This window comes from Ceratosolen solmsi, unplaced genomic scaffold, assembly GCF_000503995.2.
Source record: "Ceratosolen solmsi marchali unplaced genomic scaffold, CerSol_1.0 scaffold39, whole genome shotgun sequence".
NCBI classification, from domain to species: Eukaryota; Metazoa; Arthropoda; class Insecta; order Hymenoptera; family Agaonidae; genus Ceratosolen; species Ceratosolen solmsi.
In genome coordinates this window covers 1,482,369-1,607,375 of record NW_011948433.1, presented here as the reverse complement: position 1 = coordinate 1,607,375, position 125,007 = coordinate 1,482,369, and the positions used below count along the sequence as shown (strand labels likewise).

The 125,007-nt window shown below is 22.5% G+C and overlaps 13 protein-coding genes and 1 long non-coding RNA gene across 18 annotated transcripts in view; 9 read left to right on the top strand and 5 right to left on the bottom strand.

Annotated features, from left to right (window-relative positions):
• Positions 1-5,206: 5,206 nt before the first annotated feature.
• On the top strand, positions 5,207-9,739 carry LOC105364614 (acyl-CoA Delta(11) desaturase). Its single transcript, XM_011502592.1, has 5 exons — positions 5,207-5,540; positions 7,061-7,191; positions 7,971-8,176; positions 8,523-8,708; positions 9,373-9,739. Exons 1-5 carry the CDS (start codon positions 5,402-5,404, stop codon positions 9,680-9,682), a joined length of 972 nt encoding a protein of 323 aa, XP_011500894.1. The 5' UTR covers positions 5,207-5,401; the 3' UTR covers positions 9,683-9,739.
• Positions 9,740-13,088: 3,349 nt separating this feature from the next.
• LOC105364502 (acyl-CoA Delta(11) desaturase) lies at positions 13,089-18,671 on the bottom strand. 2 transcript variants are annotated; one of them, XM_011502430.1, is made up of 5 exons: positions 18,367-18,671; positions 16,993-17,123; positions 14,182-14,387; positions 13,792-13,977; positions 13,089-13,443 (listed from the first exon to the last, which is right to left on the bottom strand). In XM_011502430.1, the coding sequence occupies exons 1-5, from the start codon at positions 18,602-18,604 to the stop codon at positions 13,182-13,184; spliced, it is 1,023 nt and encodes a 340-aa protein (XP_011500732.1). In that variant the 5' UTR covers positions 18,605-18,671; the 3' UTR covers positions 13,089-13,181. The 2 variants fall into 2 exon arrangements, with proteins under 2 accessions (XP_011500732.1, XP_011500733.1); XM_011502431.1 differs by lacking the exon at positions 18,367-18,671 and adding an exon at positions 18,124-18,157.
• A 9-nt stretch (positions 18,672-18,680) lies between these two features.
• LOC105364501 (uncharacterized) lies at positions 18,681-24,870 on the bottom strand. The gene is made up of 3 exons (XR_912953.1): positions 24,456-24,870; positions 21,688-21,854; positions 18,681-18,762 (listed from the first exon to the last, which is right to left on the bottom strand). It is a non-coding gene; the product is annotated as an uncharacterized LOC105364501 (long non-coding RNA).
• Positions 24,871-33,063: 8,193 nt separating this feature from the next.
• On the top strand, positions 33,064-51,110 carry LOC105364500 (acyl-CoA Delta(11) desaturase-like). The gene is made up of 6 exons (XM_011502429.1): positions 33,064-33,242; positions 41,567-41,820; positions 42,896-43,026; positions 47,450-47,655; positions 48,694-48,876; positions 50,744-51,110. The coding sequence occupies exons 2-6, from the start codon at positions 41,580-41,582 to the stop codon at positions 51,093-51,095; spliced, it is 1,113 nt and encodes a 370-aa protein (XP_011500731.1). The 5' UTR covers positions 33,064-33,242; positions 41,567-41,579; the 3' UTR covers positions 51,096-51,110.
• A 3,756-nt stretch (positions 51,111-54,866) lies between these two features.
• On the top strand, positions 54,867-70,602 carry LOC105364499 (glutamyl aminopeptidase). The gene is made up of 14 exons (XM_011502428.1): positions 54,867-55,117; positions 60,505-60,932; positions 61,210-61,357; positions 63,672-63,942; positions 65,141-65,311; positions 65,946-66,043; positions 66,115-66,249; positions 66,563-66,968; positions 67,651-67,778; positions 68,129-68,332; positions 68,748-68,827; positions 69,156-69,304; positions 69,649-69,781; positions 70,154-70,602. The coding sequence occupies exons 2-14, from the start codon at positions 60,535-60,537 to the stop codon at positions 70,542-70,544; spliced, it is 2,712 nt and encodes a 903-aa protein (XP_011500730.1). The 5' UTR covers positions 54,867-55,117; positions 60,505-60,534; the 3' UTR covers positions 70,545-70,602.
• Positions 70,603-72,891: 2,289 nt separating this feature from the next.
• On the top strand, positions 72,892-78,865 carry glo (heterogeneous nuclear ribonucleoprotein glorund). Its single transcript, XM_011502427.1, has 8 exons — positions 72,892-73,094; positions 73,439-73,701; positions 74,309-74,452; positions 75,468-75,606; positions 76,792-76,970; positions 77,608-77,813; positions 78,213-78,447; positions 78,524-78,865. Exons 2-8 carry the CDS (start codon positions 73,446-73,448, stop codon positions 78,613-78,615), a joined length of 1,251 nt encoding a protein of 416 aa, XP_011500729.1. The 5' UTR covers positions 72,892-73,094; positions 73,439-73,445; the 3' UTR covers positions 78,616-78,865.
• Positions 78,866-81,715: 2,850 nt separating this feature from the next.
• On the top strand, positions 81,716-96,888 carry na (sodium leak channel non-selective protein na). The gene is made up of 27 exons (XM_011502425.1): positions 81,716-81,760; positions 83,050-83,183; positions 83,462-83,647; positions 83,752-83,975; positions 84,344-84,618; positions 86,866-87,503; positions 87,846-88,037; positions 88,205-88,342; positions 88,925-89,131; positions 89,366-89,562; positions 89,659-89,781; positions 89,949-90,122; positions 90,196-90,375; positions 90,452-90,704; positions 90,819-91,195; positions 91,510-91,630; positions 92,038-92,171; positions 92,309-92,474; positions 92,665-92,859; positions 92,992-93,209; positions 93,646-93,869; positions 94,226-94,362; positions 94,451-94,587; positions 94,892-95,048; positions 95,378-95,503; positions 95,668-95,842; positions 96,654-96,888. The coding sequence occupies exons 2-27, from the start codon at positions 83,079-83,081 to the stop codon at positions 96,830-96,832; spliced, it is 5,238 nt and encodes a 1,745-aa protein (XP_011500727.1). The 5' UTR covers positions 81,716-81,760; positions 83,050-83,078; the 3' UTR covers positions 96,833-96,888.
• Positions 96,889-99,006: 2,118 nt separating this feature from the next.
• Positions 99,007-101,594, top strand: LOC105364612 (protein NRDE2 homolog). Its single transcript, XM_011502591.1, has one exon. The coding sequence runs from the start codon at positions 99,240-99,242 to the stop codon at positions 101,592-101,594; it is 2,355 nt and encodes a 784-aa protein (XP_011500893.1). The 5' UTR covers positions 99,007-99,239.
• A 3,021-nt stretch (positions 101,595-104,615) lies between these two features.
• LOC105364496 (phosphopantothenate--cysteine ligase CAB2-like) lies at positions 104,616-106,456 on the top strand. Of its 2 annotated transcripts, XM_011502423.1 has the most exons (6): positions 104,616-104,858; positions 104,939-105,069; positions 105,158-105,255; positions 105,318-105,532; positions 105,935-106,117; positions 106,205-106,456. In XM_011502423.1, the coding sequence occupies exons 1-6, from the start codon at positions 104,730-104,732 to the stop codon at positions 106,385-106,387; spliced, it is 939 nt and encodes a 312-aa protein (XP_011500725.1). In that variant the 5' UTR covers positions 104,616-104,729; the 3' UTR covers positions 106,388-106,456. The 2 variants fall into 2 exon arrangements, with proteins under 2 accessions (XP_011500725.1, XP_011500726.1); XM_011502424.1 differs by lacking the exon at positions 105,935-106,117.
• Positions 106,457-106,711: 255 nt separating this feature from the next.
• LOC105364492 (vacuolar protein sorting-associated protein 16 homolog) lies at positions 106,712-108,616 on the bottom strand. The gene is made up of 6 exons (XM_011502419.1): positions 108,546-108,616; positions 107,837-107,980; positions 107,512-107,759; positions 107,145-107,241; positions 106,955-107,058; positions 106,712-106,885 (listed from the first exon to the last, which is right to left on the bottom strand). Exons 2-6 carry the CDS (start codon positions 107,978-107,980, stop codon positions 106,747-106,749), a joined length of 732 nt encoding a protein of 243 aa, XP_011500721.1. The 5' UTR covers positions 108,546-108,616; the 3' UTR covers positions 106,712-106,746.
• Positions 108,617-109,744: 1,128 nt separating this feature from the next.
• On the top strand, positions 109,745-111,585 carry LOC105364493 (phosphopantothenate--cysteine ligase CAB2-like). 2 transcript variants are annotated; one of them, XM_011502420.1, is made up of 6 exons: positions 109,745-109,987; positions 110,068-110,198; positions 110,287-110,384; positions 110,447-110,661; positions 111,064-111,246; positions 111,334-111,585. In XM_011502420.1, the coding sequence occupies exons 1-6, from the start codon at positions 109,859-109,861 to the stop codon at positions 111,514-111,516; spliced, it is 939 nt and encodes a 312-aa protein (XP_011500722.1). In that variant the 5' UTR covers positions 109,745-109,858; the 3' UTR covers positions 111,517-111,585. The 2 variants fall into 2 exon arrangements, with proteins under 2 accessions (XP_011500722.1, XP_011500723.1); XM_011502421.1 differs by lacking the exon at positions 111,064-111,246.
• A 249-nt stretch (positions 111,586-111,834) lies between these two features.
• On the bottom strand, positions 111,835-117,418 carry Vps16A (vacuolar protein sorting 16). Its single transcript, XM_011502422.1, has 16 exons — positions 117,269-117,418; positions 117,006-117,192; positions 116,432-116,560; positions 116,213-116,357; positions 116,018-116,145; positions 115,364-115,539; positions 114,912-115,287; positions 114,693-114,820; positions 114,379-114,523; positions 113,816-113,950; positions 113,598-113,759; positions 112,966-113,109; positions 112,641-112,888; positions 112,274-112,370; positions 112,084-112,187; positions 111,835-112,014 (listed from the first exon to the last, which is right to left on the bottom strand). Exons 1-16 carry the CDS (start codon positions 117,322-117,324, stop codon positions 111,876-111,878), a joined length of 2,499 nt encoding a protein of 832 aa, XP_011500724.1. The 5' UTR covers positions 117,325-117,418; the 3' UTR covers positions 111,835-111,875.
• A 733-nt stretch (positions 117,419-118,151) lies between these two features.
• LOC105364490 (pre-mRNA-splicing factor CWC21-like) lies at positions 118,152-119,243 on the top strand. Its single transcript, XM_011502417.1, has 2 exons — positions 118,152-118,251; positions 118,616-119,243. Exon 2 carries the CDS (start codon positions 118,623-118,625, stop codon positions 119,100-119,102), a length of 480 nt encoding a protein of 159 aa, XP_011500719.1. The 5' UTR covers positions 118,152-118,251; positions 118,616-118,622; the 3' UTR covers positions 119,103-119,243.
• A 1,298-nt stretch (positions 119,244-120,541) lies between these two features.
• The window catches only part of LOC105364489 (acyl-CoA Delta(11) desaturase), a 15,871-nt gene continuing 11,405 nt past the window's right edge, over positions 120,542-125,007 (bottom strand). The window contains exons 2-7 of one of the 2 annotated variants that reach the window (XR_912952.1): positions 124,344-124,582; positions 124,006-124,136; positions 123,413-123,618; positions 122,399-122,584; positions 121,683-122,316; positions 120,542-121,142 (exon numbers count right to left, since the gene is read on the bottom strand). Coding sequence is in view for 1 of the 2 variants with exons in the window: in XM_011502416.1 (XP_011500718.1) it covers positions 121,995-122,316; positions 122,399-122,584; positions 123,413-123,618; positions 124,006-124,136; positions 124,344-124,569 (1,071 nt within the window). In the remaining variant the exon portion in view is untranslated. Of the gene's footprint in view, positions 121,143-121,682; positions 122,317-122,398; positions 122,585-123,412; positions 123,619-124,005; positions 124,137-124,343; positions 124,583-125,007 lie in introns of those variants that run through there. The other variant, XM_011502416.1, reaches the window with a different exon arrangement.

Below are 125,007 nucleotides of genomic sequence, written 5' to 3'. Positions count from 1 at the left end.
TTTTCAACAAAGTAGAAAAAGTAATACACGATATCAATCAGAAAACAAACGCGCACTTAATTCACTTGTAAAGTAAGAATTAGTTAAAAAAAAAAAATATGATCAATTATCTTTTATCGTAAGAGACAAATTTAATGATAATGAAACACAAATATAGGCACGTAGTTGCATAATTAAAAATTAGAAATTAATGTGTTAAATCGGATGATGAAGGGATAGTAGAGAAGAGTGCGCTCATACTACTCACCAGCGCTTTGGTGAATGTTTTACTAGTAAAAGAATTTCCGAACGCACCTGTATCAATGTATTCGGATACAGTCGGGTTTGTTCGGTGAATGGAGCCTGAGTAAGGACTAAAATGGTGTCGTGGGCCCAGAATGGTATGCTACATTCTATTCCCTTGGCATTGCAGTACATTCCAAAGAAGTTAATGTCAAATATTGCACAAATGATCTCATGATATTTCTTTCGATCTGATTTTATAAGAATTTGAATTCTCCTGCATATTTTCAATCTTAAGATTGCATTACGAGGTTTTTCGTAATTTTAAGAATTATTGAGCACAACAGTTGTAACATAATGAAATTAATTTTAGTTTTAAAGCTTGAGATAATTGAAATATTATGCCCACTGCAAAACGAGATAACGCATTTCTATTATTCCATTATTACTATCTTTGAACATATTGTCTTTATGTATTTTAAGCTTTATTATTAAACAGTATTGTCAATACCTAATAGTTGTTGAAAGAGAGTGATTGACAATAACGCGTAGAGTATGAAGACATTTTTACTGTTTATCTAATAAAATAATTATAAATTATTCCCACGCTTCGATAGAATTGTCTTCTTTTTGCATATGTGATATGTAATTAATTAAAAGAAATTTTACATTTATACGAAAAAATAAATCGAAAAGACTTAATGTTTATTTCACCCAGATGTAATTATAATAAGTGATTTATGTTCAATATTATAGACAATCAATATTATATCTTGATGAATCGAAAATTTTTGTTTCATATAATATTTTAGAATTAATTTTAGTTATACCATACATTACGTATTCAATATTATTAAATTATTTATCATATGTAACGCGTCAAACATTATTATTATTATTATGCTTATATCATACTGTATATGTTAAACATTTATAATTAACTTTATATCCTAAGCTATCAATGAAGCATTATTATAATTTATACAATTAATCATACATTATGATTACATTATCAATACATTATTAATTTACCAATGTCTGATTAATTTCCACTCTGTATAATCTGTAATAATATTCTTTCCTTATTTCAAACTATCTATTATAATTAAAAAACTGAGATTATCAGTATGTACGAATATATTAGATAATAATTTTCAAAGTAGGCGACATGCAAAGTATACTAATGAATTTAGTATTAAATTGACAATATATGGTATAATTGTTGATGGTTGAATGGCCAAAAGGTTTTATGCACTACTACCTTATCGAGAGCAATACAGTTATAACGGTGATCCGAGGCTCGTGTTGCGCATGTGCAAGACGATGTTTTTATATGAATAGTAGGCTTTATCCCGATATATATATATATATATATATATATATATGTATAAGCTACAAAGCTCAAATGTCAGAGAAAAATGCTTCTGTTAGATAATGATATAAATAAGATTTGACGTGCAATTATTAGGATTTAAAAAAATAACACATATTTCATTTGACATAAAAATATACAAAATATTTAAATATGAATTTGATAAATTTAAGGCATTGCAAAAGATTGTCGTTTAAATAAATCAAGGGTAAAAAATCTTTTTTTCAAATTTCCATATTCATATTATGTTTATTTTATGAAATGCTTATTACTTATACTTAAATATTAACTTTAAAATTAAAGTACATTAATAAATGTAAATATAATGACACAGTGTAATAATAATTATGCTTGAAATAAATATATTTAGAATTTAATATAAAGAGTATTTGAATCGGTAACACAAGTTTATAAATTTGTTGTGCCATCATAAATTAAGAATTATGATTATCTTTCCCTTTGAATTTTAATAACCTTAGCACTAAATTATTTTATTATATTATCTATTCATCAATAAAAATATAAAACTAAAACGATATTGTGCAAGTAATATGCATTTTAAAAAATCTATTGTTTCGAATTAAATTTTTATAATTATTATTTTTCAAAGTGTTTGTTTTTTAACCTTCTAAACTAACTTTATTTATATGTGCTACATAAAGCATTTTGCAATTGTAGTTTTATCTGTAAGAAAATGTAGAATATATTATAGGTAATATACTATAAATAATACTAATAATGATAATACTATAAATAATATATATTACATTCATAGAATGATAAAATAGACATTGTAATCCTAATTTTTATGAATGAAGAATTCTACAGATTGTTTTGATTCGTTTTATAAAATTTATAAAATAGCGATAAATCAATGATTACAAGATACGTTAACAATAAATAAAGAAGTCAATTTAAGTAATTTTTAATTTATCCAAATTTATTGAAAGTTTGGTAAAAGTGATATTTCATTAATGTTTGTTTAATGACATTAATTATAAAAAACTGGATTATACCGTCTTAATATTTTAAATATTAATAATATTATTATATTAACGAAATAAATACTATAAGTTATTTGTTTATAAAATATTTAATTCTTTATGTGTATGATTATAAAATAAGGTGCACAATTCAATATAAATTATCATAAATTCTTGACCAGTTTTTTGTTATATAACAAAGCTACAATATAAACTTTAACTTTGTTAATACGAGTTTATTATACATCAGCGTTTGTATTATTTCAGTCAATGTAATATAATTATAAAGTCTTATCGAGTAATACATCAAAATAGCTTCATACTAATTGATCAGGATTTACATTTGTAATTTTTTAAGACAATAAAAATGCATAGTGAAGAATATAGAAATTGTAATTGCGCATATATGAATATGAGTATTATATTGTTCACTTAATGCGTCAAATAAATTAATAATATAACTATTCATTTTTTTACGCGTAGTACTTATGTTATTTTTAAATAACATGATAAGAAACATAAATAAACATAAGTTTGATATTTATTTAGAATTTAAATAGTAGGTCACGCTGAATTCGCCAAATTAAAGAAGGATCACAATTTCTTTGAAATAATTTATTTAATTAGATACAAATATATTTTTAAACAGTATAATACAGTTCAATAAAAGTTTATAGACAGTACAATGCGGTACAATAAAATATTATAAGCAATTTAATTTACGGCGATAAAAGTTTATAATTGGTATAATACAGTACAAAAAAAAAAAGTTTGTAAATAATATAATAGAAGCATATCAAAGAAATCATTAATTTTGTTTTCTGGTAAATTTTAATCTACGTATAACTAAATAGCGCCTATTATAGTCAGTCATATATTATAGATTTCATTTCGACTTGCTAAAATACTTTGCTCTATTTAATGAAAATCATAAATTATTTATTTGTAATATTTTTTAAAAATTTCACATCTTTAATATTAGTTTCTTTTGTAATTTTATTCTAAAATGCAGGAATAAGTTTAATTACCCGTGTCTGATATAGGAATATTGTAGTATGACATAATAAAATTTAGTTATCTTCACTGTTAAAATGATTTTTCGAATAACGGGTAAAAAAGAAAAACATTAAAGCAGTTGTATTTAGAACTAAAATTAGATTGTAAAAGCATATATTTATACATGATCAGAGTCCCATAAGTGAACAAGAATGTCAAACGATTTGAATTTAAAATTATAAAACAGTTTCTTAGATTAGTGATGGTAGAAGTATTGCCTTATGGAAATATATAAAACTTAGATAAAATCAGATTCTATATATGATAGCATTAACGTATAGTTTAACTTTTTTTTTATATAAGTATTGACTATTAACCACGGTAATAAAATTAACATTTTTCGTACAAAAAGAACAGTTCGAAAGTTCCAAAATTATTTTTATTAAAATCATTTACCATAAGTATTTATTAAACATAAATAAGAAATATATTTAAGAAACAGAAAGTTCGTCTAAACCGTATATAAAGCTTAAATTGAAATACACATTTGTTTAGTCAACCGAATTAAAAGTGTAAATAAAAAAATAAAAAAATTAATTATCCATTAGTTTGATCATTATATAATATAATAATAGTCAATGAAAAATAAACTTAAGCTGTTTTTATAATTTATAAATTTATAAACTGAATTATCTATAAAATAATACAGTTTGTATTTATTAAGTATTAAAATGATTTATATTTATTGATTAAATGTTTTGCATTTTTAGTAGATATTTAGGAAAGGAACAAATTGTTTTATATTAAAGTAAAAGATTTCGTATGATTAAGTTGTCAATCAAGCTACGATATTTTTCAACACGTAAATAAACACTGTACATTATATTAGAAATAGATAACACTATAAACAAAAAACTCATAATGTTATTAATAGGCAATAATTAATAATTATATGTTAAAACATAAATTAGAAGATTATTATACATTTACTTTATTAAAATGTTATAACATTGCCTCGATTTAAAGTAAATACAATTAATGATTTAATTAAAGTATCTTGTAATAGTTTGTTTCTTCTTAAAGTGTATTATTTTTTTTTTTACCATGAATTTCAATTGTGAATTTGAAATATTGAAAAAACTTCTAATCGAGTGTAAGTATAATCATATAAATTATTCATATATATAACTATAATTATAAACATCTAAATTTTAATTATAATAATTATAATATTATAAGTTACAATATATTAATAACAGTAATATGAGAATTTGATGTACTAATTTTCGTAATACAAATAATATAGGTAATTTTATATTTGTTATACCATCTATTAATTGAATTTTTTTTTAAATAATGAAAAAATATGTAAAAATTTTTACCTTGAATGATTTGAACAGCAGAATAATAGATAGGCTTTCGTTAGCGTTGTTTTGTCATCATTATTAGAATATCATATACCCAAAGAGGAAATGACAATGTAAAAGTACGTCGTTGGCGTTAATAAGATTCTGAAGTTAAGGTCCCTGAGGTCAATTGAAGCGTTTTTGTGATTACCACTGTGTAACATAGTTCTTCCACTCAGTCGATTTCTGAATCTAAGTCGATTATTACTTAACACTCGAAGGTACGATTCTTTACCAACTAATAAGACAATGGCTAATTTTATCTATTTACAATTCTTTCTTACATTTCTCTTTTTTACTAATTGAATAAAAATTACATTGTAGTCATCGAAATTTTTTTTATTGTGTTAAGGAGAAAATATTGCATTATTAGGAGTTACACGTTATCAAATTCATCAAAAAATCAAGAAATAAAAATAAAAATGTCAACTGAGTGTACTGAAATTTATAAGAGACAAATACATTGGCCAACTGTATTATATTATATACATCTTCATGCTTTTGGACTTTATGGATTGATGCTGCTATTGACCGAAGCGAAATGGATGACTGTATTTTTCAGTAAGGAAATTTTTCATAACAGTTTTATATATTTGTTAAAATAATTATAATCAAGTATCAATATTTTCAACGAAAGCTTTATATAAATAGTTATTATAGCAACTAAATTCAATTTGTGAATTTTTTAACAATTTTTTTTTCGCAACGTCGAAAATTCCAACTAATATTATTTTTAAATATTTTTTAATAAATTGAGTAGAATATTAAAATAAATCGTACTTTAATGAGAATTTTTAATAAAAAGCAACAGATGTATGCTTTACAATTGATTGGAAAACATTAAACGAAAATTTAAAAAAAATTCTCTAAAGTGCAATGATAATAATTCATATTGTAGAATAAATCACTATAGTACGTACTTGGAAACAACAAATTTAATATAGAAGAAAAATGTAGTTCAACCAACATTTTCATTTCAATATACACATTGCGTATATTTTAATTAAAAAAACATCATTTCGAATTTAAATATCTAATATATAATTTCTTACGATTATCTTTAAAGAAATTATTAGTTATAATTATTTAAAAATTTAATCTGATCATATAGTGAATCTGTTACAGCATTATTATATGCATATAGAAGTAAATTTTTAATTATACAGTCAACATAATGACATACTGTTCTAATAATAATAATAATTTTATTTCTATTGAATTTATAGTAAATAGGAAATGAAAATGAATTCTGATAAATTAGTATAAGTTCGTTTACTATTATATCTTCATTGTCACAAACTGTTATTCAATGTTATTCAAATAAATTGATTAAATATTACCAATATAAAATCAATTACAATTCGAACACTAATTACATTGTAATTATTTAAATACGTGTATGTGTACGTGTAATATGATACTATATAAATAAATATTATACCACAGCAGTATACTAAGTTAATGTATAATATAAAATTTGTATTTGAGGTACAAAAAATAAAGGCAACATAATTATAATTAATCTTTATTGATTATGTGACCAAAGTTATTTCTCTTTATTAATAATGATAAAATTTTTAATGATAAAGTTTTAAATTAAAGATGGATGGAAATAAAATTTTTTATAAGAAATATGGATTTATTTATTTAAAATTAATTTTATGGATATATAATTCTTTATAAGGATTTATAATCTTCATCAATATTATTCAAAATAATATTTCTTAAATAATAAAACAATTATCTAAAAAATGAATGAAAACAAATAAATAAAGATTATTATAAAAAAGAGAAAAATTACGTTAGCTTATTTAGAAAATAAGATAGTTTCATACGTAAAACACTTATATTTCATTATTTTAAAAGTATTTTCATTTGATTATTTTGTTTAAAATAATTTTTTTATTTTAAACTAAATTTCTCGCAAATTCAGAAGTTATTTATAACTATTTCTTTAAACATCATTGCATAGACTTATATGAAAAGAATGTTGTTTTTTTTAAACAATATATTCTAATATTCGAAATTTAAAATAAGCATGAATACTAAACATATTTTGGTCATTTTATTTATTTTCTTAGCATTTTTTATAATTTCATTCGCAACTCTTGGTATTACAATTGGTGCTCATCGTTTATGGGCTCACAATGCTTTTGAGGCATCAGGATTCGTTAGAGGTCTCCTTGTAATATCACACACAATAGCTGGTGTCGTAAGTATTTTTTATATAGTATATAAAAACTATGTAAAAACTATAAAATTATATAGTATACAAAATTTGACGCGGAAAGACTAGCTTCTATTATTACTACTATGTACTATAACGAAGGCTTTGGAGTATTATTATATTTTATTTTTAAATTAACACTATGTAAGAGTAGTGAGAGGGGAAATTTTATTCTACTTAGAATGTTTTAGAAATTTTCAATTAAGTTTTATATATATCAACGGTTTCTAAATGCTAATAAGCGATAGAAAGGTTTAAATTCACATAACAACTATTCTATGGATCTTCTTGCCTATTCTATTTTATAGATTTTTTTATGCTATAAATATAAAATAGATTTTACTTTTTTATGAATAAAATTTTCAATTAAATATTTGTAACTGTTTAAGCAAATGTTTAAATGCTCATAGAAAGCTGTACTTTTAAGTAAATTAGCTTTGTCTGCATAGCGTATTGTAATATTAACTCTGCACTTAACAAATACATGACAAATACAATCATTTTAAAATATGCAATAATTTTTTGCTATATTATAAAACAAGATATATAGTGGTAATTGTCAACTTTTTTAAACGTGATATGTCTTAATTAATACAATAAAATGTATTATAACTGATATAGTTAATGTTTTAGAGTACACAAATTTTTTATTAGGAAATAATCACTAATTATTTATATATATATATATATATATATATATATATATATATATAAATATATACACACATATATGTATTTATAAATTTATAAATAACTTTTTATAGGGTAATATTTATGACTGGGTTCTTAAGCACAGAACTCATCACAAGTATTATGGAACCGAAAGAGACCCATATAATCACAAAAAAGGTTTTTATTATAGTCATCTTGTGAGTAATGTTCTTGCTGCACATCCACATAAGGAAAAATTAGATAAAGATATCGATATGTGTGACGTTGATTCTGATGGCTACGTTTGGATTCAACGATGGTAAAATTATATAATTATTAATTTTTTAATACTAGATTATTTCGTATATAATATATCATGAAATTTTTCTTATATTATATTATATGATACATTTATGTTTATATATATATAGCTAATTTAAATATATAATTTATCTAGTATACTTCGTTTCAATGATCAATAAGATCAATGAGAAAATAGTATTTAGAGTTTTATAAACTAGATGTACCATTATATATTAGACAACGACTGGAAAGAATATGAAAGTTTAAAATTTTACAATAAAAAAATTATACAAATGCTTTATTATAATGAAAATAAAAATTAATTTACAATTTAAAAACATTAATTCCAATTTTATCTATAGGTTTTATTGGCTGCTATTTCCAATCGTAGGCCTACTTTTTATAATTAATGCACCGGTTGAATACTGGAATGAGTCAATCAAGAATTCTGTATTCATTTTGGGCTTCTTTCGACTTGCTGTAACGACAAACTTTTCTTGGCTAGTTAATAGTGCACTGCTCATTTGGGGATCACAACCCGAAGACAAGTTAATAATTTTTTCTAATATTTTTCGTTTACTGTATTATCTGTTTTTTAAATTACCAAAAAGTCACAGTACTGTAATAATAAATAACAATGGTTTACGTACTCAATAATTAATCAGATGATTATATTGATTTTTGAATAAAATAAAATGTTCTTTAATATTAAATATCAATACACGTATATTTTTACACATTGAAAATAGTTTTCAAATAAATTCATTTTAATGTATTATTAGTATGTTATTTGTAAACACATTAAATAATAATAATAACAAATATATTTAAGTATTAAAGAAATACTCATATCACAATGATAATTTTAATGATTTTTTATCGCAAAATATGGAATAGACAATTAATTATTTCTGCTAAAAGTAATTGAAAAACAAATTTCATATTCTTATATAGTAGAATTAATATTTTTGTTTTTGTTTTGCAAACTACCATTAAATACATTTTTTTCAATACTATTGAAGTAATACAAAATTACTATATCAATTAAAAAATTTAATTAAATTTTTTAATTTTATCATAGAAAATAACTTGTTGCACATTGAAATAATTGTAGACAGTTATTTAAATAAGAAAATTTAAATAGCGATAAATTTAATTAATTTTATTATATTTCATGTAATATAAATAATATTTATATTTTTTCCATTTTAGATTTCATATTGAAGATAATACGAGTTTTCTATTAAATAAGTCCTATTGGCCTAATTACCATTACCTTCTCCCTTGGGATTACAAATGCACTGAATTTGGCACATATGACCGCGGTTGTAGCACTTTCATTATCAAAATGTGGAAAAATCTAGGACTTGTTAATTTTTTGAAAACAGCATCCAACGAATCTATTCGTGATGCATTATACGAAGCAGCAAGTAAAAAATTAGACGTTACTGAATCCTTAGAATCAGTGAAGAAAATTGCAAATGAAGAAGCGATCAAAGCAAAATTGCGTTTTCGTCATTAAATAAATTAATTTTTCACTTTAGTATTAATATGTTGTATTTATAATTTATATATTTTTACTGCATTGATTAAAATAAGAGATGAAAGATTAAAGTATTTTATATAAGAGTTTAGAATATTTTTTATTATTAATTGCTATAAAGATAATAATAGAACAGATGCCTGTCGATTAATTAAATACCTAAATATTTACCTAAATATTTACCTAAATATTTTAATTAGTTATTGCAGACTTTTAAGGTAAGATAATTCTTTGCTTACAATGACATTTAAGGTAATATTTTCAGATGTAAGTTTAAATGCGGTCTTGCAATTACTGGAAATGGGAAACTAATGAAATATACTGAATAAACCAAATATATTGTATATTATTGATTTTTTAACAATTTTTTAACCAGTGAAAAATGCTTAACAGTAGTGATATACGAATAGAAGGTATATTTTTTTCATCTAGTGGTAGATTGTCATTGGTAAAATATTATAATTCTAATGTGTGAAAAAATTTATAAAATACCTGAAATAGATACTACATAATTATTAACATAAAACATTAATATACCTAAAACTTTATAATAATAAAGAATTATTATGAAACATTAACCTTAGCTTGGAGTAGTAGTTTTGTATACAAATACTCCATCAGTTATATACATATATATTGCAGTAATTAAATTATTCGTAAAGTAATAATAGTGAATATTTGTTAATAATTATAGATCAACGATATTATTAAAAAATTTTTTGGTTGTAATATTTATTTTAATTCCAACTTGATATCAAAAGACAGTGAAGAAATATAGTATAGAAATCGGTATTCTTTTGAATACCGATTATAGTTCTTATATATATTCAATAATTGTAATGTTCATATATTTTTCAGTTCGTAAGAATCGTACTGATGCATAAATTACATAATAAAATATAAAATATATATTAATAAATGGGACATGTATATAAATTATATAATTGAATATATTTAAATATTTTTCTTATTACTTTGAGTTACTATCTCATTTATAATCGAAGACTATTTAATATAATTATACTTTAAACTTGTTTTCAATTACTCCTATTTATGTAAATATAACGAGAATGGCATGAAAACTATAAATTGGTGTACATTTGAAATAGTGAGAAATACATATTTTAAATACTATTTTAAATATTAATTAAAGTCATTTGAACGTTTGAAGCGCAAATTATAATGTTTTTTAATAACATTTCTAATAAAGGTATCTTTTTATTTCACCATTGTTTCAATCTGTCATATAATTTTGTTGCTTCATGACATTCTTCCTACACTGATCTATTTTTTTTTTTTTTTTTAATTTGAAAATTCTTTATTTTCATATACGCTCTTATCATCGCATACTTTTTCCTTTTTACTTAATTCTACGTATTGTATTAATGCACAGTTTTTCTCACTGTTCCCACTAGTAAATTTAATTGAAAAATATATGTGAACAGATAATTACGATAATTAATTAATAGTATGTTCAACATATCAATCGCGTTAATTTAGCTTCCGTACTTTGTTCATTTTGGCGTAATAATTAATATAATCAGCTTCCGTTCTTTAGTCATTTGTCGTTAATTATTTCTTATCATGTATTTTAGAAACTCAATTTTTATAAACTTTTATTACAGTTAATTAATTTTTTAAATAATCACATCATATTGTATATACTTATGCCACAAAAAACTCAGAATTAACTTATTTACATATATTGTTTTGTGTAATTCTAATTTTTTACTTTTTTTGGCATTTTTGGTATATCGTTTTATATTAGTCAGGTATTTATTACTTTATCGTATGGACGTTTAATTATAATGCTCAGATGGTTATTAATAAGGATTCTCATTTTTCTCTACTGTTTTCTTATTTCGCAATTAGTTTGATACATTTTATTCTAAAATGCCCCAAATATTCAATATGTATATATAATTTTTGAAACTTCACATATATACACACATTTTTTCAATAGGACATTAATACGTTTTTGCTTTGTCTTTTTAACTTACCTTATATTATTTATATTTGGACAACGAAATATATTGTCTTATTGTCCAACAATCTTCTATTTATATAACTTTATCATAACCAATTTATTTTCTCTAATTGTATTAATTTAGAAAATGGGCTATCGTATTTCTTGACGGGATCTTTTAGTAATTTTTTTTTTTAACTCTAATAATTCTCTCCTACAACATTATTTTGTATACTATAATAATATGGTAAATAAATGAAATAAAGTACAACTTATTGTTTAACCATTTTATTTATTCTTTTTGGTTCCATTTATAATAAAAAGAATAAAGTAGATCAACATCTTTCAAGAAAATATCTATTTATTTTTTATTTAATATTATTATTATCATAATGTCATTTTTAATATATAAAATTATCCAAATTAATATAAAAAATATATTTTTTAAATTAATGGTTTTTACTAATATTATCCATTTTAAACTATTCTTCTCGATAGAATGTTAATATTTTTTATTTATTTTTAAAGTCAACGATATTCAATTACAAAAATATATACTTAATATATGTAGAATATTTCATAAGTCGATATACACACATGAACCATGATATACACACATCTGACATGGTCAGAAAGACCAAAAAAATAATCAATAATTTTTACACGATTCTATCGGTAACTAAACATTATTCTAGTTGGTCCGAAGGGAATCTGAGTTTAGTACGTTAACACTCATTCATAATGATCTAAATTATCAAACATATATTCATATTGTAATCTATTATTATTATATATTATTTTTTATTAATTCATGCATATAATAAAAAATTATAATAACAAATTCTTAACGTACTCTATCAATATCTAAATATAATAACATATAAATTATTGTGAAATTAATGTAAAACAAAAGAAAACTATTTTATTGATAGTGTAAGTATTTTATAAAGCATGTACAACACATCAAAATTGCTTATGAATATAATAATATTAATACTTATATTAATACTTCTTCATATATTACATTTTAAAAAATAATATTAATGAAAGTATACCATTTCATTATAAGAGCAAAAATTGCTAGTTAATTTACTTTTAATCTTTATATAGAATATGTTTTTGTTCTTTACCGGCAATTTTATTTTAACTTAAGATATTTGCAAAATAAATTTGAAAATTAACTTCTAACAATATTTTAGTTTCTTACAATTTAAAGATATATAAAAAAAATTAATTTTCCTTCAATTTTTATAATGGTAGCATTTTTAATAATATATTAAAAAATAATTTTTGTATTGATATTAGAATTTGTATTAGCTTTTAATACATTTGGTTGATATTAAAAAAATTAAGAATTAAGAATTGTATCATTTTCGTAAAATGTATATATTTTAAGGATTTTTAATAAATTTCAAAATTATTATAAATCTAAAAATTTTATATATCGTGTTTTAAGTTTCTAGATCTAAATTATTCAGTTATTAGGATTTTTCTTTAGTAAATTAGTGATCATTATTTGTTACAAAATTTCTGAACGTATGTACCATCGCCACAACGATTTGCTCGGCATTTAATCATCTCCGGCGAAACAGACTTACGATCATAGGCCCACCCAAGGTAAGCGAAGACGTCGATAAAGCCAGTTGTTATGTTAAAAGAGTAATTACCAAACTCCCCGGTTTTGTAATCCCAAGGGAAGACGTGATGATAGTTATGCCAGCCTTCGCCAAATGCTGCTATCGAAACTGTCATATTATCTACTGGCGATATTGTTCTAAAAATGATTTCAATCTTAATATATTCAATAATATAATTCATAAAATCATTCATTCATTCATTTTCATATAATTGGCATTTTTATTGTATAATTTAGCATTTAAAATTATACTTAAATATATTTTTAATTACATTATTTTTAATTTAAAAAATTTACTTTTAAAAGGTTTTTTATTAGAGTATCCTTAATTTATTAAAAATAAATTTAACATTTATAATACCAGCCATGTAGTTGAAAAAGGATATAATTAAATTTAATTTAAAAATATAATTACATTTAATTTTATCTAATAATTTATTATCCTTTCATCGATTATACATTAATTATGAAATAATCAATACTCACTTATCATATGGTCGTTGTCCCCACATATGCGCTACGCTATTAACGGAGAAAGCCATATTAAGTGTCACACAGAATCGAAAATTGAAATTCACCCAAAATGATACCCAGAATGATTCAGACCAATAATACCAAGGAACGATCACAGGCAAACCAATGGCAAATAATGCAAATAAAGGTATGTACAGTCTAAAAAAACAGATTAATAATTCTATTATTAATTTATTTGAAATTTAATAGAAGATTTAATGATTAAATATAATAAATATACTATCATTTCATTATAAAAGAAAACAAACTTTACTTTATAAAATAAATACAAATTATTTCATAAAATAATTGCAAAATCAATTATCAAATTTGAAATTGTTTTAGTCAAATTTATTAACTAACCTTTTCTGCCACATTACTATAGGATCTGCCTCAAGATCACTCATATCTGTTGATAAACGTTTCATAACAACATCAGGATGCGGTGTTGTAAAAAGCCAGCCCACATGTGAAAAGAAAAAGCCCCTTTTTGCATTGTGAGGATCAGCATTAGTTTCACTATATTTATGATGAACTCTGTGATCCAATGCCCAGGAATATACGTGTCTCTATAACATTAATATCAAATAATAATAACAATAACAACAACAATAACAGCAGCAGCAACAACAACATTAATAATAATTATTATTATTATGATTGCAATGATGATGACGTTGATAAGACTATGAATATGACTATGAATATACTATGATATGACTATACTATGAATTTTTTAAAAATCTGTACAATTAAATCAGTATAATATTTCAAAATTTCTTTAGCTATATCTACCAAAGAACACAAATAAAAAATGATAATCTTTTAGCCTACGTATTATATTTCTAAATATTCAGATACATTTTTTTGTTTTCGATATTCAATAAAAGATAGAAAATAAAAGTGCAATATTAAAATTTATTATTTCGAGTTCAAAGCGCACTATACATAATACAATTGTATATATGTATTTATAAGTTTGTGCCGGTCCTGTTAAATTTGTATATTTAAAATTGAGTTAAAATACGTATATGTCCAATAAAAATCGAAATTCATTCAGTCAAAAGATTATCGATTTCACTCACGAACAATTAATATTTTGTTAAACAACATTTTTTAAAGTAAATATTTACTAACATAAAACAGGATAATGAATGAAAATTTAACCCTATAAATGAATATAAGTAATGGGTAACAAGAATTTATATCGGTAAAGTTATTCATTGTGACAAAAAGTTTTTGTGTTGTCATAAAAAAATTATTGTTCGAAATTATATATTACTTGAATTTATAAATTTTTTTGTAATCGTCAATTACTTGACAAACACCATTCAAATTTTTTAAATTCAAAAACATTAATATTCTTGCATAGTATTATAGACTATTAATAATTATCTAGATGTGCATTTTAAGATTTTTAAACTAATAGCTTCATTATTTACTTATATTAAAACTTTATACTTTTATATATAATTTTCTAATAAAAAATGTTCAGGAAAAAATGAAAATGTACCTATTTTTATAGTTGACTAAGAAAACCCCAAGATCTACAGAAGTTCTTCTCTTAGAAAGTTGAATATGTTTTTATTAAGTCACCTGCAAATAAGGTTCCTTATTGTTATATCCATTGAAATAAGATGTAAATTAATACGGTATTTCAATTAATTATTTTTTTTTTTAGTTATAAACATTACTTTATTTATGAATTTTATCAATTTTTAGGACTTTAATTCTAATTGATTAAAAATACAAAGCTTGAAGAAAAAAAACATAATAATTTAATGATCTATCTTCATTTATATTTAATTCTTTTTCATTATGAATAACACACACTTTAAGAACAAAATTAAGAGTATTAAAATTTTATTAGTTTGTTTTCATTGATGCATTAATTAATATAAATATAATAAAAATCTTTTCATTCTGTCAAAGATTTATTTCAATGAATACAAAAATTTGTATAAGAATTGATTCTAATAGATATTACAATTTATTAATATTAGATAAAATTTTTTGCTAAGTTTATCTTAAATATTTGCGTTCTTTATCATTAATAGATTTTAAAAATGACTGATTATATATATATATATATATATATATATATATAATTATACATAATATAAAGAGATTGAAATAAATAGAAATTTATTCAAAATTTATCTACAACTTAAAACCGTAATACTATAACTACGTAAAATAAATAAGTTTAAACATACCTTCATGTGTAGTAAAAATGTAATTGGTTTTAATTTTCCGTTGAAATTCAATTTCCGGGTGTAATGAAGTTCTTATGTTGCAAGCGTTATTTAAAATTTTGTATATCTTACATAAGATTCATTATTAGCGATCCAGATAGACCTTTGAATTGGAACTTTTATTAAAGCGAACACAAAAGTGTGTTACTAAATATTAAATAGCATATTTTTATTCTAATTTCAAATAAAATATTAAAAGCTGCTTTTTTATAACATAATCAGATGCAATATCAACAAGAGAATGTCTAAGCCCAATTTCTCGATAATAATATTATTTAAAATTTTAATATTATATTTAATATATTTACTAATATACGAAATTTTAATAATAGAATTTTTTTATTATATTTTCGAGGTGCTATTAATAGATTTACAATAGCTCAGGACTGTATTCTAATTAAATATATTTCTAAAAAATGAATAATATTTTGAAGTTCAACATTGACTATTCATTTTCTTGTAATAGAAAATTCAATTTTTTTTTAACAGAATTAATGTTTGCAATTTCAATGTTTACATTTATAATAATTCTTATGCTATGATCTATGTACATGCGATAATTGTGCAAACATTGTTTAATAACATAGGGATTGTAAGTTTAGATGAAATTATGAAATTTACAAAATATATCTGTAAATATATTTAGAAATAAATATTTTTCACTTCTTCATAAATGCAGTACACATGGATATTTATTTCTTACACATTGGTAGATGTAGTTTTGATAAAGATTTGAAAAATTATACTTAATTTAGCCAAATTAAATTTTGAATATCAATTTTATTTAATTATGCCTATTTCACCATCACATATTTGTATGTTACTTTAATATCACAAATTATGTAGCTTAGGTAATTTAAAATTGTATGATTAAAAGATGAATGTAATAATGTTAAATATTATAAATAAAAAAACTAACTTGGCCAGTTACTGTAAAAAGTACTATAAGCAGTAGCCTAAGAGGCCATTTTGCTTTATAAGCTTTGTGTGACCATAATCTGTGAGCTCCCGCCGTAATTCCAAAACCAGTTGCAAAGATGGTCATCGAAGCTATTAGAAAAAATTTTTAATATTTTATCATATATTTTAATAAACATTTATCTAAATTGAAGTTTATCTACAAATATATACAGCAAAAATAATCAGCATAAATATTTTTTATAATGATTAAAGAAACTTTTTAATGATATTGTGACAGGTGAGATATACGTATAATGAATTGTTACTTTTGTATATAATAACTTATAGCTCGGTCGAACGTTTGTATGGAATGTTAATTTTAACTCGTCATAGTGTGTAGTAACTTTTAGTCGCATAAAATATCCTAACGCAATTACTCGTTGAAGCGAAATCTTCTTAGAAAATTGACTCGCAAATACCATTTTATTTTTTATCTTTACATGTCATTTTTATCTGTCATGCATAATAAATATTAAATTTCGTGAAAATGAATACACTGATGCTGGTTCATTTTTCAGTTTTTCATTTCCCGGAACTGTTTTTAATTTATTGACTTATAGGATCCAAAATTATCTATAAGATCCATAGATCTTGCGATGTAAGATTGGATGCAAGATTAAACATATGGCTGATATATTTGAAACATAGTCGACATTTACTTTTCATCATTAAATTACATACTAATAAATGTATATGAAAATCGTTGTTTGTTGCTTTAACATATGGCCGAAGATTTTTTAGATATCACAGAACACATTTTTTTATATATCTAGTTGCATCTCACAATTATATATCATTTATCATTAATGACTGTCGGTACGCTTCATTTTATCGTATTGTGTTTTTTTATCTATTTTCTGATGTCGATTTTGATTAAAATATATCATTTCCAATTACTTAATTAATTTACTTCTAAATAATATTTTGTTTTCGACAGGTAATATAGCATCATTAAATGAATGAAATTGTATTGTTTTTCCAAATACCTTATACGACACTGAATAAAAACTATTGCTTAACGATACTCCTGATTTCGTGATAAAAAACTGAACTTATTCAGAATTATATATCGCTACATTAATATACTTACCTATTTTTGTATTAATATATGCATTGATCTTAATATATTATAGCTGAATAGAAATTTTGCAACCAATATTTGTTTTTAAAAATGTGAATAAGGAAGCTATGCATTCCTTCTATCCCTTTAGTTGCTGCTTGACTCTGATGTAATATTATTTGCTCTTTTGTTCATTTAATAAGATATTCCATCATTTTAATTATTTCTTTTTAATTAAGCTAGATAAGTTAGTTATTATACTATTGTACTTACCCCATAAATTTGTGTAAATTTTAGCGTGCATTAAAGCCAAATATAATCCGTAAAGGCAACCAGTGTGTAGAAATATTTGAGCAAATAAATCTGGCCACATAATTCTTGGCTCGTAATTTATAATTTGATTTATATTTTGACTATCACTGTTTGGGTTTTTTATATTAGAGTGTTTCTCAGAAACACATTTTGACATAATAAGTGGTACACATTTCTGTCTATTTTGGATCACAGACATCTTTCTCTTTTAATATTTAAATAAATTATCCTTTCTTATTTTTGTTTAATTAAATATCAAATTTATAATCTATACGTCTTTGTAATAATTGATTTCTCTTATACTAGTATTAGTAAATAAATCCGTTTGGTTTCAAAAAATCTCTTATCACCTACTTCCTGCAATTCAAATAAATAGTTATTTAAAATCCATACAGTCTAACATTAGATAAAAGACTTTTTCTATTATAATTTATCAATTACTATTTACTAATTTAATGGAATACTTATGTAACAATGTTTTATACTTGTATATATTTGTATTTAATCGCTATGATATTAAATGGAACCTTTTAATCTCTAAAAAAAAATAATTTACGAGCCAGGATAAATTAATAATATTTCGAAAAAATGTTTTTTTTTTAATCACGTATAGCATCCAAACTTAAAATTATAATATAAATAAAAAAAGAGTTTAATAAATATCTTAAATAAAATAAATATGGAAGCTTAAGAGTTGTATAAAACCTTGAATCTTGGACGGAGAATTTGAATATTTTAAGGCTGAAAAAAATAAAATATTTTATTCACAGTATTAATAATTAAAACATGATATAGGTAAAACACAGATATAACAGTTATAGAAACTTTAATACTTTAAGTAATTGTTGCATGCGATTAATTAGGATGCTTACTATAATAATAGTACGATATATGTAAGAAAACAAATTTTCCAATTCATAATTTACATCAACCAAAAAGAATCGGCCGAAACCAAAAATCAGATTAAATATATAAAACAAAAATATGCGCAATAATTACATTATGGTTTTAAAAGAATAAAGCGGACGATGCTTCTTATGCCACACCCAAAGATCACGGTCGAGTAAAGTTCAAGCGAGAAAAAACAATATGTACGTATAGAAAGAATATGCAAGTAATTAGCATGCCAATTCTAGAATGCGATTACCCTTGAAAAAAATTACACTTTGAAAATTAAACATTTAAGCTGAAATAATTAATTATTTGAGTTATTCGTATTATTGGAAAATATAATAGAGAAATAAAATCATGGAAATAGAAAAGAAATAACACATGGGCACGAATTTATAAAATAATTTATTAAAAATATCCTCCTAGTATTTACAATAAGATATTTTACTATTTAAGTAAATACTCCATAAATAAATATATTAATTGAAACGTAAGATTTTTTAATTATTTGATTATTACTGTTATAATTAATTGAAAAAAAAATAAATACAAAAAGCTTACACAAATTGTTATAAACATACTTATAAAATTTTTATATAAACTATAAAAATTTTTAGCTTTTCTCAAATGAAATACATATACCAAATAAATTTTTTATGACAGAGCAAAAATGAGAATATGAAAGTATTTTCAAACACATAAACCAATATTTGTCACTTTTTAAATACAAACGCACACATGCGTACGCACGCACACTCGCTCAATCACACATACACACACATACACACGAGCCTTAAAAAAACAATTGAATTTGACCAAATAGAATAAAATTTAATATTTCTGTTTTAACAAATTGATTCTATTCGTATTAAATATTACATTTGCATTGGTTCGTGATTATTTTTATAATTAACAATAGTTATATTTATTATAAAATAATCGTATATCACGAACGTATACGGAATATCAATAAGAAAACTAAATATTTATTTTTTTACAAAATTTGAAACAATAAATTTATTGCAGGTGTTTTTTTTTAAAGGAGCCTCGTTTTATTTATATTGTCTTTAACTTATTTTTATTAATGGTAATAAAAAATGCATTTTCGGAATAGTTACTAATAAAATTGTATAAATATAAATTAAACTTAGAATATTATACAAAAATAAACAGGAAGAAATGCTGTCCTTGCTATTTACTACTCGTTTAATGATGATTACCAATAAAAAAAATCTTGGTAATATTATGTGATTGAGATTTAATAATTTTAATCAAAATAGAATAGCAATTTTAAAAATCAACATTATTTAAATTTCAATTTAGTATCAAGTGACGTAAGAAATAAATGTACAAAAAATTTCATACAAGAAACATTATTATGTGTGTAGGTTGTAGGTTGTACCAAAAATTAAATTCACACTGATACTAACTTATAAAATTAACTATACAATTAAATTCTCACAATTATAGTATTTTGTTTGGGCGTGTGCGTGTGCGTGCGTGTGTGTGGGTTTCTTCGTACGTGCGTGCGCGCGTGTTTGTGAAATTTCATTTCATGCTATCAAGAAGTGAAAATATAAATATGCACATAAAACAACGAATATATACGTACACGGCACGTTCTAAAATTAAAAGAAAGAATAAACATAGATAAATGAATTGATTAAATAGAAATCTTTCCAACAAATCTAACATAACTGCACATGCAAATGTATTCTTTAAATATTATTGTGAGAAATACAATAATAATTATTACGACGTAAAGTAAAAAAAAACAAGTTTTAAAAATTTATCAATAAAGCATTTATAATAAGCAAAGAATAATAATAGGTGGAATAATAAAGGGTAAAAAATAATAGAAACTGAGAAAGTTTATTAAGCAGAAGTATAAAGTCTTTTTAAAAACAATGCGACTCCTCATACATAAGAATTAACATGTATGAAAGAATACAATCGTTTGCTATTATATAAGGGAAAAGTTTTACTTGCAAGAAGAAAAATAGAGCGTCGAAGCAGTTACTTAATACAAATTAAAATTTAATAACCCATACATCCAAATGAAGAATGATAAAAAACATAAATAAATAAAAATAATAACTATATTATAAAATAATCATTAACATATATGAAGTATCCAATGATTAGAGCAAATACTATACATAAATTCAACGAGGAAATAAATGTTAGATATTATTGTATACTTATGTTATAGATATTATTTGCAGCAAAATGACTGATAAGTGTCTTAATAATAAAAAATAATATAAGCAATGTTATTAAGCTAACATGAGGTATTGAAAATGAAATAAAAAAAAAATGTTTTAACGTCGAAACGAATATTAATAATAGTGCAATAAACATGGAACAATAAAAACTATAATAAATACTGACCTTGACACTTAAAAACAGCAAAGTATTTATAAAGCTTAACAACAATATACTGCTTTGATAGTGTTAAATTAGGAACGATTATATGTTATATTCGTGTTATAATCGCAACATCTGTAGTCCATAGCAGCGTATCCACCATAGCACTCACAAGGCATAACACCATTTTTCTACGTTAGTAATAAAAAAAAAAAAAACCTATAACAATACAGCTGTATTTCTACATTAAGGTTACACTTTCTATATAAGAAAAAAAATATCTTTTCTTTTATAACCTTTTCTCATAGTCTTGAACGACAGTATTCTCTTTAAACTTTCTGAAATATTTTACAATATAGATAATATTATTTTTATCGTAATTGTCAAAAATGTAGTACATGTTCGATATTGTTTTGGAATGTTTTTCTTCCTATCAATGATTTTTAAACTTTATTTAAAACTGTGCTCAAATTACATAATGAAAGTATATTAAAAAATTGTATTACAGGTGAGAAAAATGAATAATTTTGAAGAGAGATTTTTCTGAGAATTTTTATTATCGGTTATTATTTCATAATTTATTACATATTATTCGCTTTGAATGAGAAAAATTGATATTTCAATATGTAAGATTATAATAAAATACTTTGGTATGATTGAAATAAATATTTTAATCTGTAAAGCTGGAACAAAGCAGGAACAAATGTAGTTAAATGGTATACGAATTTTTGCATGCAAGCTATAAAAATTCATACTTGAAACATTTATTTGCGCACCCGATAACATTTAACGTCTACACAAACTATTGTATATTAATAATTAATACAATTAAATAGCAAGTGATAATAGAAAACCTTTGCGTTAAAAGTTAGTAGTTTAAAAAATTTTAATCAGAAGCAGAAATAACTCAAACAATATTTTAAATAATTTTTTGGCAACCCCCTGTCCAATAGTATTTTACTGTTTTAATTATTATTGTTATACTCGTATCCCGCGCGCCTGAAATGACCAATGAAATTAGAATTTTAGTGCGCATGCGACAATTTTGTGAAATGCTACTCAGTTTAATTTACTTAAAACGATTAGTTACATTTTTTAATCTAACTTATCGATAATTGTGTTTTTCTTGAATTTATTATTGTTGATAAAAAAATTGACATTAATTGTATTCATTTCTTTTTTAACGACTGCGTTATTTAAGTAATATCAAGTATTTAATATTGCAGCTATATTAAGTTATTTTAATGCAAAATATAAAATAGAAAAGTCGGAAGTACGAAAATATGAATATTTTCGTGAAAACGTATATTACAAAAAAATTAATTAATATAAATGTTTTAACATTTTCACATATCTAATATCATATTTTTAGTAATGATTTCATATTCGAAGGCACTTCTTATATCATTTATGCAAAAAATAATATTTATTTGATTTATTTTTTATTCTTACAATTAATAATTGATTTACAAAAATATTTTAACTTCATTACAATATTCTTGAAATAATTTAAAAAAAATCAAGTCTGATATAATAAAAGGTCATCGATTTTAAAAGTCATAATTCATTCCCGATAAATGTATTTAATAATTTTTTTTTATAAATAATTATAAAAATGAATCAAGGAATTGATCTTGATGGGAAATGATTTTGCCTGTTCGTAATAAATGAAATAAACTAGCAATAAAACAATTTTTTTGAACTGTTTAATACAGCATTAAAGCAATTACTCATTGAATAAAATAGTTTAAATAGCCTGAATAAAATTATAAACAATTAAAAATTGTTATTTATACAAGTTATAACTGATATTGTTATTTAATCTGTTTAATTCTTCTAGTTACTAGTGTACCATATAAATAAATCGTTTTTCCTTTTTATAGATAGCCGTTCTATTTATATTCATGAAATTATAAACGAAATTTATATAATATATATTTTTAATCTATGCTATAATTAAAATATATTTTTAGATTGCATTATACATTGTTTTATTTATTTATAATGTATAATGAAATTAAAAAATTAATGGAATTTTTTAATACTAACATTATTTAATATACTCTATGTCAAATATTTAATATTATGACTGCCTGTATGGCTTTATTTTTGAAAGATGAGAATATACAAAAAAGAAATCGAAGATGACTAGTCTTTGTGCCTATAATGCTACGCTTATCTTACTAAAATTGCAATATTAGCTTTCTTACTACCTTCCAAGCCATAATAAATGCATAAATTTAATAAAATTATTAAATAACATTCATTGTCTACAAGTTCTGTTTATATATATACATATAAAGACTTTATTACTATTATCATAATTATTTTTAATTTTATTAAAACAATGAATGTATTGAATGTAATATGAATATATCGATAGTATATTTTAATATAAATATTTTCAATTCAATCCTATGGCTTTAAACAAAACCACTAAATTTTATATCCTAATTAAGGAAAAATATATATTTTAATAACAATTGAAAAATGACTTATATTATTTATGAATTAATGATATTTTATATAGATTAAATAATATGTGTCAAATTAAAATATTCATTAATCGAAAAATTTATTATTTCGATTAGATTATATACTAATTACCATCTATTTATTTATAAATATTTATATTGTTTTTTATGTGAAAATTTTTACATTTCGAAAGACGCGCTCTTAAAAAAAAAAGGTTAAGTGCTTAGATTACAATGTAATTATATTAAGATTTAAATTAGCTCAACATTCATTTATAATTACAAGCAAATAAAAATAATAAAGCTCTCATAACTTACAAGAAAAATTGCGAGTTACTGTTCGATCAACAGAGTCGAAAATCATGAGCCTGCAAAAAATGTAGTGAAATAAACTGTGCATTTGTAAAACAAAACTTTGTTATTGGTGTATATCACTCATTAGCAGTATAATACAGAATTCTAAACTTTTAAATTACTCTCTCTTTTCACAAGTTTTTTCTTTTCGTTGCCCGTTCTACCATTTCACTTGACTGCCGCAACGTAATACTTGTAACGTATCTAAGTACATTCTGTTCCATAAGTCTCACGGCAAAACAACAATGAAATTAAAACAAGTCAATGCAGAACGCGTAAGGTTTTCACGTATGTATGTGTTTTTTCGATGCTGTCTGAAGGCGTGACACGCTTGTACTGCCGTAGGATTGAGTCACGACAAAACTACATTTTGCTTCCATACTGCTGATTATGCGAACTGTCGTGCCACGACCAAAGCGTCTACTAAGTAATTTTTAATGCTCTGCTCGGCCGAATATCTCATTACATCTTACAAATCGTTCTTACTATGACAGTCGAAAATATATATATATTTATTTATATATTTCGTTATATCGTGACAATATATATCAATGACTTCATGATAAAGTAAAGTTGTGCAGGGAATCTTTACTCGTCTAATACTATGAAGATTTAACACCTCTAGTTAATACCTATCGAATAGTACAATTCATTGTCGATTTTAATATAAGTGGCACATATAATCATACTCCCAATGGTTTACTAACAATATAGTAGAGAATAGTTACTTAAGAACTATTTTATATTTTATAATATAATAGTCTTAACTACAATTATTTATGCAGACTCTTTCGTAAGCTTTTTAATATAAATAAAAGGTTATCTATTTATACTTCCCAAACACACTGGCTTGTGATAAAATGAAACCATCACTAACACGTGATATTATAAACGACATCCGGTAATAATTTTGTTAGAAAAATAATCCACGATTTGATAAACGTAAATAAAATTCAGCCTTAAAAGATAAGATATTTTAAACAAATTTGCGAATTAATAACTTATAATTTTTAATAAATTAAAAGAATAACAAAAATGTTATATTATAAAATATTCTATCGCATTCTAATTTGTAAAAGTAAATTATAAATATTTTAGAAAATCATTAAAATAGGAATATCATTAAAATCGTCTTTTAATAGGATTGTAATACTCAGACTCGTTAATAAATAGCTTAATGCTTTGTTAATCGCTTATACATTTTTTTATCCTTTTTTTTTTAAGGTGAACTATCAAGAGATTAATTGTCATGAAATATTGTTATTTATTTAATGTTTTAATTATATTGCGATTTTGTATATGAAAAATTGGTTTTTTCTTTCCTAGTGGCGTATTGTTTTTATATGTCATGACTTATATTATATATTATTTTAGAATTTATAGAATTAAAATTTCTAAAACTAATACTGATTAATAATGCATTGTTTATAAAATTAATATTTAATTAATGGCTATGATATAAATAATTTTTATAATCATATACAAATTTATCTACAATATATTGACAATTGTATAATTATTGCTGACGAAATATCATGTATTTATTATTGTTGACCAGATATTATATATTTATCATATATTGTATTATAATATTTTCAATGCGACAAAAAAAAATGTTTTACGTATGATATATGCGGCTTATATATATATATATATATATATATATATATATATGCTGTTTAGTTTCTCAATATGATTTTGTTACGTGAACGACTCGAAGAAAGAAATGTATATGTATGCACTAGTGGCGTACTTTATGTAGCATTCGCTAAGGCAAAGTATTTAGGCAGCATCGCTCAGTTTTCTTAATTTTTTTAAAACACATTGGAAGTAATATTCTATAATTTGATGTAATTCATTAAGTACTATACCAATAATTACTCTTAACTATATACAATAATTGATAAAATCTGTATAAAAACATTAGTACTTTTCTACTCATATTTATAAAAATTGATGAAAATATTATATAAAATATATAATTTTATATATTTTTATATAAATATGTTTATAAATATATATGTTTATATAAATGTTTATATACATATAAATGTTTATAAATGTAAATATAAATATACGTTTATATAAAACCAAGATGCGTTTAACATACAAAGGACTAAATTGTGAAATTTTATTTGATTTGCAATAAAACATGTCCCATTAGCATTATGAAATTTATTTCACAAATAATCAAAATTACAGTGTTAAAATGTATATGTTTGAATAATTTTAAATGTCGATCTAAAATGATATAAAGTATTCTGCAGAAATAGGCCAGTATTAAGTTTTATAATAGAGTTAAATGAACAATTTTTTTAGTAATGAAAAAGTAATGTTAATAAGCTATTATCGATCTATTATAACTGATAATAAAAGAAAAAGATATTTAATTTTTAATAAATTATCAGTTTTTAATTATTTCCTTGCGTTCAATATGTTGCTATATTATTCAATCAACTACTTTACTTTAAATACAATTTTATTGAATGTTTGATTGTAAATACAAGCATAACGTATACTTATCGTTAAAGATATAATTTTTTAAAATATATTTTTAACATATAAGCCATCTCATATTTCATGACTGTATGCATGAATACGTATACACACGGAATATTTGTCATGCAATTCAAACATGAATGATTGTTAACTTTCTATGTCAATTTCAACCGTGTCGGCTTTATCTTGCTTAATCTGTCATTTAATTTTCTAATTAACTAATTGTGATATAAAATGTTATTTCTTTTTGTATTACTGGTATAGTTCTTGAATTTTTCAATTCTTCAGGTGTTGTAAGTTTGTTATCTTCTATCAATTATATTTTGATAAGAAAAAAATTAATTTCTTCTTTTTATAAAAAAAAAATATATATATATATATATATATGTCGTATTATAATGAATAGTTCGATATTAGAAATTAATTTTAATTATTAAAAATTGAATTAATATATGCAATATATTCATAATTTAAAATATAAATTCATGCTATATTATGTTTTAAAAGATGATTCATATAGCATATTTAGCTCTGTATAAACGCATTACTTATCATAATAAAATTGCATAAATTCTATTATACTTTACATAAATTATTACTAAAAATCTAGATTTTGTTCTCACTATTATTTAAATTTATAGGAATCCCATAATTATATTAAGTAAAGTGTAAATTTAGAATGAAAGTATGTATAACACAAATTATTTGTAATATTTATATATTTAAAGTGAAACATATTCGAATAGGATATGTAAATAAAAATTTTAATAATAATATTTATAATTCTCGAAAAAAAATAGATTGTGTGTAATATAAATTTTTTTTGACAGTATATAATATTCATACTCTTAAGTATGAGTAGCTTGCATTAAATGGATAAATATCAATAAAATAAAAACAACTTTAAAAATAAGTTTAAATTCAATTTTAACTTCTTATGAGAAAGAATATAATTTTTAAATAAAAAATAAAAATATTAAAGGAGACCTCTATACCTACTTTCGAAAGTGGCACTCTTCACTTCACATTTCTGGTCTTAACGTCACCTTCTCTTTCCTAATACACTACGGTATAATTAAAATTACATACAAAAATGCAATTTAGCATATACCTTTATTATTAATTTTATTAATAATATATATTTTTCTTCTCTTTACCTTTTTTATAAAAAAATTACATTTACATGAATAGATATACAATAGTACATTTTACTTGCTCTTTTAGAAATATGCAAATCATTTATGGTAACGTATATACAAATTATTTTAAACCTAATTGTTATAATACTATCAAAAATTTAAATAAAACCAAATTAACTTCATATGAGCTCAATGAAATACAATATCAATTTAAACATTTTCCTATATTTATTGTTAAGAATTGTACAATTTTTTTACAATGTACTTTCATAACTAAAAACGAAAGAATAATATTACTTTATTAAATTTGAATTAAAAACAAAATTTTGTCGACCCTACGGATCTATCGTACATTAGCAATAATGAATTTCTAAAATGTTTCAATGTTTCAATGAATCAAAATATGTAATGTTCTTACAAACAGTAATAAGATCTGAGGTCATTTTATATTGAATAAAACATTGCGGATATATTAGTAATCATTTTACAGTAAACAAAGTTTTTGGTTAAAAAATAAATTAAACTTTAATTAAAAATCACATCATATATAGAATCATAAATAATCATCTAATACGAAAAATTATATCTTTACTAACAAAACATATTATTTAATCATTTTAATTAAGTGATCCGTATTTTTTTAATATTATTTAATAATTTTAGTTAATTAATTCGTACTTTTAATTACTAAATTATAAAAATTTGTAGTTATTAAATAAAATTATGTAATTAAAAATTAATTAAATTACAATAGTTAAAAAAAATATTTTCAGAAATTTCCATCTTAGTAGCAATAAGAAAAAGTCCTTAATAAAATAACTTATAAAAAATAAACTTCTAAGAAAAATACAGTATTATTTGTTATATATTTACAAAGTATTTAGAGTAAGTTTCTAGATAATAATTCCACGTTATTTTTGTGCATTTAAATTATATTTAGTTTTAGAAAATATTACTTTTAAATTCCTTTCTCCTGGTACCAAAGTCAATAAAAGTAGAAACTTATTATTTTATATTCCTAATATGACTTGACCCAGATTAAATTAAGTTAAATTTATCTTTAATCTTTATTTATTGCTATTCACTGATAAAATTGTTATAATAGAAGTAAAATTGATTATATAATATAGTAATAACATTTTAAAGTAAAACATAAAATAAAACTAATAGATAAAAATGAGTTTTGAACAATTATTAAAAAAAATATATATAAAAATATCATATAAATCAATAAATATCAACAAAAATAATTATGTCAATACAGTGGAACGTTGAATTTGGATGAGATTATTGTTTCAATAAAATAATTGAACTATTATAAAATATTTTTGAATAAAGTATTCATTATATTATAATTAAATTTTTAAAGAACTAATATATGGATTTGAGTCATATAATTGAATATGAAAATTAAAATAATGAGTATTACTATATATTCGTATATTACTATATATTAGTATATTTATTCGTGTGCATATTTATTAAAACATCGTCCAATATCAATACGTGATTAATATGTAATTGTTATATGTATTAATTATAACGTATTTTTATGTATTAATTTTATATCTTAATAGGGTACTCTATTTTTCAATAATACGTATTTAAATATCAATAAACATATATAAAACAAAATAATATTGCTCTAAGAAGAAGATTAACTGATTAATTACTGCTTAACACAAATAAATATTTTACCATTTATTAATAATTTATGCATATATTATTTTCAAAATTAAACAATATTAAAATTGTTATATTATGTTTAATCGTTATTATTTTCAATTTTTAATATCTTTTTTCAAATCAAATTTTTTCGAATCAAAATTAAAATATGTTAAACTTATGGTTTTTTCCAATAAGTTAAACAAAGATTATAAAAAAACGTTATTAGAAAATTAGTTAAAATATAAGTGGTAATTCATTATAATTGAAAATTTTAATTATAAGTCTCTTAGGATAATTGAATCGAAATATTCTTGTTAGATACATTAATATATCTATTTGCTAACTGTAATACTAATTTACATTAAAAATTAAATCCATTGTTAAGTAGTTTATTTAGGAATAAGTTTTCACGGAGATTCGATGTTGAATATATAAATATATCTTTTGCTATTACATAGTACATTGAGTTAATATTCGATATACTTATAAGATATGTTATAATATGAAAATGATTTTTTGATTATTTTATATTAATGTATTAGGCAAATATCTAAGGATATTTATCAAAGTTCTTATAAACCATTTTGGGAAAAATTAAAAACCAAAATTTTCAACAAACTCTAACCACTATACGCAAGTAATATTAACGGGAATGAAGAATATTGAAAATAAATAATTTATAAACGCTAATTTTGATATGAAATAATTTGGAGAAATTATAAATTGTTGAAAGTATACTGAATTTAAATAACAATTCATAATAAAATTGCAATAAAATAAATAAACATCTCAAGGGAATAATTTAAAGTGAAGGGTAAGATGAGAAGTGAAAAGTGTTGCTGCTAATGAAAACGGAACGTGGACCACATGGTACTTTCTGCTTCTCTGAACGATTAAGGTTGAAAAACGGTACCTGCTGCTGATCTTGAAACCTTGGACTCTCTCGTACATATAGTCAACGGTTACGCCTTGATGCTTAGTTGGGTTGCATACATATACTATTCGTCAAAGGAAAGGCGAAATCATGGAAATGACATACTCTACACTGATAGCGTATTAACAGTCACGTTCATTTTTACTTAAAATTAGATTAATTTGTGATTATATATATATATATATATATATATATATATATATATATATATAGATAGATAGATAGATAGATAGATAGATATATTGTAAAATCTGTCATTTTATATTTTTATTATTATTATACGTGTGAAATTTAAAACTCTAGCGACTCTCCAATTAATTCACAGTTTTCGAGGTTTTGTAAATTTGATTAATTTATCAAATTTGTTTTACATCTTTAAACATTGAAAGCTACAAAATATGCTTATTAAAAATGTTTATAATAATATTTGTTTATGTTATCTTTTTGGCAAAGAATTATAATACGATTATAATTCATGAAAAATATATATTTTTAAAAAAAATTAGAGATTAATAATGATCATTTTCAAAATCCTGTTTATTTATATTTGAATATTTATTTGTATAAATAATAAAATATGCATAGTTTTTTAATTTTTTAATTTTTATACATTTTTAAAATAATTACTATTTTATAAAGTAATTTATGTTGAATAAGTTCGTTCTTAGCATTTGCAAGGGATTTAATTTTTCATTTGCAAAACTTGTTTCGGATGACTATGCCGTTGTTTGATTTTAATAATGTTGGTCAATGATTATCGTATAAAAAATTTTTATCATGTACAAATTGCCACTAATAGCTTTAAAAACTATTCCCAGTACTATTTACTCTTTAAATTGTTATTCAATTGCAGATACATCATGTATTATTAAAATTAGTCCTTTTGATATTTGAAATTATTTTATGAATAGATGATATAATCAAAATTTATCCGATTGTGCTTATTTAAACATAACAATTTTATCTCGATTGCTTCAATGTTATTGACAATTAAAATCTCATTAAATAGCCAATAATTACATTAATATCAGATTAAATTTACAATACATTTATAAATTTTAATTTAAAGTACTTGTAAAAGCATATATCTGTTCCGTGTAATATTATTATATTAATTTATTATAGAGTAAAAGTTATAAAATTTACATTAAATTTAATGTAATCTTACTTTATTATTATTAATTTATAAACAAATTGAATGTACACATTATTTTACTAGATGTACAACATCCATAATTATCTTTTTGGTTAAAGTCCTGTCTATAATGTTATTTTCTTAGATGAATATTTGAAGTAAAATTTATATGCAGAATTTATTCAAATAACACTTGCAAAGATAATAAAAATATTTGAAGTGGGTTAACTACGTTACTGTGCATTATATCAGTTATGCTTGTCCAATCAGAAATAGTAACGATTGTTAAATTTTCTATTTTCTACGTACTTTGCAATTTTCTACTAATTTGCAATGATAAAGAGAATAGCGTAAAATTGATCCAAACACGGCCTACTCTCTAGTAATTCATTTTTAATATGTACATATATGAAGAAGAAAAATATTTATATATTTAGATCTACCACAGCTTTAAATAATATATATAATATAAAATTGTTTCTTATAATGTAAAATTTTTTTTTAAATTGTTTCTTCGGTTAGTCTAAATAGATCTACTTTAAATATTTTTAGTTTCTTATTAGTTTAACGAATATTTTGCCATAGTAAGTAGTATTTTACAAAAAGTAATTGAAAAACGCCATAAATAAAGTAATTTTAATGTTCTTCAACACTTGTTTTGATAATTATAATTTTAATTATAATTTTAAAGACAAGGTTTTTCTAAAATCAAAATCGCACGAAAAAAGAGAGCATATCATTCATTGCAACAAAAAGTATTTTGGAGAAATTCAAAGATGCACGACCTACAATTAAGGTATCAAATATACTTAATTCATAGAAGCTTATATATTAATATTAAATTATACCAATAAGAAATTTATATAATTTATATAATTTGTATGATTTAATTGCATTTTCATAAATATTTCTAAGGTATGACATTTATTTGTATAATTCGATGACACCTAGTAAATAAAAACATATAATAAATTATACGCTTTTATATGTAAATTATAAATTGATTCTTTAATAATCATAAGATAAAATATTTTATGCAAGTTAATATTTCATAAATGCAGAAAATATACTATCAACTAAGATTAAAAGATGGATTTATAAGATGAAGAGAAATCATTGGCTTGTTTCGTTTCTTACTTTTTTTACTGATTGAGGATGTTGGGGTGGCGGCGAAAGGCTAGAGAGACTCATAAGTGGGACATAGGCACGTGTATCTCGGTATTTTGTCTTGAACCGAGAGCGAGTTCGGATCAGTCGAATCGTCAGTTATACATTCAGGTGAAAACGTGCTAACACGTGTATAGTTTTTACTCGCATAGAAGTGTAGTTCCATTAAGCTGATTATTTAAGATATTTTAAAGTTTTGATCTAAGCAAGTAAGTTAAATTTTTTTAAAAAAAAAAAAAAAAAAAAAAAAAAAAAAATTTATTAATTACATATCATGTGTGTGCGCCTACGTATATGTGTATGTAAGAAACAAGCTTGTTTTTATCAGAGGTAACATTATAATGATTTCCAGTGCTGCAAGTATTCCAATCAATAATTTTTTATATATTAGATATATTTGTGTTCGGTTGACAATTGAATTTGAATCCGGTCTATATCAACGTATAAATTAAAACTATTATATATATTTTTTAATATGATTTTCTTCCTTTTTAAACTATTGTTTAAAATTTTAAGTTAAATAAAATGTTAAATAAAATAATTTCTTTTTAAAATTATATAGAACATTTAAATTTAAGATAAATCTTAATGCCACACAAAATTTATAATAAATTATTTTTTCAAATTCATATATTTTAGAAACTTATGGTCAAAATCAAAAAGTAGTATAATTATTATTTAAAATTATTAAAACTCAACTGTATAAAACAAAAAACATAGTAAAAGGAAAATTACAAAAAAAAGATATCGACATATTTATATTAAAATACTTGTATAGTTGTATGGAATTTTATAAAATTAAATGAAAATTTGATTATTTGTAATGAATAGTTATAAAAGAATCAATTAACTCATATGTGAATACATTTTTTAACCATAATAAGAAATGTTTACGATAATAATTTTTTATATTGAATTTATTTTCATTTTAATTGCTAATATATAAATACATAATAAATATTTAATATAACGTTTAAATAATGACATATTAAATTATAGATTACTCTGCAATAATTAATAAGTTAACCAAAGTAACTTAGTGTTATTAATGAAGTATTGAAATTTGCTAGAATAGTTTGCTAAAAATAAAAATATAAAGAGAAGAAAGCTTGAATAGGATTGTCTAACTACTCTATATAATATTTATCTTTATATAATAGCTACGATTATGCAAAGAATGTAACTCAATTTGACAGATAGAATAATATGTTTAGAACAACTTGTATGTACTTCTTATATCTTTTATTGAGATATTTAAAAAACAAATTATCTTTTATTCTTAAAATATAAATTTATTATATATAATTTTATACATCTCAATTTCTTACATTTTCAAATATTAATGTATATTAAACGATGATCTTTCTATTGGGCTAATTTCAAGTTGATTGAATACAAATTATTTATATTATTTATAATTATTATTGATACAAGATATTTATATTATTTTTTTTTTTTTAAGAAACCTCAATAATCATCAATTTAATCATAACATTGGCATAGAAACTTATCTATTAATTGTAAATAATTTGTTTAAGTTATTCTAAAATTTAATTTATTGAGATATTAATGTCTTTGTACAACTTTATACTCAATTGAATAAAAAATGTTATTAATAATGTAATGTGAAAACATAAGTATTAATATATATTTAAATATCTAATATATAAATTACCTATCATAATTAGATTACCTAAGATATTATCTTATAAATACACTTATTGAATTAATCGATAATACTTTATAAAATATTAGAATTTTATTTCAATGCATTTATTAAAGAATTAATAAAAAATTCTTTAAAATGTTCGACTATTTTAATACGAAGTTTTTTTACTACTTACGATTCAAATTTCAAATGAAGAAATGACTGCATTTAGTCCCTAATAATATTATAATCATATAAATTAATTTTATTTACAATAGTAGTAAGATTAAACATAAATATTACACTTTCGAATTATGCTGTATTTCAACATATTACTACTGTACTGCATTGCAGCATATTAACTACTGTATTGCAGCACATTACTATTTTTGTAATACGATTGTAAATGTTATTAAAACTTTAGTATTATTTATTATTATAAATCTTATCGCATGCATTGAAAGTGTATAATAAATCTACAGTCGCAAAAACCATTCATAGGAAAGCCAAATGCGAGGAAAAATTGATGAATATCGCCATATTTATCTTACGCGTAATTGTTTTATATAAAAACTTTTCAGTAATAAAATAAAAGATTTCAAGTAGAACATAATAAACCTAATCTTAATTTATTAATTTTAATTATATTATTAATGCTAGTTATATTATTAAAACTGATTATTTCTTGAATTTAAAATTTTGTATCAATGTAATTTCATTAAACGCTTTTCTTATATCTTTTTATTTTTTTTTTTTATTTAATTTTTTTTAATATTTTTTTTCAGAAAAATACATATATTTTTCATATTATTGATTTCACAAAATAAATATTTTTTTCTCCAAAAATAGTTCCACTAATACAAACATATTGTATTTATATTATTTACAAACTTTTTCCAGTAATTAGAATTTCACTCGTTTATAAGATACAAATAGAATTATTATTAATTTTACATACTTATTCTTGAATTTAAAAATACAATTAATACTTTTTTATAAATATTAGTTTTAAGTTTTATTAGAGTATACATAGTAAAAAAAACATAATTTCTTAGTTTAAATTATGCAGAATATGTTATGCAAAAATAATCTTTAATATTTCAATGAAATTGAAAATAAAATAGTCCTTCTATAGAGACATTATTTTAAAAACTTCATGTTTATGTATTAAATGATATCATATTTAATTAAATATACTAATTTTTTATAAACAGGGAAAATATTGCTAATAGAATATAAGCTTTAAATTAAGGTCCATAAACTATCAATAAGTTGATCGAATAAGATTATGAAAATTAATAATAATATAAATATATTGAATCATTAAATATATATATATATATATATTTTTTGATATTAATAAAAGAATTTTTCAAATTTAATTTTTAGATTAACGTGTAAAACTATCATAATAGTAATAAGTATTATAATACGTTTTCCGATATTGTGTTGATAATATATAACATAATAATATAATACAAGAATATTGTTAATATAGTAATAATATAAAAATTAATAATGTATAAAAATATTTTATACTCTCTAAAAGAGAGAGAATGAGTGAAGGTGATAGGTAGAGAGAGATAATAAAAGAGAAGACAAGATCGTAAATATGTTTAATAGTATATAAAAATATTGACTTAATTTAATTCGTATTAATATTAATCATTTTTTAATTATATTAATTAATTAATTTTTATGTTAGTTGATGTTATTCTTAATAGACGGTCGTGCTTCAGAAATTATTTTATAAGAAAGATATTAAACTTTTACTAAATTATTTTTAACATATTATATATTCGAGATGTTACATAAAACTTTGAAAAAATTCTAAAAACTTTTGTATTTCGAAGGTACTGTAAGATACTATTCTCTATATATTTTTATAAATGTTTGTATATGATTAATTTAATATTGCATATATATTAATTATTTTTCAATATATGATACTTTTTACGGTAACTGTCGTAATAATTTTAATAAAAAAATTATTTTCTATCGTTGCTTTATTAATTGTGCATACTGAAATTATTTTATAATTTAAAATGGTGAAGGATACAAAGGAATATAATCAGGGAGGAGAAAAATGTAGTGATATCTCCAAGAGTATTTTCACTATAAGACTTTAAAATAATCAAGCATGAGTATTCGAAATATAAATATAATTCTAATATATAATTCGTCTAGTATTTAAATCATTTATTTGCATAAATATAAATTGTATATCTTTAGGAAGCAGTGGCAGTAATAAATTAAATGTCGTAAAGTGGACAATGAGTGTATGATATTGAAATTAAAATATTTAGAAATTTTTTATATTTATAATTCTTTTGACTTTCAATTTTGTTCTGTTTTTGAATAAAATCATAGTTAATAAAATTTATAATTATCAATGAGATACTGAACCTATTAAATATTAAATAATTAATTTTGTTTTCACTAATGCGTTATATACAATTATTTAACCATTTCTCTCAACCCATATAAAATTATATTATTTGTGTAAAGAATTATTTTCATTTACTTTTGATACATATTAAATGTACTCTATTTTTATATTTATATTATAAGATAATGATCAAATATATTTTGTATAAATCAATTAGCCCTATTTTTAACTGTATTATAAATAAATTTAATTAAAATCTTATGTAAACGGCTGAGTTGTAGTAACTAAAAATTCAAACGGATAAAATGAAATATATAACTATAATTATAACAACAGAAAATTCCGAATTTAAGTGAAAATAATAGTATATTAAATACAAATATATTATCTCAATTTAAATTCTATTGAATCATTATTTCTGTATTTCATATGCCGAAAAGGGTTTTTTAAGTAAAAAAATAAGATGTATATGTGTATGTAAAAATGAAAAATAAATTGAATTTTGTTTTAAATTTGTGCCATCTGTAATTATGAGAGCAAGCTAACATAAATGGTAACTAGAAAATTCAGCTTTTAAACTTTTTTTTTTTTTTTTTATAATGTACCAAGAAGAAATTCGTTCGATTATAAGTGGCAATGTGAAGCTGTTGCCGTTCCTGCGTGCTCGTTCGACTATGTCAAGTTGTACCGCCGAATGACCTCAAATATAACGTTGGCCTCTTTTTGATCAACCGATCCCGTTCAACTCTCTTTTCAGCATCTATACTTGTTTTAATCTTCCACTTGCCGATCATCTTTTGATTTCCCTCTCCATTTCTACTTAGTACCAAGAAATGTTTCTCAAAGAAAGTTGCTACTTACTATCATATTAAGTTATTCGTGCTTGTTATTTAAATGTCTTGCATTACCATCGCCTATACAAATAGCAAATACCATTTTTAAATAACCTAGAAATATTTTAATATATGCAATATACAAGTATCCCATTTCCATTTAATATAAGGATTTTATTCTTGTATGATAATTTTCTGTAGTGTAATTTTATAACAATAAAATTCTTAAGATACATGCAAAATACCGTATGTTAATTTAATCATGAAAGTCATTTTTACTAATATATATATATATATAACAGTCTGAAATATTATTTAAATATTTAATTATTTTTAGTTTTTCTCACATACTTTTTAATTTTTATTATATAGAGATTAATTAGTTTTTTAATTTTTAGAATAAAATTTTATTGATCTAAGAATAAGATAGAAATGTACAGTGTATATTAGACATTTTCGAAAGTTGTTTTATGTCTATATATCGAATGGGTGCTTTAGTTAATAAATTTAATTAAGAAAATTTTACATATATGTAGATAAAGAGAGAGAGAGAGAGAGAGAGAGAGAGAGAGAGAGAGAGAATGCGAGAAAAACTATAGATGCCTGCGAGTGGCAAGGAATAAGATAAAGGAGGGAGATAAAAGAGGGAAAGTAGGATGATGAAAGAGCAAAAGGGAGAAACACGTACGTGATAGTAAATGTACAGTTACGTTGAAGGAAAAGCAAGTCAAGTTTACTTTAAGGACAAATGCAAATATAGATCTAATCTAAATTTCATTTAGATCTTTATTTTATAGTTTATTGTACATTGATTAATGTTATTACATTATATCGCTATAAAATAATGTATATTGATTTATTATTTACTTTAAGTATACTTATAAACGTTCATAGATTATTTTTGAAAATTATTTATATAAATTATTTTATATTTTATTTAAAAAATATATAGATACCAAATAAGAAGTATTTACATTATTTTGTTAAAAAATATTTATAATAAAATTTAAAAACATTAAATCAATATTATTATTATAGTAAGCATGTTATAAAAATATAATTTAATTATACATTTATGTGGATACACATTTAAACGGTAAAATGCTTTTTCTATTTAGATTCCTTAATACATAAGTTAAAAAAATACATCAACCATAACAAGATAATTATTAATAGATCCCTCATAATAATATAAAATTGTAGCGACAACACAGAATGGCAAATATTCTAAAATTAGAAAAACTCCTTTACGTGAAATATCTGTATATATAATCGATATAAATATATAGTTTTCTCTCTTTTTAGAAAATAGTTACATAATATATTGGAAATATATGCTTTTATAGTATCAAAAAGAAAAATGACAGTCATTAAGTAAATGTCAAACAATATCACTGACAACTAGCAACCATATAATTTACTCATAATGTAACAATTTATTATCATTAAATATTTACATTAATAATTACATTCAATACTTATAATGTACATATGAATTTCGATATCATAATAAAAAATCTTTTGTAATAAATCCATAAATTATAATTGTGCGCATTAACATTGATAAAAATAATAAATCAAATGAACAATTTTTTTATTAAATACTGTGATTAAATAGGTGCCCTTATGTAGTGAGGAGTGAAAAAAGACGAAAAATAATGTAATATACGATTTTATACACTTTAAAAATGAAAGTAGAAAAAGGTAAAAGTATTAAATAAAAATGATCTGCAATAAAGAACTTTATTATTTTATTTAATACCTCTTGATAATTATAAAAATAATATTTAGAATTTAACGAGATTAAGTATATATGTGGAATAATTTAAAACAATATATGCTACTTTCAATGAAATTCCAGGTATACTTATTGAATAGGTGTCAACCTCAAATCGGCGCAAAAAGTATCGTTTTGATATTGTAGCCAAAGCAACAAATTTACTTCAGAATTCACGTTTTAATGCTAATTCTTCTGATAATTAAATACTATTATTAAAAAATAATTGACAGAATGAGACTGAAATGAAAAGTAGTTTCAGCACATATAATAACGATAAATGAATTAGATACTACAAAATAATTTGCCATAACAACCATAAGCAATTATTACCCTGGAAGTCAAAACCAAAGAGTCATACTCTCAAATAAAGAATATAATTTGAAGTCACTTTATAAAAAAGTACCCTTAAAAAGATGGAAATTATAAATTATGCATCAGCCTCTTGACATTCTCTTAAAGTTGTAATAAAAATTCAATATTTTACAGGAAATAAATTTAAAAAACAAAGCCAGTTATAAATTTTCAAGTAAAAAGTATATAATGTAACTAAAACAAACATAGAACTCTCTAATTTCTTTAATAACTATTCAAAATACATAAGTAAATTAGAATAATAATTATAACAATGATAAAGTATGCAAAAATATAACAGATACACATTACAAACACTCAAAATATTTTATAAAATATTAAGGATTATTAAAATAATGTAAATCCGTTTTACAATTTTAATTATTAATAAGACAGAACAAAAGTATCAGATCTTAACATCAAATAATCTAAGATATTTCGAACAAAAAAATATACATTTTGTCTAATACGATAAACAATATCAAAAATACTGAAATAAAGGTTGTAAAGTTTTATTAAATAATGAAAGATTTATAAAAGTTAAAAATGAAAGTAAAAAAAAAATATATGGGCGTGTATGACTAATATATATATATATATATATATATATATATATATGTGTGTGTGTGTAATAATGAAAAATAACTGAAAATATTTTTTACTAAATATTCAAATTATTATTAATACACTAAAATTACTTTCTACATAATACAGACTTTATCTACAAAAGTTTTTTTTATATTTTTAAAAGTTTTTTAAGCCAGTCATAGTACAAAAATTCCATTTATAATATTAATAATAATAATTGATAAATAAATAAATAAATAAATAAATAAATAAATAAATAAATAAATAAATAAATAATAATAATAGTATATTAATTTTAATTATTATTAATTGCACAAGTCTACTAACATTTTACTAACTTCTTTTTTATTTAACACTAATTAAATATTTAAATATTTAAAATAGTGCACAGCCTGTTTAAAAATATATTTTTAATTATACGCTTATACTAGTTTGCCAGCCATAAATAAGTACAATAATTGTTTTTTCAAAAACTTTCAGTTTTCAATTAATAAATTCTAAAATATCATTTATAATACAAATTAAATTGGATGACTAATAACATCATGCATTTTATATATTTGTTTCTTATATATTAATATTTATTAAAGCATTATATTGAATATATAATTAACATATGAATTAACATAAAACTTCCATATTTTAATATAATTCAAGACTCCTTCAATTGCGTTGAGTCGCTAATATATAAAAAAAATTGAATTATTGAAAAATATTATAATTTATAATCTTTTTCATTCGTTTCAATATTTGTACATTAAATTTCCATTGCAATATTAATATAAAATCACTGTCTTTTCAATGTATTGCATAATAATAATATCAATAATAATAATAATAATATTTTTTAATTCTTTTTTTTTTCATACTAATGAAATAATAGCTCTTGTAGAGTACTCTTTCTATTACTCTAACCAGTAGTAAATTTCGCTTTATTGTTTAAGGTTCAATATCAACATGACGCCAAATTTATTTGGTAATACAGCAACACTTTATTTAGAAGCTTCACAACAAGGAATTCCTCAAGAAAAGTCTGTAAATGTATCCAAATCTTATGATTCAAAAAACAAATTACATAGCAAATACACTTGGAATATCGTATGGAGAAACGTTATTGCTTTTATTTACTTACATTTAGGAGCTGTGTATGGGATTTATTTATTTTTTACAGCAGCAAAATTGCTCACTGTTCTTTGGTGTAAGTATCATTAGCTTCTTTGTTAAAATATTATAATTTTTTAAAAAATCATTACTTATTTTTAGAATAAATTCTATAAAATAAAATATTGTGTGCTTTTTTACGAGTTAATATCTAAATCATTCGCTTTCATATGTATCATTGGGTAATTAATAAAAAAGTATAATAGTTCAGTAGTTAATTATAATTACTATATTTCCAAATATCTATTTATTACATTATTTCATAGTCCATGAATTAATTACAGTTAATGAGGAAAGTAGCTATTAGAATAAAAGTATCATTATAAATTAAAAATATATTTAAATATGTTTATAATATATTGTATTTAAATGTGTTTATAATATAAATTATATTGTCTATTGTAAATAATTATTTTAAAATACAAAATATATTTATGGACAAATAAAGCTTTTAAGTTTATAATTTTAACGTTTTTACAATTTTAAAAGACAAAAACTGTTACAATGACATATTAAATATTGATATCACAAATTTTCAAATAGTTATAACAACTTACAACATCATTTCATAAACTCATATATATATATATATATTAGAAAGCGAAAGATTTCTGATTATATTTTATAACTTTTTATCGGAGTTACAAAATTTACAATCGAAATAGTATGTTAATCTATTTCCGCATACGATTATGAAATATATTTTTAAAATCTATTATATATATTCATAAATTTAATTAATGTTAAAAATAATAACACTTACTTATACTTAAATAATTTTTAATGCTTTACATTTGGAAAATTTCAATTTTTATTATATGTTACTTTTAATATAAAATATGAATGTAAAATTAAATATTTTTAGTCGACCGAAAATTCATCTAAGAAATTAGATAAAAATTTCATTGGACAATTAGACAAAAAGTTTCGTATAAATTGTATTGATCTACGAGAATATCAAATGTTTATTAATTTGGAAATTTCTTACGTTTAGAAATAAATTATATTATAATAATAAATAATATTATAGGCTATTCAAATATTTCATTTAAGCTATTTAGATGATATCTTGCCTCTGCATGTGATTAAATTGATATTAATTATTTCGATAGCGGTACTTATTGCGATGGTAGCTGCTCTGGGCATCACAGCCGGAGCACATAGATTATGGGCCCATAGATCTTACAAAGCAAAATGGCCGATGCGATTGATGCTTATGATTTTCCAGACCATAGCGTTTCAGGTATTGATCATATTAAAATTTACTTTAATAATTACGAAAAATTCAAAACTTCTAATGTTATTTATTTTGTGTAAAAATAATGGTGTATATTTCATATAGAAAAGATATATGAACAAACAAAAATAATACAAAAGAAACAAATATTAATTAAAATAAAATGTAATTGACATTACATAATAAAAAGAAGTAGTTTTTGATAAACCAAAACTATAAAATATTTCTAAGAAATATTGAAGAATATAATTATATATGAAAGTTTGAACTATATCAAAATACAATTTTTTTTTTCATGATTTTATTATCTGTTACAATTAAGATTATTAATTATAACAATCTTAAAATTATTTATATTGAGCTTTTAAACATAGATTTTAATAGAATAAATATGTATTTGATATTTTTCACAAGAATTAATAAAAAGTTATCAACGAAAACCTAACTTTATTATTTAATTATGACAAAAAAATAAAAAATTGTAATATGAAAATTTGTTACTGTAATAAATCATTGGGTAAAACTCAAATTTAATAATTAAAAAAGACATTGAATTAATAATTAAAAAATTATACTTGATCAAATATTAATTCATGTAGATCATTAAGTTAACATAATTTAACTTAAGTAAAAAGTACTTAAAATGCATAGAAGGAAATAAAAAGTTTTCTAAAAATAAATGGATTGATCTACTTTAATACTATATTTATTGCTCAACATTGGTCGCTTTTTCTGATTCATAATTTTGTACATGTCGTGATTTCTGTTAAAATTTAATTTTGTTAAACTCTTGTTCGGGGAGTCAGTAAATGTGACAAAGAAAGAAGATTCAATTGAATTACTCGAATGATATTACTTGTAATCGATATATGGTAAATAAGCTATTGACATCTGTTATTAATATATAAGGACAAATATTTTCTTGATAATGCACTAAATAATATATTTTAACTACCGAATGGCTATTAGCATCGATAAAGAAAACAAAAAGTAGACATTACACTTACTTAAGAAGGTGTTTACTATTTTACACTTAATATCTCTTACATTCAGCATATATTCCTCTCCTCATTCTAATTATCTCTCTTTAATTACATCCTCTTTTTGTATTTTTCTTAGTTCGTTAATCTTCGGAACTGATAAGAAGCTGTCGAATCCGATATTAAAGTAGTTATAAATGAAATAATTTTTCTGTTCATTTCAGATAAAATTGCACAATTTACCAAGAACGATGTAGTGTCATTACTACATGAAATTAAGATATTTCGTAATTATAGTCATTGTAGTCGAACTGCTTATAATAAACTGTCGATTTTAGCTTTAGCGACAAATTCGTCAAGCCAAGGATTATTAGAATTTCCTCTTCGTGCTTACTACCGAGCTCTTTTGAGATTTGTTGCCATTATTTTAGTACCCTTTTGCCATTGGTCCGACTGCTATTAATGTTATTGTTTATTAACGACTAAAGTTAATCCCAAAGACAAGAAAACTAAAATGAAATCAAACGAGTTTACGATGCAAAATTATACCGATAGCCATTATAATACTTACATTAATTAATATATATTAACTGAATGGTGCTATAGTAAAATGATTTAAATTTTTAAAATTGTTATAAAATTACCGAATTCATATATATATATATATATATATATATATGTATATATATTTATACATATTATATTGATTATACAATATGTATAAATAGATAGTTACAATATATTACAAAGGAATTTTTATTTGCAAAAAATTATAATTTGTTGTTATTATAGTATTAAATATAAATGTTAATAATTATATGCACTAAAATTTTAATCGAATAAGTTTATGTATAAATAAATTACAATAATAATAAGCAACAAAATTAATACAAAAACAATCAAATTATTAAAATTTAAATAAAATTGCATTTTATTAGAATTTATTTAAATTTTTTATGCTTACAAATTGGCAGATTATGTTAAAGAAATTAACAGCCAATAATAAATAAAAGAATACGAGTATTTTTTAAATTAATTCTTTTTAATAATCAATACACACTTGAGCAATTTGTTTAAATTATTTTATAACTATAATTATTTTATTTTATTTTATTCATTGTGATACCAAATAAACATTCAAAAAGTTTCGTGAAATTCAAATTTTTGCTATATTGTTCAAATTCAAAGGAGTTTAATTGTTTTGTTAAGAAAGATATTCGCAGCAAATACGTTCATTCGACAAATATTCGTGTAAGCACGTGTAAAATAAGATACAACATAACATACTTATATCATTAACAAAATACAGGCATAAAATCTATTCTTCTAGGTAATAGTTAGCTAGTAGAATTAGATAAAATATATGAAACCAGGGAAACAAGAATAATAATAAAATGAAATAAAAATGTATGATATTTTCTTAAATTACATCTATTCGGAATATAATGATATATCAAGTGACAGCATACTCATGGTTACGAATATTTACAAATTATAGTATTATGTAGAACAATGTCAACATTCAATAAAAATTTAAAAACATATTTTTACTTAGATATATTTTATAGCAAAGTGTAAATATCAAGGCATTTATTGATATATTTATAACTATACAATGCTCATTTATGTAAACCAATTGAAATTTATTATAATTAGTTTATATTGGATTTTTTAATAATTAATAGAAAACATAAAATCATGTTTTCAACAATTCTCTTCAATAAATTATTCAATAAATTCAATAAATTACTTCTATATTATATTTTACATAACATAATAATTAGTCTGAAGCAAATTTTTTTGAACGCTTGCCAATACCATCTTTGATAATTTCATTCCTTTACGTGCGCACTTCGTTCTTTTCGTGAATAAAATTTTTTTTTTATTAGTCAACAAATATTTGCTTTAAGATATTAATAGCTTAATAAAACTTGTCAAAATGAGGCGGATTATTTAATCATATAACTTTTTTGTCCTATACATATGACTCTTATCTATTTTCTTCTTATCTATATATTTTCGTCTTTTATATATAATTAAGTTTATTTTTTATAAAGGAACTCTTTCGGTATTCATATATTTTTATTAAAGGTTCTGTATTTTAGATAACAAATATATTGTCAGTATAATTCCATTCTAAAATTAGTAAATTAGTCTTTTTTATCTATGAACTTATAAGATAAGTTATTGATATATAGATAAACGTTTTTAATATGGAATTTAATTATATTCAATATTGAGATTAGTATTTTATAATACAATAAAAAAATTTTAAATAAGAATGAATATTTATTTGCTTTTGTAATTTATTATTATCAATAATTTAAAAGCATATTTATTTTGTTATTTCAATTTATAAACATTTATTATATTATTGTATAATACAATATATATATAATAATAATATTGTATTAATAATAATATATGTTTATTAATTATTAATTTTTTAATTTTTTAATTAATTTATTAATATACTAATGAATAATAAAATGTATTAATAATAATATAATAAAATAATAATAATATTATAATAATATATATATTTATCATAAAATAATAATAATAATAATAATAAAAAAATAATATAATACATATATAAAATTATAGCATATTCTTAAACATTTATAAATAATACATATATATATTATATGAAAAGAAATTTATTCAAACACATTAATTAACTAAATACAAAAATATTTTGGTATTGTTAAAATACAAGGTAATTAAAAATTTTATAATTAAATTGAAACAATTATTCAATTAAATTTAGAAGAATTATATTTTTTTATGTTAAATTCTTAGCGTATTGTAAATTATATATAAATGTCTTTATTAATGCTAGTGCACATTACCAAGTCTGTATCTTATTAGTAATTTATTTGAACTTACTCCATTCTTAGGGTTATCATATTTATTTTTTAAAATCATTATTTTAGTACTGATTAGTGATATTTAAGTCTCAATAGAAATAGTATCATATAGTAATCATAACATTTAATAATCATATTTAAATAAATTAATGATATTTATGTAATGCGATGTAATTGCTTGCAGCTTTTCTTTAGTAAACATCAATAATCGCTAATTAAAATATAATTTATTATATATATAAACGATTTATTATATATACTATATATATATATATATATAACGACAATCTATTTTTTCAACAAGATTATAGATTGTAATAGACGATTACAGTTATTTACATGAAAAATTTTGGGGAAAAATTCAATTAAAAGTTCATCGAAAAACATGTAATTAAAAGTTAGAAAATATAATTGCAATATAAAAAACATTAGATATAAATTATTTTAATAAATCATAATTTGCTAATTTTCAATTATAGTGTGTACGTAATCGATAATATATCTTATCGCTTGTCATCTATGATTATTTATTATTTATTATCCTAGTTATTTAGCATTACAACTCATTTGATTTTTTAGAATCATCTTTTCGAATGGGTTAGGGATCATCGAGTGCATCACAAATTTACAGATACGGATGCTGATCCTCATAATGCACAAAGAGGTTTCTTTTTTTCGCACATGGGTTGGCTACTTGTGCGGAAGCATCCTGATGTTATTGAAAAAGGAGCGACTGTGGATATGAGCGATCTTGAAGCGGACCCAATTGTTATTTGGCAAAGGAGGTAATTTCATTGGCATATTATATTCAGTATCGCTTCTTATATTATTAAATATATATTTCAAATATTTGAATTGTATGAAACTATATAAATATAATAATAGTTATTCAATTTAATAATTATTTATACATTATAGAATATAAGAAGATTAATATTATTAATTAAAACAAGAAAACATCAATTTTGTTTCTGAAATCTATACGAAGATAAAAAATCATACTATGAAATATTCTCACAATAAATTTCAAACAATTCAATTATCAATTAATATACAAGCAAGTCGATAATTTCCACATAATTATATTCATAATAATTAGATTATTTAAAATAGAATTAAATTTTTATTGTAGATTGAATGTAATTGATTTTAGTTTGATCGAAATTTATGAACTTGATTAGTTAAAGCAATTTAATTCAGAGCCAGACAATATTAATGCACGAATGATAAGTTTTTTATCTCACCATTTTGAAAACAAATATGTTTTCGGTGATTAATAATAGTTATCAATGCTATGAATAATTCTGTTATTGATATATAATAAATCATTATTTTTTTAAAACAAAGACTTTCCAATTTTATGTAATCAAGTTTGTAGCTGCTTTTTCCTTTTATTTATGCGACTAAATTAAAGATTTATTATTTATTAATATCACTGATTATTTACTAATAAGTGTATTAATTATGACACTTATATATAAATATGGTTAACTGTTTATAATAATTTATTTAAAGTACTTAATACTGTTTGCTGCACATGTCACAATAATCCGAGTAAAATTAGCGATTACAACAGATTGTCACCAAATGACAATGGTTTCATTATTTTAATAAGCAAAAAAAATTCCAACACTAATAATAAAAAGATTTTTTTACTTTATGTTTTACTAATAAAGCCAATATTAAAATACTGCCAAATTCGAAAGCATAAACGTGAATTATTTATATATGTTTAAATACGCTTCGGTATTTATAGATAGAATTATGAAATATTTTTGTAAATTAATTATCGATAAATTTCAAACATATAGTATATTTCTTAGGCTTTATATCATTTTAATGCCAATCTTTTGCTTCCTACTGCCTGCTTGGATACCCTGCTACTTCTGGGGTGAGAATGCCATGTTTTCATGGTATGCAACAATTTGCAGATATACAATGTCATTAAATTTAACGTGGTTAGTGAATTCTGCAGCACATATTTGGGGAATGAGACCCTACGATAAGTAAGTTATTACTATATTATGATATACATTATACATTTTTAATAAATATTACAGACAAAATTATGTGCTCGTTCAAACAAAATTAAATATTATATTTATAGCTAATCAACAGTTCATTCTTAGCATAACGTATGTTTACATTGAATTAACACAGAATTATGTTATACTACACCTTGTGTTTGTAAATCAAAATAATATGAAGTATTATATACACATTAATTAGGAAGTTTGTTTTATATATTTAGTTATGTAGAAAATCAAATGCTCGCAAACGAAGGTGCGATATGTTAGAGAAATAATAATTAAGTTAAACATTCTGTATATAGTTATTTAAAAATAAAACTTCACATACTGAAATGCTTTCAATAATAAAAAATTATGTTCTTTAAATACAAAATGATTATAAAATAACATTACATTTATTTTGAGTTTAAAATAAATCCTGTAATTACGAAATGTTACTTAATTTTTTGACATTTTTGAATAATCTTTGATTGCGTATTTATTTTAGAATTTTTTCATATGCTTTAAAATTACAATATTATATTAAATTTCTAAACTATTGTCATTTTATTTAAACTTTTTATAAATACGATTAAATAGAAAAAAAAACCTTATTAATGCTCGTGTTATAACCAAGTATTTCAATATATTGTTTATAAATTTTTGAAAACTAATTATATTTCAATTTTAACGGAATTATATTTCATAACAATTTTAATGAGTCTAATATGTACATTTGAATAATATTAAAGTCAATAGATATTTATAAATAAATTTGTTTATTTGATTTTGTTTTGTTAATTTTTGTATAATTATAATATTTAAAATTTTCTAAATCTAAATACGATTTTACGTAATAACATAATATTTTTAGGTTAATATTTGAATATAAAATTGATTTATTCTCATTACACATTCTTACTTTTATTATAATACTTAGATATTAATTCATTAAATTATAAGTTAATATTCAGTGTTAATATGCTTATTTTATTGTAACAAGATATGAAGCTTTTATATGACAAGGTAAAATCAAACCTTGCAATTTGTTTGGATTCACTTCTTTCCTTTATCTCTGGATATTGCTTAACTTTTTTTTTATTTTGTATTAACAACTAGCCAACCTTTTTCTAACAATATGTCTTGCACAATTTTCACTTAACAAGCGGGCCATTCGCCAAGCTTTTATAAGTACATAAATTAACCTTAAAACTTTAATACCGACAAAATATTTTTTTTAACTTCTTCCATAATTTTGAACCATGTTTTTGATAAAATTATAAAAATATTTTTAAAGAGTATTCGAATTTATCATTGCGAATGATAACAAACATATTGCATAAAAATTAAAATATATCTTAATAGCAATGAATTTTTATTTATTAAATTATATTTTCATCATTTTATCATTAAATCAAATTTGTCATCATTTTTTAATTTTCATATGATTTTTATCATTTTCCATAAATTACTTATGAATCAACTAATTGATTAATTAAATTTCTGCATAACAAATGTTCATTTACCATAAATTATTTATTATTCATTATCGATTAATAAACCTACGATAATTTTGAATTCCTATAAAATAAATCAATGATTTATCGAACATATTAAAATTATAATCAACTTGATTATATTTAATAACGTAAAGAGATAAAAGAATATACGAAGAATTACAATTTATAAAATCTTGAAAACGTAATATATACTATTTTAAGAAATCACTCGAAAATTATGTAAATGAAATTTGTATTTTTCAATTTTAACATTTTTCAAATTACCTTACAAGCCTGCGTCATATTTATTCAAGAAATACAATTATATAAATTTCTTTATAATTACATAAATTATGTTTTAATAGAACGTTCAGTGCGACGGACAATATTCGTGTGGCTATGGGTGCATTTGGCGAAGGTTGGCATAATTATCATCATGTTTTCCCCTGGGATTACAAAGCAGCAGAATTGGGCGATTATCGTGCAAACTTCACTACGGCATTCATTGATTTATTTGCTCGTATTGGATGGGCTTACGATCTTAAAACTGTACATGTTAATCTGATAGAAAAACGGGCAGCCAGGACCGGTGATGGTACACGTATTAAACCAAATTCAGAAGAACATTATCATGAAGAAACGATCTGGGGTTGGGGTGACAAGGACATGCATCAAGAAGACATCGACGGTGCTCAGATCTTTAATAAGTCTGATTGAACTTTTATTGTTGATAATTAAATCTCTAAACATTTTCAATTATTTATGATTTAATTTAAAATATTATTTATAATTATTTATTTCTTATTTTATAAATTTATATTATTTTTTTATAAAATATTATGCACGTTCGTCTATTCAAAATTTATCGCATTTTTTTATATATTTTTGTATAGAAATCTTACATTCTCTCTCTCTCCCTCTCTCTCTCTCTCTCTCACTCTCTCTCTCTCTCTCTATTTTTAATTCCTCCTTCTCACCTATTCTATCCCTTTTTTCTAATTAGTTGTTCATAAATAAATAAGCATTGAAATCAAATGAATAAAATCACTTCGAAAAGTTTATACATAACATTTTATACTCCTAAATGTTTTATATCTGTTGTTGAATAAAACATTCTATAAATTAATTTAAAAACCGGAGAGTATAATCTGTATAAAATTATACAAGTGCTTTATTATATTATTGTAATGTTATGAGAGTAATGTTTGTTTAAAATATAAGAAGAAAATATAAATTATGTTGTATGTTTATAAGTTATAAAAAGTTAATGCAAGGATTCGATACAAATTTATAGAAAATACTTGAAACTTTAACAAAATTGATATTATACACTCCATTTATTTGTATATGATATTTAAAATCAGAATTATAATTATAAATTTCTTAAATATAAATTTATATATTAGTTATACTTTAATCACTATAAATATTGATTGCATAATTTGAAAATAGAATTATAGGTTAAAGAGACATTAAAAATTATTTTAATTACCGTATGTTTTAATATTTTATTTATTTTAATCGGTATATTGTATTTGAATCAATATACAATACTATATTATATGCTTTTATTTTTGACATATTTATTGTAATTACTTATTGTAAACTATTTTATTTGTATATTTTTGTACTAGTCCAGTCAAAATATAACTTTTCCAATGCGAATTCGAACCATAATTTATCCATATATTAGGCATGCATGCACGACATGCATAAAAGGAAAAACGTTATTAACAAATTATTATCAAAGCGAATTATAGATAATTTATTTTATTGTATGAATAACTAAATTAATTTATGCCGTAATATTTATTCAAAAAAAAAGATTAAAATTTAAAATACAACTTAAAAAATCAATTTTCTATGGTACATAATGTGAAGGAATATTAATAGATAAACGAATACACACATTAAAGTTTGCGAACTATTTAAAAAAAAAGGCAACATGTTAAATTTTTATTACAATATATAAACTACGAAAGAAACGTTCCTAGTGTCATAAAATAATATTGTATCGAATGTTTTCATTAATGCATAAGTTGTTATTATGAAATAATGGTACTTTTATTAATTGATTAAACATTTTACAATCAAATAATGACAATGAATTTTACTCACAATTTTATTTCTATACAACTTATTTTACTATTAAAAATAAGAATGGTACTACTATATTTTTTATTAGTACCTGATTTCCATGTGAAATATAATTTTAGAAAACATTTTTATTATATTATTTATTGATTTTTACTTTCATAATAGATTCATAAACAACTATATACATAATTTCAATTTGTTTAATGTTTATAATAATATATTGTGCCAGATAATTGGAAAAAAAACTCACAAAGAATTTTATTACGAATTATAAAATTTAAAAAATTTATTATTAAAATTATATATATAAACGGGCTATATAAATAATTAAACACGAAAACGTTTATTATAAACACTTAAGACTTTTACGAATGTATATAAAAATTCGACAACTTATATTATCTATTTTACCTTTTTAATAAATAAACACAAATGTAACAAATATCTATATTACTTTAATCATAAGTTCAGATATTTTATAACTTATAAATAAAGTATTATTGTTATATAATTTTTAGTATTGTACCTGTAACCTGTTTTTCAAACCTTTGTTTTTTTTTTCGTAACATAATAAAACAAACTAGACGTATTATTTTTAAAACTATATAGTAATTTTGAGTTAAAACACAATTTATTAAATACATATGGCTATTTTATTTTTAGGCAAATAATAATTAGTATAAATTCTATCTGCAGTTATGTATTGTCAATTATTAAATTATTCAGTAACTACAAAAATTCAGAAAGTTCAACTAAAAATAATCTTATCCAATTCAATTGAACAATTCATTGTAAAAATAATACTTTTTAAAAATTCAATAGTATGTGCTACTTTAATACTGATTAATTTTTATTAAATTATATACTTAAATTTAAATTTCATGTGCTATCAGAGATATTTAAGTTTATAAATGAAAAAATAACATTAATTACATATATTTTTTTAAATAAATTTGTTATTGTAAACATAGTAAATAAATACATATTCTATTATAGTACTTAATTTATAAAGTCTAAATTTAATTACTTTTTTTTCTTGCAATAATTCTATCACAAGTTCAGATATCAGATATGTTAAAATATTTAAAAAATTATCGTAAATATCCACTAAAATATGTTCAATTTATTTTTGATTGTATTTAAAGATTGAAAATTATTTTAAATAAAGAAGAACGAAAATTTTCTTTCAAAATTCATAAATTCATAATTTTTAATTTATTTCTATATTTATCAAAGAGTTTCTAAAACATATTTTCAATTATAAAATTATATTAACCTTATATTTACTTATATATATTTACTTTATTTTTTATAAATCTTAAATTTTTGCGTAACAAATTGTTATTATTAAAAATTAAATGAAAAATATATATGAGGAATATTAACGATTATAATGAAAATTAATAGTAGTCATTAATTAATTTTATAAATTAAGTCATTTTATATTTTATTTTATATTTAGTTTTATTCATTCATTTATTCATTCATTTATTTTATAAATAAATTTATAATATTATTATCATAAAATATTGGTTTATTAAAGTGTATTGACATACTTATGTTTGTGTGCGCATGTGGGTGTACGTATGCGCGCGAGTGTGCGTGCGCGTGTATGTGCAAGCGTGACTGCATTAGATTTTTCTAATTAATGTTTTTTTATATTGAAATAATTTGAAGAATCGCAATAAGTTAATTCAATTTTATAATACAAAATTCAAAATAATAATATGATTAATAAGAGTAACGTAATGCTCGAGATCCTTGTTATTGAACAATATTAATTGCGATTTGTAATAATATAAACAAAAAATAAAATAAAATAAAAATAAAAAGTATTCATTCCAGTACATTAGTTACGTACTCTCTTAATTTACAACGAAAAAAAAAATTTTTCTTATATATTTCATACATGGTACTTTAAGTAGTATAGTAATTATAATTTTAACAATCTAAAATTTTCAATATTTAATTCTTGAAAAATAACCAATTATTTTTTTATAAAACATGTATAAATTAGACAATAAAACTTTAATCTTTGAATATTACTTTAAAACACTTTTGTAATATCACTTTTCACAATGAATGAATGATATAACTGAATAGATATCTTGTGTTCAATGTTAAATATTAAAATACTTTATAATTAATGGCGGCACTTCATTATCATGATATTACTGATCATGCGCATACAGTATGTAACCTGGGATGTTAATTTTTTCATTAATTAAACAACTATTTATTATTTTAATTAATTTTTTATATCTATACAGATATATATATATATATATATATATATATATATATATATATATATATATATATATATAATGCGTGATCAATTTTATAACGACGAATAGTACATACTTAACTGATTAAAATAATTATATATATTGAATAATTATTTTAAAATATCGGATAGTCTATAGACTTATTTATTGACTACTTTAAGAACTCGAATATTTTAGCAAATTGACCTTGAACACAAAATTAAATAGTACATTTTATACAATTAGTTGTACAATTGAGACTCGATTTCTGCCTTTGCTAAGCTATCTAAGCATATCTACTGGTTGTGGTTTATGGTTGACACTCTGGGCAATATATTATTGCATACGCATATATAAAATTTGTTTTGAAAATTGGTATGTATTCTGAAACTAATTTACATCTTATACTTTTAACATTAGTTGCGATGATAAATAATTCTGATAATTCGAGTAAAAATAGAATTTTATATTATCATCAAACTAATTATGTATAAAATAAAAGGCATTAAAATACTAAATTATTTTATAGTCAACTATAGTAAAATGTGGAATTTGCATTTAATTAATTAACGCAAGGAATTTTTTTTTAATTTCTCATTAAAATTTTAATTATTTGGATATAATTTATTGTTATATAAAATTATACCAAAATATAGCTATAAATTTAAATATTGAAAAATGTAAAACAATTTTTTGTTGTGAAGTTTATAAAATAAAAAGGACCAGTATGTTGATGTAATAGAATTTTTGTATTGCATGAAAAGTGCATATATAATATAAGAAGAAATCTTCAATTATAAACTGTTATTGATACAATATACAATTATTAATGTCAACAATGAAATATATACTTTTGACTGTTAAAGCTTATATTTATTATTAAATTTTTATTATATTATGTTATTTAAATTTTCATTCATTAGATATAATTTTTTTGTAGATAAAATAAATTATTGTAAAAATAATTAAGATTAATTCTTATAAGCCAATGTAATCGATATAACAAATCTTGTTTTGAAAGACAAATTTGAGTTTTATTTATTATTAATAATATTATTTGTTAATTAAAATTATTATTTTAATAAACATAAACAATTCTAGTTTTAATTACTTTGTTAAGGAACATAAGATAGAGGCCTATAATAGTTTAATAAATTAGATTATGCAATTTTTATAACGCAAATAGAAATAGATATGGATTTCGTTTGAATATGTCATTATTTTATAAATGAATTGTTACTTTTGTATTAAACAATATTAATTTTAAATTCAAACCTTTTTAATTAATACTATTTTGAAAATTTATAACATTTTTATACATCATGGGTATGGAATAATTGATCATGTATAATATTTTAAAATAAGTAAACAAATGTTATTTAATAAGGTTAACTTCTACATTGAAATATGTATAATAACCATGTACAGAAAAATGTGATTTAAATTATGTATTATAAATCTTGCCATATTTATTTTTGTGGTTTATAAGCGCAAATGATTTATAATTTAAGGGTTAGTTAGGATGATTAATTACAAATAGTAGAATTTTGGTAATATAAAGTTGTATTGAAATTCATACCATATTAACGCATTATACATTATATCAATATGTGCAATTATTATATTAATATTTATATTTATTAAGATATTTCATATATAAATTTACTGTATTATTATTTCTTGAAAGTATAAAGTATAAAGTATATTCTTATTTAAATTAACGAATTTTGTGTTCGTTTCTGGAATTTATCTGAAGTTTATCCTAATACGTTTTGTAAATAATTATTAATTGATATATAAGCTTATAATTAAAAAAAATTATTTTAATCCTACATTATAGTTTTAAATAATAAAAATAAGAAAATAAGAAAAAATACATTTTCAGTTTGAAATAGTATATCTGACAGCATATCATTGAACAATTGAGTTATGCCATAAAAATTATTAACCTTAAAAATGTTCACAGTGATATAAATAAAAGTTTTATTAGAAAATAAATATCTAAAAATAAATGTTTAAGTTTGAGTATAACACAATTAAATGATCTGGGATTTTAAACTCATTTCTAACATACCTTTTTTTAAATTATACTACTAAATCTAAAAACTGTTTCATCAATTATTATGTTAACTAATAATAGGCTCAGATATTTCAAATAATCATATATGCAACATGTGGAATTCTATCCAAAATAAAATGATTTTTAATAGATTTCAATAGTAAATAATCAACAATGCTGGTAGTATTTGAAGTTTAGAAAAATCAAAGGTCATAATTAATGTAGTTATGATTAAGATAACTGTACCTTTGAAAAGAATAGCAATCTTAATTTTTACTAAAAACTGGAATTTAGCTTATCCATTATATTTATTATTTTTAATAATTTATATTATATATTCATTATAAATTTGTATAATCATACAATTGTTATAAAGTAACTTAAATGTATTTAATTGATTGAACTATTACAAATTATTTATATATAAATTTAATAATTTGTCTAATAATAAAATGTTGTGTTTTAAATCCTATTTAACATAAAACAAACAAATATATTAAGAAATATGTAAATAAAAGAAAGTATAAAAAAATTACAGTTATATTTACTGCAAAAGTTTTACTAAGTAAATTGTGATGTATTTATCAATTTATATAAGGATCGAGAAAATTGTTTAATTTAAATAATTGTCATAGCATTAAACATAAAAACCAGCTAGCTAAAGCTATCCATCATTTTATTCTTATAAACAAAATTTAAAAACTTGTGATCAGATAATAAAAAAATTTTGAATATTAATATTCAGAACCGTTTTTTTAAATTTCATATCTTTATTGATAGTTATAAAATATATTAACCGAGTAATGATACTACAATTTAGATTTATTCACCATAAATATGGAAATTAATATACATTCTAATTCGAATTACTTAAAAAATGAACAAATCAATAGAATGAAACGCAAACTTATTCTAATGAAATAAAATGTAATAATTAACTTTTATTTTACGAAAAGAATCGAAATGATGCATTTATGTTCAAATAGCTATATTAGCACCTTGTATTTTATTTTTCTAAGTTTTTTTTTATTTATGATTATAATAACGATTACTTTAATGAAATTAGATAACTTGACTCATATGATTATAAAATGGATTAACAATTATTAATTGAAATTTGAACAATTGCTATAAAAGCAAAAAATTATTAATACGATATAAATAAATACAATCCCTTATCATTTATTAACATTTACACATCTAAAAATAGCACCAATTTCTGAAGCAACTATAAATGCAGGTTCATTATATACTACCCATATTGGTTAAAAATATCATTACATATATATATATATATATATATATATAATTACTACAAAGTAATTTGAAAAATTACAAAGATTGCTAAAGAGTTTATTATTCTTCAACTGATTTATGTTTATAGATATTAATAAGCGAATATCATAAGTGCACACTGTAAGAATTTTTATTTGATAGCCGGAATTATCGAATAATTATTTATTTTTAAATGATTTACAATAAGAAGATTTACTATATTTCACTTGAAGCTATGAGTGAAATATATTAGTTTATCATTGAAAATCTCAAAGAAAAACTAATACTTTTTATATTACAAGGCCCAAATCAGTTTGATGCTACTTTTAGTTTGTTTTACATTTCATTACATTGTGTTCTAATTTTGTATGACTCAATATGCTAATTTTTCAATATTAATTTATTATTTATCCTAATTACTACTCACTAATTATTGATTTCATTTATAATTGATTCCTTTTTTCGTTGAAATTTACAATTACTGTTGAAAATTCGGTTAAGTACGTATATGTATGAAAATATTGTCGATAATGTAAATAATCATAAGTGTAATAATCAATAATAAAGATGTGGAGATACTTTACTTTCGTCATCAAGAAGTTATAATATAATGAATAAAAATTTATAAAAATTGTTTTTTCCTCATACAGAGGCAACAGTATGCATATAACAGTCTGTTAGAGTAACCAGTTTAAGCATTTTATAAATAATTACTTATTTGCTAGATTAAAGCAATTTAATATATGAATTATTATTTTTGTATAAATTCTAATTTATTATGTGTATATATGATAATACATGTTATATGATATTATATATATATATATATATATATATATATATGATAATAAATATGATAATACAAAATAATACATGTCACGTATTTGTCTAGTATTTACTTTATTTACTTATTGTATGTCAAGTATTCACATGTAATCTGATTTATGTATGATTATTGTATGCTTAACAAATTGAAGAATTATTATAAATATTATGATTATTTTAATATAAGTGAATTAATTACTTAATAATATTAGATTACGTAGTAAATATATAAGAATTTGGTAATTTTTTCAATTATTGCTATCCATTCTATTATCTAAAAAATTATTTATATCGTTTTATTTATTAATCGTTAAATGTTTATATCCTTTCATTACACAGTACTCTATATATATTTTCTTATTAATACATATAAGATTGATATCTTAAATCTGTAAAATTTAAAGAAATTAAATCAACTAATTAAATTAAATTAATTGAAAGAAATTAAATAAAAAAATAAAGATATAATTTAAATAGAGGCTACTTATAAAAGTAAATTTTTAAACTGTACTATTAACTTTGATGTTACTTTTAGTTTTTGTATATTTCGTTACATTGTTTTCTAATCCTGTATGACTCAATATACTAATTTTTATTGACAATATATTTAAATTAGAGAAAATATTGCAGAAACTATTTAACAATTTCAAGTATTGAAAATGTATTAAGAGCTTTATAATGCCTCGATATAAAATATTATTTCTGTAAAGATTTGTCTTATCACAGGCAATTTTTAGTGAATTTAATATAACTGGCTTACTGCTGCATAATCGCATTTGAGCAATTGCAGAAGTGATTGAAACATAAACCAAAAAAAGTATAAATTATAAATTTGTTTAATGTCTTCATTGAATTAAGAAGACTAAAAAATAATATATAATTGTTAAATATTTTCTATTAATTGTATTTTAGACAATAATCAATCAAAAACTTAATTGGTATATTACGGAACGCTCGTAAGGAAATTTGTTTATTATGCAGTTGCATGATGGATTACATGATGGATACATGAATAACTTTATTATTTAAGAATATGTTCATTGTTATCTCATATAGATTTATTCTATGTATTAAAAAAATTTCATAAAATTACGCGGAAACATGCCAAATCATCCCGTATGGTAAAAATAAATGAAGTAATATTAGAGTTTAGAAAAAGTTGTACAAAAATTTTGTGCATTTACTAATGATGAGTCAAAATTTGTATTACCACGATATTATTTTCGATATAGTATTACACTAATATATATATTTTAGTCCTTTACCTTCCAATTACTGAAATGTTATAGTAATTTTTCATAAATTATCTATCATACGTAGTTATACATTTTGAATATTTTTATAAGTTTCGATCTTTGTGATTTTAATAATATTTAAAAAAATATCTTTTAAAACTTTATAAATGTTGAATTTGTATAGATTATGTAATATATATTATATGATATATAGATGCAAACAATGTAATTTTGAGAATTATTTAAGTTTGTTAACGAAAGACGGTATTTTATTCAATGATAATATTTCCAGCATTATTTATTATTATTTTTTTTTTTTCATTAATGTATATACAAAAGTAAAATATATATCCTTATTTTATTTTCAGATTTAAAAAGACTAACATAAGTATTTAACAATGTCGCATGAAATATCATCATCAGAAGTAGGATTTCGATTATCTCGCGATGTTAAGCCATTTTGTTACGAGCTACAAATGATTCCTGATTTAGAAAATGAGACTTTTGAAGGTAATGTAACAATTAGTATTAAAAACACAGGGACGCCGAAATCTGTGGTATTACATCAAAAAGATCTCAATATAAGCAATGTATCAATAAACTCAACGAGTTCACTAGAGGCAATAAAAATTAAAGAAAGTTATTCGAACAATGAGGATGAAACTTTCACAATTGTTCTAAATGAGGAATTAATCCAAGCAACATATAATATTTTTTTATCATTTTCTGGATCTTTATCAGATAAAATTGTTGGCTTCTATTCTAGTCGGTATAAAGATGAAGAAAATCGAACTAGGTAAACATTATTTATAAATTAGTTTTACTAATTTTAAAAATTTATAATAAATTATATTATGCATCGTATTGAAATAACTATAATTACCAATAAAAATATTGATATTGGCACTTTTAGTTATATCAATTATATCAATGTCATATCAGTATTTAAAATAATTTTACGATAGAAAATTCAATGTTTAATAAATTGCTCATAATACCTAATAATAACTTAATGCTAAATAATTTCGTCATTTAAGAGTAAAAATATATTTCGAAATTATATATCTTTATAGAGTTATCGCTACATCCAAATTTGAACCAACATATGCAAGAAGAGCTTTTCCATGCTTCGACGAACCAGGTTTTAAAGCTGAATTTAGAATACAATTAGTATATCGAAATGACTATAACTACAATACATTATCAAACATGAATATTAAGGTAAAAATAATATCTTATAATAGTTTTACCAATAAATTTGGAATTAAAGATAATGTCAAGTTTTAAATTTGACGAACTTTAATATATTTTTGTTTTGTAAAAAGGAATAATACCCATAAAAATATATACATTAATATTAATTATATTAGATATTTTATTCTAATAAGAAATTATTGTTAAGAATTTACTTTTAAGACTTGACATAAATATTTATAAAATTTCGTTATAATATTAAACATTTTGTATAAAAAAAAAATTATTCATTCATTAATGATAATAAAAAATTAAATAAAAATTCTCACAAGTACATTTTTAAATTATATTGATATTCTTTAAAACTCCAAAAGTGCAATGAAGATTTTATACAAATGTCAATGTCAATAAAAGCCAATATTAACTATTTTGAATACTGCTATTTGAATATATTGTAATATATTATAAATAAAAATATTCATTTATAATTTTTAAAGTCATTTAATATTGAAAAGTTACTTCTGTCTAATAAATAACTTCTCATAAATTTTTATATTATTGTTTTTATAACGTTTCCCATAGCTTGAATTTAATAGTATGTAGTAAATACCTTAATTTATTTGCTTTGCCGTAAAAAATTTATTTATTTAACAATATTAACTTTTTTTATGTTAAACAGTGTATTAATAAAAAAAAATGCAAATTATACTTATATCAAAATAATTAAAAAAATTTCTGTAATGTACTTTGTCTTATTAATTTATAATTTTTTATTTACAAGGTAGTATACAAAATAATTTAATTTAATTTTTGTTATTTTTAAACCGATTTTGACAACATTTTTTCAAAATATTATAATCAATTATGATTCTATATAAGGAAGAATATGTAAAAAAAATAATGATTGAGTATAATTTGACTTGACTTTTTCTTAGTTATTTATTTAATTAATCTTTTCAATCAACTTATCAATAATACATTCAATAATAATAAAGTTTGATAGAAAAATAAAATTAATTAGTAATAACAATGTATTACCCGCTAATCCTTGTATAATGGGATTCCAAGATCAATATGTTTCTTCTTGCTTGTAAGTTTGTTCGACCAAACACAGGAAGCTTATTAACTTAAGGCTTTCCGATACTTACTCGTTAGTTTTCCCCTTCTTAACTATTGATAAGCTGGCGCGAAGACTTTTATTCAATAGCTGATTATTATGCTATTGTGCTTCTGTCTGCCGTTCTACTAATCTTGTACGCTAGTGATCACTGTGCGTGAATTTTTCCAGGTCTCAGAAAACTGTTATAATAGCCATTTTCTCCATTTTCTCCATTTTCTCTTAAATATTCCTTGTTATTTTATTGAGTAACTTGTGCTGTATATATATATATATATATAATTCAAGTAGATCTCATGCTCTCATAAATTTAGAAATAAATTTCTAAGCTTTACATTTGGTTAAATAATGTTTGTTTGACTTTAAAGTATGTAAAAATAATTTAAAAATCACTTTTTTCTAAATAATTGAAATTCTAATAATAATTGAATAATTCTAATAATAAAATAATTGAAAATAAAACGGCCTATAGTTGATGTTACTATATAGTGGCAAAACTGAACTTGTTACTTTTCAAATAATACAAATTAATAATATAAAATTATGTTTTATAATATATTTTTTGAAATAATATTACAATTTGAGATGTATATACGTTAAGAAATAGTTTTTGACGTCCGCTTTTTTTATTAAATATTTTCTTGGTGGCTTCAGAAAGTCAATGTATACTCTATATTATATTATAATTGCTATTATAAGCAATGGCTCAGATTATTGGATGAAATTACGAATTCAACAATAGTAATGAATATTATGTTATAATTGGAAAACTTTGGAAATCTTAATTGCATTCAGCATTTAAATTTTTCTGACTGCGATTCCATTATTTTCATACTATGCATATTTGTATCTATTCATCTTACAATTGCATTAAAACATAAGTATTTTTAATTTTTGAATGATTGAAATTCTAATTTAAAGATATCCCATCGCAATTCATATTATATGTCTTGATATAATATGTATTCCATAAATTTTACTCTATTATCGTATCCCCGATGTATGTCATATATCAAATTTTCAACTTTATGCAATAGGATACTATTAGAGCTTTCATGTACATAAAAAAGATACACACATCAATATTTATATCTAGTATTTATGTAGATAAAATTATATAGATAAAATTTACGATCATAATTACACGTTAAACAGCACGTTGTAGCATTAGATATTAAAATGAACTTCAAATTATACTGTGTTTTAAAGATAATTATATTTTAGGAAATTTTGGTGGATATGCCCGAGCAAGGATTGACGACAGTCAAATTCGAACACACTCCACCAATGCCGACATATTTAGTATGTTTTATCATTAGTGATTTCGTTGCTGTAAGTAAAGTAGCAAATAGGTTGGATGGAAAAGAATTGCACGTTAGCGTCTACACTACAAGAGCGCAAAAGAAAAAGGGTTTATTTGCTCTTGATATAGGTGTTAAGATAATTGAGTATTATATTAATCTCTTCAAAATTGATTATCCACTGCCAAAATTAGGTATTATCTATATGCACATCTTTTTGCTTTCCTATTATTTAAATATGTCATAATCGTGTTATAATATATGTTGCATTTTATATTTTGTAATAAAATATAATTGAGAATATTTTAGAATTATTTTTTCGTTCTTTAAACTAAAAAGTTATATAATTTGTGAGAAATACTTTATTTATTTATTAATTTTGACATTTTTTTATTTTTATACGTGGAAACGAAGTGATACGAGATAACGCAAAAATAATATTCGAAAATTAATATTAGAATAATATTTATTAATAGTATTATTAATTAAAACTAATGTATAAATTAAAAAATTATAGTAATGTACCTTGATAGTAGAAATTACGTTTGTATAGTATTCGAAAATATACGATATATTATATTTGTATTTGTTTATATTAACTGTTAATTTATTTTACTAATATCTATAAAACTATTGTAATAATATCAAAAATATTTATTGATTAAACCGAAAAATATTTCATAAATTTTGATTATTTTGTTTAACGTATTTAATATAATGAAAAAACATATATATATATATATATATATATATATATATATATATATATATGTTTTTTCATTATATGTATAACATTTACAAAAATAAACGTTAAATTATCATTTTTATTGAAATATAACTAAAGAAAATAAAATGAAGAATTAATTTAACTATCCATCAATTTGATGTAAAAATTATAAGTTAAAAAAAATTAATATACAATTCATTGAACGTAAATTATATTACCTTCTTACATTTTTGTACAATATAATGTCTTATTGAAATCACCAATCAAATTATTATACATTTTATTATATTTCATTTCATTATAAATTCATTATAAATTGATTTATTATAAGTACAATAAAGAAACTAGCTATAAAAAAATATCTTTATAATTAGTAATTATTATTAATGTAACAGACAATTAAGTATATGTATTGTGAATTGAAAATACTTTGTTTCTATATCCTTGAACAAAAAAAATTTTTTAAAAAATCGCAAATCTTATCAAAATTTCTTAGATTCTTTGAAATCATTATTATTTAAATGAGAATTAAAAATATAAAATCATAATTTCAAATTAAATTACTTGTTTAATAATACTTGTATTATTACATACATTTAATATGATGAACATAATGTATACAAAATTAAAATTAATTAAAATTTTCATTTCTTTTCTTTCAAAAGATATGGCAGCTATTCCAGATTTCGTATCAGGTGCTATGGAAAATTGGGGACTTGTGACGTTTAGAGAAGCTAGACTTTTGTTCGATGATAAATCAGCATCTACAACAAATAAAGAAGGCATAGTTAAAGTAATTGGACATGAATTTGCACACATGTGGTTTGGTAATTTAGGTAACTATAAATATTTTATTCTACCTTTTTGTATTCATATTGTACGCTGATTATTATTTCGCATTAAGCAATAAATATATTACATTTTATGTTAAATTTTTTTAAAAATCTATTCAATATTCCACTTAATTAAAAAATGTGATATCCAACATAAATGCGATTGTATTTTTATGGTTTATTGGAGCAAAAAGTTTCTACAAAATATTTACACTAAATTTATAAAAATTACAATACAAGATTGTTCTTAAATAAAGTTGAAGAAACAAAGGTTTTATAATAACATTACGCGATAAAAATAAATTTGATGTGTCTGAAATGTTGAAAATCTACCGACATCATTTATGATCATAAATCAACATTTTATGATATCGACATATTATTTTTCACAATTACATGCCCAATACCTAACTTATCCTTAATAGTAATAGAATTATGAACATTAAATTAGGACAGGTAGAATAAGGTTGATAAGCAAAAACAAAACAAAAGAAAAGAAATAAAGAAACAAACAAAAAAGAAAAATACAATAAACGAGGATAAAAATATTTTTAAAAATATTTACTTATAAGAATAAGAATGGATTCTAATAAAAATCCTAATTATTCTTTTATAAAAACTAAATGAAATTTTGTAGTCACAATGGCTTGGTGGGATGATCTATGGCTGAATGAGGGTTTTGCAACATATATGCAATATAAAAGTTCCGATGCAATACTACCCGAATGTAAATTTGTAAGGAATTATATTACTTTTAAACATATTTTTCACATGATATCGTTTATGAGGAATATTTTATTTACCAGTTGGACCATTTTTTAATCGAAGTCTTGCATCCAGCTCTGAAAGCAGATGCTATTTTAAGTTCTCGTCCTATTGTACAAGAAGTTAGCAATCCTGATCAAATTACTGCTATTTTTGACGTTATTTCCTATCAAAAGGTTTATAACTATTACATAATAATTATAATTTTTCAGGCAAAAATTATTTGCCATGGTACAGAATATGATAAATAGTGTTAATTGCTTATTGAATCAAGTATTACCTAAAGAATTAATATCACTAAGAAAACATCAATCCATTAAAAATATTTGTAAAATTGTTTCTTGAAATAATTTGTAGCTACATATTGGAAGTACTAAAAATACTATTCATACGGAAATATTATTGACATAATACAAATTATATTTAATAAAAACTTAATTTATCGTATTAAATGTTTCACGTTTAATAGCGAATTAAATGATTTTTCAGGGTGCATCAATTTTACGCATGTTAGAACATTTTATTAGTTCTGAGATTTTCTATATAGGTATTAAAAACTATTTAGAAAAATTTACAAACGGCAATGCAACGACTACTGATCTTGTTCAAATACTACAGCAAGCATATGATAATTATAATGGCATAAAGACTACAGATAAAATTAATATTGAAGAAATTATGAAAACTTGGACAAAACAAATGGGATATCCAGTCGTTAGTGTTTCCAAACAAAAACTTACATACACTTTGACACAAAAAAGATTTTTATACAATCCTAGTAGTAATCCTTCTGATATTTCAAAATCTAGTTACAAATGGACTATTCCAATTACATATATTACAAATAAAAATTCTTCTCCGACAATAGTATGGTTCGACAAAGATGCTAGCAACTGTAAGTAAATATGTAATTTTCTTAGTTTTTTTCTTTTACACTTTCATTATAACTATTAATAGTTTCCATTTTAATTTATCAATAACTTAACGTATAAGTTCAATTTACCTAAGAAGTTCTCCAATATTCTATCTAAGTTAGATATTTGTTTTCTGTAAAACAATAAACTTACTAAATAATCAAACGAATGGAAATACAGTTGCGTAGCATTTATACTGTATGTATGCTATATACATGCAGTGCATACAAGCATAAATAATACTTAATTGTATTCTCATTTATTATAATTATTTGGTAAGATTATTATTTTATAGTTAATCAAACTGCAATCAAACAGCTATGTATACACCCTTTTTGTTAGATGTTCTATTTGATTTTACAATTTCATTGTTAAACATCTCAACTATATAAAAACATTATGAATCTATTTATAAGCAAATGGAATTTTCGTCATAGTATTTGATTATTAACAGAGCAAATTAATTCGTAAAAACAATAATATGCAATATTTAAATAAATTTAAAAGAAAAATCTAAGCTTTAATCGATTTTCCTTAATATCCTATTAAAGTGCTTAGTTAAACTTAGATACACTTGAGTTGCCTGTTTCACTCGATTTTTTGTATGTTTACAGAAATTAAACTTAATATCATTAATAAATTTATTATAAATATTATTTACAGTGTCAATTAAGTTGGATGAACCAGTCGACTGGATCAAATTTAATGTTAACCAAGTTGGATATTATCGAGTAAATTATAATCAATCTGAATGGGAAAATTTGTTGAATATACTTTTAACGAATCCAGAGGTCAGTATCGTTTTTCAAGTAGTTCAAATTTTTATTAGAATATTTTCTGTTAAAATATGTCCTTAATCAAATCAATTTTATTGACAAGGTAGATGAATGGTTTTTTTTTCAGAAAATTTATTTTGTGTATTTGAAATATTATTTTTATTTTTATAATAAAGGTAAATAATTTCAATGTGAATTTTAATTAATAATTTTAAGTAATTTTAAATAATTTATTATCTATACTATTCTTTTATAGTCAAATAATAATATTATTTACATAAAGTGTTCAAATATTATTTACATAAATTTTTCTAATATGAATTTATAAATTATAAATAAATTGTATATTTTTATTTTTCTTCTAGTATTTTTCTGTTCAAGATAGAACACACCTTCTCGAAGATGCTTTTAGTTTGGCTAATGCAGGAGAGCTTGATTACATTATACCACTGAACATGACACTTTATTTACATAAAGAGAAACACTTTTCTCCATGGGTTGTAGCTGCTAATAAACTAAAAGCTATAGACAAGTTACTATTCTCAACAAAAATTTCAACAGAATTTCGCGTAAGATTCATTATATTACTAATTGTTAAATACACTTTTCATTCTTTTTTGGAAAAAAATGTTTTAATTTAATTTCTTATTGAATTATGCTTTTAAATGATCGATAATTATATTGACTGCTGTTATTGTATTTCGTTGTATAAAGATTTAGTTTCTTAGAAATCTAAATAAATAGCAAATGATGTAAGAAACGTGAATATTTTCAGTTTCATTCGGTAGGAATATTATGAAATACTTTTATTTAGTATATCGCTTTCATCGATTTCAGCATCTAATTATTGTTTTACCTATCTGTGTATAGTCGATTTTTCAGTTTTATGAATTTACATATTGAACATTTCAATGTTTAATACATATGCAATAAACATAATAATTATAATGGCAACTTGTATCTGATGATATTTTTTTATATTAGACATACGTGAGAGATCTGGTGGATAGTACGTATCATGATGTCACTTGGAATATTAATGAAATGGAAGATCACGAAAAATTGTGAGTAAAAGAATATTATAGAATTATACATTGTTTATCATAATTAGTTTTATGTATGATATAATACATATGCATTTACAGATAGAATTATCAAATGATTTTTATAATTTAGAATGAACGGTATCTAATAGAAGTAGAAATTGTTAAATAATACTTTAAATCAAATTTCGTTCTTTCTTTTTTATTATAAAATTTGAATAAAAATCATATTCATATGGAAAAAATTTCAGTAACTTACAACTTGCTTCAATACGGAATACGATTATCTATTACAAATATGGTATTATTAATAGAAAGACTGCTAATATTATTTTGAATTTTATCCCAGAAATTTGAGAAGTTCAATATTGGAACTTACCTGCTCGATTGGCCATGGTGAATGCTTAGAAGATGTTGGCATCATTTTTAAAAACTGGATAAATGATGAAAAAAATAACTATTTACATCCAGATATTCGTGGATACGTCTATTACTATGGTAAAATAGTAAATGTCTGAAATTAATTAATTATTAGTCCTATATTTTAACAATACATATAAATAATTACTTTATTTTTCATCTATCGATTTCAACTCTAAATGAAATTTTTATGAATTAATATTATATAAAACATAATGTAAATAAGTAATTAATAATTGGTTAAATAAACACTTATGCTTAAATTGTTAAATCTCGTGATCTTTACATTTAACTTCGCATCTGTTAATTTGTTTGTAATAAAAATCTTTTTATTTTATACATATATAGCGATCGAATGCAATGTAATTTTAACATATTTATGAAAATTAATTTACGATATTATTATTATTTTATGATGACAGGTATGAACCATATCAATCGTGAAGATAACTGGAATATCATGTTTGAAAGATTTACTAAAGAAACTGATGCTGCCGAAAAAATGAAATTGATGCATGGATTGGCTGGTATTCGCTTGACTGAGGTTTTAAAAAAGTATGAAGTATAACAAGTAGTGCTTTGTCTTTATCAAATTGAATTGAAAGTAATCAAAATTAAAAAAAAAAGCAGTTATAATAATTGAATTTATTTTATAATTATGTTTAAAGTTTTTAAATCTAGCTTCAGTGAGTATTTAATATAACATTTAAAATATGCAATGCATTTGGATTCTAATAGATATTAAAATTAATAATAATAAAAAGTACTAATACAAATTCAATTGAAAACGTAAAATGTAATTATTTTTAATAAATAAATGTATTTTATATTATCTTAATGCAGTTATAAATTAAGAATGAGATTATAATATTATTTTTAATATTTTTATAAAATAAATAATAATATATTTACTATATTTACTTTCAGATATATTAATTTAGCAATGGATGAAAATTACGTACGTACACAGGACGCACTCAATTGCTTAAGTAGTATTTCTATGAATCCTGTTGGATGTTATCTGATATGGGACTGGGTGCGTGAGAACTGGCTTCTTCTTGTTAAGCGTTACACTTTAAATGATCGCTACCTTGGGAAACTATTACCGTTAATTACAATGAGCTTTAGTACTAAAGATAAGTTAAATGAGATGACAGATTTCTTCAAAAAATATCCAGAAGCTGGAGCTGGTAGCAGTTATAGAGCTCAGGCTCTTGAGACAGTAGCTGCAAACATTAAATGGGTAGAAAAGAATAGTGAAAAAATTAGCGAATGGCTTAATCAGGAAAGAAATGTATTTATTAAAAAGTATGTTTAATTATTGTTAAAGAATATTTTATACTGTACTTTTAACCTTTTAATACATAAATACAGGGATACTATTTGCATTTAACTTGCTCTAATTTTTTACCAATTTTTGACAGATAAATATTATTATTTTATAATTAAACAAAATTTGTTTAAAACGATAAACGCAGAAATACATACACAAAGACTATTTTTTATAATTAAAAGTATTAATAACTTTGTTTTAATTATTTATTTCTAACATAAATATTGTATTTATTATAAAATCTTGTAATTATTTGAAAGTTGACTTCATTAGAAATAAGTATAAGACTTGTAAAGTAAACAAGATATGGTTTGTAATATATAATTTCAGATTTCTATGATAATTAACAAAGAAGTAATGGCTTCAAAATAAGAAAAAAATTAAATTTAGAAATAAATGATTTGTTATTCACACAATGCTGATTTTTAAATGTCTAAACATTAAAAGATAATTTTTATATTTTTATATCAAATATTTATGTTGCATTGATGGAAATTGATGGGAGCTTAAATATTATATAGGAAATAATGTACGTATAACAATATGGCATTCAAAGGGAGTTCCATCGGATCATAGACATATTTAATTTCAAGATAACATTTTGAATTAAATAAAAGGGTGTAAAAAAATTTGTCCAGAAAATTTATGTTAAAAACTATCTTGGTACTGATTCACAAAAATGAAAAAATTTATATCAAAGTAGATAAAAATTGTTTAAAGTATTTTATAAGATCATATTGAATGTGTAAAAAAATAATCAAAAACGGAATGATAGCAACAAAATCTTGGAATAGAATTTAATAAAACATCAAAAATCTTATTTATTGCTATCAATATTTATATAAAATTTATAATAAACAACACATGATATACAGATAAACCATGTACCTTGATCAAATCATATAATTTTTTTATTATGTTTTGTTACGTTCATTTTGATTATTATGCTGTCTATTATTATATTAGATTAATATTATTCTATTAATTAAAAAAACAATTTATATTAAAATAATTAAAATTAAATTTCAAGTATTACTTTTCCTTTATATTGTAATATAATAAATTAAAATTTAAAAATGAGCAGTTTAATTTCGTTTATATATATTTTCTAAAATATTTGTCACACTTAAAATAATTAACTATCTAATCAGTCTCCCTTGCTCACTTAAATTATTCAAGTACTACTTTCTCCAGAAATTCTCTCTTCTCTCATAAATTATGAATATTAAAGATTTCATCTGAAACGTGCAGCATAATTTCACTAAATAAAATCCGTTATAAAAATAAGAAACAATTTATTGAAAGCAACGATAATTAATATTGCAATCAAAATTTTTCAGCTTTGATAATATTGTTTTATTAACTATAAAATACATTTTTGTTGTTGTTGATAATAGACAATTACGCAATCGTTATTAGAATACCAAGAAGAAATCTTTGATATCAGATAAAATAATATAGGAGTTCAGTTTTGATCTAATAATAAAACAGTTGCTAGTATTTCTAGATAAGCATATATAGCTACATTTGTAAATATAGATTATAAAATAACAAAATTCATTAGCTTTAATTTATGTAATCGTGATTATTTTTTATTAATATTTTATAAGTCGTTGATTATTATTAAACTGTAAAACGTATTACATTTTTTATTATTTTTATATTATATATTTATTGATTACCATTAGAATGAATGTTGAATATTTCTAAAATTTGTATTTATTCATCTGCTTTATAATTGAGACATTGTTTTTTATTAATAATATAAATATTAATATAGATATTAATTTTTATAAATTAATTTAATTATATTAAATAATGGTTACAATCTTTTATTTTTTAATAAATAACGAAAATAAATTGAAGAATTCGATCAACGAAGCATCGATCGTGTCAACCGACATTTTTATCAATACTTCGTGCAAATATTTGCCGGTTAAGCAAGAGAAAAGAGACAACATAAAACATGCTGTTAATAAACATATGCAACAAATTTACAAGTAATTCTTATTAATCTGTTTGCAGGTATAAAAAGTTTATGAATGTCTGTATTTTTTCTTTGTCAATAAATATAACAAAAGTTGTTTTCGATAGATGAATGTATTATAAATAATAATATATAATATGCTATAGCCCTAAATTTATTATGATCCGTATGTAAAGCAAATAAAATCCTGCTCAATAATGTTCTTTAAAATATTAATTTCTGGATGTATATTCCTCCTGTATATTACCTGCCTTAGACTATTTTTTACCCCATCGGAACTCACTAGGTTTATCACGCAATCATAGTTTGAAATGCAGAATAACGTCATTTCCGATTTCCGAAGTTATTTCTTAGTCTCGGCGCCATTTTATATCAACGAAGTACTGGAAGTTAGAGAAAAAGATTCTGTGCCATCAATAACCTTTGCTTTGCTTATTGATTTTAACAATTAATTAATATACTTTTTTTGTGGAGTTTAATAAAACACCTGGAGACGTAATTTTTTCAAGTTAAATAGTTATAAAATATTGCCTTTTCTATTTAATTAAGTAAGTCGGTTTTGTAGTATAAGATTTGAAAATATTTGTATCAAGAGAGCGTCTGGAAACAGACGCTATTATCGTAGCGATATCGCTTAACGGCTTTGAAATCGTATTAATACTTTGGTATCGCTGTTCATTTTATTTCGTAAAGGATTAAATCGAGTAGATCTTCCACTTGTAATTTAAATTTTATTATTTAACAGTATTTAAATTTTGAAAACACAAGCTTTAATTAAATAAATTATCAATATAACTTCATGCAATCTTGTATACAGTACATTATTAGTTAGTAGTGTTATACACAGTCGATAATTGTGAAATTTTTTTATTACATAGATTCATTATTTTAGATTCACAATGGCAAATGGAAATGATCATGACGAAGAGGGATACGTAGTAAAAGTACGAGGTTTGCCTTGGTCAACGACTGTCGATGAAATTATGAAGTTTTTTGGAGATTGCAGTATTTCTCATGGTAAGGCAGGTATTCATATGACAATGTCTCGAGAAGGCAGACCAAGTGGAGAAGCGTATATTGAAATGGATTCCGAGGAAGATATAGAGAAAGCTTGTAAACGAGATAGAGATCATATGGGCCATCGCTATATTGAAGGTTATTAAATTTATTATTAAATATATAATTACTAAACTATATTCAGTTTTAATGTTCCAATAATAAATAAAAATTTTGTTTTTGTATATTTATCTAATTTACAATTAGATTGTAATTACATAATATTTTGTAAAATAATCTATTTACAATTTATAAAAATTTTTTGTATATATAAATTACTTTTTAATTTCATCTTTTAATATTTTAAATTAATATTTATTTTATTGTTCACATGGTATAATTAAACATGTTAGCTGAATAAAATTTGAAATTTTGTGCATAAATTATTTGATGAATACTTTTTTTTACAAAATTCAGTTGTGTATTTTTTTAATATAATTCTCTTTTAAATATTATCTATTTTATATTTATGAAAAGTTTCGTTGGGATTCAAGTATTTCATTAATTGAATATCGAATAATTTTAATATGAAAATTCTATTTCAGTTCAACTTAAATATATTAATGTATGTATGTGTGTGTGTGTGTGTGTGTGCGTGCGTGCGTGCGTGCGTGCGTGCGTGCGTGCGTGCATGCGTGCGTGTGCGTGTGTGTACTTTTGTAAATAATTTAAAATAATAAATCAAAATAAAATTTTTAAATTACAGTTTTTAAAGCCAAGAGAGGAGAAATGGAATGGGTAATAAAAAGAAGTGGTTTAAATTTAGAAAATGCTATGGACGATGGATGTGTTAGATTAAGAGGTTTACCATTTGGTTGTTCAAAAGAAGAGATTGCACAATTTTTCTCAGGTACTAATCTATATTGTGATTAACGATTTATATTTGATGTACACAAATTATAAGTATATATTATAAAATGTAAATTTGAAAATTAATATAAATTTCATATTTAAATGGCTTGTAAAGTATTCAAACAAATGAAAATTATTTATTTTTATTTTTATTAAGTAAGAGAACAAATACATTTTGTAATTTTTTTTATTGAATTTAAAAGAATTTATTTATTCATATAATATGCATGTTAATGTTGTTGTTTTTATTTATTTTTTTTTTTATTCAATGCAAATATAAATTTACACACCTATGTTTTAATGAAAATTATTTAAAAATTGTAGACTGAAAACGAAGCTAATTTATAATTGTCTTATTAAAATCCTATTTGTACTGTATTTTAGATTTTAAGGAATTTTCACTCTTGTTTTTTTACATGTGATGAATTAATTTTGTCTTTTTATCATTAATCAAGAGGTTGTTAATTTTATAATATTTATGTTGTTTTCAAGCATTATTCAAGTAGTTCAATTTCCAATAAAATTTTTCTTTTTAGTATTCGATTTTTTTCACTATTTTATGTATACTAATTTTGTTTGAACCATTAATTTTTTCAAAAAGAAAATTCTTAACCATACCATCGATTACTAAAAAATGTACGTAATTGTAATTCTCATTTCATACAATGTATAATAACTGCATTTGTCTATCAATATTAATGTAAATTTAAGCCTTAACATTATATTTTAATGTTCGAAGTCCATAGTTTTGTTTTAGTATTATCTTGAAGTCATATGCATGAAATTTTTATATAACAGAGTTATTAATTATATTGCATAAATCTGTTGAAGTATTTTTTCTCTGTACTATCAAAGAATAACTAAAAAATCTTTTTTACGATTTTAATTTGTAAGGGTATTTTAATCATTTTTATCGAATATATAACAAAATAAGATAAAAATTTAAAATGAGAAAAGAAACAAATTTAATGGGCGCTAAGCTGCAATTCGTTGTTTGATTATGTGTGGGTCAGGGTTGGAGATATTGCCGAACGGGATTTCACTACCGACAGACTACACGGGCCGCAGTACTGGGGAAGCTTACGTTCAGTTTGTTAACAAAGATGTTGCGGAGCGCGCTCTGCAGAAACACAAGGAAAAGATAGGACACAGGTGGGGCACTGAGCTCGGTTCGGGTATACTTATGATTTTTTTCTATCATTTTACGATAAACAGTCCTACGCAAGCTTATCGACTTTCCTATGGTTGATAAAGCGGGATGAGTATTTGTTATTTTAAATAGTTTCTTTACAAGGTGCATAAAATTCACAATACATTTATTTTACCTTATTTTATTCGGTATGGTTTGACATGATTTTCTTTTTCACCACGTGTTTGTCAAGTTGAATTACGTATAATTAATTATTTTATTTGTGTGATATATTAATACAAATTTTATATTGCTTCATTTTATTATTTTGAATTTTAAAAATGTAAAGAAACTGTTTGATTGAAATTACATCAAAGAAGAAAAAAAACGAGTCGTATGTAAACAAAGTACTGTTGGCCCGAGCAAAACCAATGGGTAGGGGCTCCGGGCGGGAGGTACCCCTTTACATCGACTTCAATATCCATGGGAGGTGGGTAGGGCTGCCCCGAGGCAATTCACCGTAGAAGGGTGGGCTCTCGGAGGTAGTAAATATCATTGTAATATTTATTTTTATTTTGCAATTGTAAATAAACCATGTTATGTAAAGGAAAATACTAGTTTGCTACTGTATTTAATGCTACTCTTTTCTAATATTTATTTACCTATGATATATAATAATTAATAATCTAAGAAATTTTGTAATAAAATATTTTTTATTGAAAAATTCTTTTTAATAATGAAATGTTAATACACGTGATTCATTTACAATTGCTTAATGTGCAATGAGGTGACGTAGGTATAATAGTAAATATTTATCCACATATATTAATGATAATATATATTATCGATATGAGATAACTTTATAATTAAATGTGATTATAATAAAATGTAAATATATATATATATATATATATATATATATATATATTGAATTATTTAATAAGTTTGCTTACTAATTTATAGTTTAGTTAAATGTTTTGCATTACTAAAAAATAATTAGTTTCTTACTATAACTTGTTGGCTTTTAAAACATTTTTGTTAAAGTTAATATTCTTTTAATATTAATAATATTGTACTCCGTCACCATCATTTATAGATCATTTTCTTTATATTTTATATTAATTTCTTTCTGAGAAATTTATTGCAAGAATAATAAACTATCGCACATAATTATTGTTATTAATACATCTATTAATAATGACCAACAGATACATTGAAATCTTCAGAAGTAGTTTATCAGAAGTTCGAGCTAGTATTGGACTCAAAATGCGTGGTGGTCCAATGGGTGGATTTAATCAAAGACCTGCTCCATATGATCGTGGAAGTAGGTTTGGTGGGATGAATCGTTTCAACAATAATGCAAGAGGAAATAGAGGAGGAAATAGAGGTTAGATTTATTTAACTTTATATCCTAATGTACAATTATATACTTTAAAACAATATATTATTTATATCATTAAAATGCAAACTTAAAAACTTAAATATTTTTAGTACACCGATTATTAATTGGAACATTTTTTCAATAATGAAATTTAAGTTGCAAATGCTGTCTTGTGAAGATGTGACATTCACAATCATTGATTTTACATGTGTTACAACTCAGCACACCTACAGCATTCACAAATAGATATTTTTATATTTGTCATGTGGCTCGTAAGCACATATGATATTTTATTTAAAGCATAATTGAAACTAACAACTAATTCAAATAATTATTTTTCTAGAAATTAATTTTTCTGTATATAAAATACCAGATTGAATGTTATTAAAACTTCTAAACAGTTTTCAAATACAATTGAGCAAATTATTAATTAATAATATATTTTTAATTTTTTGAGTAATTGTTAATTATAATTTATAAATTGTATACCATTGCAACTAATTAAGCATAGGTACATTGATTGTCGTCTTAAATATTTGTAACAATTGCGAATTCTGTATTTGAATGTAATTAAGTTTTTGTTTTAAGTGATTAATATTTATATGTATATTCAAAATAATTTAATAGTAATTTCAAAATTTAGATTTTGACAATGGCCTAGGATGGAATAGCGGTAATAACTTCCAATCACGTGGAAACAATATGGGTGGTGGAATGCGAGGTGGTATGGATATGAAAGGAAGTGGAAATTTCAGGGGTAATGATAACTGGAACAGTAATAATACCGGTGTACACTGTGTGCACATGAGAGGCTTACCTTTTAGAGCAACGGAGCAAGATATAGCTGATGTAAATATTTAAATAAAGATTTAACGTTTATCAGATGCTGTAAAATTTAAATCTTTGCATAAACACATCTTTTTGCTTTATGTTTTATGTATTAATGAAACTGTATTAATTTTTAAACTAATAAGTGAATGTTTGATAATTCTATAGAACATCTTAATATTTACTAAAGATCTTAATATCTACTATGCTTTAGATATAACTAAACAAAAAACGTATTAACCTTAAACAGAAATACTATTCATTTAAAATTAATATAAATATTATCACTAATTAGTTACTCTTATAGGAGTGTTGATTCGTTAATCTAATCAATTAAGTTTTTGATATATTAATTAATAAACATTAATTTTGAAACAAATTTCATTCTTATACTTATTAAATTGTTTTTATTTGTTACAGTTTTTTAGACCCCTTGTACCACTTAATATCAGAATAATTCTTGAGAGTGGAGGAAGAGCTTCTGGTGAGGCTGATGTTGAGTTTGTAACTCACGAAGAAGCATTAAAAGCTATGTCAAAAGATAAAAGTCACATGTCTCACAGATATATTGAACTCTTTTTAAATTCCTCACCTGGTCCTAGTTCAGGTGGAAATTCAAGTGGAATGCTTGGAGGTATCGGAAATTTCTGTGGAGGTATTATATAAATTTTGTTTATTACATTTGTATTGTAAATGATGTTATAAAATTTGCTACTAAATTTTGTTTATAGGTCTTGGTAATAACTTTAGGCCTGGCTATTCTCCAAACAATAGAGGATATGGAAATAGTCAACTCAGTGGTAGCAACTACAATAGTTTTTAATCATTCAACTAGAAATGTTTAATAACAATTCGAAATCACATCATTCATAGACCAGTTTTGGCAACATCATCATGCAATGATAAACTACCAAAATGCGTTCACCTTGCGTTTCATTTTATGATACTTAACAAAATAAACATAAACACTAATTGTAAGGTAAATTTTAGAATGTAAGGTTACAAAACAATTAGTATTATAATTGTGTAACAAAATACATTTTTGCAATTTTGAGTTTATGTTACAAATTTGTAACATGACAATTTTTTAAGTCATCGATAAACACTCTGCTTTTAATTTTTGTAATTGTAGAGAAAAAAACATTTACAATTTATTAGTTTGATTTACAAACAAATAGTATATTTTTTCATAATAATAAAATGATTATCATTAAGATAATTAAATGAAATACATCAAGATTATCATTTTTGAAATAAAATAATGAAAATCATTGAAAGAGATAATATAATGAAATTTACGTAAAATCTATGATCATATTAAAATAAAAACGTTACACAGTTTAAAAAAAAACGTGATTTTGTGTCTTAATATTAATATTTTGAATAAAAAGACACTACTTGTGTACACTCCTGAAAACTATTAATAAATGTTGCTCAAGTAAAGGATGCAATATTAATGTTAAAAGACTTTCCGAATGAATAATAATAAACTTGATATCTGTAAAATAATAAATTTGATATTTTAATTATCCAGTCTAAATTTCCTTTAATTTGTATAAGTGATTTAATTGTATGCTATTTATATAATAAAAATATTGTATTTCAAATATATCATACAAATATTTAATTCTCAAACCTACAATTTAAATAAATATTAGCTAACAAATTACTCCCAAGTTTTTAAGATGTTCTGCACTTTATAATTAAATGAATTCTAAATAAATATTAAAATTTTATTTAATATGGCTCATATTTATAAACTTCCATAACTAAAATAGATATTATTTGTCATTAATATTTTTATCCTTTAAGTTTATGGTCTAAATTATTCAAATGTTTTCTTTACTTTAATAATCAGAAACTTACACAGTATATAAAATATGAATAAAATGTAATATATATGTATATTAATAAAAAAAATTCATTTTTAATATTATTAAATATTTAATAAAAAATTATCTTTAAACACTTATTCGATAAAAAAAATCAAAAGTTTATGAGACGTCAATATATCAATTGTTCAATTTTCTAAAAATTTTATTTTTATTTTTTATAATAAATAATAGTTTGTTTATCACAATTTAAAAATTACATTCAACGTAAACAAAATTTAATGCTTATATTAGAGGGTGAAATTTACTATATAATTTATTATACAAGACATTTATTTTATTGAAAATTAGCCATAAACTGATTTTCTCCTTTCTAAGATTTACTCTTATAATAATAAACTCGTATATCGGACACTACTTGTTTACCGTGATCATCGACAAATGCAAATTTATAATGTTGATAATTAAAAATTTTAATAATCTTTCAATTATAGAAAAGTATATTTATCTTTTGTAATGATTTTTACTTAATGGATTTCGTTATTAAAATTGAGAATGCTATAAAAATAAATTCATCTATGAATTGTAAGGTAAATTTAAATATCTTATTCACAGAATAGTTTATTTAGTAGTAGATTTAATTTAAATTCAATTTTAAACTCGACTTTTGTAAATAAAATTTATAAACTTTAAAATATAATTAATGTCTTGTTGAGTATATTTTTGGATTAATAAGGCATTTTTTGTTATCGTTAAAATTTGTAATTTATGCTTCAAACAATAAATTATTACAATTATAGTAAATATTTTTTAAGAGTTCACTAAGTCACTATGTAAAAATTAATTTTAATATAAAATTCGTTGTTTATAACTTCTCATAAATGTAACGTTTATGAATTTTTACCAGATTAACGTTGCGAAAATACGTACGTAATTTGAATAGATTTGAAAAGAAAAATGAAAAAAAAAACTATATAATACGAATGCTATAATACGACTATAACATTAATATAAGTGTAATTCGACTCATAATTTTATTAGTAGAATAAAATACAAATTATACTTAAAATACAAATATGATATATCAATAGTAAAAATTTTGTATTACCCACACGCCCATATAATATTAAATTCTAATAATACCTACAAAAACAAATATTAAATATTAATTACAATTATAATATACATTAAATTATTATAACTATAATATATTAAATTAAGTTAATTATTGCAATTTAATATGAAATTATGATAAACTAAAACCCTTTTATTATGAATGCATTTATTCTTAATATGAATGCTACACTGTGAAGATAAATAAGAAATTTTTTTTTTAAATAGCTTAAATAAATAATTTAAATAGCTATAACTAAATATTGAGTGTATAAACTCTTAAATAAAATGATATTGAATTTTCTTATCTTGCAATTAATTTTATAAATATAAATGTTATGCGAAATTTTTAAATATTTATTATAAGCTTTTATAAATTTAACAGTAGGATATGAAAAATAAAATTATTTAATGTACTTTAGTTATTTTCAAAATGCATATCTCAAATAAAATAATTATAATGTGTAGGCGCGCGTGCATGACCGTATATATTCCAAATTTCTTTAACATTAGATTTCCATGAAATCATTATTTTTAATTCATTAGATATATGTTGAAGATACTTATATATTAATTACATACAATAAATTATTTGAATATGTACATCACGAGGCTGAAAAATATGTACCTAACGGTATATTGGTATTTTATGTGGAATAAATTTGGTAGAGGGTGGTTTTATAAAGATCAGAGCGAGCATATTAGGAGGGGAAGGCGATTGCGCACTGAGGCAATTGCGTTTAGCTGCTCAGTGTTCAGAGTAAATAATGACAGGAGTAAAGTTGCATCATTGTGACTTGAGACTTAACGTTAGCTCAAGATATTGTAGATAATGGAAGTTGTATCCGCACTAATAAACAATAACATCTTTGAGTGCCAAGCGCAAATTGATAAAAATGCAGATATCTAAGATTTTGGAAAAAGCTTATTCAACAAGAAAACGTTTTTTTTTCTTTCTTTAATTAATCGTCAGAATATTTTGGATCGTGGACAATTTCGAGCGTTGACACGCTCGAATAACAGGTGAATTAAGTGCTTAATTAACAACATAATTTATTATCAATATTTTATTATCTTCTTGTAACATATTTTCATAGACGAATTTATGATTTTATAAGTTATAAAGATAATTATACAATGTTGTATACGAATCTATAATCTTTATATTGCGTATAATTTTTATAACATTTCTTTATGTGTCTAGAAATAATCTTAAGTGCAAACATTTAATTTACTCATTTTATATAGAAAGATCCATTGTAAAAGAAAAAGCGGAAGTTTTGAAGCTGGAGAATTATTTATTTGAAATATGTTTTAACATTTTTAATTGTATAAATTTATTATTAGAATATTGTAAATTGTTGTTCAGATTTCTAATTTAGTATAAAATGAGTAGTTAATTTTTTAAGTGATATAAAATAAATATAAATAGGATACGATTTTATTTACTTGCTCAAATTATATTATAAAAATTAACTAATTAACGATTATATTCATATAAATCTATTAATATCGACAGAAGTTCATTTAAGATCAAACTTTTGTTCGATTGGGAATTGTCGATTCGTATCACTTTTTTTTCATAAATTCACATTATTTTCACATTTCATAAAGAACACATTATTCACAATGATTTGAAATGTACAGTTTGGAATATTATATTTACTCAATATCTGCGCAATAAAATGGAAAACAATAAATGTAATAGCGATGATTTACGAAATAACTTAATATATAATAATAGATATTCTTTTATAAATAAGAAATAGATAAGATTAGTAATACCTAGTAAATCATTATAAGTTTATAATATTACGAGTATAATTTAAAATCTTTGTATATTTGCATATATTTTTTAAATGCAATTTTAAAAAATATTCATTGAATAGAATTTCAAATGTTATATTAATGCTTCTTTACGATATTTTGAATTTAAACAATCTATTTCTATACCATTACTATTAATCAATGAAAATAGGATAGCCAGTAATAATTCGCGTGCACAAGCGTGCGCGCACACCCACACACGCACAATTTCAGTCATCAAATAACACCAAAGAAGATATTTTAAATTACTGATAGTTGCTTATTATTAAAAATTATTATATTTTTAGATTATATGAACATTCTATATTTTCGCTATATTTTTGTCACCCAATGACATTATTCGCGTAAATAATATAACATTTATTTATTCAGCACTTCCTTCTATTTTCTTTAAGATATCAATTTAAAAGCCGATTAATAATATACATGTTGCTACGCCGTTTGTGAATAAATTTATCACAAATGTTGGCTACACTTGTTTTCAGGCTTCATCATTGCGAATATAATTCCAATTATGATGTTGGGACGGAAGCAAAGCTTGAAAGGAGAACCTGTCCTGGCAGATTATGGACCAGAGGAGTCACTCAACGAAAGCGCTGACATCGAATGGGTGAACAAAGTGAGACATTCTAGAGCCGGCGAAATTGCATGCCATTTATTTCTTTTGGATTCCTATTTTTATCGCTAATAGCTCGATAATAAGTAGAAAGCATTCGTTTAAGAAAAATGACAAATTATTATTCAAAATGGTATTTTTGTAATCGTATAAAATAGTACAAGGTTTCTTGAAACGTCTTTCAAAATTATTCTTCATCTTCTATTCTTCTATTAACAACAATTTTTAACTATTTCAATTATTTAATTGTATAAGAAAATAATATGGAGCTTTTTTTACAGCTATGGGTGAGGAGATTGATGAGATTTTGTGCATTAGTTTCTTTAGCCTCGGTCTGCCTTAATACCCCAAAGACATTTGAAAAAGTACCACCACTTCAATACGTCACCTTTATTTGTGATCTTGTTGTCACATTTTTATTTACTGCAGAAATGATAGCGAAAATGCACATTCGTGGTATATTGAAAGTAAGCTACTTAAAGTGACTTGAATATTTCAAGGAATAATCGTTAAATCTTGAAAAATCTTGACAAAACTCTTTGCCTCACTATATATATTTATGTATTTTCAGAATGAAAAATCATATTTAAAAGATCATTGGTGTCAATTCGACGCGAGTATGGTATTTTTTCTTTGGCTATCCGTAATTCTTCAAATGTTCGAGATGCTACAATTTGTCTTAAAATTCAGCTATGCATCTATTCTGCGAGCGCCTCGGCCACTTATAATGATTCGATTCCTTCGTGTATTTCTCAAATTTTCAATGCCTAAAGCCAGAATCAATCAAATTTTCAAGTAAGAATTTACAATTCTATTATATTTAAATAATCTTTATTTCGCGCATAAATATACGCGCTCGCAAAAAAAAAAAAATACATAAATGTTTGCATATATAGTTTAAAATCCATATGCTCCTTATTCGTTCAAAATTTATTGAAAATAAATTTATCGGATCAAATATTTATCACAATCGATATTGATTTTATTAACGGCTATATTAAAAATCGCAGATTAAACGAAAACCAACTTATTACAAATTGCAAAGACATTAATTTTCAAATAAAAAATTACATTTAGTAATTATTTAATTAAATAAATTCACCTTCGAATTAATATCTTTATGTACATCAGTATTTCTAATTTTTTTTTAATTATCTGTCTAGACGTTCGAGCCAACAAATTTACAATGTGACGCTTTTTTTCCTATTTTTTATGTCCCTGTACGGTCTACTTGGAGTCCAATTCTTTGGCGAACTTAAAAATCACTGCGTATTAAATACGACCGATCCACGTCATATTACCATCAACAGCCTCGCAATTCCTGATACGTTTTGTTCTACGGATCCAAAATCTGGTTATCAATGCCCCGAGGGCATGAAGTGCTTAAAATTAGAATTATCCAAATACATCATGGGTTTTAACGGATTTGATGAGTTCGGTATGCTGAATTTTAATTTTTTATTATTAAAAGTGTCGTAGATTTTAAATCACGTAGTAAAATTTGGTTTTACTTCAATTTAATTGCACACAAGCTTGTTTTATAAATCTATATATTTAATGAAACATTGGTATAGTTATCGTTTCAATTCCTTAAATAAAAATTTAACATAAATATCGGTGTATTCCGTTTCATTCTATCGCATTATATATTCTCTCAACTTATTTTTAATAATTCATTTATGTAGACTAGTGCTTTGTGCATGTCGATGTATATGTAAGCACGAAAATAGAAACATATTAACGAAAGTTTTACAATTAATTTTTTTTTTTTTTTTTTTTAAGAAATTTAATAAAATTTTTATTATTATTTTATTTATAAATGTTTAATTTTCATAAATTGCAATAGCTGTTTTCACATTTGCAAATGCAAATATAGTTTGTCTTTCCAATGTATATGAAAAGTTAAAAAGCTTTTTTTAATGATATTCTTGTATAGTTAAGTTACAAAATCGATTTGTCATAAAAATTAGCCATTTAATTTGACAAAATTTTCGGAATTCAATTTTATTCATAATAATGCGTTATTTAATTTTTATTAATAATCGTATAGTAGCATACACGAACGTTTGAATAGAGATTGAAATGTATTTCTCGATGCATAGATAAATAATACATTAAAATAAAAAATGAGTAATAATTGAGTAATAAAACGGAGAATTTGCATGAGTATTATAACACTATAAAATAAATTTGAATAATTTTTCTAAGTAGTTTAAATTCTTTTTATTTCCTTTATCTGCTCTCAAAATACCTTCTTTAAGTGGGTCTCATTCATTACGAATATTTTCTTTTCATACATCATCATTATTAAATGGTTCTATTCATATATTTTATTCATATTATGCAATAAAATTTGACAAGGTATTTTCTAGTTTAACAGTACAGTAGATTTTTTTTCAAAACATTCTGTTGCGTTGTCGTGTAAGGCAATAAATTTAATAACAGAGCAGAATATAATACGAATAAATTATAACACTTTGTTTTAGTTATTATTACTTTCTTCGCATCTTAAGTAAGTCGCAGGCTTTTATTAAGCTCATCTGTATTTCCGGGATTGTACATTTTTGTCGTATTTAATCCCTATTCTACTGTCTTTTCAAGATAATTCCCAAAGAAGTTTTTTTAGAATATCAACTCTGGTTCGGTTACGAATAAAATTCAGTGAATTAACAATTAAACAGTAAAATAGATATCCAATAATAATTAATTTAATTTTAAAAAGTGTTAATTACGATATAAGTAATATTATAAGCAGATAATATTTTTTAATAAGTTTATATAAAATTACAACGCAGATATCTTACACATAATCATTATAACATTCATTCTCACTTAACAATTGATCAATGAAATTTAAAATTAACGAAGTACTGCCAAATGTATGTATAAAGTAGTTTCGGGTATTTTGAATTATGATTGATATGATGGTCGCTTTGTGCATTGATGCATAATAGGAAGAACGAAAAGTCTGAGATCTTTCTCAGAAAGAAAATATTATATGAATGCCTTTTGATAATTTACTTTCATACATATATGTATAAAGCAATGAATTTTATATATATATATATATATATATATATGTATATATAATACTACATCCATTGTACGCCGATGATTTATTGTTATTAAAAATTATTATTAAATAGTTATTAATGGTGTTATTAAAAAAAAATTCATTACTATTTTTAATTTCTCTGTAAGGAATTTCGAATTAAAGCAGATTGGTATTTGTTAAAAAAATCGTCTACTTCGATTGATCAATTAGTGCTATAGATCAATATTCCTTAATGTTATATGAAGAAAAGAGTTTTAGACGATAAAGAGCATTGCATTATAGATGTTAGTTGTCATGCATTATAAATGATTCTTGAAAAGTTCACTTAACTTGTATCGCCGGAACATTCAAGGTCTACATATTGCTACTCACAATTACAAGTAGCATTAAGGAAATTATACAAAAAGTATGCATGATCATATAAATGCTCGAATCTAGAGCTTAATTAATCTTGAATAGTAGTATGTTTTCATGCATGAAACATTTCGTCGTGATTTGAAGTTAGACATTTAAGCATGTTTGTAAAGAAATAAATATGCGAATATAAAAGAATTGTACTTTTGCCATAAATCTGGATTTATTCGTATAAATTAAATCTATTAATGTATTCATTGTTTTGAATGACAATAGCAACAAGTATATTCACGGTGTACCAAGCCGCGTCACAAGAAGGTTGGGTTTTCATAATGTATAGAGCAATCGACAGTTTGCCAGCTTGGCGCCCTATATTGTACTTTAGTACAATGATCTTCTTTCTTGCGTGGCTAGTAAAGAATGTATTCATAGCGGTTATTACAGAGACATTTAATGAAATTCGAGTTCAGTTTCAACAAATGTGGGGCGTTCGAAGCACAATTAGCAATAGCTCAGCTTCTCAAATATTGACGGGAGATGAAAATGGATGGAAATTAGTAACCGTCGATGAGAACAAGCACGGCGGCTTAGCTTCGCCTATGTGTCAGGCAATCCTACGTTCACCCCAATTTCGTATGGTAGTTATGTGTGCCATTCTTGCCAACGGTATCACCACAGCCACCATGAACTTTAAGCACGATGAACGTCCTAGGCATACTTTTTATGATAAATACTACTATGCCGAGATCGCCTTTACCGTACTTCTCGATCTTGAGACACTTTTCAAGATATGTTGTCTCGGCTTTCGCAGTTATTATAAACATTCTATACATAAATTTGAGCTACTTCTTGCCATCGGTACTACTATACATGTCATACCCTTTTTCTATCTTTCTGGCTTCACTTATTTTCAGGTTTGTATACTTTCTCTAAAGGTGCATGTTTCATTATTTACGAAGTTCATTGTGTAACTACTAACATAAATTAACATCATTACTAATGCATATTAATTGAAAGCACTTAAAGCTAATGAAAATGTAGAGTATGATAAAAATCGTTAAAAATGAAATTAAATCCTTTTATACATATTAATAATTATTTTATTTTATATTTTATTACATTTGACTTTTTATAAGAATTAAATAAATATACTTAAAAATTAAATATACTCTTTTATGTTGACAATGTTAAAATTTAATAAAAGTCAATAAATATTATTTTGATCCGCATGCTAATAATAAAAATATATTTTTTAGGTTCTTCGAATTGTTCGTTTAATTAAAGCTTCGCCAATGTTAGAAGACTTTGTTTATAAAATTTTTGGCCCCGGAAAAAAATTGGGTAGCCTAATCATTTTTACAATGTGTTTACTTGTTATATCCTCAAGTATTTCAATGCAGCTTTTTTGTTTTTTATGCGATTTCACTAAATTCGAAACATTTCCAGAGGTAAGAACAATACAGCATCTATATACGATTCATTTTCTTTTTTCTTATAAGAATAAAATAATAAATATATTTCAAAGTTATAATTATATGTGTGTTTTGTGTGTGCGTGAGTGCGCAAAATTATTGAAAAAAAAAATCCATTTGAATAGAATGTATTTTATTTTTAGGCTTTTATGTCTATGTTCCAAATCTTAACGCAAGAAGCGTGGGTGGAAGTTATGGATGAAACTATGGTGCGAACACACGAATCAATTGCACCATTAGTCGCTGTTTACTTCATTCTCTACCATCTGTTTGTTACATTGGTAATTAATCTATTGCATGAATAATAAGGCAATATTTTATAATTAATTTTCTAATGAAAAAGCAAATTTTCAAAGGAAATTGATTTAAAAGTAATGTCACTCTATATTGCAATATTTAAAACTCTTCTCTATAAATAATTTTAAACAATATTTATGTACGTGTTGTTATATAATAATTCTTTTACAATACAACTGACAAGTGAAAATACTTATAATTAAACAATGTTTTAAGTAAATGCTAATCAATAAACTTATTCGAAATTATAAAAATCAAATTTTTATGCAACATTCTATTTATAGAATCGTTTTTATTATAACGAAATATTTTTTTTCTACTAAAATACCCAACAATATGCAAGAATATAATTTTTATTAAAAAAAATTTTTATTATTAAATTATTAAATAAAAAATTTGATTTCGTATATGTGTAATATATATGTATAGATTAGTATTCAAAATGAAAATGCTTTTTCTTATTTTAACTTTAATATATAATATTGATGCAATCAGTCTTGTTTCAATCTTAATGTTAATGTATAATTAAAGGATATATTTCAATTTATTTTGAATTTATATTTTAGATTGTATTGAGTCTTTTCGTTGCTGTAATTCTAGATAATCTTGAATTGGATGAGGATATAAAGAAGCTAAAACAATTAAAATTTCGTGAACAAAGTGCTGAAATTAAAGAAACGTTGCCTTTTAGATTAAGAATTTTTGAAAAATTTCCAGATAGTCCTCAAATGACATGTTTACACAAAGTACCTTCAGATTTTAATCTTCCAAAAGTAAGGAGAATGTATTTTTTGAGTAAAATGTGATTCGTATTATTATTTCACATTAATAATATATTTAAGATTTTTTAAGTTTTAGCTCAACATTTTCATAGTTTTTAAGTTTTGGTATTTTAATATAAAATATTAATTACGATAAAATAGAAATAAAAAATTAATCTTAAGTTATTAGTTATGGTATGAAAATTGTTAAATGTGTCATTTAACTTCAATCTTTCGATCATTCAGGTAAGAGAAAGTTTTATGAGACAATTTGTTTATGAAATGGAAGACGATGAAAATGAAGGGAACAAGAGAATTAATGAAACTTTTGATTCAAAAATGGTATATCGAAAACAATGTCCAGTTCAAATTTTAAATAAACCTCTGAAAGTTAGAACTGTTGAGACAAATTTGAAGAAAGCTGCAGTTACCTACATTATAAAGTATTAAATATTAAAAATCTACGCATAATTATAAATGAAATAATAAAATACGGCTAAATAAAAATAATATTACCATTGAATTATTTATAATTTTAGTGATTCGAATAATCAACGATTATTGTTAGGTGATTCTGCTATGATTCCAGTTCCAGGCAAAGGGCTCCTAAAACCACAAGGAGCAGTTAGTAGTACAAAACAGCTACGAATCGACCAAAAAAAGTAATAATTAATATTTTATATGCTATATTAAAAGAACAAAAAAAAAAACAATATTTGCACTTTTATCTTAAAATATTAATTAAATTAAGTTGTATTTATCGATGTTATCGTTTGTTTGTTTTTTGTTTTTTTTTTTTTTTTTTTTTTTTTTTTTTTTTTATTAAAAGATCAATACGCAGAAGTGTTCGAAGTGGTTCAATAAAATTAAAACAAACTTATGAACACCTCATGGAAAATGGTGATATTGGAGCTATGAATCGTGTGAGTTCATCGCGTAGTAGACCCCATGATTTAGATATCAAGTTGTTACAAGCCAAGAGGCAACAAGCTGAAATGAGAAGGTAGCAACTATTCGTAATTACATTGCATATAACGATTTATCAGGCTTATTGAAATGTAATAATTATTATTAAGAAATCAACGCGAGGAAGATTTAAGGGAGAATCATCCATTTTTCGATACACCGCTATTTGCAGTACCTCGAGAAAGTAAATTTCGAAAAATTTGTCAGTTGTTAGTATACGCCAGATATGATGCAAGATTAAAAGATCCATTAACGGGGAAGGAAAGAAAAGTTAAATATAAAAGTTTGCAGTAAGTTTAGTAACAAATAAAGATTAATTATAAGATTTTATTTAAAATTTAACTTAATTTATTGTAAATTTAATAGTAATTTTCTTGGGCTTGTAACTTATTTGGATTGGGTGATGATTTGCGCAACAACCTTTTCTTGCATCTCTATGATGTTCGAAACACCAAAATATCGTGTAATGGAAGTCCCAGCATTGCAAATAGCCGAATATGGTTTCGTAATTTTCATGAGTATTGAATTAGCGTTAAAAATATTAGCTGATGGACTATTTTTCACCCCAAAAGCATATATTAAAGATGTTGCCTCGATTTTAGATGTCTTTATTTATGTGGTAAGAATATTTTTTAGCATAATATACATTATTAAAAAAAAAAAAAAACAAAAAATTAGAAGATTATTTTTGAAAACACTATGTAAAAATAATTAATATTGTGTGTTAAACAAGGTAAGTCTCGTATTCCTGTGTTGGATGCCACGAAGCGTAGCGCCGAATTCTGGAGCTCAACTTTTGATGATATTGCGTTGCGTTCGACCGTTGAGAATATTTACCTTAGTACCTCATATGCGCAAAGTTGTCTACGAACTTTGTCGCGGATTTAAGGAAATTCTTCTCGTTTCAATTCTTCTAATTCTTCTCATGTTTGTTTTCGCAAGCTATGGTGTGCAGTTATATGGCGGGCGTCTAGCGCGCTGTAATGATCCAACTATAACAAAACGCGAAGAGTGTGTGGGTGTATTTATGCGTCGAGTATTTGTTACAAAAATGAAGCTACAACCTGGACAAAATGAGAGCTATCCATCTATTCTTGTACCACGTGTCTGGTGAATATTTAATGCATACAATTACTTCGCTATGTATTATACTTAAAATTATCGTGACAATTACCTTCTTATTTTCAAATTATTTTTATAATTCTTTCAAGCCTAACATATTTTACCTTATATATACATATATAGAAAATAATTTATGATAATGGATGAACTAATTTAGACATAAATATTGTGACAAAATAATGTGTGCTAATTAGTAAAGATTCTTGTAATTTCGTTAATCTTCACTTGACTCTTTAAAAAGACTAATTTAAAATTAACTATTATTAAAATAATAATATACATATTTATTTTATTACGTACAGGGCTAATCCAAGACGTTTCAATTTTGATAATATCGGAGATGCGATCTTAGCTCTGTTTGAAGTTCTATCTTTCAAAGGTTGGCTTGATGTTCGTGATGTATTGATTAAAGCTTTAGGGCCAGTGAGTACAATACTTTAATTCATTTTATAATGTTAATCGCTATATTTCATAGAAGGAACGACCATTTTATACATTATCCAAATTACAGTTATCGATATTTAATATATTTAAATGTCATATATTTTGAATGTCAAATGATATAATTCCTTACGTGCTTGTAAAAACTTTTAAACATTATTATTCACCTATTATCAAATAAGTAATTAAATTCTTCATTTCCTTACTAAAAATATAAAGCTATTATTTAAAATTAAAAAAAAAAAAAATAAGTGTTATTATTTAATAATCTAATTAGTCAATATATTTTATATGGTTAATATGTTTCTTTAGTTCAAAGAATAATTTATTTTATGTTTTATTTTTAGTTTAAATTAAATTTTTTTATCAATCAAGAACCCAATTTTCAGGTACATGCCATATATATACACATCTACATTTTTCTTGGTTGCATGATAGGCCTCACATTATTTGTAGGTGTGGTCATTGCTAATTATTCTGAGAATAAAGGAACGGCATTGCTTACAGTCGATCAGAGACGATGGTAATAAAAATTAAATAATAAAAATTAAAGAATACATAATTAAAAAATAATGTTCGATTATTTGGTTTAATTTAAATGATAAATATTTAGTTTTACAATTTTCATTATAATATATATAATTGTTGTACTTTTTTAAGGTGTGATTTGAAGAAAAGATTGAAAATTGCTCAGCCATTGCATTTACCACCAAGACCTGATGGCAAAAAATTTCGTGCTTTCATTTACGATATTACGCAAAATATTTATTTCAAACGATTTATAGCAGTAGTGGTACTTATCAATAGTGCTTTACTATGTGTTTCGGTGAGATAAATTAACAAATTAATGTATTAAACTTATTAAACATAAAATTATAATTAAATTATTTGGATCGATTTATTTTGCTCTATTTCATTGAAAATCAATGGAAAAAAAAAAATTATGACATTCATTATAAATAATATGAATAAAAATTTTTTCAAAATTATAAATACCTAAAATTTTTCTATTACAGTGGAGGATTGAGGAAGAACACACGGAACCTCTAGTTATCGTTTCTACTATGTTTACTTTAATATTTTTAATTGAAGTTATAATGAAAAATATTGCATTTACTCCACGTGGTTATTGGCAATCTAGAAGAAATCGCTACGATCTTTTTGTTACAGTTTTAGGAGTTATTTGGATTGTTATTCACGCTACAATGAAGGTATTATCTAATCTATACCTAATTAATAAATAATTAAAAGTATATATTAAAATATATTAAATATATTAAATATATTAAAATAAATATATTAAAAGTATATAACTTTATATATATATTAGAAATATTTTTTAGAACGATGGGTCACATATCATGGGTTTTGTCGTTGTTATTTTAAGATTTTTCACTATCACAGGAAAACACACTACGTTAAAAATGTTAATGCTAACAGTTGGTGTCTCTGTATGTAAAAGTTTCTTCATCATTTTTGGAATGTTTCTTCTTGTATTCTTTTATGCACTAGCTGGTACAATAATATTTGGAACTGTTAAATATGGTGAAGGCATTGGAAGGTATATTATTATAAACTTTTTTTTTATTATTATTATTGAATTTAACTCTTTACAATAATTAAATATAAGTTGGTATTAAACAAATTTATAATTAACTTTGTTAATTAATATGGTGTAGGTCTCGATACATAAATTTTAACATTTCAAATGTAACGTACAGTAAGATTTTCGAACGTATATTAAACTTTGTTGATATTTTTAACGAAAATAATTAATCGGCGTTTATTTACTGCTACAAAACTTTAAAACTTTATTTGGAAGTGAATATGATAATAATAATATAAATTTAAAATGTCACCTTCGAATGTATGGGTACGAATTGGTGGCCACTTTGAAATGTTAAGAATTCAACGATATATTATTAAGACTTGAAATATCAATGAAAATTGACATTTTTATTTAGATAAACAATTGATATTATACGATTTTCTTAAAGGCGAGCTAATTTTGAATCGCCAGTCACGGGTGTAGCGATGCTCTTTCGAATTGTTACGGGTGAAGATTGGAACAAAATCATGCACGACTGCATGGTACAACCGCCTTATTGTACGCCAGCTGATAATTATTGGGAAACTGATTGTGGAAATTTCCATGCATCATTAATTTACTTCTGTACCTTTTACGTTATTATTACATATATAGTCCTTAATCTCTTAGTAGGTAAGAAATAAATAATTATTAATAACACTGATCATTTAACAATTGCATCTCAAAATTAAACAAAAGTTTGTTAGTGCGCGAATAAAAATATATTAATACCATTGTAAAAAAAAAAAAAAAAATAATAAAATTAAAATCACGTAAATATTATACACAAAGTTTATACTATTTATTAAATATTTTATAATTATTAAATAATACATTGTCCTGTATTAAGTATAATAATAGATATTAAAATCTATGATAACAATCGTTATATGCTAATTGAATATATAAAATACGTTTCGAAAATTTAAATACATATTTTTTAATAAAAGATTGATAAGACAATTATTAAATTTATTTGTCGTGTTTAGCTATTATCATGGAAAACTTCTCCCTTTTTTATTCGAACGAAGAAGATGCTTTATTATCGTATGCTGATATCAGAAATTTTCAAAACACTTGGAACGTTGTCGATATCTATCAAAAAGGAGTAATACCAGTGCGACGGGTATGTTAATTTATAATTTTATGTTATTTTTTTTAAAGCGATAAATAGGCGAAATTTTCGTATATCATAATTGCAGATTGCATTACAGGTCAAATTTATATTGAGGCTATTAAAAGGTCGATTAGAAACTGATCCGCAAAAGGATAGACTTCTTTTTAAGTATATGTGTTATGAACTTGAAAGATTGCACAACGGAGAAGATGTTACTTTTCATGATGTTATAAAGTATGTAAATTTTATTATTTTTATTGCTTAATAAATTAATATTACTAATAACTAATAAAAAAATCTAACTATAATAAGAATGGATACATAATTTACAATTACCAAATATTATGGAAGTTATTTATTATAATAATAGGTTATTATTAGTATGAAATGAAATATTTAAATTATATATAAGTGTAAAGATTTTTTTTTTAATTATAAAAATAACTTTTTGAGATTAATCAAAACACATTAATCTTTTAGAAAATTATATAGGCTATTTATAATATAATATTACATTTCAAAAGTTTATTATGTCTAGTATGTTATCATATCGATCAGTTGACATTAGAAAAGCATTACAATTAGAAGAGCTTTTAGCGCGAGAAGAATTTGAATATATAATTGAAGAAGAAGTTGCAAAACAGACTATAAGAACATGGTTGGAAGGATGTTTGAAAAAAATACGAGCTGTTGGTGTAAGTTAAGGTTTATCCTCGTTAAATATTTACAATAGTCTTAAAATTGATATACATATTACTAAAAATGTTGATTTATTTTGAATTAATTATTATGTTTGTTTATGTTTGTGTAAGATTTATATGTAATAGCCAATTAAATAATAATAAAAATATAAACAATATACTGTAGAAGGAGATTAGAATTTTTAAGAAAATTATTCGGCTCATTTTCTATAATGCACACGTACGAAAGTATTATCGCACATAGTTATGTGATATAAATGTTATAATAGTTGTAATAACTAATTTGACTACAGGTTTTATTTTTCTTGTCGTTATTAAATTAGAAGCAACAAAATAGTTTAATTGCTGGATTAAGAGCTACGAACGATACAACAGTAATATCGATGCAGGAACATGTAGAGGAGAAAAAAGATACAATAACAGATCGCGAAGAAGAAACAGAAAATAAGGTAATCAATTACAAATTACATAGAATTTAACAAAAATCTTTATCAAGCTTAAAATTGTATTAAAATAACGAAATAAAATTCAATATCAAAGAAAATTGAGCTTTGTTAATAAAAAAGTATAATATTGTATTATCATATGATGTTCTATTTCAAATAATAAATAGGACCTAGAAGGATTACGACATAGAGCTAAAAAACCAGTAGGTCTTCCAAGATCAGATAGTATTGGTAGTGGTTCCGGTAGAAAATACCTTGCTCCGACATTATCCGATCCTGCATCGATAAGATCAGAAAAAGAAAAAATTGCTGCTTCTAAAAAAAGAAATACTAGATCATCTCGTATGTATTCATAATATTTATAATATATATAGATAATAAGTAATTAATTATAATTATTTATTATTATTTATTAATATTTATTAATTATAACTAATCAGTTATAATAAATAATATATAATATAATAAATAATTAATTATTCATTATAACTGATTAGTTATAATTTCTATTTTACCATATGAAATTACTATTTTCTATTTCTATATTGTAGGTCGTTAATAATAATTCAATATTTCCATATAATTTATTGTATTTAGAAATTGTTAGCTTATAATTTATACAAAAACATTCTTAATCTGATCTTTATAATTATAAATATTTTAAAATGATTGTTATTGGACTATTTAACATCTGCCGTCTTCATTATAATAGTTTAATATTAAAATTATGCTTTTATTTACCCAATTCTTTACTGTTTTTAATCAAAGATAACAATTTTATTTTAACTTAACTTTAATATATAAAACATATTTCAAAATAAATATTTAGCATATTTCGTTATAAGCTTATCACCTTGAATGATAAAAGTGAATCGGGTAATTGAAAAATTGATATATAATTGGAATATATAATTGAAAATTTCATAATAAAACACTTCGTTAACGAATATGTTTTGCTATTCAAAACAGATTTTTTGTAAACTTTGTAGATACATATAAATGCAATAGAATAAATTTGTTTGAAATATCAAACTAAACTGAAAATTTTATAACATTTTGTCCTAATAAAATATTTTATTTTGGCAAATTATATATTAAATAACGCAATAAATATTCTATTGAATTTAAATTTCGTAATTTTTATCCCTTATAGCCATAGTTGCAAAAAATAATCTGCCGCATGTAACGGCAGGCAGTGAACAACCTCGTCTAAGAGAAGTGTTTAGTACAAAAATGTCACCACCGAAAGTTCCCAGTGTTATGGTAGAAATTCGTGAATGGTGGCGAGAACAACTAGCGTATAGTAGTGATTCTAGTGAAGATGAGTTTTAAAAAATCACACTAGTAAAGTCTGTTGAATTAATGAAATATTAAAAAACCTAATGTATTAAAACATAAGTAAAGCCCAGCAAAGATAATTAAAAAGATAGATATTGATTGATAGAGATAGATAGATTTTTTGATTTACAAATTTTATTATATGAATAAAATAAATTGTTCAAATATAAAAAATAGACTTATTGTTCCTTATAAAATAATCATGTATTTCAAATTAAGGATTATTTTTATTTAATACATTAAATTATTGAATCTAAATTGTTAAAATAATTAATTGAGATATTAATAAAAGCATCTACATTAATATGAAAAAAATAATTATTAATCTATTAACTCCTAATATCTATAAATATATTGTATTTTTAGTTCAATATAACAAGCAAAGATATTTAAAAAAAAAAAAAATATATATATATATATATATATATATATATATATATATTAAATTAATTAAATTAAATTAAATATTAAAAAAAAAAATAAAAAATATAAAAAAAATATAAATAAACAAACATTAAGTTAATTGTAATAAATTATATACGAAATATGATCATCTTATATTAATTCTAATACCCTAAAGTACATTTCTGTTTTTATTTGCAAAATCATTAAAAACACAATTTAATTTGAGCTTACATGTGAACTAAGTAATCTTCAATAATGCCTGAATGTATTTAGTACATTTCATTTTATCTACATCCTGAATAACCTTCAAATGTAATCAAGTTTATATTCATCAAACCGCAACCTAACACATGTAAATAAATAAATCAAGAAACTTATTAAAAAAACGTATTACTTTGTTTTTAATTCATATGTGACCAATATTATAGATTAATTTTAATTAATTTAATGAATTTAATTATATTATAATTTAATTATATTACAATTCAATTGAATACACACAAATTTGTTATTAAAATAATCGTAAAAATCTTTTGAAAATAACTGTTAAATATATGAGGCGTCTAAAATCACAAGATATTTCGCAGTGTATTTTTATTCTTTTTATGTAGGTGTATGAGAATAAACATAATGATTTAAGATTTAATGATTTTTATTCTAAGATATTAAAAAAATAATAATAATAAAAAATAAAATAAAAAATCAAATATTTACCAATAAGATATAATGATAAATAAATAAGCATAAATTTTTCAATAAAAATCCATGCTTTTATATAATAGTTTATGACATACTTTTTTTTCGTTTACGTTAAACGACCAGAATATTTTCATTACAATATAATAGAAAACAAATGCAATTAATGGTATTGTTAAAATTCATTTATTATTACTAAATTTAACATAAGTCCATATAATTTTAGGTTGTTTCTCTTTTATACATAATAATTATTTAATCTGTTTTATTGCAAATTTTCAAATAACGCGCAGTTTGAATATTGAAACCTTGAAAATGTTGTGATATCCGATCATTTCATATAATTGTTAGATATATTAGAAATTTTTGCATGTACTTCTATTTATTATTTTAATAATAGCGCAATAGAAATAATCATAATACTATTATTTAAAAGTCAAAACTTATTGATATATTAGATATATATTACGATATCTATTCTCAATCTATATCTTTATATTTTAATCAAATTAATTTTTATTTATACATTTAAAATAAACGAATATAAATGAATAATGATATTTTCATAGAAAGCAATTAAAAGTTAGTCGATTAATTTATTTTATTAAAATATAGAAAATTTTTATTTGTGGTTCAAAGTTAATTATAACTATGGATCTACACGTTTTAGTAAATGTGGTTTAAGCAAATGTGTTTACAAATATAAGATAAAATGTCACTTTTTCCTGCATATTCCAATAATTTCAATAAACCAGCTAGTAATAGTATTATTATAGAAACACAAGAATCAAGTGAAAATTTAGAATGGCTTAGAAATTGTAGCTATAAACCTATCGCTTCGTACTTAAATTCATCTATAAAAAATGAAATTTGGTCGGATAGTTCCGATGAAGATTCTAGTAGTACATGTAACGACGATAAAGATACAAATAAGAAAATTTGTAAAAACAATCCTTTCAATAATGACAATAATGAACTGAAAAAAATTGCAAAACTTCCTCGAAAATCAAAAAAAAAATCTAAAACTTTAAGAAAAGAAATTTCTTTAGTTAAATATGAAACTCATGTAAAAGATATTTATTTTGAAGATAAAAATGGGAACAAAAGATTTCTGACAATTGATACTCTTGAATTTTCTGTCAGACCAAATTATACATTAGGTTTTAATTTAAAAAAACAAAATAAATATCGGCATTTCAAACGATACTATACAAGGAATTTAAACCTTCCTAAAAAATCAACGAATGAAGGTAGTACAATTAAATATGAAAATAGTACTGATATAGTTGGAGAAGGATTTATGGATGAACTCAAAGATGAGCAAAAAGTATTAATTCAAAAATTTAATAAAAGAATTACTGAATGTCCTAAAGATATTAATGCATGGCTTGAATATGTACAATTTCAAGATCAGGTTATAGAATCGTGTTCATTTTATAAGCAAAAGAATATTAAAGAAATCATAACTCAAAAGAAATTAACCATTATTGAAAAAGCTTTAGCAATTAATTATGATTCTGTAGAACTTTTAAATTTGAAATTACAATTGCTATCAATGTCAATACCGGCTGATCAATTTTTAAATAAAATTGAGGAAATGATTAAGCATGATAAAAAAAATATTATTTTATGGGAAGCTTTGATAAAATTAACTCAAACTTCTTGTGTGCTGTGTAAAGTATCAAAAGTATTAGATTCGTATGTAAAATACTTTTCAGTTTTAAAACAAAAGTGTAAAACAAGTCCTAAGTTTTATGATGAACAAATTTTTAATTTATTATATCAATGTCTAATATTTTTGCGTCATGTTGGACTTTGGGAACAAATGTGGGAAATTTTAAAAATTAATCTACATTTGAATCTTGAAATAGATCGTGAAAAACTTAAAAATATAAATACAATCGATGAAAAACTAATTATGGATATGGAAGAATTAATTTTAAATTCTAAACTTCCATTGAATCAATTATGGTTACGTATAGAGTTATTACGTGAAAGGTGTTTTTGGACAAGTGTTGATATTAATCAAGTTAATGTTAATCTTATTGGAGATGAAAAACGATTAGTATCGGCTGATGAAATAACTAATTTTATTTATCCAACAATTACAATTGAATCAAATTTTCGTTTGGTAATTTTCACTCTTCTTTGTCTTAAAGTTCCATTACTTCCAAGTCGTCACTGTACTTTCAAAGATTTTAAACTGGAAAAAGATTGCTGGACAATAGATTCCTTAGAATGTATATTACCCATGATATATTCAACAGTATGGATAGGTGCGGTAGATAAATATTTAAGTAACAAATTTATGTTAACATCATTATTTGAAGGGGAACTAACATCTGGACCACAATTTATAAAATACCATCCTGCTCAAGAATTATATTTAGATTTTATAAGATTAATATTTAGTACCATTTCTCAAAAATTACCAATAATTCAAAGAACTAGTATTCTTATTTGGTGGTTAAGATTCGAAAGATTATTAATTTTTATTACCAAAGATGAGCCTTTGAAAGAAGAAAGCAAGAATAAAAAAGCCAAGTCCATTATAAAAAATTTTTTAAAAAAACCAGAGAACAGAAACAATTTGCATTTTTACAGGGAATTTGCTTTATTTGAGTATGAACTTGGTTCTTTTGATAATTGCATTTACATGTTAAGAAAAATTATTCAATCCCAAGATATTAAATTTTTAGATAATGAAGAAAAAGCAGCGCTTCTTAGTCTGTATAGAACGTCTTTTGAAATTTTATTAGATTTAAGCACTTATAAAAATTCAAATCTAGAAATCTTTAACGAAATGACTGAAAGTTTAAAAAATTTTATTTGTGTATGTTTCAACTATAATCAGAATATGACAGTAGAAGAAATATTATATGAAGAAATTATTAAATTTTTAACTAATTCAGTTGCAGATGAATCTGAAGATACATTTTTGTTACCAAATTTACATTGTGATTTATTAATTTGTTATAGTTACATATTATATAGTAAAAATAGAATTGATACAAATTCTATTTTTGAATTATTTAATAGATGTTTAACACATTGTAATAAATGTTTTCGATTGCAAGAAAGATTTTATGAGACTAAAGTGGCATTTTTACAATTTTTACAACATACAGTTCAAAAAGTTGAAAATGTATTAATTAACACTCTTAATGAAGCTCTTGAAAAATATCCCAGTAATTTATTCCTTCTATCATTAAATGCTTCTATAGAAAGTAAACTACCATATTGGAAATTGAAAACAAGTAATAAAAGATATAATATATGGTCAATTTTAGCAAATTGTTTGGCTGGAAGAGCTCGTATTATTCATCTAAATAATATTGGACTTGAACAATCTTCTAATGCAATGATTAATAAAATGCTTTCATTTCATAAAACATTATCAATAACAGAAGAAGTACAAAATTGCCCTTTGGTCTGGAGATTTTATATGTTATTACTTCGAGAGCATGATTTATCAAAAAACAAAGGAGAAGAGATTTATTTTCAGGCTGTTACTCAGTGTCCATGGTCGAGAAGTGTATATATAAGTGCAGCTGAAATTGCACCTCAAATTTTATCACAAATTCAAGATTTAATTCAGGAAAAAGAATTAAGAATACATGTTACACCAGATGAGTTAGATATATTAAGAGGATAATAAGTTTATTAAGATTTTTATTTTTAAATTTGAATTAGAAATATATATTTATATGTAAATATTTCATTATTATAATGTCAGAAATATTGTTATTATTGAGATAGTGAAAAGTAATATATATTATTGTAAAACATTCACAATGTGTATATTTGTAGATATTTATAAATGTGTATAATAATTATAAATTTGTTATACCTCTATATGCAAATAAATTTGAAGTAATATAATTTTCACATTTTTTGTTTTATAATTAAATGATTATAATTTACGGAATATTAATAATTAAACTAACTTTATTACTATTCAAATGATAATTGAAATAAAAAATTTATTAATATTTCAACAGGGAAATTAATAAATTCGTTAAAAAGTATCAATATCTGAAAAAATTTCTGAAAAAATGAGCAGTTCCTATAAAATTTTAAAGAAAGTACATAATTTTTCTTTACATTTATAATATTTTATAAAATTTAATTTTACCATTGAAATTCTGTTTACACTAATTATTTTATTTAATCACAAATATAATTAATTACATGTTTTTTTTATCTTTTATCCGAATTTCGTTATATATACATAAAAATATCCCGAATTTCTTGATATGCTCCAAAGCAATTTGTATACAAAATATTTATTAAAATCAACAAGAATTATAATTGATAGATAAGCAAAGCAATTTATAAAAAAAAAAATTATTTATTTATATAATTATATTATAAAAAAAAATACATATGTTCAATCAATATGTAATCATCATTCTACATGACTTATCCAAACAAGGAAGTTATATATAATTTCTGATGATTTAAATAACTCAAGTTATATTATATAAAAAATAATACCAGAAAGAAAATGTAAAAAAACCATATTATTTACTATATGAAAATGCTGTACAATATGTGCAAATATGAAAAAAAAAACATATAGTGAAAACTTCTGTACGAACTATTGTATTAGTAGCTCAAGAACATTTTATAGTTCTCTTTTGTTAATTTTTTTTTTTTTATATCCTGTCTCGATTTTACATTGTTTTTCGACACGCACTTCAAACATATTCAATTTAATGTGCTTCTAGTTGATTAGCTGTCGCCATGAAATATTAAATATTAAAATAGTAAGTACAAAATTAATAAAAGAATTTGCAAAATAAAATTTATTGATTTGTTTTGTTAAATTTCATAAATTATGAAATAAAATAATATATTCATTTTATTAGTTAAGAATCTAATACAGCCAGATTTTTGTAAATAATTTTGTATATCTTTCCATTTCAACATTATAAGACAAAATATTCATTTTGAATTTATCAATAATTTACCACATCAAATATTCGCGCTTTTGTACCAGAAAATGTAAATAATGTACCACACAATGAATAATCTGTACAAATTAAAAAAGAATCTTTTATTCCATTCGCTACCATGTTTAAATACCCTCATTCGTAGTTTTAACAAATTTAAAAATTAAAATTACTATTTTCTTTATGAATTGCACTTTATTATATTCTATTTATATATAAAATAGCAAACTCCTCGAATATCCTCTACGTAGTTTATATTCAATGCCCGTTGGGGATTGAATACTACTTATTCATTTTTCATAGCTTCTGTAAAGATTAAAATTATTATTTAGTGTTAATCAAATAATATATTATATCAAAATTAAAGTTTCGTTAATATTAAATCATACACAATGGTTTTAAAAACTACCAAATTTCTTTATAAAATGGCTAAAAAGGAGAATTACGTAATATTAAAAAATTCGCAGTAATTATAATGTATTATAATTAGGTTCTAAACAATTTTCTATTATATTTCAGCTCTTTCTTTTAACGTCGGTCATTGTGTATGATATAACAGCTGCAGCTGCAATTCTTATACAAAAAGGATTTTATTCTCCAGATGTAAATTGGAAATGTGTTAATAATCCTGAGCCTTATAATAAATTTAGGAATAGTCAATATAGGGTAATATACTGATGTTATACTCAAATATATATGTCTATATATATATATAAAAAAATTTAATTTGTATTAACATTTAACTTCTCTTCTAGCTTTTCAATTACTATGGTAGAGATTATAAACAATGTAAAGCTCCCTCATATTAAAGAATTATTTCTATAATAGTTGAAAGTAGGATTTTATTGACAAATGGACATTTCAGAGGCAGAAAATTTATTAAAGAAATTTGCTTATTAAAAATATATAATATTCTTGAATCATGTAAAATTTTAGAATAATAATAAATCGCAGCTTTGGCTGTGAAAATTAAATATATACATTTTTTATTTTTGGCCTTGTTGGATATTTATTTTATATTATTTTATTATATATATTATTTTATTATATTATATTAATATATATATATATATATATATATATATATTAATTTCTTTATATTCAAATATGCATACTTAGCTTAATTGCAAAAATTCAAGAGTAATACAAGATTTTATAGAACCGAATAATTTTATCTCTTAATTTTATGTTTTAATCGATGGATTGTGAAGATTATTCCAACCTATAAAATATCGTTATTTCTGGTATTAATTATTTACTATGTGGAAATAATTTTGTCACTTTCATTTTTTGGCATATTCGAAACGAAATATAAGCTATTAAACAGAGTGCAAGCAGTAAGAATATTTAAGTATGATTTTTCTTTCTTATATAATATTGGCAGGATTTATTTACTTTAATAATATTAGGCAACAACAAGTCAGGATGGTTCATTATAAAAAGTAAAATAGTATTTCATTTGCATATTTGATACGTTAAATAATTATAATTACAATCATATGTCGTAAATGAACTATATTTGTGTATATTTGTATATATGTCGTAAATGAACTATATTTGTGTATATTTGTATATATGTCGTAAATGAACTATATTTGTGTATATTTGTATATATGTCGTAAATGAACTATATTTGTGTATATTTGTATATATGTCGTAAATGAACTATATTTGTGTATATTTGTATATATGTCGTAAATGAACTATATTTGTGTAAATGAAGTATATTTGTGATTCATCGTTTATTCTAATATCTTGCATAATTTCTTATAGCATTTTAATATATGTGTAAATAAAATTTAATACAGGTTTGTTAATTTTTGTATTAAAATACAATGGCATTGTTGTGGGAAGAATTTTATGATAGAACTCCAAGACCTTCAAATCTTGATGAAAATGAAAAGCTCTTGAACAATTTTGCAAAACATCATATTGAGAAAAACAATAAGATTGTTTTAATAACAGTTAGTTCATTATTTACTTGAATACATTTTTTAATACTACTCATAATTAAATATTATGCAACATTTTATTTGTTACTTAGAGTGGTGGCACAACTGTTCCGTTAGAACATAATACAGTGCGATTTGTAGACAATTTTAGTGCAGGAAATCGAGGTTCAATTTCAGCAGAGTACTTTTTAGATCATGGTTACGCAGTTATTTTCATGCATAGGTAATAAAAATATATTTTATTTCTCGAATTGACTGAATTCAACTAAAATCAAGAAACATGATTTTCATATTTTATTGTATAATTACAGATTGAAGTCGTTAGAACCTTTTTCTCGACATTTTTCCGGACATAAATTTTTAGACATAATGAATTTAACAATGATAAATGATGTTACTTCAATATCAGGTATAGATATAGTAACTTTTCTTTATTTCAATAGCTAATATTAAATATTTTGTTATGAATAGTTGCACCACAATATGTTAATAAAATATCAAAAATTTTAAGAAAATATAAAGAAACTTTGAAAGATAACAAACTTCTGCAAATATGTTTTACTACTCTTTCTGAATATCTTTGGCTTCTTAGAAGTGCTTGTCAAGCGTTGACTATTTTAGAAAATAGAGCTATTTTATACTTGGCAGCTGCAGTATCTGATTTTTACATTCCTTCGAATGAAATGGCAAGTATTTTTTATATATAAATTTTTATAAAAGATATATACCGTTAAAATGCATTTTTAAAATAGTTCCTAATTTCAATAATAATTGTATAAGTTAGTAAAAATTATTTATATATAGAAAAAATATAAAAAATGTCCATCAATTATAAAATAAATTATATGAATACTAAATTCATTGATATAGTTACACAGACTTCGAATTATTTTGTTTTGATCTTTCTATTAATTATTTCATTGAATAAACAATATTCTTTCTTCATTGCAGCTAAAATCAAATAATAAACTATTTTAATTGATTCAGCTTGTTAATAAAATAATGAATTATTTAAAATTGTTTTTATATTGCAAATTAATAAATAATAATATAAAAATAAGTGTCAAATATTCATATGAAGGTTTCAGGCTTTACATAAAATTTCTTCAAGTGGAGCTCCATCCATTCATTTACAACTAGTTCCTAAAGTATTAGAGCCTCTTGTCAATCTTTGGGTTTCTAAGGCTTTTGTTGTATCATTTAAACTTGAAACCGATGAAAATATTCTCATTTCTAAAGCTCGTGAAGCATTAACAAAATATAATCACAATGTATGTAGTCAAACATATACATTCGCGATACATAGTATAATATTTAACAGTTTTCATTTACACTATGTCTCATTTCTTTTATTACAGTTAGTGATAGCAAATATATTACAGACACGTAAACAACAAGTTGTTTTTGTTAGTCAAGAAAACGACTATATCTTATCGCTTACAAATGAACAAATACAAAATGGAGAAGAAATAGAAAAGTTCATAGTCCAAAATCTCATAGAAAAACACGAAATTTGGATGAGATCTCAAAAACTTGACTAGTGATATGAAATATGTTAATATATTTTTACAATTTAACGATAGAACAAAATATTTTATTTTTTCAAGAAAAAGAACCAAAATGAGGTAATCAATTCATTATAAAGGAATATATGGATATATAATAAGATATAGATATTTTTTATTTATTTTTAACAGAAGTTAAAAAATTTAGAAAACATTTATAGGGTACTTTTATGATATTGTATATATTTTAATATTAATTACATATATTTATGCATATAAAAATTATAAAATAAATCTATTTAATATGTATTAAAGAAACTAATAATTATTTACATTATATTAATAAATTTAAATTAAAATTTAACTGAACCAAAATTTTTATTTCAAAATTAAATTCACTTTCCATTTCTAAGACTTGCTACCATAGCACCGATTTTTTCTTGCAATCTTCTATTATTACATCGGGCTAATACAAAAGTAATAGCAGCTAAATCTTTATGCTCTAAGGCAGTTTGAGCAGCTTCTAGTAACATACTAAAATATTATTTTATTAGTAATTTTAATGTGCAATATGAGTGTGTGTGTATACGTGTGAATACATACTCCAGTTTCACAAAATATTTAACTTTCAATTCATCCTTAATCCGAGGAAGATATTTTTTTGCCTCTAATTCTTTTTTATATTTCAAACACTGGTCCATGAAAGGCTGTATATTAAAGTTTATTTCAATTTTTTTTTAATTTTTATAGATGAAAATGTATTACTTATAAATTAAGTAACTATACTATGTACCTCATATCCAATTGGAGATTTTTTGTATTTGGAAAATTTTTCTAACTCATTCCATAATCCTTGCTCAGCCAAACATTGTATTCGTAACCACCAGTATCTATTTTCATTCAAACAAATAAACAATTTATAAAAGTATTTAATTAATGTCATAATAAAGATGGATTTTTAAATAAATTATCAATTTTTATCTATATGATAAGTATTCATATGTATTTAAAAATTACCTTTTATCATTAATACTGAATTATTTAATATAAAAAATAAACAAAATGTTTTAAATAAATATGAGTTCCAAAAGTAAAACTTTAAAGTTGTTTCGAATATATAAAATATGGTGAGTTACTAAGCATTTCGAAAAATTACATACCTTCGGTCTGGAAACTTATATTCTGATCTTAATTTATCAGCTAATTTAATTTCATTGTGTAAAAGTAAAACTTTTACTGTATCATGAAGTGGTTTTCCAACTACAGATTCGTGTAAAGTTTCTTCCAAGGAACGTTGATACCTTAATAATTTTATCTGTTCGTCTATCAAGCACGAATTTGCATCGTGCTTGCTCAATTTAAAATGATCTAATGCAGATTGTAACATTGCATCCCTTGAAGTAGAATTCTTAATATAAAAATTAATATGTGTTCTTAAATAATTAACGTAGCACGTACTATAAGATATAACCGGTAATTTTTTACCTGATAACTTTCCTTAATAAACCAAAGTGCTTGAGAATAATAATCATCATATTGATTATAAATATCGCGTAATGTTTCCCGATTATGATTTTGACAATATTTTATATACAATGTCATTGCTAATGGGCAATGCATAATGGCCATCTAAAAAAAAAAAATAATTTCTTAAAACTGCACTATTGTCAATCACATTTAGAATAAATTAATTATTAAATCGTTAATTCCAAATAATATTCAATTTTATCCATTACTTTTTAATAATCAAAGTTGAGCTTTAATTTGCTAAAATATGCAATAATTAAAAATATTAAAAAATATTTTCTTTTTCTGTTAATTTCACTAAAAATTTATAAATATTATTAAATCCTAATATATACACAAAATTTCTATTGAAATATTATATTTCCTCGATATCGATTATATATTCTACTTTTTTAACATGAATTGAATCTTTACATTAACATAGTAAATGTCTAATTCAATACTTCAAATCATTAATAATATTAACTGGCTTTATAAATTAAATGAGGAGTTTTATTTTATGTTTATAGTTCAATTATACTTCACGATGTATAATTTAAACAAAATCAATTCATGAGTATTTATGAAATTATTTTTTAATGATAAATGATTGGTGTTTCATTAATAGTTTAAGATTGTATTTTATTTATTCAATGATAAAAATATATCTACCCATGTTCTTTCCTACATGAAGTTTCTTTCGGATTCTTTTGTTTTGTAGTGTTTTGTTGATTTATATATAAAATAGCAAACTCCTCGAATATCCTGTACGTAGTTTATATTCAATACCCATTGGAGATTGAATACTACTTATTCATTTTTCATAGCTTCTGTAAAGATTAATATTATTATTTAGTGTTGATCAAAAAATATATTACAACAAAATTAAAGTTTCGTTAATATGAAATTATATACAGCGGTTTGCGAAGTGACCAAAATTTATTTTAGGATGGCTAAAAAGGAGTATTACGTAATATTTAAAATTCGCAGCAATTATTATGTATTATAATTAGGTTCTAAACAATTTTCTATTATATTTCAGCTCTTTCTTTTAACGTCGGTCTTTGTGTATGATTTTTCAATTGCAACTATATTGCTTACACGTAGAACAATAATTTGTCCAGAGATAACATGGGATCATAATTTTAATCCTGAGCCTTATAATAGATTGAGGAATACGCACCAGAGGGTAATATACTGTCGTTATCCGCAAATATATATGCATATATATATATATATATATATATATATATTAATTTCTTTATATTCAAATATGCATACTTAGCTTAATTGCAAAAATTCAAGAGTAATACAAGATTTTATAGAACCGAATAATTTTATCTCTTAATTTTATGTTTTAATCGATGGATTGTGAAGATTATTCCAACCTATAAAATATCGTTATTTCTGGTATTAATTATTTACTATGTGGAAATAATTTTGTCACTTTCATTTTTTGGCATATTCGAAACGAAATATAAGCTATTAAACAGAGTGCAAGCAGTAAGAATATTTAAGTATGATTTTTCTTTCTTATATAATATTGGCAGGATTTATTTACTTTAATAATATTAGGCAACAACAAGTCAGGATGGTTCATTATAAAAAGTAAAATAGTATTTCATTTGCATATTTGATACGTTAAATAATTATAATTACAATCATATGTCGTAAATGAACTATATTTGTGTATATTTGTATATATGTCGTAAATGAACTATATTTGTGTATATTTGTATATATGTCGTAAATGAACTATATTTGTGTATATTTGTATATATGTCGTAAATGAACTATATTTGTGTATATTTGTATATATGTCGTAAATGAACTATATTTGTGTATATTTGTATATATGTCGTAAATGAACTATATTTGTGTAAATGAAGTATATTTGTGATTCATCGTTTATTCTAATATCTTGCATAATTTCTTATAGCATTTTAATATATGTGTAAATAAAATTTAATACAGGTTTGTTAATTTTTGTATTAAAATACAATGGCATTGTTGTGGGAAGAATTTTATGATAGAACTCCAAGACCTTCAAATCTTGATGAAAATGAAAAGCTCTTGAACAATTTTGCAAAACATCATATTGAGAAAAACAATAAGATTGTTTTAATAACAGTTAGTTCATTATTTACTTGAATACATTTTTTAATACTACTCATAATTAAATATTATGCAACATTTTATTTGTTACTTAGAGTGGTGGCACAACTGTTCCGTTAGAACATAATACAGTGCGATTTGTAGACAATTTTAGTGCAGGAAATCGAGGTTCAATTTCAGCAGAGTACTTTTTAGATCATGGTTACGCAGTTATTTTCATGCATAGGTAATAAAAATATATTTTATTTCTCGAATTGACTGAATTCAACTAAAATCAAGAAACATGATTTTCATATTTTATTGTATAATTACAGATTGAAGTCGTTAGAACCTTTTTCTCGACATTTTTCCGGACATAAATTTTTAGACATAATGAATTTAACAATGATAAATGATGTTACTTCAATATCAGGTATAGATATAGTAACTTTTCTTTATTTCAATAGCTAATATTAAATATTTTGTTATGAATAGTTGCACCACAATATGTTAATAAAATATCAAAAATTTTAAGAAAATATAAAGAAACTTTGAAAGATAACAAACTTCTGCAAATATGTTTTACTACTCTTTCTGAATATCTTTGGCTTCTTAGAAGTGCTTGTCAAGCGTTGACTATTTTAGAAAATAGAGCTATTTTATACTTGGCAGCTGCAGTATCTGATTTTTACATTCCTTCGAATGAAATGGCAAGTATTTTTTATATATAAATTTTTATAAAAGATATATACCGTTAAAATGCATTTTTAAAATAGTTCCTAATTTCAATAATAATTGTATAAGTTAGTAAAAATTATTTATATATAGAAAAAATATAAAAAATGTCCATCAATTATAAAATAAATTATATGAATACTAAATTCATTGATATAGTTACACAGACTTCGAATTATTTTGTTTTGATCTTTCTATTAATTATTTCATTGAATAAACAATATTCTTTCTTCATTGCAGCTAAAATCAAATAATAAACTATTTTAATTGATTCAGCTTGTTAATAAAATAATGAATTATTTAAAATTGTTTTTATATTGCAAATTAATAAATAATAATATAAAAATAAGTGTCAAATATTCATATGAAGGTTTCAGGCTTTACATAAAATTTCTTCAAGTGGAGCTCCATCCATTCATTTACAACTAGTTCCTAAAGTATTAGAGCCTCTTGTCAATCTTTGGGTTTCTAAGGCTTTTGTTGTATCATTTAAACTTGAAACCGATGAAAATATTCTCATTTCTAAAGCTCGTGAAGCATTAACAAAATATAATCACAATGTATGTAGTCAAACATATACATTCGCGATACATAGTATAATATTTAACAGTTTTCATTTACACTATGTCTCATTTCTTTTATTACAGTTAGTGATAGCAAATATATTACAGACACGTAAACAACAAGTTGTTTTTGTTAGTCAAGAAAACGACTATATCTTATCGCTTACAAATGAACAAATACAAAATGGAGAAGAAATAGAAAAGTTCATAGTCCAAAATCTCATAGAAAAACACGAAATTTGGATGAGATCTCAAAAACTTGACTAGTGATATGAAATATGTTAATATATTTTTACAATTTAACGATAGAACAAAATATTTTATTTTTTCAAGAAAAAGAACCAAAATGAGGTAATCAATTCATTATAAAGGAATATATGGATATATAATAAGATATAGATATTTTTTATTTATTTTTAACAGAAGTTAAAAAATTTAGAAAACATTTATAGGGTACTTTTATGATATTGTATATATTTTAATATTAATTACATATATTTATGCATATAAAAATTATAAAATAAATCTATTTAATATGTATTAAAGAAACTAATAATTATTTACATTATATTAATAAATTTAAATTAAAATTTAACTGAACCAAAATTTTTATTTCAAAATTAAATTCACTTTCCATTTCTAAGACTTGCTACCATAGCACCGATTTTTTCTTGCAATCTTCTATTATTACATCGGGCTAATACAAAAGTAATAGCAGCTAAATCTTTATGCTCTAAGGCAGTTTGAGCAGCTTCTAGTAACATACTAAAATATTATTTTATTAGTAATTTTAATGTGCAATATGAGTGTGTGTGTATACGTGTGAATACATACTCCAGTTTCACAAAATATTTAACTTTCAATTCATCCTTAATCCGAGGAAGATATTTTTTTGCCTCTAATTCTTTTTTATATTTCAAACACTGGTCCATGAAAGGCTGTATATTAAAGTTTATTTCAATTTTTTTTTAATTTTTATAGATGAAAATGTATTACTTATAAATTAAGTAACTATACTATGTACCTCATATCCAATTGGAGATTTTTTGTATTTGGAAAATTTTTCTAACTCATTCCATAATCCTTGCTCAGCCAAACATTGTATTCGTAACCACCAGTATCTATTTTCATTCAAACAAATAAACAATTTATAAAAGTATTTAATTAATGTCATAATAAAGATGGATTTTTAAATAAATTATCAATTTTTATCTATATGATAAGTATTCATATGTATTTAAAAATTACCTTTTATCATTAATACTGAATTATTTAATATAAAAAATAAACAAAATGTTTTAAATAAATATGAGTTCCAAAAGTAAAACTTTAAAGTTGTTTCGAATATATAAAATATGGTGAGTTACTAAGCATTTCGAAAAATTACATACCTTCGGTCTGGAAACTTATATTCTGATCTTAATTTATCAGCTAATTTAATTTCATTGTGTAAAAGTAAAACTTTTACTGTATCATGAAGTGGTTTTCCAACTACAGATTCGTGTAAAGTTTCTTCCAAGGAACGTTGATACCTTAATAATTTTATCTGTTCGTCTATCAAGCACGAATTTGCATCGTGCTTGCTCAATTTAAAATGATCTAATGCAGATTGTAACATTGCATCCCTTGAAGTAGAATTCTTAATATAAAAATTAATATGTGTTCTTAAATAATTAACGTAGCACGTACTATAAGATATAACCGGTAATTTTTTACCTGATAACTTTCCTTAATAAACCAAAGTGCTTGAGAATAATAATCATCATATTGATTATAAATATCGCGTAATGTTTCCCGATTATGATTTTGACAATATTTTATATACAATGTCATTGCTAATGGGCAATGCATAATGGCCATCTAAAAAAAAAAAATAATTTCTTAAAACTGCACTATTGTCAATCACATTTAGAATAAATTAATTATTAAATCGTTAATTCCAAATAATATTCAATTTTATCCATTACTTTTTAATAATCAAAGTTGAGCTTTAATTTGCTAAAATATGCAATAATTAAAAATATTAAAAAATATTTTCTTTTTCTGTTAATTTCACTAAAAATTTATAAATATTATTAAATCCTAATATATACACAAAATTTCTATTGAAATATTATATTTCCTCGATATCGATTATATATTCTACTTTTTTAACATGAATTGAATCTTTACATTAACATAGTAAATGTCTAATTCAATACTTCAAATCATTAATAATATTAACTGGCTTTATAAATTAAATGAGGAGTTTTATTTTATGTTTATAGTTCAATTATACTTCACGATGTATAATTCATACAATATCGGAGATAAATCTAAATATATAAATGTTTTATTATTTCAATTACCTGAAAATCTGAAAGTGGCATATGTTCTCTTAAATGTAGTATAACAGTATAAACTAAATCTGTATTTCCACTTTCTACTGCTTTCTTGAGCGCAGCTTGTTCTTCTCCTAATCTTAATAGTAATGGAACTTGTAATTGCGCTTTTGGCTCGTAATCAATCAACTGAAATAAAATGGATTCAAATATTACAGTAATAATCTTAATTTACATGTCTATACCTTTATAGCAAGTTGTTTTCTTCCACAATCTGCAGCTCTTACTGCAATTTCGCTATATGAAACACCTGGAGTATATCCTAATTTATCAGCAATTTCTTCTGCTATTTGTTCTTTATCAAGTTGCGTTTGTTTAACCTGAAGTTTAATTGTAAACGAATAAAATATATATATCATATATTATATATATTATATATTATATATATTATATTTATATAAATTTTGAAAAATTATTAATAACTAATAAATATTTCGTTTATTCAATTCCTATACAAATATTTACACAATATTTATCTGAAATAAAATTTATATTAAATAAGCAATACAGTTAGATATTTTAATAAAATTTCATAAGTCGTGTGACTTAACTTTTATAATTTATATTATGAATATATCTGTTATGAAGTATTTTTTATAGCCATTTAAATTAAATTATTGTATTTTATAAGAATCACAGTGTTATTTGAATTGATTTATTGTAATTATTATTTGTCATTATACTCATTTTAAAACTTGATTCACCATTATTAGTGGTATAATTTATTATATTAAGTTTAATTTCATACCTTATAGCATGCCCAATGGGCTAATATTCTGCTTTCGCCATCAATTTCTGATAACTGAAGATGTCTAGATATTTGTATACCAAGATAATAATGTTTTCTAGCAACTAATCTATCTAACATTACCTGATATGATAATGTATTTAATCTAATAAAAATATAAAAAAAAATAAATTGGAATATTTATGTTTGTTAATAAATAAGTATAATTTATTTATATACAAATTTTTTAATTGAATACAATATATAGTTATTGTTTTTTTATTAATTGTTTATCAGTTTAATTTAATTTATTAATTTTAATATAAAATACTTACTGTACGTATGTTAGTGGTATACCAATTTTAGGATGTCTTATAGCATTTAAAACTCTTAATGTTCTGCACATATTAACATAGTAATCAGGATTGATATTTCTACTAAATCCCTTCCCAAATTTGGCTGCCTTCCAAAAATCAATATATAATAATAAATATAGTATGACTATACATTGAACATTTTTATAATTAATTTTATAATAAAATACTTGTAATTACTCGCATAAGAAGTTTTTGGGTTTGGAAATCAAATTCATGACTTACAGCAGTAATACAATTCATTACTGCAGAATCTAATTTATCTTTTACTAAATCAATATAACTATCAGCTTTGTGACTTCTTTTTTTAAATTGTTTTGAAGCTTCTAGGAGGTAGGAAGCAGCATCTGTAGAGTTAATTCGAAATATTTTTTGGACAACTTGAGGAACTTTTTGAATTATTTCGTGAGAATAAGCTGAAAGAACTCTAACACAGTCTATCTCTGTTATTAAATTAACCGGTCCTTCATAAGAATAGGATATTATTTCTTCTCCCTTTAAGCCAAATATCATCATAGTATTGTTCCAACAGCAAACCACTGCCTCTGAACCACACCTACACAATACTTTTCATTATTAATATATAATTGATAAATAAATAGATATAGAAGTGAATTTATAAATTTATTAACCATGCGATATCTGTTAGCGAGTCTTTTATATTGGTAGTATATTCACAATATTTTTCTCTCAGGTTGACAGAACCAAGAAATAAATAGCCAGAATCAGCATACAAAGCAATGTGTTGACTATTGCTTGAAACTGCTATTGTATTGATTCCACTTACTTTATTGTTAAAAAGTTTATTCTATAATAAATAACATAATTATATTTCAGTATTACAATAGAAGTATTTACAATAAATGTTTTCATTTACAAATGTCGAGATGCTTCTATCTTTTGAATTTTTATACAATATTCTAATCTATGTACTTTTATTTTAAATTCAAAATAAACTTCAAGTTTTGTAATGAATATAATAATGCCATAAAAACTTATAAAAAAGTAAATTTTCATATTTAAATTTGAATTGAATTAGTTTCAAACAATTTATTGTAAAGTTATTTTCAACTGTTAAAAAATTAATAATTTAGATATAATTGAATCTATAACAATACAATAGTAATATATAAATATTAACTCTACACTAAAAAATATAAAATAATTTAAACTACTAAATGTTAATACTGTATCTAAAATACTTAAAAAAATTTTTATTTAAATTTTGTGTAGATTAATTTTCTATATTAATATTTTATATATAATATGAAAGGTACAAAACATACAAAAGGTATTGAAATCGGTGTTTGATAAGAATGATGTAATTGATGTATACCATCTTGATTTGCTAATATTATTTGACTTTCTCTGTCTTGACGGATTACACACCAACTGTCAATCATCCCACTAAATTCTAATTAAATTTAGTCAAATTATGTATGTATCTAAAAATATTCCAATTAATAATTTTTTTAACTCACTAGGTAAATCTGCAAATTTTCTAACTTTCGGTTCTCCTACATTATTTACAAGAAAAATACGATTGGCTGATGTTAAAATTGCTACACCTGTGCCGTTTATGCTTGGAAAAAATTTAGCTTCAATAATTTTTGTTTCTTTTGCTTCCTAATAGAAAAAAGAAAGAGTAGATTATAATATGAAATATGAAGAGTTGATATTAAAATCTCTTCCAATTTTACTTCTCCCATGCTAAATGTGTGTTGATAATGACCAAAGATATCATATATTAAAACCATTCCGTCTTCTTGTATACATAACAATTCTTCTTGATGCGACCATCCCATTGCAACTAATTGTCCACTGTTCCACTAAAAAATAAATTAATGAGAATATATTATATCTTAATTTAATTATAAATGATTAATATTTAGGTATATCAGTGTAGTATTAATAAAAATTCTGTATTAATAAGATAAATATATATATATCATTATTAATATATTATAAATATTATCAATTACACTGGAAAATATAATTAATTATTTAATATAAATAAATTTATTAAAATATAATGACTACTCAGTTATTTACTGTAAATTTTTAAAAAACTATAAAGTAATTTCCAATTATATATATAATCACATTTATAGATAAAATTAGAAATAAAATTACTTTCTATATAATTAAATTAGTGAGAGTTTATTACTTTATAAGTAAGATAATGGAATTATTTAATACTTTTCAAAATTAAACTACAACGACAATGGGTAATATACTAAAGTAAGGTGTATAAACAATATATAAGATGCATACTTGCAGCTTTGCCATTAACTGCCCAGATGACGAATATAAAGAAATAACTGCTTTTGTCGATCCTTGTACTTTTACAAATTTTTTTGGATTTCTACATATAGCTATTGAACCTCCATAAGGAGCAGCAACTACTAAATTATCTAAACTACTTTCGTGACGAAACGAAAGAGGATAGATTTCAAATTTTCTAAAATAGAAATAAAAGTAATATATAAGAAAATATAAATATTTTTAATATTCACTTGAAAATTATTTATACTCACCTAAAATAATTGTCACGTTCCAGCGAAAACCAGTCTGCTGTTAGCATCACAGACATTTTAAAACTATTTAATTTTGTCTTTAAAAATAAATTATATTTAACACATTAATTTGAGGTTATAAATTGCTCAACCTTTTCATATCATATTCAAATATAATTATTATGTATTTGTAGAACTTGTGTCAAAAATTTATTAAATAATTAATATGAATATAATTTTTCTGTGACATTTAAATAAATTTTAAATAAAAAATAAAATTTCAAATTATATTTGACTTAATTTTTTAAGATTTTTCACTATATGATACAACAGAAACTAGAATTATACATATTGTCTTAAAAATAGTTAGCTTTAAAAAGCTTTAATTGTTAATTGTTAATGGTTGTTATGCTTAAAATAACTGGAGCCGAACTAAGATTTGAACGAATATTTTTTAATATTTTTAAATTATCAATATGAAGTTTATTAATATTTATTTATAACTTATTTAATTAAAAGAAATATAGATAAACCTTTTCAGATATTAAAGAAAATATATGTCATTACATATAAAATTGATTATATTTTCTGAATGAGCATAAATCAAATATTAAATTAATAACAGTTTTTCCTAACAGTTATTAAATACAAAAATTAATCACCAGAATTATCTAAAATCAAATGTTATTTAATGCTATTAATTACACAGTCTTAATGTAATTTTTATTATTATTTAACTATAAGATCATTGATTATCTTTGGAATTTAGGCCTTAGACATTGTTCGTATAGTACTTGTAATCATAATCATAAAGTCTTTTTTCTCAGCTGTTAATCTAGGAATCTGTAAAATTATTGTTTTAGGTTTGATATATAAAAACATACTACATATACGTATAATAATACTTAACCTATTAAATTTAACTCATTCTTTAGAGTGCTCAGACTAATAAAACAAAAAGTTTATAATCAGAAAAGAATCTTTTGAATTTTGACTACATAAAGGTGCGTTTAGCTGGAAAATATATATTTAAAATAAAAAACTATATTATTATTTAAATTAAGATTTTATTTTTAACATTGCAACTTACTACTTATTTATTTATAATGGAATTTAACAAAGTTAAATTTGAACTTTACTATATTGTTCCATACACATTTTTATGTTTTAATATGTAAAATATTATATATAGATTTTGAAATAAGAGTTATATTATGTATTTGATTATAAACTAAGAATTAAAGCTTGTGTTATTTATTTTATCTTCAATTAAATTTATGTATTCTATGTTTTATTGCATTTGTTAATAAATATATTGCCTGATCTATATTCTATTTAATATTCTAAAAAAAAATTTTTTTTTTGTAGATCAAATATGTATAACGGTGTTGGTCTTCCAACTCCTAGAGGATCTGGCACCAGTGGTCATGTACAACGCAATTGTGCAATTTCATTCAAAAAGGAAAAAAAGAAACATACAGAAGTAAGTAAACTTGATCCAATTAATCGACAACCAAATAAGGAAATTCTTGAACATACTAGAAAAAGAGAAATTGAAGTTAAATGCTTTGAATTATCTGATGCTTTAGAAGAGGAAGGATATACTCAAGAAGAAATAGATATTAAGGTTACGTCATATAGAAAAATATTACTCGAAAATTATGAAAAATCAAAAAAAGATAAGAAACACACTGACGAATATGGTCGTCCAATTGTTCATGATTCGCATCAAAGTGCTGAAGCTCAATTAGAAAGAAATGCTAAATTACGAGATGCTTTTGGCTTATCCAAAATCGATGAAAGTAATTTGAATTCTGAAGCACATTCAACTGCAAGGTCTAAAAACAAATCTTGAATTACAATTTTATAGTCGATAATAAACTAGGGTTATGTTTAAAATAATCAATTACTTTAAGTTCAATTCAAGTATGTAACGTGCTTTTATAATGCATTATAAAAATAAAATTATAAATAAATAAAAGAAATTTATTTATAATTGTAATTAAGGAGTAAATTATGCTTTTCAACAATAAAACTAATAAAAATTATAAAATTATTTTAATTTTATTTATATTAAATAGTTTAGACATTTGAATTTTTAAAAATATTTGAAAGTATTTTTTTTTAAGTACATACATAAATACTATATATAATACTTATATTAATTGAATAAAATACTACATAAATTGTTTCATCAATTATAAACACAAAGTCAATATACATTGTATAAACACTGTCATATTATGGAATAATATATTAAATAAAAAATATAAAATACTCATCATCTAAATTTATATTTAATTTCTTCTATTTTTCTATGTCATTTATATTTAACAATATAAATTTAAAAGCATTAACTAATAATAAATTGTACTAATTATTTAAAGTCAATATCATAATGGTTGCTTATAATTGACTTTTAACTTTATATCTATTTTTCCAAAATAACAGAAAAATCCCAAATATATTATTAATTTTAAATTAATATTTTCCTTACATATTTGTCTTAAACTTTTAATTTAAACATACTATTTAAGTTGAATTGTAACTAAAAATATTTCTACAAAATAATATTAACACACAATTTAAGACTAATAATAAAACATGTTACAGTAGAATATTTTTTCTATTTTTAATAAAATATTGTACAAAATTAATATACATTATATAGCACATAATAATTTAAACAAATCTTGAAAAGAATTTAATTATAATTTGAAAAGTAAGATAATGAAATTCTATAGAATATACATCATGTTGAAAAGATATGCGTTTCATTTTATAATGTATTGTATAACGTAAAAAATAATTTTAGCTGTTATGTATTTAAAAACAAAAGAATATTTATTGTAATATTCTATATTCATAATAAAATATTAATTTTTTTCATTATCTTATACTTTATTAAAAATACTAAATTATCGACGTAAGATCCTACATCGAATATTTTTATGTAATATAGCAACACTCAGCTACCATGAATAAAATTCAATTTAGGATAGTTTTTGGATTCTTTTAGGCTAAATTTAATTTATATTATATTTATAAAAGTTGTTGAGAAAATATTTTTAATAATTATCATTTTTTTTTATAATCTAAAAACAGAATTATTTTTATACGTTAATGTGAAAATATCATTTATAACTTGATAAGTAATATTAAAAATTATATTTTTATCAATAAATTTAAGTATTAATACATGCATAAAAAAATCCAATTACAATGTGTAATTGTTCTAAATATTCTTACAGATACGTTTAATATTTAGTGCAAAGGCGTTTTCAGACACTAGAATAAAACAAAATGTAAACTAGCGTTTATTTTAATATATATAATAAATATTAAACGTTAATAATCAACGCATTACACATTCACGTAGGGTATTTTTTGCTACGTGGAACCTTATTAGGCTATCTTAGATGTTGATTCATCAATATAATATCACGCTTTATACTGTTATGTAATTTCACAATTTGAGTTTGTAAATCACATTTGCAGTAAGAATAATTATTTAAAAAATTACAAATAAATTTTGGGATTTTGTCGACACCGCACTGCAGCGTTTGCAAAATTTGGTATACAAACAATTGATTTACTAATAGTTACAGCATACTGCAAGATTATTAATTTCACAGATGTTTGTCCTTATGTATTTATAATGATATATATGTTATTTAAATATTCACAAATATATATCTAAGTTTTGTATTTCGCATTTAAAGATGTATGTTTCTCATAGCTTACTGGTATGCTAGCTATAGTGTGCAATATATTGTTTTTTTGAGAAACAATGTTTGATGCTTTAATACAGGTACCAGGTAGTCATTTTAAATTATTTCGATTTATCTTCAGAATAGAAAGAATGGTTAATTTTTGTATGATGCAATAAATTTTTCTGCAATACAAAATATTAAGTTACTTATATATTAAATATATGTTCAGCTCACAGATTAACTTAATGGCTAGAAAAATGTTCTATTAGGGAATTAGCACTGTAGGAACTAACTCATTTCGTGCTGCATACGAGGATAATTTTATAAGAAAAAATTAAAAATAATGTTAGTGATAATCAGTTATAAATTACTTACACAATTTTTTCCAATAATTTTCATAAAATTTAGAAGATTAATTATTACTACCATGAAAGAATGTTGTTGCCAATAGTTAAATCAAGAAACAATGTGAAAATATTCTAATAATTCATTTACTGAAAATAATAGAAATCTATTATATTAAGCTTTAAAAAAATCGTATTCATTATATTTTAAAAAGAATGTGTATAAAAAGTAGTTTTTAATAATGGATTTACAATATTCAACTCGGAAAGTAATTATTTATAAAAAATCTATTATAGTTTGAGAAAATTCCTGTAGTTATAATTCAATAAAATATAGTGTAAATAAAATAATTAAATAAAATAAATAAACTCCTTCACCTAATAAATATTTAATTAGGCTCAAGCAATTCACTTATAGTAGCTGCAGTTGTTTTTGAGATATTATTTAGTTTTAAATTATATTTGCCAATTGACTATATGAAATAGATCTTATTAAAACTGATAGTGCCCGAAACGCTTTTATAATATAATTGAAATAAAAAATTCTGATTGAGAATTATTTTTGTTCGACTAGTGTTGCAACAGTCCAGTCTCAGTTAACGTCACTCATTAAATTTTATGAACGATGGAAGGCATATAAAGATGTACATTAAGCTACTTCATTTTATATAAATTTTTACAGTTGTAGTTTTAATGGTCTTTGACATGATTGATAATTATTGCAGCTTCTCGTTCCTCTTGTGTTTGATCTTTATCACCCCAACCCCAAACTTCATGTGTGCCGTCTCCAGTTCTTTCGACTCTTTTTTTAACCATATCAATTGAAGCTGTTTTAAGATCGTACGCCCATCCAATGCGAGAGAAAAAGTCAATAAAGGCTGTAGTAAAATTAAATGCGTAGTTTCCCAGTTCAGATGTTTTGTAATCCCAAGGAAAGACATGGTGATAATTATGCCATCCTTCACCAAGGGCCATTATTGCAACACCTTTATTTTCTGAGGGATTTATATATCTATAAAAAAAAATAATAATCATATTTATTATTTTATCAATGAAATTAAAAGGTTTCAAAAATAAATTATACTGAAACTCACTGGTCGTACGGTTTTCTTCCAAATAAGTGAGCTGCAGAATTTACTAACCATGTCATATTCAAGGTAAATGTATACCGCAGAATAGTTGGAATAAAATAAGCGTTTGCCCAAGTTTCACTCCAAAAATAAACAGGAATCACCATAGGAATAAAAAAGCAAACCAGTGGCATGAGATAAATATAGTACCTAAAATTTTGAAAGTTCCAATTATTTCCAAAAACACACTTGTCTATGATTATTATTTAATTAATTTTTTAATGAAATAATCGATAATTGTTAAATTTAATATTTAATGTATTTTAAATTTAATATGATAATTAATAATAAACTGTAATAATCTATTATTGAAAACAATTTTACATGATGATAGTTAAATGAACATAGGCAAAATTAATATAACTTTTATACTAAATAAAACTGAATAAATATAAATTGCTTAATTTATAAAAATGAAAATGTTTATTCATAATATAGTGAACTTAACAAATAATAGAAATTCATTGTTCAGATCAAATTTATAAAATATACTTATATATATTTATATATATACTAATTAATAACTTTTTATAATAACATTATTTTTGTCTACAGTTAAATTATGCCTTTTTATGTGAATATATATAGACTTATTTCGTTATTTTTAAAATAAGAAGCAATTATTAAAAGAAAAACATTCTTTCATAAGAAAATTAATAAAATAATAAATATCAAACTTATATTGGTGTAGCATAACTTATATTCAAACACTCTTTATAACGAACATATACAAAATTTAAATTTAATCAATAATATAGTTACTATTGCATTTAATTGTATATAAAATTTAAATATATATAATATTTAATTGTATATAAAAATAATGTATTTAATTAAATCAATTGAGTAGTAAATATTTTAATACCATTCATTAAAATATACGAATACATGTGTATAAATATAAATGTACGCTATTCATTAAATAAAATGCTAATGAAGACAATCTTTTTGTATGCTAAAATTTGTATTTAAGCGCACCTCTTTTGAAATTTCAGAATCGGATCGCTCTTAAGATCGGATAGATCAATCCCTTTGCCTTTCTCTTTGATTTGAGGATGTTTTCGACAAAGTAACCATCCGACGTGTGAGAAAAAGAAACCTCTCGTTGCATTGTGTGGATCAGCATCAGTTTCACTATATTTATGGTGCATTCTGTGATCTCTTGCCCAATCTACAGCTGCATCCTAAAATTATTTTACTTATTCAATATATACTATAATAAAATTAATATATTATACATTAAAAAATTCTTAATTTTAATTTTAAAAATTAGTGGTTTAATTAAATCCTAAATAATTTGCTAATAGTCAAATTAAAAAATTTTGTTTTTATTCACAAATTCTTTTATTCATTCTTACTTAAAAGTTTCTGCAGTAGAAGACTAATCTGTATCTGTCCTGTTTAAATTATACGTAAAATGACATTTTATAAAAAAAAAAAAAAAAAAGAAAAAGTTTGAGTAAAAAAGAGTGCAAACACTAGATTCTTTATATATTATATAATGTAAAAATTATAACTATAAATTAAATTAAATGTTTATGTTGGAAATTACAATTACAATTGCAATATACCTGAAAAGCAAGTGTGTTAAGGATAATTAATAAAAGACGTAGTTGCCAAGTAGCTTTGTATGATCTGTGTGACCAAAGCCTATGTGCACCTGCTGTAATTCCAATTCCACTAGCTTGATATAAAAGAAATGCTGAAAAACATAACATAAATTATTTATAGAATGGTCTGTCTTATCTAAAGGGTTTTAAAAACTATAACTAAATAGCATTTTAGCATCTAATTTATCATCTAATTTTATTTTCATTTTTTATATTTATTAATTGATTAATCGATAATTTAAATATATTTGAGATATTATTTATGCAAAAAGATTTGTAAAAAGAATATATTGGAATACCAAATATTGTTGTAGCAATTTTAGCTGATGTAAAAATAAGGTAGATTCCATACAGTGCTCCAATATGAAGAAAAAGAAATATAAATACATTCTTCCAAACAATTTGCAATTTATATTCAATTTTCTCTTTCGTTTCTTCATTAACCAATTGATGCCTTGGTAAATTTTCAAGAGTTTCTTCTTCAAAAAGTACTCCAGTTGGTGCACTAGTAATATTTGGTGCCATTACGAATTTAATTCTGTAATTTAAATAAATCATATTGTATACTTATAAAAATGTTATGTATTATTATATTTTATTATGTTATGTTATATATATACATTTCAATTTATATTGTCCGCGTTTATATATATGCACAAATATATTTATAAATAATTTGTAATTAAATTTTAATAAAAAAAAAAATTAATTACTTTATTAATATGATTAAAACAGAATTTGATAATAAAGATTGAATAAATTAATATTATCTATTTGCGGGTATCTTTAATTTATAACATGGAATGCTTATTTAAATGATCTAATGCTCAAAATGTAATTAATTAAATAATGAGAAGTAAATGTAAAATATATGCTAATGAATATAAAAATTTAGAAATATTAAAAACAAAATGTACTCTGCGTACATATATATATATATATATATATATATATATATATATA

What these genes read in the sequence shown, in the direction of transcription:
- LOC105364614 (XM_011502592.1), top strand. Translation starts at nt 5,402, where the DNA reads ATGTCAACTGAGTGTACTGAAATTTATAAGAGACAAATACATTGGCCA. An exon ending in CACACACAATAGCTGGTGTC is followed by an intron (nt 7,192 to 7,970) that starts GTAAGTATTTTT and finishes AACTTTTTATAG; the next exon opens with GGTAATATTTATGACTGGGT. An exon ending in GGATCACAACCCGAAGACAA is followed by an intron (nt 8,709 to 9,372) that starts GTTAATAATTTT and finishes TTTCCATTTTAG; the next exon opens with ATTTCATATTGAAGATAATA.
- LOC105364502 (XM_011502430.1), bottom strand. Translation starts at nt 18,604, where the DNA reads ATGTCTGTGATCCAAAATAGACAGAAATGTGTACCACTTATTATGTCA. An exon ending in AATTTACACAAATTTATGGG is followed by an intron (nt 17,124 to 18,366) that starts GTAAGTACAATA and finishes TTTTTCTAATAG; the next exon opens with CTTCGATGACCATCTTTGCA. An exon ending in ATAGTAATGTGGCAGAAAAG is followed by an intron (nt 13,978 to 14,181) that starts GTTAGTTAATAA and finishes CTGTTTTTTTAG; the next exon opens with ACTGTACATACCTTTATTTG.
- LOC105364500 (XM_011502429.1), top strand. Translation starts at nt 41,580, where the DNA reads ATGACGCCAAATTTATTTGGTAATACAGCAACACTTTATTTAGAAGCT. An exon ending in TCCAGACCATAGCGTTTCAG is followed by an intron (nt 43,027 to 47,449) that starts GTATTGATCATA and finishes TTGATTTTTTAG; the next exon opens with AATCATCTTTTCGAATGGGT. An exon ending in GGAATGAGACCCTACGATAA is followed by an intron (nt 48,877 to 50,743) that starts GTAAGTTATTAC and finishes ATGTTTTAATAG; the next exon opens with AACGTTCAGTGCGACGGACA.
- LOC105364499 (XM_011502428.1), top strand. Translation starts at nt 60,535, where the DNA reads ATGTCGCATGAAATATCATCATCAGAAGTAGGATTTCGATTATCTCGC. An exon ending in TACTTTTAACGAATCCAGAG is followed by an intron (nt 67,779 to 68,128) that starts GTCAGTATCGTT and finishes TTTTTCTTCTAG; the next exon opens with TATTTTTCTGTTCAAGATAG. An exon ending in AAATTTCAACAGAATTTCGC is followed by an intron (nt 68,333 to 68,747) that starts GTAAGATTCATT and finishes TTTTTATATTAG; the next exon opens with ACATACGTGAGAGATCTGGT.
- glo (XM_011502427.1), top strand. Translation starts at nt 73,446, where the DNA reads ATGGCAAATGGAAATGATCATGACGAAGAGGGATACGTAGTAAAAGTA. An exon ending in GATTGCACAATTTTTCTCAG is followed by an intron (nt 74,453 to 75,467) that starts GTACTAATCTAT and finishes TGTGTGGGTCAG; the next exon opens with GGTTGGAGATATTGCCGAAC. An exon ending in CGGAGCAAGATATAGCTGAT is followed by an intron (nt 77,814 to 78,212) that starts GTAAATATTTAA and finishes TATTTGTTACAG; the next exon opens with TTTTTTAGACCCCTTGTACC.
- na (XM_011502425.1), top strand. Translation starts at nt 83,079, where the DNA reads ATGATGTTGGGACGGAAGCAAAGCTTGAAAGGAGAACCTGTCCTGGCA. An exon ending in ACATTCGTGGTATATTGAAA is followed by an intron (nt 83,648 to 83,751) that starts GTAAGCTACTTA and finishes ATGTATTTTCAG; the next exon opens with AATGAAAAATCATATTTAAA. An exon ending in GTGCTTTACTATGTGTTTCG is followed by an intron (nt 92,475 to 92,664) that starts GTGAGATAAATT and finishes TTTCTATTACAG; the next exon opens with TGGAGGATTGAGGAAGAACA.
- LOC105364612 (XM_011502591.1), top strand. Translation starts at nt 99,240, where the DNA reads ATGGATGAACTCAAAGATGAGCAAAAAGTATTAATTCAAAAATTTAAT.
- LOC105364496 (XM_011502423.1), top strand. Translation starts at nt 104,730, where the DNA reads ATGGCATTGTTGTGGGAAGAATTTTATGATAGAACTCCAAGACCTTCA. An exon ending in ACATTCCTTCGAATGAAATG is followed by an intron (nt 105,533 to 105,934) that starts GCAAGTATTTTT and finishes TGAAGGTTTCAG; the next exon opens with GCTTTACATAAAATTTCTTC. An exon ending in TAACAAAATATAATCACAAT is followed by an intron (nt 106,118 to 106,204) that starts GTATGTAGTCAA and finishes CTTTTATTACAG; the next exon opens with TTAGTGATAGCAAATATATT.
- LOC105364492 (XM_011502419.1), bottom strand. Translation starts at nt 107,980, where the DNA reads ATGGCCATTATGCATTGCCCATTAGCAATGACATTGTATATAAAATAT. An exon ending in TTATTAAGGAAAGTTATCAG is followed by an intron (nt 107,760 to 107,836) that starts GTAAAAAATTAC and finishes TTTTATATTAAG; the next exon opens with AATTCTACTTCAAGGGATGC. An exon ending in AAATATTTTGTGAAACTGGA is followed by an intron (nt 106,886 to 106,954) that starts GTATGTATTCAC and finishes ATAATATTTTAG; the next exon opens with TATGTTACTAGAAGCTGCTC.
- LOC105364493 (XM_011502420.1), top strand. Translation starts at nt 109,859, where the DNA reads ATGGCATTGTTGTGGGAAGAATTTTATGATAGAACTCCAAGACCTTCA. An exon ending in ATAAGATTGTTTTAATAACA is followed by an intron (nt 109,988 to 110,067) that starts GTTAGTTCATTA and finishes TTTGTTACTTAG; the next exon opens with AGTGGTGGCACAACTGTTCC. An exon ending in TAACAAAATATAATCACAAT is followed by an intron (nt 111,247 to 111,333) that starts GTATGTAGTCAA and finishes CTTTTATTACAG; the next exon opens with TTAGTGATAGCAAATATATT.
- Vps16A (XM_011502422.1), bottom strand. Translation starts at nt 117,324, where the DNA reads ATGTCTGTGATGCTAACAGCAGACTGGTTTTCGCTGGAACGTGACAAT. An exon ending in GAACGTGACAATTATTTTAG is followed by an intron (nt 117,193 to 117,268) that starts GTGAGTATAAAT and finishes TTTCTATTTTAG; the next exon opens with AAAATTTGAAATCTATCCTC. An exon ending in TTATTAAGGAAAGTTATCAG is followed by an intron (nt 112,889 to 112,965) that starts GTAAAAAATTAC and finishes TTTTATATTAAG; the next exon opens with AATTCTACTTCAAGGGATGC.
- LOC105364490 (XM_011502417.1), top strand. Translation starts at nt 118,623, where the DNA reads ATGTATAACGGTGTTGGTCTTCCAACTCCTAGAGGATCTGGCACCAGT.